Here is a 144,179-nt window from a genome sequence, read left to right as displayed (position 1 = left end):
GGGGATTTTTTAGGCAGTGAAAGTATTCTGTCTTCTCCTATACTGGAGGCCACAGGACACTATGCATTTGTCAAAACCCGCAGAACTGTACCACACAGAGTGACACTTAATGTAAACTACCCAGTGATGGCACATGTACCACATTCATGCATATGTTAATAAAAGGGGCAACTGAGTGTGTGAGTGTGGGGGAGGGAGCAGTGTGGGGGAGGGAGCAGTGTGGGGAACTCTCCGAACTATTGCTCGATTTTTCTGTAAACCTAAAACTTTCTAGAAAGCAAAGTTCATTAATTGAAAAGAAAAACCCCATATGGACAGATTATTGTTACTTCCATTTTATAGAGATTATTATACCCTCATTTGAAGGAGGAATATTTAATATACCCTCTTTAACAGAAGAGGAAATGAAAGCTTAAGGAAGTTGCCTGCACTGCTCAAGGTCACGAAGCTGCCGAGGGACAGGGTCAAGCTTTGATTAGTGGACAAGTGGTCAGAAAACCCTCTGGGTGGGGTGCCCAGAATGTACTGGTGCTTGGAACAGACACATGGACACGTGAGTCCTACCCAGCTTCTTCTAACCCATCTCTGCATCATGAAGGACCAGAGCAGAGATCTTCACCACACATGCTGAGCCTGCTATGTAGGAGGTCATCGTTGGACTCTCTCTGCTAAAGTTCCTCACCTTCTACATACAGGTAACCCAGGAGATGTCTGCAGAAGTCTACCCCTGTCCAACTAGGTCTGTCCCAAGAAATGAGTTGATGTGCAGAACAGAAAGGTAGTTTAGGGTAGGAGATTTGACCTTTGCCCCACTTTGACACCAAATAGACCACAAATAAGGGATGTGACCATCAGCTTGTGCTGCCTCCACTTCTTCCAGCGTGGGAAGCCACATATGAATGGGACCTCTAATGGCATCAGGTCCAACCATTCCCCCGCATCATGACCAAGCCTGAGGGGCCTCAGCTCATGAAGAGGTGACATCTACTACAGAAATTGCCCAGGCCACCTTTGAGTGGGAACCAGTGGTGGAGCTAAGGGCAGTTGTCCAGAGTGCCGACATGATGTTTACCTCAGACAAGACAGTAGGAAACTCCTGGGACAAGTGGCATGCCCCACGGAGATGCTGACCAGGGGTCCTAAAGACCCTGAGAGCCATCCAGAAGGAAGGACACGTGTCCAACTGATGCCTCATCAGAGACCCACAGGGAATCCTGGAAGCAGAAGATACCATGACCACAGACCCTTCGGCTATCCAGGATCTTTTCGCTGGAAGAAACAGGAAAGAATGTGAAGATATGGTGAGATCTAAGATGCTTCTTTGGCCATAAGAAGGGTTTTCTCCCTAAATGCCTATGCTTGAGCTCCTGACCTGAGCCATTTACAATGGCCTGTCTTCTACTTCATCTTATTTAAACTCTCAGCAGCCTGGTAAGATGGGTATATTGTCCCCATTTTAACAGATGGGGCAACTGAGGTTCACAGAACTGACATCACCTTGTGCTCATAGTCATACAAGAAATAATGACCAGAGGTCTGGGCACCATGGCTCACACCTGTAATCCCAGCACTTTGGTAGGGCAAGCCAAGAGGATCACTTGAGCCCAGAGTTTGAGACCAGTTTGAGCAACACGGGAAGACCCCCATCTCTCCCTGCAAAAAATTAATTAGCTGGGTGTGATGGCATCCCCACTACTCACTTAAGCCCTGGAGTTAAAGGCCCCAGAGAGCTGTGATTGTGCCACTGCCCTCCAGCCTGGATGACAAAGCAAGACTGTCTCAAAATTAAAATAAAATGAAATTCTATAAATGAATGAAAGAATAAAAAGGAAGAAAAAAAGAAATAATGGCCAGAACTCCTCCCCAGACCTTCTGAACCTATACCCAACCTCTCCATATACCCACTCTTCCCAACACATAGAAGGTGTACAGGAAATCTCGCAGAGCTTCACCAAAAGGAATGTTGTCCTTCGAGTCCGCTCCCACAGGGCTCAGCAAAGGGCTGTCTTCTCACCATGACCCAGATTAGTGAGGACAAGTGGCTCTCTCTACCTCTCTGGCTCCTGGTTAACCCTGGTTACCATGGTTACCCAGCAGGACAAGCAGGGGGTGAGGCCACTGAAAATGACACTGACTGAAGGAAGGAGGCTGTGTCTCCTCCACTGCCTAGGAGCCCCAAGGCCAAGGGACTTGGCCTTTGAGGAAGAGGACTAGATGGGGCCAGGGCCTCTGCTTAGAGTCTGGCTCTGCCACTGGCTGGCTCCATGCCAAGGATCAAGAGCCTTAAAATGTTTATACCTTTGAGTCAGTCATTTCATTTCTGGGAGTCTCTCATAACCAGATCCAGATGAGGACTCCTGCATAAAGACGTCACCAGTGCGTCATTCATATAGAAAAATGTTTGAAAACAAGCTAAGTGTATGACAATAGGGGAGTAGTTAGGTGAACTATGGAATATCAACTTATAAATGGCTTTCTAGTAATTGAAAGTTATGTTACAGAGAGTTTGAAATAACATGAAAAATATACTCTAAAGTTAAGTGTGGCAGGGTGCAGTGGTTCACGCCTGTAATCCCAACACTTTGGGAGGCCAAGGTAGGCAGATCACCTGAGCTCAGGAGCTGGAAATCAGCCTGGCCAACATGGTGAAACCCCATCTCTACTAAAAATACAAAAAAAAAAAAAATTGCCAGGTAAGATGGCTCACACCTGTAATCTCAAATACTCGGGAGGCTGAGGTAGGAAAATTGCTTGAACCTGGGAGGCACAGATTGCAGTGAGCCGAGATCATGCCACTGCACTCCAGCCTGGGCGATAGAGCAAGATTCTGTCTCAATAAAAAAATAATAATAATAAAGTTAAGTGTAAAATAGAATGCAAAATTGCCCACTATGACATCAATGATGTAAAGCAAGGCGTGTAGAAAAAAGACCAGAAGGAGACTCATCATCATTCATAATTAAATGAATACAAAAGAAAGCTACTTCTTTCTTTCTTTTTTTTTTCTTTTTTTTGAGGCAGAGTTTCACTCAGTCACCTAGATGGGAGTGCACTGGCACAAGCTTGGCTCACTGCAACCTCCGCCTGCTGGGTTCAGGCAATCCTTGTGCCTCAGCCTTCCGAGTAGCTGGGATTACAGGCATGTGCCACCTTGCCTGACTAATTTTTTTATTTTTACATACAGAGTTTTACCATGTTGGCCAGGCTAGTCTCAAGCTGGGATGACAGGCATGAGCCACCATGCCTGGCTGAAAATCACTTCTTTCTGCATGTTTGCCTTTCCAGTTTTTCCGCCTTATTACTTTACAAAGGAAAATATAAAATCAACTCTATTTTTTAAACAAAATATAAACTGGATCAGAAGATTCCCTATTATAAAGATGTCGATTCTCCTCAAATTGATTTTATCATGTGAAATTATGATTTAAAATCCCATAAGTATGCGTGTGTGTGTGTGTGTGTGTGTATGTGGGTGTGTGTGTGTGTGTGTCAGAGAGAGAAGGAGAAAGAGAAAGATGTCAAGATGATTCTAAAATGTGTTTGGAATGCAAAAAACCAAGACTATCCAAGTCAAACTTGAGAATGAAGAACAAGCTAGAAGACTTGTTTTCTGAACAGGATTTCACTAGATACCGAACATGGTGGCTCACACGTGGAATTCCAGCACTTTGTGTGGCTGAGGCGAGCAGATCGCTGGTGTCCAGGAGTTGGAGACTAGCCTGGGCATGTGGTGAAACCTCATCTCTACAAAATACAAAATAAATTAGCTGAGCATGGGGGTGCACTCCTGTAGTCCCAGCTACTCAGGAGGCTGAGATGGGAGGATCACCTGAGCCCAGAGAAGTCGAGGCTGCAGTGAGCAGAGATCGCACCACGGCACACCCGCCTGGGTGACACAGTGAGACCCTGTCTCAAAAAAAAAAAAAAAAAAAAGGCATTGTAATATGGTGTAAAGATAGACAGATCCATCAATTAGCTTAGGAAGTCCAGGAACAGCCCCACACCTGTGATGTTGGATGCAGGACAAAGGTGACACTGCATTACACTGTGGAAAGTCTCTTCTGTAAAGAATCAACTAGGTGTCCCTGTGAGAAAAAAGCCTTGACCCCTGCTTCACACACTATGCACGAAGCTATTCCAGATAAACTGTCAGGCTAAATGTGAAAGATTAAAAAAAGCTTCTAAACGTAAGAGAATATTTTCATGACCTCTGGGTTGGCAAAAATTTCTTAAACAGAAAACACAAAGCACCAAGCATCAAAGAAAATAGTAGATACATTTAGCAGATTAAGGTTTAGAATTCCATTCACTGAAAGACACCACTAAGTGAGTAGAAAGACAAGCTAGAGCGGGAAAAAATATTTGAAATCCATATATCTGACAAAGAACATATGTTCAGAATATATAAAGAATTCTACAAACCAGCAGGGTACAGTGGGCTCAAACCTGTAATCCCAGCACTTTGGGAGGCCGAGGCAGGTGGATCACCTGAGGTCAGGAGCTCAAGACCAGCCTGGCCAACATGGTGAAACCCCATCTCTATTAAAAATACAAAAAACTAGCCAGGCATGGTGGCACACACCTGTAGTCCCAACTACTCGGGAGGCTGAAGCACAAGAATCACTTGAACCTGAGAGGCAGAGGTTGCAGTGAGCCGAGATCACACCATTGCACTCCAGCCTGGGTGACATCTCAGAAAAAAAAGAATAACAATAATTAAGAAAAGAAGACAATCCAATACAAACATGAGCAGAAGAAAGGAACAAGCACTTCACCAAAGAGGCGGTCCCAATGGCCAGATTAAAACCACAATGGGACACTGGTTCAAGCTCATACGAATAACAAAAATGAGAGTTGGGCATGGTGGCTCACATTTGTAATCCCAGAACTTTGGGAGGCTGAGGCAGGTGGATCACTAGGTCAGGAGATTGAGACCAACCTGGCTAACACAGTGAAACCCCATCTCCACTAAAAATACAAAAAAAAAAAAAAAAAAAATAGCCAGGTACGGTGGCACGTGCCTGTAGTCCCAGCTACTTGGGAGGCTGAGACAGGAGAACTGCTTGAACACAAGAGGCAGAGGTTGCAGTGAGCCGAGATCATGCCACTGCACTCCAGCCTGGGCAAGAGAACAAGATTCCGTCTCAAAAAAAAGGAAAAAAAGAATAACCAAAATGAGAAAAACTAACAATACAGTGTTGGCAAGGATGTGGAGCAACTAAACTGGAACTCTCATTCGCTGCTGGTTGAGTATAAAGGCGTTAAACTGCTTTGTGAAACTGGCAGAATTTACTAAAAAGAACGTACACATACTTAACGGCCCAGTAATCCCATCTGTACGTTTAAACCCAATAGAAGTGAGTGGTGATGTGCCCCAAAAGGTATGTATAATACAAGAATGTTTTTAGCAGCATTATTGGTACCAGCCAAAAACTGGAAACAACTCACATGTCCATTAACAGCAGAATAACTGATTTGTGGTACAGTCATATAATGAATTCTACTTGGCAATGAGAATGAGCAGTCTACCACTGCATGCAGCCTGGATGACTCTCAAGGACATGAGGTTGAGAGAAAGCAGCCACACACAAAAAGAGGACATGTCATGTGATTCCATTTATATAAAGTGCAAAAAATAGGCAATATTGGCTGGATGCAGTGGCTCACGCCTATAATCCCAGCACTTTGGGAGGCCAAAACAGGAGGATCACTTGAGGTCAGGAGTTTGAGACCAGCCTGGCCAACATAGGGAAATCCTGTCTCTACTACAAATACAAAAATTAGCCAGGTGTGGTAGTGGGCACCTGTAATCCCAGCTACTCGGGAAACTGAGGCACAAGAATCACTTCAACCTGGGAGGCTTGCAGTGATCTCAGCTGCAGTGAGCTGAGATCATGCCACTGCACTCCAGCCTAGGTGACAGAGTGAGATTCTGCCTCAAAAAATAATAATAAGCAACATCAATCATGTTGGCAGGAGTCAAGATAGCAATTTCCTTTGAGAGATTGCTGGAGAATGGAATGGGACACGTTGGGGGCTCCTGGGGTGCAAATGACATCTGATCTAATGTTCGGGGGCCATGTGAAGGAACACTCACTCTCACCTGGTCTTCCTCCCCATGCTCCTGCACCACCTCCAAGCCAGAGTTTTCTCCCTAAGCAGCTGGAAGATTCCAACACCAGCCTCCAGACTTCATGTCAAGGTTCTTAGATGATTTTCTCCAGCCGAAAGCCACCCCAAGCATTCCTGTGACCCTCATCAGTACGCTCACTTTATCCCCCTTCCTGGATCTCCCACTACTGCCCTCCTGAGAGGAGGAGCACCCCATTGTTCTCCATCCCAGCCAGCATCCCCTCTTTACAGCCTCATAATGTCTCTGCCCCACTCGGACCCCTCCCACCCACCGTCTCCGCACTGCAGATCCAGAGAGGCATTTCCTTTCATCCAGTCCTTCAAACACTTCAGCACATCTGCGTGGCATACCCTCTGGCCCCTCTCCCCCAGATCCATTCTCCAGACAGCTCTTCTCCTTCAGACCTCAGTGTCAATAATGTTTCATCAAAAAACCTCTCCCAACCCCATTATACCCACCCAGAGTTTCTCCCTCAGTGTCACCCAGGGCACTTGTCATCACTCGATATATGCACATCTTCCCACTAAGTTCTCTGGAGGCAGCACTGTTGTGCCTGCTGTCTGGCACACAGTAGGTGCTCTCTAAGTGCCTTTGAATGGCCCAATGAATGAATGACTTACGTGGCTATGTCCACAGTTATTACTGCCTCCTCTGGCATGTGACCCTCATGAAGCCTCTCCTTTCCCAAACTACATTCTAGGGAGGATATTTTTTGGCTCATCTACTGAGTGTGACTATATCACTCCCCCAAAAGCAAGCATTTCAGAACAAAATTTACCAGCCTTCTCATGGCCTTGAATTAGCCTTCAGTACTCAAGACTAATTTAATTACAAGTAACAGAAACAAGCTGTAAAAAGAAAAGATTTTTGACTTGCATGCATTAATCTGCTTTGATTTCAGGCAAGGCTGGCTGCAGAGCATCAAGGCACCACATCAGGTCTTAATCTCCCTTTCTGCACCTCTGGACCAGCCTAATCCTGGTCCAGGATTAGGACTCCCTCCCTAATCCCCAGGGAGTCTCTTCCCTCATGGAGGCATAACAGCTACCAGCAGCTCCAGACTTGTCTCCCAACCTCTCATCAACCCCAGCAGAAAGAGGGCCTCTCTTTCCCATGGTTCCAACAAAAGTCCCAGTGCTTGATTTCATTGGCCAAGCTTGGGTCACTTGTCTATCCAGAATCAGGGGAATCCTCTGATTGGCCAGGCCTGGTCATGTGCCTACTTCTGGGTATACAGACCTGCCATGTTGGCTCAGTTGGCAAGAGCCTCTTCTATGAGTTGTAATAACAACATCCACCTTTATTCCATGCTTTGTATGGCCCGGACCTTACACTTGATCCTACATCTGTGCTTCTGTTTCATGTTCACAAGGGCAGTATTATGATCTCCATCTTAAAGAAAAAGAAGTGGAGTTCTGGGCAGGAAGTACTTTCCCAAGGAAATGGGAGTTGGGGGAGGGTTAGGATAAGAACTAACTCCCGAGTCCATAGCTCTGGCCATGTATGCCAGCCTCCTCCTGCCTCCCTGATCCCATCCCCTCCCCTAGCCTGTGCCCTGGCCCACTAGACTCTGATATTGCCCAGAACTCACCACCTACTAAACACCAGAGAAGCCCTACAGGAAAACTCTGTTGAATGAGAAAGGGCCCGTCTCCCATCTGCCCAGCTGTCCAGTCTCCTGCTCAAACAAGCAGGCTGGAGACTGACGGGAGCAAGGCTCAGCCTTGACCCTTTCCCATTCTGGTCCTCCTGCCCGCCTCATGTCCCAGGACCAGCTGCCAAGGTCAGGGAAGGAGGTGTAATGAATCCTGATGGGGCAGCTGAGGAGCTCCTGGGCTGCCTGGTCTGATCAAGGACCAGCACACTTGGGAGGTCAGGTCTCTGTGACCCTGGGAGTGAGTCAGCTCCCACCGCTCCCACAGAGGAATGGAGAAAAGGATTTGAGCCCAGTGCCAATTCAAGGACAAGACAAGATTAGGCACGTCTTATGCGGATTGCCCTTCGAAAATCCTTGGTCAAACTGGGATATTCCCCACATCCCCTTTTTACACCCTTCCTCAAATCGGGCCCCAGAAATAAGGTTCTACCTCCAGCCATGCCTGTGGGTTTGTCCTTTAGTAATAGTAAAAACAACAGTGGCTTCCTCTTAAATTGCAACAGCTCTGGACCGGAATGAGAGCCAATCAAAAAGGCCATAGATTTAGCGGTTAGGAATGTGAACCATGCAGCCTGATGGTCTGGGTTCAAATCCTGGCTGTCACTCACCCTCAGCTGCAGGACCTTGGAGAGCTACCTAACCTCTCTGAGTCTCAATTTCCTTGTCTGTAAAATGGGGCTTGAACAGAGGAGGCAGGAGGACTAAATGAGTTTGTACATGTGAAGTGTTAGAACAGGGTGTGGCATACAGTAAGTGCTCAAGGAGCGCTCGCCCTGAAGGTTTTTAAGCCATGTCCTCTGGAGAGAGAAAGGATCCTTTCTTGCTACCAGGAGACTGAGGCCTGAGGGACGTGGCCACCTCCAAGATGGCACAGGTAGCTCAATCACTAAATAGCCAGATATGAGGGCCTCCTGAATGTCAGGGCCCATGCTGGATACTGGAGCACCACGCTGCACCAGAACCCATCCCAGAACTGCTCAGCCAGGTGGGATTTAGTGGGAGAACCCAGGTCTCTGAGTTCTTGAGGCAACTGGGGCCACGGCTGATAAAGGAAGCTGGTGGTCTGAGGTCCACCAGTGGACCTCAGTGGTCTGAGGTCGAGCATTTTTGGTGTTCCCATTACTTTCTAACCAAGCTCAGTTCTGCAAGCTATGGAACACAGCCAGCAAATCCTCTGTGCAACACACACCTTGGCAAGCACTCGCTGAGCATCCAGCACTCAAAAATGAGGTCAAGGTGCAGTGTTGTAATCCCACCTTCGAGGAAGTCCTCTGTCCTCCACATCCCTCCTGGTTCACCCCCAAGACAAAGGAAACAAGACAACATGCACAAAAGCCCCAGGCCAGGCTGGCACACAGTAGGTGTTCTGTGAATTGTCATCCGTTTACCTTGAGGAACACCTCACTGGACAAGTGCAAAGATCTGACTTTCTCTGCACAGAGGAAAATACTCTCAGAATATGATAGGGCCGCCAGGCATGGTGGCTCACGCCTATAATCCCAGCACTTTGGGAGGCTGAGGTGGGCAGATCATGAGGTCAAGAGTTCAAGATCAGCCTGACCAACATGGTGAAACCTCATCTCTACTAAAAATACAAAAAATTAGCTGGGCATGATGGCACACACCTGTAATCCCAGCTACTCAGGAGGCTGAGGCAGGAGAATCACTTGAACCTGAGAGGCAGAGTTTGCAGTGAGCTGAGATTGTGCCATTGCACTCCAGCCTAGGCAACAAGGCGAGCCTTTGTCTCGAAAAAAATATATATATATATATATATGGCCACAGATAATTCAGGATGCCTGACACTGACCAATCAGTGGCCTCTATCCACAGTACCTGCTCTCTCACCTTCCTGGCCATGTGCTCTAATGGGACAAACTCTGAAATGGGATCCAGGCACTTGGGATGGAGTCTTGGCTCTGCTGCTAAATCCATTTGGGACCTTAGACCTTTGTCCTGTGGATAAACCAAGAGATTTAGACGGTTTGTGAGCTCTTACAACCACTGGATCTCCAGTGCACATTCACTGGGGCCTTTCTCATTTTCTTACTCTGTGCCAGGCCCTGGGCTCTATCCCACAATGCTTGAGTGGAGCCCCTGTGCTGGGGACACACAGAGCAGGGTCACTGCATCAATCCTGGAGGACCTGTGGAGGAGGTGATACCTGGACTGAGTCTCACAGGATGAGTAGGAGTCAGGTGCATGAAAGAATGAGGTTGAACAATCCCAGTGGACCAGTGTAACTTAGAAAAAGCACTGTGGCAATTTGTGAAGGAATAACTAGAGGGGGTGCCTGGAGTCCAGGGTTAGAGGCAGGCAGAGGGATCTTGTCAGCCTCAGGACATCCCAGACTGAAGGTTATTACAGAATGTTCTTGACTGAAGGCTGAGGAGTCCTCAGGCAGTAGCTGGTGGCTGAGGCCATAGCAGACAAAACTATCGAGAAAGAAAGAGCATGTGGAGAGAGACACAGGCAGGAAAGGGAAGTAGGAGAGTGAGCACCAGAACAAGGGGTGGAGGCACAGAGCAGGCATAGCCCCTGCGCCCACACACAGGAAGACAAGGACCAGGAAGGTCTGGCCACCACGTATCCCCACTTAGCACAGCCTGGACACATGCTCAACAAATGTTTGGGTTTTTTTTTAATTCTTTAAATGAAAAGATTAAGAAAATCCAGGAAAGGCCATGGTGGCTCACACCTGTAATCCCAGCACTGTGGGAGGTTAAGGTGGGCAGATCACTCAAGGTCAGGAGTTCAAGACCAGTCTGGCCAACATGGCAAAACCCCATCTCTACTAAAAACATGAAAATTAGTCAGGCATGGTGGCATGCACCTGTGGTCCCAGCTACATGGGAGGCTGAGGCAGGAGAATCACTTGAACCTGGGAGGTGGAAGTTGCAGTGAGCCAAGATCACACCATTGCACTCCAGCCTGGGTGACAGAGCAAGACTCCATCTCAAAAAAGAAAAAAGAAAGAAAACCCAGGAGAGGTGGAGGAAAGTAAAGCCCAGGAGATGAGCGGACTGTGAGGAGGAGGAGCCACCCCCAGCATCAAGGCTACTAACAGGTCAGAACCACTGGGTTCTGCCCACAAAGGTCCTGGTCTCCTTGGAGGGATGTGGGATGGGAAGACAGACCCCAGGGATTAGGACTGACTGGCAAGTGCAGACATGGAAACAGTGAATGTGGAAGACTCTAGACCTTTTGATGAAAAATAGGAAAAGGAAGAAGAATGGAGTGGAAAATAAGGGGCTGAAGGAGGGGGAGGGGAGAGGAGAAGGAGGAGCAGAAGAACAGTGGCTAGAAGAGGAATGTGAGCCAAAAAAAATTTAAATCCCAAACTGGGTACATGCTGAGTGGTCTCAGGTGAGTCAAATCACATTCTGAAGCTCATTTTCCTCAAGTGTAAAATGAAAAGAAATAGCCCCTACCTGAAAAGTTACGGGGAGCATCCAACATTACCTATCCTAAGCATCTAGCACAGCGCCTGGCAGGCCATAGGTCACCAGAGAATGTGTCCTCTGGCCTCGCCAGAGCCCCACACCAGCCCAAGAGTAGCAGGACACTTGTTCTCAAAGCATTATCCCCATTTTACACAAGAAGAAACTGAGTTACAGAGACGTGTCTCTACCTCCTCAGCCCCACCACCCCCAAACAAACAGGGCATTGTCTGTTCCCTACTGGCACGGGAAAGGTGAGTGTGGCCCAGGGCCTGGCACAAGAAACATGTGTCGATTGAGTGAATGAGACTACCAGACACAGTGGCTCACACCTGTGATCCCAGCACTTTGGGAGGCCAAGATGGGAAGGTCACTTGAGCCCAGGAATTCGAGACCAGCCTGGGCAACATAGTGAGACCCCCCCACAACCAACTCTACCAAAAAAAAAAAAAATTAAAAAATTAGTCAAGTGAGGCCAGGTGTGGGGCTCAACACCTGCAATTCCAGCACTTTTGGAGGGCAAGGCAGGCAGATCACTTGAGGTCAGAGTTCGAGACCAGCCTGGCCAACATGGTGAAACCCTCTCTACTAAAAACACAAAAAAATTTAAAGAGCATGGTGGCGCATGCCTGTAATCCCAGTTACTCAGGAGGCTGAGACAGGAGAATCACTTGAACCTGGGAGGTGGAGGTTGCAGTGAGCCGAGATGCTCCCCTGAACTCCAGCCTTGGCAAGAGTGAGACTCTGTCTCAAAAAAAAAAAAAAAAATTAGCCAAGTGTGGTGGAGAGTGCCTGTAGTCCCAGCTACTCAGAAGGCTGAGAATTTCTTGAGCTGGGAAGGCTGATGCTGCAGTGAGCCATTTGCCCCACTGCACTCCAAGCTTGGGGGACAGAACAAGACCTCATCTCCAAAAAAGAACAAATGGAAGAGACACAAAAACCAAAGGAAAGCTTCCCTGGCCCGACGGCCACAGCACCACAAAATAAGAAGAGCCTGGAGGGCAGGTGATCAGAGGCAGGCATATGAGCCAGAGGAACCACCTGGTCCAGGGATTCTCACACTAGAGTGTCTGATTAGATTCACCCAGAGAACTTGTGTCCTGGGCCCCACCCTAGACCCACTGAATCAAAGCATAAGGGGCAGGAATCTGCACTTTCTACCCGACACCCAGGTGTTGCTGATGCCAATGGCCCATGGACCATGCCCCTGGTTTATAGAGAAAAGGACCATCTATGAGATCACATGGCAAAGCCCTACAGGGCCTGACAGATCACCTGGGGGTCCAGGCTGCAAGCCACTGTCACTCCTGGTGCCTGCAGGTGCCCTGGGAGTGGAAGGCAAGGAAAGAAACCCCAGAGGGAAAGAAAGACGAGAAAATGCAGGATAATAGTTCCCATCTAGGCCAGGCACAGTGGCTCATGCCAGTAATCCCAGGACTTTGGGGGGCTGAGGCGGGCTGATGTGGGCTGATCACGAGGTCAAGAGATTGAGACCATCCTGGCCAACATGGTGAAACCCTGTCTCCACTAAAAATAAAGAAAATTAGCTGGGTGTGGTGGTGCACACCTGTAGTCCCAGTTACTTGGGAGGATGAGGCAGGAGAATCATCTGGGAGGCGGAGGTTGCAGTGAGCTGAGAGTGTACCACTGCACTCCAGCCTGGTGACAGAGCAAGACTCTGTCTCAAAAAAAAAAAAAGTTCCCCTCTAATACACACCAGTACTGGGTGCCTGTGTTCATGCCATCGGCCCCCTCCAAAACTGTAAGGTGAGTTTTACTATTATGTCCATTTTTCAGGTGAGGTGAGTAATGCTCTAGAGGTGAAGCCCAAGACCTCACAGCTGGTAGGTGTCAGGACATGAAACCTGGTCTGTCTGCGGTGCTAGAGCCAACTTCCTTAACCACCTGGCACACTGCTTCCCAGAGAAGCAAGGAGAAGAGGAAGAAGGAGAAGAGTAGAAAGGAGAGACCTCCACAGAGGGAGGAGGTGGGGCCTGCATGGAGAGGGGACGGTGTCCCCTCAGTGCCCACCCAGGTGGCCGAGCCAGGCTGGCTGCTCAGGGCAGAGAGTGCCTGCCTGTCCTGGTGCCCTGTGGTTGCCATGCCAACCCCCAGGCTGTGTTTGCGGATGTTGTATTTGATTTCACACGTTTGGAACTCCAATTACGTCATTTCGCAACACAGGGTTGCCATGACAGCCGGCCCCATGTTCCCCGGGTAGCTCACACCTTGGGGGAAAGGGAGGGGCCCGGGCTGCTCCCCCAACCAAACCTCAACCCTGAGTCCCCTCAGGGGGTGAGGCCAGGAATGGGGTTGGGAAGCACCTTGGGATCAATCAGCATCTACATGTGGGGAACCCAAGGTCTGGGCGGTGAGACAGCTCTCCAGGCAACACACCGCCTGTTGACAGAGTCTTTGCACACCTGGCTGCACACAGCTGAGGGCCTGACAACTGGCACCCAGCAACCAGCCTGGCCTTCTGCCCTGATCGTCTCTCTGGGGCCTCAGAGTAGCTGCTGCCCTGGTCCACATGTGACTTTCCACAAACTCACAAAAGCATGTGCCAGTGTGGGGGTGGGCTGGTTGGCTGAGAACACCAGCCTTGGCCTCGGATTTAGGTGCAAATGATGGCCTCGCACTAACCAAGCGTGTACCCTGAAACCTTGCTGAGCTTCCGCTTCCGCATCTGAATTTGATGATGGAGGTACTTATCCCTTCTGGCTGGCAGGACTAACCTGAGCGCACAGAGACCCGTGCAGAGTAGAGCCAATCAACAGTGAGATTTTGATTGCCTCTACTATTTTCTTTCTTCTTTTTTTGTTTTTTAAACTAAGTTCTGGCCCTTGCTTTGCTACCAGCCTGCATTGTGTGACTATGGGCCACTGATCTTCCCTCTCTGGTCCTCTCAGCTAGTAATAACGTGATGCTCTTTCTCCATGTCTCACTTCCCTGCCATTAAACTCTCCACCCCTTGTCCCTATATTACAATTGTTTAGCATCTTATATCCTGGCTTCCATCTATTGGGTAACGTCAAAACGAAAGGGCTGCTGGACTTAGTTTGGAAACCTCAGTATAATGTCTCTAAGTCCCAGCTTTTCCCAGCAAGCTGCTCATAGAGACATAACATATGTATGTTTGTATATGAGTTCTGACACCTGTCCATCTGTGTGTTTAGACATGCACATATATATGGATAAATCATGGGTTCACACTGATATTTCTGATTTCAGTTCAACATCAGAATGTCTATTTTTGAGATGGAGTCTCACTCTGCGGCCCAGGCTGGAATGCAGTGACGCGATCTCAGCTCACTGCAACCTGTGCCTTCCAGGTTCAAGCAATTCTCCTGCCTCAGCCTCCCAAGTAGCTGGGCTTACAGCTGTGCACAACCACACCCAGCTAATATTTGTATTTTTACAAGAGATGAGGTTTCACCATGTTGGCCAGGCTGGTCTTGAACTCCTGACCTCAGGTGATCCACCCACCTCGGTCTCCTAAAGTGCTGGGATTATAGGTGTGAGCCAACGTGCACAGCCACAGAAGGTCCCTTTTTATTATACCTCCCCACTTTCCTTCTTCATTGCATTCTTTTTAATTAATACTGGTTTTAACTGGCATCTCGTAATTGTATATATTTGTGGTCAGAGGCTCCCATCTATCTGTAAATTGCGACTGGCCATTCTCCACCCCTATATTATGAGGCTCCCAGGGAAGATGACCAAGCCTCTCAAAAGGACACAGGACTTTTTTCATCATCAAGACCCTGTCACACTTATCCTTGCAGAGGATTTGCCCGCAGACGTCCAAGAGACAGGCAACGAGCTAAATGCCCATTTTGGGCCAGGTGACATGACTAATGCCTGTAATCCCAGCACTTTGGGAGGCCGAGGCAGGAGGACTGCTTGAGTCCAGGAGTTCGAGACCACCCTGGGCAACAAAGTGAGACCACATCTCTACAAAAAAAGTCAAAAAATTAGCCAGGCAGGGTGACACATGCCTGAGATCCCAGCTACATGGGAGGAGGATCACTTGAGCCCCGGAGCCTCAGGGAGGAGGACCCTTGAGGTAATTGCATGGCTCCTCCCATGTAGCCTCCCACATACAAAGGTCAAGGCTGCAGTGAGCTACGATAGCGCCACTGCACTCCAGCCTGGGTGACAGAGCAAGACTCTGTCTCTGTTTTTAAAAAACTAAATAAATAAATGCCCATTCTGTAGATGTGGAAAATAAAATGAGAACCAGAGAGGTGACAGGAGTTGCCCAGGATCTTAGCAACTGGTGAATAGAAACTCTGATCCTCTCCACCAAATGCACACCCTCGAACACCATCCCGGAAAATGTGAGGAGTTATTCCCGATGGGGAGGGCCATACCCCTGGGCAGCCGTCACAGGTCACAGCCAAGGGCCTCCTGGGATGGCCAGCGAGACTTGCCCACTGCCCCTGCTGCCACCAAGCACCCTGCCCGGCCCCCCTCACCACCCTGGATGCTTCCCCAGACACGGAGCCAGGACCAACACGAGTTGTTTTCCCTTGATGCCGCCTCCAACTTGCATGTGCTCGAGTTTGCTGGAAAAATCAAATGATGCCACATGTTCACAGACATGCACTGGGCGGGGGTCATTCAGCCCAGTCCAACCCAACACGTCTTTCTGGGGCTCAGCTTTGGCCCAGAGCAGAGTACAAGCTTGGAAGTCTGGCTGGCCTGGGTTCAAGCCCTCACTCTTCCACTGCCACACTTTGTGATCCCCTTAACCCTCTGAGCTGCAGCTTCCTCAGCCATAACATGAAAATGACAATGCTCGTTTCAGAGTGGTCAGATGAATGAAAGGACACAGCAGGCTCGAGACTGCCTGGCACAAATTTGCCCACTGAATGTCTGCTCCTGCCCTTCTTCCAGGGAACAGAACAGAGACCACAGTTCTTACAACTGAGGAGCCTTTTTTTTTTTTTTTGAGACAGAGTTTTGCTCTTGTTGCCCAGGTTGAAGTGCAGTGGTGCAATCTCGGCTCACTGCAACCTCCGCTTCCCAGGTTCAAGCCATTCTAACCGAGGAGCCTTTTTATGAGCTCATCAAAGCACCAAGACTAATCTTCATGAGAGAATTGAAGACAAAATAGGGGAACAATCAAATGCCAACATGGTGCTTCCGATGGGTTACGAGAGATTGTGAGCTCGGAGGAGGCAGATGTCATCGTAGGCTGAAAGGAGTCAGGAAGGACTTCCTGGAGGAAGAGGAGAGAAATTGGAGGAGTTCCTGGAAACAGCCATGCAAGCAGATCATCACAGCACAGCCAGATGTGTGCAGTAACAGATGCGGCTGGAAAGAAATGGCATAAGGAGAGAAAAGACAGCTTTGTGAGGGTGTCACAGAGAAGAAAGCTTTGGATTTCTAGAGACTCGGAGGATGCATGGGCTGGACGCAGGAGAGAAGGCAGAGATGTCACATGAGCATGTAGGTGGAGAGAATGGCACGGGGTGTGAAAAGGAGAGAAAGAAACTCCAGAGCACTTGAGGAACGACTGGGCCAAAAAGAGGGAGGCGATAGCTGGAAAGACAGGCAGGGGGCAGATGAAGGAGGTCTTGAAGGCCAGGCTAAGAGTTTTTAAATTAATCCCATAGGCCATGGGGAACCATGGAGGGTTCTATGGAAAGAAATGACATGAACAGATTTGAGGTTTAGAAAAGCGCTCTGATGAAGAGGGAGTCGAGCATGGATGGTGAGGGTGAAACTGAAAGCAGGAAACCCAGAAAGAAGGTGAGAGTCAACCACTACGGAGGAGAAATGGAATGAATCTGAGATCATTTAGAAAGTAAAATTGCAGGTAGTTCATGCCTGTAATCCCAGCACTTTGGGAGGCCAAGGCATGTGGATCTATTGAGGTCAGGAGTTCAAGACCAGGCCAGGCGCGGTGGCTCATGCCTGTAATCCCAGCACTTTGGGAGGCCAAGGCAGGCAGATCACTTGAGGTCAGGAGTTGAAACCAGCCTGGCCAACATGGTGAAACCCCATCTCTACTAAAAATAAAAAAACACACAAAATTAGCTGGGCATGGTGGCAGGCACCTGTAATCCCAGCGATTGGAGAGGTTGAGGCAGAATTGCTTGAACCCAGTGGTTGCAGTGAGTCAAGATTATGCCACTGCACTCCAGCCAGGGCAAGACAGCATGACTCCATCTCAAAAAAAAAAGAAAAAGGAGTTCAAAACCAGCATGGCCAACAAGACGAAACCCCATCTCCACTAAAAATACTAAAATTAGCCAGGCGTGGTGGTGGGCGCCTGCAGTCCCAGCTACTCAGGAGGCTGAGGCAGGAGAATCACTTGAACCTGGGAAGCAGAATTTGCAGTGAGCTGAGATCACACCATTGCACTCCAGCCTGGACAACAGGGTGAGTGAGGCTCTGTCTCAAGAGGAAAAAAAAGTAAAATTGCTAGATCTTGTTTTTACTGTGGTAAAATAAAATTTACCATTTTAACCTTTTTAAGTGAACAGTTCCTGCAGCTACAAGTACATTCCCATCGTGTGCAACCATCACCACCATCCACCTCCGGAACCTTCTCACAGCTGAAACTCTGTACCTACTGAACGCGAACTCCACATCCCCTGGTAATACCATTCCGCCTTGTCTCTGTGAATTTCACTACTCTAGACACCTCATGTTAAGTGGAATCAGACAGTATTTGTCTTTTTGTGCCTGGCTTATTTCACCCAGCACAGTGTCTTCAAGGCTCATCTATGATGCAGCATGTGTGAGAATTTCCTTTCTTCTTAAAGCTGAAGAGTGTCTCCTTGTATGTGTAGACCACATTGAGTTTATCTGCTCAGTCATTCAGGGACACTTGGATTACTTCCACTTTCTGGGATTGTGTGCTGCTGTGAATGTGGCTGCACAGATATCTTTCTGAGCCCTGACTTCACTTATCTGGGGGTATACACCAGAAGTAGAATTGCTGGATCATATGGTAACTTTATGTTTGTTCTTTGTTTTGTTTTGTTTTGAGACAGAGTCTCACTCTGTCACCCACACTGGGGTGCAGTGGCATGGTCTTGGCTCACTACCAACCTCCACCTCCCAGGTTCAAGTGATCCTCCTGCCTCAGCCTCCTGAGTAGCTGGCACTACAGGCACCTGCCACCACGCCTGGCTAATTTTTGTATTTTTAGTAGAGAGTGGGTTTCACCATATCAGCCAGGCTGGTCTCAAATTCCTGACCTTGTGATCTGCCGCCTTGGCCTTCCAAAGTGCTGGGATTACAGGCATGAGCCACTGCGCCCTGCCTTCTGTTTGATTTTTGAAGGAAACTTCATCCTACAGTCCACGGTGGCTGCGCCACTTCACATCCCCACCAACAACGCACGAAGTCCCAGTTCCTCCACATCCTCACCGACGTTTGCTATTTTCTGTTTTTTTTTAATAGTAGCCATTCTAGTGGGTGTGACATGGTGAATGACTAGATCTTAATGAATTATTGTATGTGAGGAGTTGAGGGGATAAAAGAGTGAGGGAAAGGGAGAGAATGACTCCTGGGTTTGCAAATGGCCAACTGGGTGGGAGAAGATTCATTAACTGAGTTGGGGTCTCTGGAAGGAGAAATGAGCATCAGGAGGAATTTGAGGTCCACTTAGCTTGGGGATACTACAGGACATCCTGGTTGAATATTCTGGTCTGGAGGCCTGGGAGAGTCTGTGCTGAAGATTCAAAGACACCAGCATCTGATGTGCAGCCACAAGCAAGAACCAGATTGCTCAGGAAGCAGGAGACGCAGGAAAAAGGAGGACCCAGAACAGAAACCCGGAGTCCCCACGTTTCAGCAGTGAAACTGAAGGTACTCACAAAGAGAAACAGAGGAAGATCAGCCCAAGAGGTAAGAGGAAAGCCAGGACACACAGTTCCAAAGCTGCATAATAATTGGGTTCCGCTGTAAGCAACAGACAACCCAAGTCAGTGGGTTAATCAAGACACAGGTTCAGTTCTCTCCTTTGGAAAAGAAATGCAGAGGTGGGCAGCCCACTGTCATCAGAGCCTCGGGCTCTTTCTCTCTTGCTTGCTATTCTTTGCCCTGATTTCCATCTTCACGGACACCTCATGGTCACAAGATGTGCTGCAGCTCTAGCCATCACATTCATGTTGCAGCAGCAAAAAGGAGGACGAAGCAAGAGCAGAAGACTTGCCTCCTGGCTGAGTGTTCCTGAAGGCCCTACTCCACCCCTCTCCCCTGGTTTTCACTTCCACCTCATTGGCTGCCCCCAGGTGCAAGGATGGTTGAGAAATGTGGTCCTTTAGCAGAGTACATTGTATTCCCAAATAAAATCTAGGCTCTGTTAGCAAAGAAGCAGGGGAGAACGGCTGTAGCAGAGGCTCTAACACAGAGAAGTTCCCAGAAGGAAAAAAAGGGGTAGTGCATTGGCAAAGGCATAAAGGGTTAACCACTGGGCTTGGCAATGAGGTCACGGGAAGCATCCCTCTGCTGGGTGATGGCAGTAGGTGGGCGGGAGATGGAGTTGGCAGTGGCTTGAAGCATACAGGGGAGAAATGAAGACACGTTTATTGACCAAGCTTGAGAAGTCCCAGGCCAAGGGAAGATCTTGGTGCCCAGAGAGAAGACACAGGATCAAGAGCAGTTTGAGGTCTTTTACCTTGAGATGTGAGGACTTAGCCATGATACTAAGCTAAGAGGGCTAAGTCAGAGAAGGAAGGAGAGGGATGGGGGAGGATGGGGAGGACTGCAGGTGTGAGGCCCCGGGGGAAGTCGGGGTGGGGGGGGTGGGGGGGGGCGGGGAACAGGATCCAAAAGAGAGTGGCAGCCGAGCCCCAGGCAGGAGCCCTCAACCAGGAGTTCAGAGGACAGCAGGTGAAGAGGGAGTGGAGGGGCCACTGTTGGGTGGGTGGGTGGAGGAGGCAAGCCAAGGATATGCCCACCAAGGGCCTGAGGACCTGCACAACATACAGGTGCCAGCAGCAGAGAAGGGGAGGTGAGGCCAATCAGGGCTAGGGGAGTGGGGAGAGAGACAGCGCCAGGGAGGCCTGGGGAGAGAAGAGAGTGCTCCAACAGGCTAGGCCTCTCAGAAGGCTGCACAGGAGGTCTCAGGGCAGATGTGATAGGGTGGGGGCCCAGGGGTTGGGGGCCCAGGGGGTGGGAAGTGGCCACCATCAGAGAATGGGGCTCAGCATTCAGGGTTTTAGGGGAGGGCAGGCCTGAGGGATGGCAAGGCCCAGGGTGGCAAGGTGGCGGGCCGCTGGAGAAGGGAGTCCCTGGAGATGAGAGGGTCCAAGAAGTGGGCAGCCAGGGGGCTAGACAGGTCATCTGTGAGGTCACCAATATCACCCAAGTTCCTGGATGACGAATGATGGGATGGGTGGAGGGAAAGCGTGAGCCAAGTCTTTAAGGAATGCGGAAGGCATCAGGGAGGTCAGCGGGGGACGACAATGAAGACCACAGCCTGGCCGAGTGTGACAGGGCTGGAGGAGTGTCCCCAAAGAAAGCAGGGTCCTGGGAGGGCAGGGGGTGAGGGGGAGCCGCGGTCAGGCTGAGGAGGTCACAGAGAGGTCTGTGAGCTGTGCAGACATCCAGGAACCCCACCTAGGACCAAAGGCTTGGGCGAGGACAGATGCAGCTGGAAAGGAAGCAAGGAAGTAAGAAGGCAAGAGAGGGTCTACGTCCACACCAGCCTGAACACGCCGACCTCCTCCGATCTTGGAAGCAGAGCAGTGTCGGCCTGGCTAGTACTTGGATGGGAGAAGGCGCAGAGGATCAAGTGTTCAGGGCACAAACTTGCTTATCCCATTTTTTATTTTATTTATTTATTTTTGTGAGATGGAGTCTCACTCTTTTGCCCAGGCTCGAGTGCAGTGTCATGATCTCTGCTCACTGAAACCTCTGCCTACTGGGTTCAAGCAATTCTCCTGCCTCAACCTCCCAAGTAGCTAGGATTACAGGCTCACACCACCATACCCAGCTAAATTTTTGTATTTTTAGCAGAGATGAGGTTTCACCATGCTGGCCAAGCTGGTCTCGAACTCCTCATCTCAAGTGATCCACCCGCCTTAGCCTCCCGAAGTGCTGGGATTACAGGCATGAGCCACCACGCCCGGCCCCGGTTATCCCATTTTACAGATGAGAAAACAGAGGCCCAGAGAGAAGAGATTCACCCAGGATCACACAGAGAGTGACTGAACTTGAGCAGGCCCCAGGCCTTTGCTCTGGCCACACAAGCCTGCACCAGTCCCTTCCCCTCTCCAGGCCACAGTTTCCCCATCTGTAAAAGGAGATCAGTGGATGTGATGGCTGTACCTTACCTGTGACCCAGGAGGATTTGGTGACTACATAAAAGTTTTTGGAGTGAGAGATCCCCTTCTGGCCTTCTGGCCCTGCCCTTTTAACTGAGTCATCTCCAAAAGGTAGACTTTCCAAATTCCCCCAACTCTGTGTCTGTCTCAGGGGTCTGAGTCACAGGGAAAGTCGAGACTGGGAGGCAGGTGATTGACGCATATGAAGTCGAGTTGCCTCCAGAACGGGTATCTACATGCCCTCTTTCCCAAGAGCCTGCCACTCACCCACCGCGGTCACCCACCTGGGTTTATCTGATCACAGCAAGCCCTCTGTGGTGAGCAAACAGCAAATGCTCATTCTCTGCCTTTCTACCTTTGTCTCCATCCACTCCCATCCATCTTCTGCGTGCTGCTGGAACTATCTTCCCACTGTCACCTTACTCCTTGTCCCTCCTCTGCTCTGAAGTCTTCCAGGGCTCCCTATTGCCTATAGAAAGTCAAGTTCATGACGTAGCATGCCAGCTCCTTCCTGATCCAACCCCATGGCCCTCTGCAGCAACACCATGCATGGGTCCTCCATGCCAACTTCATGCAGGCCTTGGGTCCAGCCATTTCCAACGGGGATGCCCTTTAGTCTCTGCCAGTCCAAATAGCACAAATGTAAAACCATAACCCCAATGTCCCCATGTCCTCTAAGCTCACCACATTCTTAGTTTCAACCAATAACTATAACTAATAAAATAGTCCAAAACCCCACACTTCATACTGCAGGGCCTCCAGCACCCTTCTCAACACTGCTGAGATCCCCCAAGCAGGATCTCTATGTCCTTTCACCGCTGGCTCCACTGTTGGCCTGAGCCACATGTGCCCCACACTCTGCTGCCTCCCAGCCTCTCTCTGCTCCCTGACCCTTCATTCCCCTAGCCCCCTACCCCTCCCACACATAAGGCTGGGTGTGCAACAGACTCTGCTGAAGGTGTGGAGATAGGAGAGAGACTTCAGAGCCCAACCAGCAGCAACACCAAACTGAACATTCCTGGACCCTCCCTGCCAGCCCACCCTATGCCCCCTGCCCCTGGGCCCCTTTCCGCTGAGGAACCCTGGCCCATCTCCACTCTGCTCCATGTCCCCAGGGCCTGTCAAAGTCCTGCTCTCCAGCTGCCAATGCCTGATCCTCACCTCACAGGGCCATGTCCTTCACTTTGCTCGGGAGGTGCTAGGAGGAGACGCCTGCCCTTTATTAAACAAAAAGGACCTCTGAAGGGAATTTCCCCAGCAAAAGCGCAGCCTCCTCCTGTTCCAGCCCCACCCCAAGCTGGGACTGGGAGCAGCTGCCTTCAGTCCTTTATTTAAGTAACACTAGGGTTTTTTTAAGTGTTTTTTTCTCACAGTGTGGAATGTTACAGACAGAGGTGGGACCATCAAGTCCAATGTCATTGCTTAACAGATAAGAAGCTGACGGAGACCCAGGGGGCAGGATCCCACCCAAAGAAAGCTCAGCAGTTTAGTGCCCCACTTGGGGCAGAACCTAGTTCTCTGACTCCAGATCTGGGGCACCTGTACTCCCCACAACGCCTGCTCTTCCACATCCAGATCAAGGTGGGGAGGTGAAGAGAAGAAACTGGTATTTACTGAGCACCTACTATGTGCCAGGCATTGTGCTAAGCACTTTATATACATGATGTCATTTCATCCTCACACCCACCCTTCAAGTAAGAACTGCCATTGTCTCCCTTTTACAATGAGCAAGCTGACCTCCAAAGAGGAAGCCTCTAGTCGGTTGGTTACCCCGTGTCCCTCAGCTCAGAACTGGAATTATGACCCAGCCCAACTCCTTAAGAAATTAACCCAGCTTGGTCTGAAGCAGGGTTCTTATTCTTCGTAACAATAAAAGCAAACATTTGTGGACTCTTTGCCAGGCAGCAGACTGAAAATCTCACATGATTTATAGTGTTTAATCTTCACAGTAATTCCAGGAAGCATGTAGGATTATTCCCATTTTACAGATGAGAAAACCAAGGCTCAGAAAAGTAAGGTGATCTGCCCAAGCTCTCACAGGTGATGCGTGGCAAAGATATATTCAAGCCTAGATTAATCCAGTCCAAGCTGCTCTCCCTACTCTCCCCACCCCTCTCCCCAGGAACCCCCTCATCCCTTCCTACTGGGAAGGCCAGGCGTGGCCACAAAGGCCAGCCCCTATGCCTGCCCCTTCCTCTTGCTCCAGCCAGCTTTGGGGCCTCCTTTCCTCCCAACTTGTGGATTTACTTCCGGGCATCTGGGGACCCTCCATCTTAGAAGCTGGTTCTGCTCATGGTGCCAGCATAGCAGATGTAGCCCCTCCATCCCCACTCCCAAGTCTCAGCAGAAAGGATTAGATGTGGGGCTAGGAAGCCCCCTGGCCAAAGCCCCAGCTGCTAGACTCAGGCAACTCCTGAAGCTGGAATGGGTCAGGGACTGAATCAGCTGATCCCCATTCAGGGCCAGGATAGGGCACTACTCTCACTCCAGGCACTGCCACTGCCACCCTAATAATAGCATCCTGCCTCGCCTCTAAATTTGACTACTCTGGGCACCTCGTGTAAGTGGGATCATACAGGATTTGTCTTTTTGCGTCTGACTTCTTTCACCCAACACAATGTCTTCAAGGTTCGCCCATGATGCAGCCTGTGTCAGAATTTCCTTCCTTCGGAAGGCTGAAGAGTATCACATTGCATGTGTAGACCACATTTTGTTTATCTGTTCCCTCCCTGTTGGTGCCCTGGCTCTCAGTTCTGGCCAGCTACAGCTGGAGAGACATGGGGCCCTCTGTCCCAGGAGTTGGGAGTGGACCTTTGTCATGTGAGGGTGTCTCCCTTAGGGTTCCTTGATTGCAGACAGGATCCGATTTGACATCCTTGTGCTTAAGGGGCATTTACTGGGAGGCAGTGGAGTGCTCACAGGGTGGAGGGGAGGCTGGAAAACCAGGTTCAGATTCAAGTCATGTCCCATGGGCTCTGACGCAACCAAGCCACGAGCAGGTCGGCTTAGGCAGGTCATGTGTTCCACCTCTAAGAGAGGAGCCTTGCCCATAGCAGGTGGACTAAGAGTGGGCAGGGAAGGGTCTCAGGGACCCTGGGTCCTACATGGTCAAACCCAACCAACTGCCTCTACAGGGGGCCTCAGATGTTTCTGGCATCTGTCTATTCTAGAGGCTTCTCAGGCTTGGTGCTGTGTTTCTTCCATCATACTAAGAGTTGCCCCTAGACCAGGAAAGGTGATGTTTCCACACACAAAAGGAAGGAAGGAGAGAGGGGTGGAAGAAGGGAGAGGGAGGGAGGAGGAAGGTGAGCTTTTAAAGCACCATAATGAGTTTAACTTAGTGCTGAGCCCTTTTACTAAGTTATCCCTGAAAGTGAGGAAAGGGAATCCTAGCAGAGCAAACAACCTGTGCAAAGGCATGGAGGTGCGAGACGGTGGGACCGCCAAGTGACCCAGGGCTGATGGGGGCAAGGAAGGTGGCACAGGGGAGAAAGCTGGAGGTGGGGGCAAGGACCTGACAAAGAAGAGCCTGGAACTGGGACACTAGGCGAAGAAGCTGGGCTGTCACTGAGGCTTGGCCTGACCTCCACCTTCCCAAGGCAGCCCAGGATCTAGCCACCTGCTAGCTACCCAGCTCATCCCACAAAATGGAACCCTCCTGAGAAATGCACCTGGCTGAGCCCAGGAAGCCCTTCTAGAAAACTTCCTGGCATCCAAGTTCAGACCCTCAATTTGATAGGACCTTCATCTGACCCCAGCCTATGCCACCCCTTCCAGGGCCAGACAGACAAGGAACAAAAGACACAGGCTCACAAGCCACCCGGCCAGCCTGTCTGCAGAGGGTCAGGAAGGGGAGCTCTTAGCCGAGATAAAAACACAATAATGGCAATTTTTAAACTACTTTTATGAGGCTAAAAATGAGCTGGAAAACAAAATAATCAATCACTACTTTCAAGCTAGATAAAAACACATAATTTTGTTCTTGTTAACTCAACTAAAATGATTCTTGGCCTGGTGGCCAGGGATTGAGTGTATGATTTGATCAGCATGTTAACAGTTGCCAGCTGCAGATTTCTCTACAACTGAGATGCTCAAATGCCACATGTCCCTGCAGGCTCACCCTGTCTTGGCCAGGTCTATCTAAGGTGCCTGCTGACCTATACTACCAAGGTACACACAGCCCTGACCAATAGGACAGGGCAGTAAAGCCTTGGGGTGTGGAGTCGGTAGAATCTGAGTGGGATTGGAGAGAGTGGCCTTACATATCTAGAGAAGGTCGGCCAATGGTCAGGGAACAACCTGGACCTAAACCTTAGCTCCATTTCAAATCCATGAAACTGTGGTCAAGCCACTTCACCTCTCAGAGCCTCAAAGTCCTCATCTATGAAATGGAGATAATAACATCAACCCCTCAGAACTGTGAAATTAAGAAATCAGATGCAAAGGTGCTTATCCTGGTGAGTGGCCCACAGAAAATGGCCACTTTCCTCAGTCTACCCCCACTGGGCTGGTTGAACCCTTTCTCTTGACCATTGTCCAAAGTGTCCCCCAGCCCTGTCTCTGAAGCATGGAGGAAGATAACATTCCCTTAAAGGCGACTACAGGAAGCAGGGCTCACTGGGTGCGTCTGAGCCAACCTCAGATGCAGATGCTTCCTGGGTCTATCCTGGATCCCACGGGCGTGAGGTGTGAAGGCTGCCGCCAGGTGATGAACTGCCCTGAGTCACTGCAACAGACAAAGCCTGACACCTCCCCAAGCAACAGCCCCACCACCCGGTGAGGCCCATTTATCTGCAATATCTTGGTCTGCCAAGCCAGCGCCCCAGGGCTAGCAGGGCATTTGGTGAAAACCCGTCAAAACCTGCCAGGCCTTGCACGCTGGGCTCCACTCCCCGGGGAGGGCCACATGGGACTTGGAGATGCTAGAGGCCACGAGGGATGGTGAAGGGCTCCATTCTTCTTCCATTCAGCAACCAGTGTCCGATGGCAGCAGCACCGCTGGCCCCCACTCTCTCCGCTCTGTCCATGGCTCCAGCCTGCTTCCTATAATGGCCAGGTCTCTGCTCCAAGCCCTCACCTGCCAGAGGCTGCACACTCCTGGGCCACAGGTCAGACGCTGGCTGGAGATGGGTTCTGTGGGTAAACGCATGGACTCTGGAGCCAGACTACCTGGCTATGCATCTTGATCTGGAACCTGCTAGCAATGCGACCTTGGGTAAGTTACACAGCCTCTCCAGGCCCCTGCTTCCTCACCTACAGAATAGAGAGGATACTTACCTACCTTGTAGATTCGCGGTGTGGATAAGGAGCTGAAAAACAGCTCATCGTAAATGCTCCCCAGTTTTGCCTTTTTAAAAAGTTGAGCCAATGTTTAAAAATAAAATTACACAGAGAAATCTCGATTTCTGGCTTTTCTTGGAAAAAAAAATCAAAAAATTTGGAAAGACACATTCCTTCAAGGCACCAACTGGCATTCCTTTTGGATCAGTCGTTCTCAGCCCCAGCTGTACCTTAGAATCCAATTAGAGGACCGGGAGCAGTGGCTCACGCCTATAATCCCAGCACTTTGGGAGGCCGAGGTGGGCAGATCACCTGAGATCAGGAGTTCAAGAGCAGCCTGACCAACATGGAGAAACCCCGTCTCTACTAAAAATACAAAATGAGGTGGGTGTAGTGACGTATGCCTGTAATCCCAGGTACTTGGGAGGCTGAGGCAGGAGAATCACTTGAACCCAGGAGGCAGAGGTTGCAGTGAGCTGAGATTATGCCATTGCACTCCAGCCTGGGCAACAAAAGCAAAACTCCATCTCAAAAAAGAAAAAAAAAGAATCCAATTAGAATCAGTGGGCAGGCCAAGTGCAGTGCCTCACACCTATAATCCCAGCACTTTGGGAGGCTGAGGCAGGAGTTCAAGACCAGCCCAGGCAAGGTAGTGAGACCTTGTGTCTACAAAAATAATTTTAAAAAATTAACCAGCCAGGCACGGTGGTGTGTGCCCATAGTCCCAGCTACTTGGGAGGCTGAGGCAGAAGGATCGTTTGAGTTCAGAAAGTTGAGACTGGAGTGTGCTATGATCAAGTCACAGCTCTCCAGCCTGGGCAACTGAGTGAGACCCTGTCTCTAAAAAAGAAAGAAAAAACAATTACCTGAGCAGCTATTAGAATATTTTGCTACTGAGCCTCACTCCGGACCTAAGAAGTCAGAAACTCTGGGCCTGGGGTCCAGACAGCCTACACCATCAAAGCATCCCTGATGGTTCTGGTGGGCAGCCAGGGTTTAGGACCCCTGCTTGAGGCAGACTTTTTAGCTGTCCACAGTGACATTGCCCTTTATCATTACACTGTGGCTTCTTTCAATTAGAGAGAACTTATTGGATCCCTACTCTTGTAAAAATGGAAAAAAGATCCAGAAGGTCATGGGGTCTTCCTTATACTTGAAAGACTCAGCTCATTCCAGGGCCTGCCTGGTCGCCAAAAGCAGCAGCCTGTGACCGTGGTCTCTGCCTTCTCTTTGGCCAAGCCCCATCCATATGTTCTTCAAGACAGACAACCCCCAAGTGCTCATCTTTAATCTGATCTCTTCTCTTTCTGAACACATCACAAACTCTTGCTTCTCAGCACCTTCACCTCCAATGCCCAATTCCTGACTTCCTCCCTAGCAAACTTTTATTTTGGAGACAGTTTCGCTCTGTTGCCCAGGTTGAAGTGCAGTAGCTCAATCTTGGCTCACTGCAACCTCCACCTCCCAGGTTCAAGCAATTCTCCTGCCTCAGCCTCCCAAGAAGCTAGGGCTACAGGCATATGCCATCACTCCTGCCTAATTTTTGTATTTTTTAAAAATAAAGATGGGGTTTCACCACATTGGTTAGACTGGTCTTGAACATCTGACCTCAAGTGATCTGCCCCCTCAGCCTCCCAAAGTGCTGGGATTTCAGATGTGAGCAACCGTGCCCAGCCCTAGCAAACTTCTATTCAACCATCATGGCTCCATTTGAGGACACCTCCTCCAGGAAGCCCTTCTCAACCTGCCAGGCAGAGCTGGAGTCTTTCTCCTTTATGTCGCAGGAACATCTCATGCATCTCGTGATGCTTCACGCTGAGACACAGGATTCATTGCTTAGGGTTCTGCTTCCCACAAGACTGGGAGCTTCTCAGGAATGGAGCCATCTCTGGAGCCCCAAGGCCTAGTATAGGACCCAGCCAAAATCAAGAGTTCAGTGAGCATTAGCTGAGTCCTCCAGGATCCCTTTCAAGAAGAATCTAATAGAAACCACACAAGAATCTTCCCTCTGATTCAAATCTCCAGTCCCTACAAAGGTAACCCCTAAAGCTTTACAAAGCGAAGTCACGGTCAGGCCACCCAGTCATTCCCATGGCTTCTCATTGGCTCTGATTGGGTCATTCCCCCATCCCCGAGCCAGTCACTGTGGCCAAGGAAATCCAATGCTCTGACTGGCCAGATCTGAGTCAAATGCCACTCTTTAGGTGTTGTCTTGGAAGGAGGGGAAGTGAGTCCTGGCAGGCATGAAGGATGGAGTGTCACTGTGGTCCTGAAAGACATGACCTCTGCTCATCACCACAGCTGTGGTTCTAACATTTTCAAGAGAAGCATGCCTTCTCCATGTGAACATTTTCCCAGATTGTACATTTTGTATTGCTTATATGAGAAATTACCTAATGATAATTTATTTAATGTGAATCCAGGAATTCCTTGAAACTGATTTGTATTTTAGTCATTACTTCAGCATCAGTACCTTCACGTGTGTTATGTATTCAGCCTGCAGACAATGTCGGAAGCACTGTGAGTGTGAACCGGAGGCCCGTTCCTACTCCACTTGGCCTTCCCAAGAATGGACCTAGTGAGTGCGCAGCCAGAGTCTCGTGGGAAATTGACAAGGCTTCTCAATGAACAACAGAGCCCTCTCCCCCTGCGTCACAGCCCCTCAGCAGGTGTATCACTGAGGACTTTTTGGTTGCAAGCAACAGAAATGACCTTTGCTTGACCTCAGCAAAAGGAAATATCTTGGAAGGCTACTGGGAGCTCACAGAATCCACAGGGGTCTGGAGCACCAGGCTTGGGAAGCACAGATGCTACAGAAGTGCAAGAACAGAAGGCCACCATTGGGCTCACGATCTCAGTAGTATAGTAAGGATCCTGCCTAGGAAGGGACAAATCAGTCCCTTCAGCTCAAGGTACAGTGCCAGTGAAGGAGCTTCTGTTTAGCCTGCCTTTAGCTAAGGGAAACTGGGACCCCTGAGATAATTCCAGTAAAGCAGAATGGTAGCTGGCAGCAGAGTAGATGCTGGGAACCAGGAGCAAGGAACACTCCCTGCAAGGATGACACACCCTTCAGGTGGCTCTAATTGGGATCCACCCTCCTCAATCAGGAGACTACCCACTTTGAGTATGATGGTCAATTATTTCCCTATTAGAGTTGCCACCACCTTTTTTTCCCCCCTTTTTGGTTATTCTGGAAGCATTCACTTGGATTTTTCCCTGCTCTGGTTTTATGTATGTTTCTATAATCTTTCGGCTCCTGGGTGGTCTGGTTTCCTACAGGCAGCAGAGTCAGCTGGTTCTCACAGAGTCCATGCGCTCATGGAGGAAATGTGGCCTGAGCTGATGTCGCCCCACCCACAGAAAGGAAGTGACAGCCACACAAGGTGGAGGGATGTATGGGCTGTATCCACAAGGGTGATTTTGGTTACAAGGAACAGAAAACCCAATTCAAACAGCCTTAAACAATAAAGGTGATTTATGGGCCCACATTATTGAAATGCCCTTCAGGAAAGGCTTGATCCAGCAGCTTACCAGTGCCAGCAAGAGCCTGGTTACTTTTCTCTCACTTGGTCTGCCATTTTTAAGACTGGCTTCTTTTAGAGGCACAAGACACTTGCCAGAAGTTCCCGAGACAAAAGTGTGACAGGTCTAGGTCTTATGCTCAACCTTAAACCAATCACCGAAATGCACTTAATGATTTAGTCCTGCCCCTCCCTGGCATCAGAAGTCGAGTCAGTCCCTGGAACTACATGGATCTCCAAACCAAGGTCAAGGTTATTGGGGAAGGGGTAGATACTGGGCAACAAGCTGCCCACACAGGCCCACTGCCCTGGGCAACCAGGGACATGGGGATTGGTGGGTTAACCATCACCATTGCAGCTGCCTTCCTGTATTAGGCATTGCACATGCATGAGTTCTGTGATTTAGTGAACTGCCACAGAACCCTGGGGTGTGGCCTGCTAATCCTATTTTGCAGACCGGGAAGCAGGTTAAATGAAGTGACTTGGAGCACCAGAGCTGGGTGGGTCAGAGGCAGGATTTGAATCCAGAGCTGTCAGACCCCAAAAGCCATTGTCCTCACCTCCACTCGCATCTTGTCTCTCAATTATGTGCAAAGCTCTGCTTGGGACACCAGGAAAAGGAACACATTTACTCAACAGGCCTTAACTGCACACCTACTATGTGTGTGTCAGGCATCCTGCCAGACTCTTTGGGGTATAATCCCTACCTTCAGTGAGGTTCTTTTTTTTAGAGACAGGGCTTGCTCTGTCACCCAGGCTAAAGTGCAGTGGCACAATTATGGCTCACCACAGCCCCCAACTCCTGGGCTCAAGCGATCCTTCTGCCTCAGCCTCCCAAGTAGCTGGGACTACAGGCACACACCACCATGCCTAGATAATTTTTTGTAGAGAAGGAGTCTTGCTATGTTGCCTGGGGTGGTCTTGAACTTCTGGCCTCAAGTGATCTTCCTGTCTCAACCTCCCAAAGTGCTGGAATTACAGACATGAGCCCTCGTGCCCAGCTTCTATGAGGTTCTTGATCTGGAAAGGAGATAGTCCCAAATCCACAGTGGCAACCCCACGGGAAGCACTATTTATTGCTGTGTTGTACAGAAATATCTCTGGGCACTTCCCAAGCATTATTGCATTGAATACTTACAATAAGCTCTGGGAAATTGATTCCTGAGTTAACAGATGGACAGTGAGATTAAGTGACTCTAAGTCATTCAGCTGGTTGGGTAACCTGGTCTCACTTTCTCGGAGTCGAGGGGTCATTCAGGAAGGCTGGATCAGCGAGAAGGCAGCCATGGCAGGTACAGGTCCATTGGGAATTGAAGGACAGGAGCAGGGGAGGGCACTGTAGATTGTGGTGGGCAGGGAAGGCTTCCCTGAGAAGAACAAGTTTTGCTGAGCCATGGAGAACAAGAGTAGAGACTGAAGATGCCCAGGTTGGTGCTGGTGCCAACCACTCTGGGGAGCTGCCTTAGCAATATTCCCACCTCTGGAAATTCCCATCCAAAAATCTCCAGCAGGGAAACCTGCTTGACTATCTCAATAGTGCTCAAATCCCAAGGTCAGCATCAGAGAATTCTAATCCTGGACTGCGGCTTGCAGGCCCCTGCTCAGTACCGAGGCTTTATCTCAGCCTTGCAATTAACCTGCAAGGTAGGAACTGCAAACATTGCTTTACAAGCAAGAACAATGAATCATGGAGAGAGCCAGAACACGAAGCCACCAGGCTTACGGCACCAGGCTTAGGAACCCAGGATGCCCTGGAGGTAAAAGAACAGAAGGTGTACAATTGGGATCGGGACTCAAATAATACAGTGAAGATCCTGCCTAGGATTCAGCCTCCAGGCCTGACCAGAGTCTCTGCTTGTCCTGAGACACTGAAATTCCCTGGGTACATATCCTGGGGATACACCCAGCTTTGCATATCCTAGCTGTCAGAGGTAGAAGAGGCTGGTGTCCTTCCTGAGTCATCCTCCCCTATGCTTCCCTCTGACCAGCCTCTGACCTGGGCTCCTGGCTGTGGACTTTCTAGAACCCTCAGGAAAACTCATTTGCCTTGGGAGTACCCTCAACAGGGTACTGGGTTCCCCAAACCTCTCTAAACCTGCCACTCAATTCTTAGAGACTTAATGGAGAAAATAAAGGCAGGAAAAGAGAACCATGGAGAAGAAGAACATGTGTTTTAAAGACAGGCCTGGGTTTGAACCCAGATTCAACCACTCACATGCTGGGTGACCTTGAACAAGTCATCCCCTCTCTCTGAGCCTCAGCTTCTAGTGCTGCTATATGAGGGGCAACAGGCACAGTGGCTCACACCTGTAATCCCAGAACTTTGGGAGGCTGAGACAGGCAGATCACCTAAGGCCAGTAGTTGAAGACCAGCCTGGCAAACATGGTGAAACCCTGTCTCTACTAAAACTACAAACATTAGCTGGGTGTGGTGGCAGGCACCTGTAATCCCAGCTATTCAGGAGGCTGAGGCAGGAGAATTGCTTGAACCTGGGAGGCGGAGGTTGCAGTGAGCCAAGATCGCACCACTGAACTCCAGCCTGGGTGACAAGGGCAAAACTCTGTCTCAAAAAAAATAATAATAATAAGGGGCAGCAATCCCCACTCTGTAGGATTGGGATCCTGTGGAGCAAGCCAGAAATCTAGAAGCTGTCCTTAAGTGTTTTTCTCTCCCTACCCCTTCCCCCATCCAATCAAGCATCAAGTCCTATTAATTTTACCTCCAAAATGTATCTCAAATCATCCACCTCTCTCTGTCTCTGGTGTCATTTCCCTCCTTCAAGCTCTCTGCTGCCTGGGCTGCTACCATGGCCAACGAATGGGTCTCCCAGCACCTGCTTGTCCTCTCCATCCATCTGCCATAATACAGCCATGGAGATCCCATAGAACTTATACTCCATGATGTCACCCTCAGTTAAAACTCTCCTGCAGCTTCCTATTGCTCTCGAGGAAACCCCAAAGCTTTTACTGTCACCTCCCTGGAGAGGCCCAAATGGTCTGACCCTAGTTGTTCCTCTCCTGTCCCCATATTGGTAGTTCTGTTCCCTCTACTTAGAACTATCTATCTTCTCCATCCTAGGCCAGTTAACTCATTTATATGTTTTGGCTGTGTCCCCACCTAAAGCTCATCTTGAATTGTAGCTCCCATCATTCCACGTGTTGTGGGAGGCGCCTGGTGGGAGATAATTGAATCATGGGGGTGGTTCCCCCATACTGTTCTCATGGGAGTGAATAAGTGTCCAAGATCTAATGGTTCCCTCCCCCTCCCCCTCCCCCTTCCTCTCCCCCCTCTCCCTCTCCCCCCCTCCCTCTCCCCTTTCTCTCTTTCTCATGCAAGACATGCCTTTCGCCTTCCACTATGATTATAAGGCCTCCTCAGCCTCACGCCCCTCCACTCACGTGGAACTGCGACTTCATTAAACCTGTTTTTCTTTATAAATTAGTCTCAGGTATGTCTTTATCAGCAGCATGAAAACAGACTAATACACTCACGCTTATGCTTGCAATCTCCATTCATAGGCCACTTGCTCAAGGAAGCCTTTCTTGATTTCTCAGACCTGCCTTTATTTATGTAGTTAATTAGTTAGTTTTTGTTTTTGTTTTTGAGACAGAATCGCACTGGATCACCCAGGCTGGAGTACAGTGGGTGATCTTGGCTCACTGCAACCTCTGCCTCCCGAGTTCAACCAATTCTCCTGAATCAGCCTCCTAAGTAGCTGGGATTATAGGCGCTGGCCACCATGCCTGCTTAATTTTCTTTTCTTTTTTTTTTTGTCTTTTTAGTAGAGACAGGGTTTCACCATGTTGGCCATGCTGGTTTTGAACTCCTAACCTCAAGTGATCCACCTACCTCAGCCTCCCAAAGTGCTGAGATTACAGGCGTGACCACCGAGGCCAGCCCCAGACCCGCATTTATTGATCTCACCTAGTACTTTTTTGTAGCCCCAGTCACAATGATAATTGCATTAAGTATGGGTTAAATTGGTCCCTGAAGGTCCATCTTCCCACTCATCAACACATTGTTTCTGCCTCTTTCTCAGGAGAACGATTTCACACAGTCGTGAAAATGGCGTCAGAAGCGGGTCTGGATGAAGCCTGGACATACGGATGTTGATACTGGTGAGGGCAGCCACCTTCCCTGCCCCGTGGAGAATGCCCAGATGAGAATGAGGCCCCAGACAGAGAAAGCAGAAGCAGGAGGCAGAGAGCAGCTAAGGCCAAAAATGTTGTTTTGCCCTGGAGCCCGCATGCCTGAAAGTCTCCCAATTACCTGATCCTCTCCCCCAGCCCTGTGTTTTGCTTTGCTTTGCTGAAGGTGGTTTCACCTCGCAATTCCAGACTGCAAGTGCCTTGAAGACAGAGTCTGTGTTTTTCTTCACTGCTGTACACCCAGTCCTAGCTCTATCTGTGGGCTGAATAAATGAAATGGAAAGTGGACAGCCCGTGGTATGGGATCAGAAAGGAATCGCGATCAGTGAGAAACCAGACACTCTTTTTCTCTCTCATCACACAGGACGCAGCAGGCTCACCCAGGGCAGAAGCCTCCCTGTTACCAGGACCCTGCTCCCTGGGGAGGAGAGAATCCCAGCCTTCCTGCAGGGCCTGGCTTCTATGTATTCGGCCTTCTAGGACAGAAGAGGCCCTCTTGGGCCCTCCAGCTCAGGGCCTCCACCTTGCTCTCAGAACCCGAGGCCTCCCATTTCCTTCCTTCACTTCCCAGAATATTCCAGAGCTGACCCACCACCGCCCGTGGCACGCCCAAGTAGCCAAGGTGACTGTTTACCCTCTGCCCTTAGAAACCATCTCTGACTGGTGGCAGCGGCCACCCCACACAGCTGCCCTCTGTCCACAGGCTGACCGAACAAGCAGAGGTGCTTCCTGCTAGGGTTGGCACTGCCAGGCTGGGTTTCCCACCCCTACCTAGCCCCTGCCCCTGCCCCTGCTTCTGGCCCACTCAGCTCCCCACAGCCCCAGATGCCACACATTCACCTCTGGTCAGTCTGGGGACAGAGCGGGGAGCAGAACTCACCCCTTCCGCATCCTCCAACCACACTGCCCAAGGTCCAGCAACACCCAGGTGGCACACGGGGACCACTCCTGCCTTGGCAGCCAGAGAGGCCTGAGCCAACCCGTTCCCCTACTACCTGCAGCTTCCTGACCTCAGGAGGTGGCTCCACCTCTCTGAGCCTCAGTTACTGGAAGTTACTCGAGATGCAGCCTGAGGACGATGGCTGTAGCCACCCCAAAGGCTGTTCTGACCATGAAATTAGCGCAGTGCTGGCATGGGATTCAACACTGACTGACCGAGGGTGCTGTCGGGAGGGCCACCGTGCCCTGAGGGGACACAGAGGGCTCACCTCTATTCTGAGGGGATGCTGAGGCTTCATCTGCTTCCCGAAGGGACACAGGGCTCCGCACCCTTCCTGAGGGGACGCTGAGGGCTCCAAGCCCTTCCTGAGGGGAAACTGAGGTCTCCATCCCCTTCCCGAGGGGAAACTGAGGGCTCCACCCCCTTCCTGAGGGGAACTGAAGGCTCCGTGCCCTTCCTGAGGGGACTCTGAGGGCTCCATGCCCTTCCTGGGGGGACACTGAGAGCTTCATCCCCTTCCTGGGAGACACAGAGGGCCTCACCTCTCTCCTGAGGGAACACAGAGGGATCATCCCCTTCCTGAGGAGACACTGAGGCCTCACCCCTTTCCCAGGGCCACTGGGCTGTGTGATCCCTGCCCACTCCCCGGCCCCAGCGATGAGTCCTGAGTTTGGGGGCAGCCACCTGGTTGGAAGGGAGCCAGAGGTTTGAAATTCATGCTGCATGGTACAGTGAGACCCTTTTTAATTTGATTTATCTGGGGAGGCTCTGAGAGGTCTGATGATGTTTACAGGGGCCTGAAAAGCTCCCACGTTGTCCCTCAGCACTGCTGATCACCTAGCGGACCCCGTCCTCCTATGTGACCTGAGACCTGTCCTTGCCCTCTTCAGGACAAGCTTCACAGCCATGCCCTCTTCCTGCATCAGTTCTTCACCACCCCCATCAGCACGTGCACCCATTCACATGCTTTTTGCTAAGAAATTAGTTCCCCCAACCGGTGAGCAAGGACTTTGGAGTCAGAGGAGCAACAGGGCTCTCAATGGATGAGTCGCCTGACTCCTCTGAGCGCCGCAGGGCAGGGTCACACCACCTACCCTGGATGCTGTAAGGGTTAAATCTGGAAACTCAAGAAAGGTCTGGACACAGCAGCAGGCCCTCAATAATGAGGAGCGTGCGCAGCGGTATGGATCGAGGGGTTTGTCCCCTCCCAAAATTCTCGTGTTGAAAACTTATCACCAGTACAACAGCACTGGAAGGTGGCGCCTTTTGGGAGCTGTTTAGGTCACGAGGGCTCCGCCCTCATAAATAGAGCAATGCTGTCATGAAAGAGCTTGCAGGAGTTCAGGCTCCCTCTCCACTGCTCTTCTGCCACGTGAGGACACATCAGGAAGGCCCTCGCCTATGTCAACACCATGCTCTGGGACTTCCCAGCCTCCAGAACTGTGAGCAATACATTTCTCTTCTTTATAAATTACCTACTCCAGCTATTTTGTTAGAGCAGCTCAAATGGACTGAGACACAAACCGGGAAATAACACATTTGCATTCTTCCCAGCCCTTCTCTTGCTTGCTTTCTAAGGGGGGTCAGGGGTACAGGCTTGAAGCAGAGAAACCTGGAGAGAAGCCAGGAGCGGGTGAGACAGGCACCAGGCACCAGGCACCAGGCCCAAAGCGAGGCACTAGGGATACAACTGGAAATGAAATTCGGTTTTTGCAAACCCACAATAAAAGTACAAGGAAGGGCCAGCTACACACTGTCCCCTTTCCCTTCCCACCCAGGCTCAGTGTGTGACACTCCAGCCGATACATCACACCTCCCAGCTCTGTCTGCCTCCCCCCAGACACAGACTCCATGGCCACCTCCAGGCATAGCAGCACAGAGGAGTCCACCCTCAGGAGAATGAGCCAGGGAAGGGAACCACACGGGCCCCTGGGGCAGGCCATTCCAGCATCCAGAGTGTGCTCTACAAGCGGGGGTGGTCTGGGCTCTGGGTGGGCACCTATCCTTGGCCCCTGACCCTGTGGGATGGGGCGTGGGCCAGAAGTGACCATAGCCAGGTCCAGGGTCCAAGCCTGGGCCTTGCTTCCCTAGACCTAGGGCAATTAGACACTGACTGGGTCCGTGCACGCTTAGAGTCGAACAACAAGAACAGGCATTAAACAAAGAACTTGAAGAAGGTGAAATCTGTGATACAAACACCAGTAGAGGGAGAGCCTGGCTTTACCTGGGCACGGGAGGAAATCCTCTGATGCCCCCAGCTGAGGCCCCTCTGAGTCCTGCTGCCAGGGCTCCCTCCCAGACCCCCAGAGTGTTTAGGGAGCTGTGCCCACAGCTTAGCCCCAGTCCTGCCACGTTCTGGGCTCTGGGGCCCAGGGTCCCTGGGGCACTGTCTCCCAGCAGATGGCTTCCTGCCCAGCCGCAGAGGCCTGCCCACCCCAGCCCAGGGAGCCAGATGCTCAGCTCGCAGTTAACAAGTGCCCTGGCACATTCCCATGTGCCTTGAGGTTGGAGAACCCCTGTTGGAGGGGGCACACCCTGTTTTTGCATTTGTTCAGCATTCTTTTATTGAGCACCTACAGCATGCCTGGTGCCAATCGGGGCTCTGAGGATACACCTGTGCACAGACATGGGCCCTGAGCCCAGGGAGCTGGGCATCCTAGCTGGGGAGACCCGACAGTTAAGACAAATAAATGCATGGCAAGACCTTCCCCATAGTGGTAAGTTCCGTGAGGACAATAAAACGGGCAGGGAAGGCCTCATGGAGGAGGTTCCATTGGAGCCAAGACCTTTTAAAGGACTTAAAGCCAGGTCTGTCTGCACCACATCCTCAGCCTCCCTTTGTCCGGCTGGGGCACCCTGGGGTCTGAGGGGCCAGGAGAAGTGAGGGTGATGGTGGAAAGAAGCTCATGCCTCCTCCCCCTGGAGAAAAACCTTCACAAACTGAGCGTGGAGGGAAGTGGTGATATAAAATCCACCACATATAAATAGGCCTGTCCGCTCCACAGTCGCCCGGGAAAGCTGCGGTCAGTTTGGACTTTGCTTAAGGCTGAGCTCCCGGCCACCGGGAGCCCAAAACGGCTGAACAAACTTCAAGCTTCACATGGGGCCAGCCCTCGGTGAGTTCAAGGCCAGAGCATTTCTCCAGAGTCAAAACCGCAACAGGAAGACACAGAAACAGTCTTCCGAGGAGGGCCGCCCTGGCGCAAGGGCCCCGGTCAGCATTCCCAAAGGTCACCGTGGAGGAAGGCCAGGAAGAAGCCAGGAATATCCCCTAGCTCCAAAACCTCTCCCCCGCCCAGGTGCCACCATGCCTGAAATTTCACCATGACAATTGAGGAACTGGATTAAGCCTTGCTGCCCCTTTACTCCTGCAAGAAAGAACACACTTCGTCCCGAACACAGGGAGAGCAGGAAGAGGGGCCCTGGGCAGTGTGGCTGTTCTGACGGTGTAGCCCGAGGTCTCCTTGGTAGTTCTGACTTCAGATTGCCTGTACCCATTTTCCATGGGAGCCAACTGGTATCTTCTAGGGACATAAGACACCCTCGTAGTTGTCTAGAGAATGGAGCCCCAGGCTGGGAGTCTGGAGCTCTTGGTTCTGGCTCTGCCACTTGGCTAACTTTCCCCTCCTATTCCTGGGCCTTCATTGATCCTACAATGGGGAGTGTGACCTCACTCAACACCAGGGGCCCTCTGACTGACTCCCTTCCCTAATAAGAAGCAGAGATGTGGGCTTCAGAATGAAGATGGCGGTGTCCCTGGTGAGGGGAGGAGAGAGGAGAAAAGGGCCCTGGGGAGGAAGGTGGAGATGCTGGGATGAAACCTGCCAACTCTGCAGCTTCTGCCCGCTAGCCAGGTCCTGCCTCCTTCCTTGGATCCTTCGACACTTGGACTCCCAGGCAGCTCAACCGAGTCACCCCAGAGCAGATCTCAGCCTGCACAGTGGCCAAGGTAGCCGCCAAAGCCATGCCCCAGGGCTCCCCTCCTATGGGAGCAAGGAGGAGCTTTGCCCAAGCTGCTCAGACTGTCACACCGGACCTCCAGTGGTGCCAGGGGAAGTGACCAGCACAGAGACCCAAGCACTGTTCATGCAGGAAAGAGCATGGGAGTTGGGGCAGACAGTGACCTGGACCAGAATCTGCACTCCATCCTTAATTGGCTGTGTGACCTCCACCAGTCAGTCCCTCAGCTTCTCTGAGTCTCAGTTGTACCATCTGTAGAATGGGATGAATGATTTCTCTGAGAACCCGTGGAGGCTCCTGGGACATGATGCACCCACTCTGCCTACCTCCATGCCTGGCACACAGTTGGAGTTTTAGAGAAAAATCATTCCCTCCCTCTAAGAATCATACGGTTAACTGTGGACTTGATCCTGGTCCCAACTTTTAACCCGGAGGCTAAGTTCCTTCCACAAGGGGAGCTGAATTTATGCAGTTCAGAAAGATAATTGCCACCCAGACTCCTGCCACCAGACAGACTCCTGCCACCAGATCTCTGTATTGTCACTGTCTGAGGTCCTGCCAGTGCAGGGATACAAACATTGATAGTACCCGCAATTGAGTGCACACCTACTATGTGTCGGGTGCTTCACACACTTTCATTGTCTATTCATATTCTTACCTCAAGTGTCCAACCTGAGGAAACTCCCGATTTTACAGACGTGAAAACTGAGGAGCAGCTCAGGGATGTGAAGTCCCTGCTCAGGAACCAGGCAGAGTCAGTCCCACTGTCTGCCTGCAAAGCCCATGCCCTTACCACTAGACTGCCCTGCCTGCCTCTGGAGGCTGAGAGAAGCCTGTGTTTCTCGGTACCCCAGTGAGAGCTGCTGAGGAGAGCCCAGGGAAAATAGCAGAGGCCTGAGTGTCTCTCCTCACCAACCAGCAAATGACAATTTCACTAAAACCCAATTTCCCCAGATTAAGAGCTTCTACTCCTCCTTTTCAAAATAACTGGGCTTCAGGGTGGATCCCCAAAGTGGCTCTGAATTCTGGAGTGGCCAAGAGTCGGGTTGTGATGCTGAGGGCACATTTCCAGCATGATCGTGTTTACCAAGTTCAATATAGACACAAGAGTCTTGGTGAAATGTGAATTTGGGGCCATTCTGGGCAATCAGGGCCTTGGGTTGCTGCTGGGAAAATCCCACAATGCCTCAGTTCTCTCTGGGAAAGTGTAGCTGTGCCTCCAGCCTGGGACTCAGTTGCCACATTTATGGGCCAGCTGCGGTGATCAGGGCCCTGTGGGTCTCTCCAGCCCACCACCCTGGCTGGGCACGGGGACAGTTAGGGAAAGCTTCCTGGAGGAGGAAGGACAGAGAAGATTCAGGCAGGCAGAGAGAAGGGCATCTTCTCCAAAGAGTTGTACTGACACCATAGCCGGCCTTCCTAGTCAAGAAGACGTGGGTTTGAATCTTTGGATGGACAGATAGATGGATAAATACATTTTGAAAAAGAAGGAAGAAAAGGAGAAAGGGAGGGAGGGAGGGAGGGCTCATTAGCACTCGTTCATTAATCCCAGGACTGCAGGCTCTTGCTCCACATTGGCCCCTCCCATAGAACCTGCGACATCAGTCTGGAGATGCCAGGGTACACTGCAGCCACAAACAACTCCAAAGCCTCAGTGGCTCCCTCAGTGGCTCCCTCGGTGGCCCCACACAGCGAAGGGCTGGCTAGCTCTTGCTCACACTGCATGCCTGTGGATGGGGGGGCTCTGCTCTGTGTCGTCCCCACCCAGATCCCAAGTCATCCCCGTCCTGCAAGTGGCTGCTTGCCATCACATTTTGCTGGCCAGTGCTGGTCACACAGCCACCTCTAACTTCAAGGGGGTGGGCAGTGCATTGCTACCTTAGGTCTGGAAGGAGGAGAACCTGCATACCTCGCTGCCACACACACCTTGCCTCTTTCCAGCCTGGAGCACTGTCCTCCAGTCCGTGGGAAGGGGACTGGGCAGGGAGGGGAGACAGCAGAAAGACCCTGGCCCCTTGGCCTCACTGCAGGGATCCCAGTGGCCTGCAAAGATATCCTCCCTCCCCAGCTCCCTGGCTTGGCTCGCTGTGGGTAGAGACTTCACCATCAGCCAGGCACCAAGTCTCCTAGTTGGGGCTGGAGCAGGAGTCTCATTCTAAGCCACTCTCAGATGAATCCTCACTCCCACCTAGGCCCCCAGTGGCCCAAGGTCAGCCCTCAGGGCCTGAAATGCTCCCTAGCCATCATCAAGTCCAACCCTTTCATTTACAGAGAAGAATGCAGGCTCAGGGAGCATGCGCCGGATTCCCACAGCCCTGTTGGTAAAGGGCAGAGCAGGATCTCTAGTGACCCTGTCCAGAGTCCCTTCCACCCTCCAGCTGCAGACAGGAACCTTCTGAATGGAACGCAGAAGACAGGGTAAAATGCCTGCCCTTCCCCTGGCCAGAGTCTCACTGTTGAGTGTGACGAGGTCCTCAAGGGCAGCTGGGGGCTTTGGGGCCTCTCCCATTGCTACGGGGGCCCCTTCTCCTCTGCAGGGGAAGGAGCACTGGATTTGAAGTCAGGCAGTCCTGTGTTCATGTCATGTCCTGACTGAGTGTCCTGGGCAAGACACTTCACCTCACTGGATCTCAGTTTCCTGATCTATAAAATGGGGACAATGATACCTGCCCTGCTTGATTCACTGGGCTCATGAGAAGCTGTGTGAAGGTTTCTCCCATTGGGACATATTCTACAAATGTGTATAAGGCAATGTTTTCATCCCCTTCTGCCCGGCCAGCCTGACCAGCCCTGGGTCCCCAGAGGCTAGCACAAGTTCTGCACAGAGGCGTATTCAGGGACTGTTTTGATGAACTGAATATATTAATATATGTTCTTAATTCATCTCATCAGGTACCAGCCAACTTCAGGGCCAGTGCTGTGGATAACAAAGTCCCTCAGTCCTACGAGGAGCCCAAGCACATCTGTCAAAAACACAGGAGCCTGGCCAGGCATGGTGGCTCACGCCTGTAATCCTGGCACTTTGGGAGGTTGAGGCAGGTAGATCACCTTAGGTCAGGAGTTTGAGACCAACCTGACCCAACATAGAGAAACCCCGTCTCTACTAAAAATACAAAAAAATTATCCGGGCATGGTGGTGCATGCCTGTAATCCTAGCTACTTGGGAGGCTGAGGCAGGAGAATCACTTGAAGTTCGGAGGCAGATGGTGCAGTGAGCTGAGATGGAACTACTGCACTCCAGCCTGGGCAACAAAAGAGAAACACCATCAAAAAATATATATATATGTATATGGGAGCCTGAGAGGTCTCAGGCCATGCTAGGCGCTGGGCACTGGTCTTGGTATAATTTGGTTCACGGATATACAGCCCATCTCCCCCACCAGCCTGTGCACTCCATGGATGCAGGAAATGGGTCTGGCTGGTTTTCTGCTAAATTCCCAGCACCTGGCCTAGGGCCCGACATGTGGCGGATCCTTAGTGAATATTTATCGACTGAATGAAGGATCTTGTGGATCCGGCTCTGTTCCTTCCAGCACTCCCATCTCTCTGCTCCTCGGATTCTTTATCTGTAAGAGGTGAGGAGGTGGGAAAATAAGCTGAGATAACAAAGAACTCAGGTAACAGTTCACAAAGCCCTTGGGTCACCAAAAGGCTCCCAGTGGGCATGGCTGTTATTATCACCATTATCATAACTGTCATATTGCAGAGATGAGAGGGTTCCCACAGGGGCTGCAGAGGGCTCCAGCCGGGCCCCCAGTTTGTCCTGAAATACTGCACACATTGCAAGTCCATTGCCAGACCCACAGTCCCACTTCGGCCCCCAGACAATGGTTCTTCTCCCCACATTTTGGAAGAAGAAATGAAGAACTTGAGACTCGGCAATGGGAGAACTCACCCAGGTCACACAGCACCTAAGAGACCTGAGCATTTCTGAGTGACTACAGGGTGCCTGTCCCTGTATGAGCAGTGAGACTCACCTTGCCTCATTTTATCATGCCCATCTTACGGGTGAAGAAATTGAGGCCCAGAGAGGTCACAGGGCTTGCCGGAGATCCACAGCCAGTTAATAGCAAAGAACCATCTCCCGCCCCAACTCGGGCCTCAGCCTCCATTCCTGGTGCCCACTCCACCCCTAGGAGGCTGGGATCTGAGCAGGGCCCTGGCCACCCTCTGCCACTGCGGAAGTGCCCTGTGTCTGTACCTTGATCTCCACACCCACGGTGCCAGGAAACCCCAGCAGGGGCGGCGAGCTTCAGGATATTTATAGCGAGCGTGCAGAAAGCTGCCACCCCCATCTGTTTACCCAGCAACGCACTTCTCGCTGGCCACTTACAGCCCCGCCAGCCACAGACAGACCCTCTCGGTCGCCTCATCTATTTTTTCCTCCCCACTTAATTTTGCATCATCCCAGCTTCCAAAATAAACTTCCCCAAACCAGCCAGGTTCATTCTGGCCCAGAATCCCTGCCCGAGAGCCCCCTTCAGCCCCTGCCCCCACATCAGCCCCGGCGGCAGAACCACCAAACCCAACCCGGCCCCTTGGCTGCCTTTAGCCTTGATTTAGAAGCAGCTGCTCCTGCCCCTGCGCGTTTCCGACAATGCAGTGCCGGGGCGTCTGCCTCGGTGGGGATGCCGGCTGGGCTTCTGTGTGCATGGTTGCTGGTAGGGGACTGAAGACACTGCCCCCCGGGCCCCATCTACCTCCCCAACACACATGCACATGCACGTATGCACACGCATGTATACACAGAGCCCCACAAGCTTCAGCCTCCTCCAAGGCTCCTCTCCCCTCATTCCCTGGCCCAAGCTGGCTTCTTCCAGCTTTGCATGTGGCCCACCCACTCCTCACCTGCCCACCCACCACTCTAAACTTCTCATTCCTCAGTCCCACACTGCCATCTGACCTCCAGGCCTTTGCACGTGCTCTTCCCTTAGTCTAGAACACTTTTCCCCTCACCACAAGCTAGCCTTACTAATCCCTCAGGCCTAAATTCTAGGTCACCTTTTCCAGGAAATTCCCTGTCCAGCATGTCCTGGGCCATCCTACCTTCCACCAGCCAAGAGAAGCTTCTGAGTCACACCCAGGGTGGGATGGCATCCCCTCCACCTTACCCACCTGCCCCTGCTTCCTTCTCTGTGAATTTCTCAGCCCAGCCCTGGCCCTGCACACATGAGCAAACCATCCCTCTCATCCCCAGGGGAACATATTCCTTCACCCCAGGACCAGATACCTGCCTTGCCTAATTCACTGGACTCATGAGAAGCTGTGTGATCATTCAGAGAGGATCACCAGAGAGGATCATTCAGCCCACCCCGCTGTTGCAGAAGCCAGGGACACCTCAGTCATTCCAGAATTACGATTTCAACTTCATGGTCAATCCCTTGAGTTGTAGGTGTTTCAGGCTACTAAATCACAAGACTCTATCTCTTCTAAGTTTTTTTGCAAAGGACAAGGATAGGAAAGGAATTAATATCATGTCTATTCCCATTTAAAAGAATGATACTCGTAGGCCCGTTCTTGGATAGACACTATAACTTGGAGAATTCCACTTTGATTATTGATTCAGCACTCAGGCACCGAGCTTTCACCACGTGCTGCAGCACCAGGGGCACCACAGTGGGCAAAACAGGCATAGTCCCTGCTCTCCCAGAGACCCCAAGCCTCCAGAAAAGACACATTCAACAGGTGATTGCACCAATAACTGTTGAATAACCATTTGTATTAACGGTGTTTCAAAGCTCAGGACTAAGACAGAATACGTAATCAGAAGCCCAGGGAAGCCTTCTCAGACCCATTATGGAAGGTGAGGCCTGCAGCAAATTAGTCCACTAAAGAGCAAGTTCAGGTAGGCACAGTGTCTTCCACCTATAATCCTGCACTTCAGGAGGCCAAGGCTGGAGGATCACTTGAACTCAGGAGTTCGAGACCAGCCTGGCCAACATGGTGAAACCCTGTCTCTACTAAAAATACAAAAATTAGCTGGGTGTGCTGGTGCACACCTGTAATCCCAGCTACTCGGGAGGCTGAGACAGGAGAAATGCTTGAACCCGGAAGGCAGAGGTTGCAGTGAGCTGAGATCACGCCACTGCACTCCAGCCTGAGCAACACAGCAAGACTCTGACACACACACACACACACACACACACACACACACACACACTCTCACAGCAAGTGGAAGGGCATTCCCACAAGGAGAAACAGCACAGGTAATGGCCTGGAGAGACCCCTTGACCTCCCAAAGTGCTGGGATTACAGGTGCATGCCACTGTGCCCAGTGGTGCGCACCCGCAGTCCCAGGTATTCAGGAAACTGAGGATTACTTGAGCCCAGGAATTCAAGGCTACGGCAAGCCATGATTGCATTACTACACTCAGTCAGTGACTAGACAGCAAGACCCTGTCACAAAGAAAGAAAGAAGGAAGGAAGGAAGGAGAGAGAGAAGAAAGAAAAGAAAGAAAGAAAGAAAGAAAGAAAGAAAGAAAGAAAGAAAGAAAGAAAGAAAGAAAGAAAGAAAGAAAGAAGAGAGAGAAAGGGAGAAGAAGAAGGAGAAAAGAAAAGAAACATTCAGGAGCAGTTCGGCACCTCAGGCACTAATCCTTAGCTGTCAGTTACATTCCCTGTTACCATGACCTTGACAAAATATCTCTTTGAACTTATCTTGAATTTTTCCTTATCAATCAGACCTTTTTCTGATACTTCAAAATTCCAGGCGTCCAGATTGTCTCCCTCCCTCTTCGTGGTCACTACAGGGCTAGCTTTTAATTCCTCCAAGTTCCTCTGATTTCTTTCCTTGAAGGTGACGTGAATTACCTTTGAGAAAAAGTCAAGTTCACCCTGCCCACCCTCGAGCTCCTCCAGGGCAATAGGGTGCATTAGAGGCCTGCCATGTGGAAGGGATGGGTCTCACAGGGCCTTACCACCCCCAAATAGTGTGTTTCCCAGGTTGAGTCCTGTTAAATGCAGCTGTTCTCCTAACACCAGTTTCAACACAGACTCGCACTCAACCTTCTGCCGAAGGTCCAGCACTAGCAAAGCCTCCATGTCCCCCCTGTGCCATTATGCTTCCCAGAGGAGTGGTATCCCTTCCAAGTCAAACCATTTTCAAAATTCAAGCAGGGGCCGGGTGCGGTGGCTCATGCCTGTAATCCCAACACTTTGAGAGGCTGAGGTGTGTGGATTGCTTGAGCCCAGGAGTTTGAGACCAGCCTGGGCAACACAGTGAGACCCTGTCTTTACAAAAAAACACAAAAATTAGCCAGACATGGTGGTGCACACCTATCGTCCCAGTTACTCAGGAGGCTGAGGTGGGAGGATCATTCTCAACCAGGAGGTAGAGACTGCAGTGAGCTATGACTGTGCCAAGGCACTCCAGCCTGGGTGATGGAACAAGGCCTTGTCTCAAAAAAAATTTAAAGCAGAACGCTCAACTGCAATGAGTGTTTTCACCGCAGTCCTGTTTCTGGAACAAAAGAGCACACTCCCAGCTGACTCGGGGAGGGGACAAGAGGATGAAGACAGATTCCACGTTGAATCCAGGATTCAGTCCAGTCAGAAAGACCACTTGAGGACAGGAGCCCTGTGAGGGAATCAGAGTCACAACCTGAGGCTGGGCCAGTGGACAAAACCCCAGACCTGCCAGCCAGGCTGTGAAGGGGGATCCCAGGATGGCAGGTAAAGGTGAATGCCCTCCACCCCAATCGGTGAGAGCCCCATCCTTCAGGTGAGTGGAAAAGGGATGCATGCCTTCCCCTGGGCAGGGTGGGGCTTGGGCATAACAAAGTCATAACTGGGTGACCTTGGGTGAAATGATGACTGCTGCAGGTACAGGCCTTAGAATCCTGGAATCACAGGACATCAGGTTTTTTTTTCTCCTCAGCACTATAGGAGACTTGAGAGAGAGAGGAGGTTAAGAACTCCCAGGGCCAGGTGCGGTGGCTCACACCTGTAATCTTAACACTTTGGGAGGCCAAAGCAGGTGGATCACCTGAGATCAAGAGTTAAGACCAACCTGGCCAACATGGTGAAACCCCATCTCTACTAAAAATGCAAAAATTAGCCAGGCATGGTGGCAGTTGCCTGTAATCCCAGCTACTCGAGAGGCTGAGGCAGAAGAATCACTTGAACCTGGGGGCAGAGGTTGTAGTGAGCTGAGATCACGCCACTGTACTCCAGCCCTAGTGAAAGAACAAGACTCCATCTCAAAAAAAAAAAAACCTCAGGATTCCAGGTGGAAAAAATGGGCTTCACCTAAAGCAGGAAAGACTGCAGTCAGACTTGCAGTAGGAATCCTGACCATACAAGTGACAGCATCTGGAATGAACTTCCGAAGGCGGCTGTGGGTGCTGCACCCCCAGGACCAAATGCAGAAAGACCTACCCTGACTGGTGAGGCGGATCAGAAGGGCCAGCTTTCCTGAGTCTGACGACCCCTCCTTCATGGCAAAAGATTCCGTGCACTTTTAGTACACGGTCATAGCAAAATAACAAAAAGACAAAATCTATTCAGATGTTGGGGCACATACAGAAAGTCCAGGGACAGAGGAATAGATTAATCGGTGGTACAAACAGGGACTGCCGGTTGGGGACCCTCTACAAATCAACTTCATGTCTGCACCAGCCAAGGGCACTTTAAAAAAAACCACAACTGGGGGAAAAGGGGGCATGGCTCTAGATTAATAAAAATCAGGAGATATAACAATCAAATATCATGTGTGAACCTTGTGTAAGTCCTGACTGGAGAAGCCATCAGTAAACAGACTTTTTAAAACTACTGGGGACTTTTGATTCTGATGTTGGCGTTGATTTCATTAGGTAAGATTATAACATGTTGGTCATGTAAGAAACTGTCCTTGTGTTCAAGACAGTGGTGTACTGGTAAATGTTTAACAACCAGCTCTGTGGGATAGGGAGATGGAGGGGATCCCTGGTTTGTGGTGTGTGCCGATTCCCATGGTGTAAACTCTCCCACCATGGCCAATTTCAAGCTATCAGCCTGTTGTCCCTGAACACAGAGTTGGAAGAGATGCGCCTGTCAGGTCTTAGCCGCTGAAATCAGCGGCTCTGGCACACCCCTGGTTTTAGAGCTGCACGGTGAAGTATGTACAGGTGAGATGAAAAGGTATCTGGCATGTGTTGAAATAATTTAGCAAATACTTTTTAAAGTTTTAAAAGTAAAGTTCATGCCTGTAATCCCAGAACACTTGAGGTCAGGAGTTCGAGACCAGCCTGAACAACATGGTGAAATCCCATCTCTACTAAAAATACAAAAAGTCAGCCAGGTTGGTAGCACTCACCTGTAATCCCAGCTACTTGGGAGGCTGAGGCAGGAGAATCACTTAAACCCTGGAGGTAGAAGCCACAGTGAACTGAGATCATGCCATTGTACTCCAGCCTGGGTGACAGAGCAAGACTCTGTCTCCAAAAAAAAAAAAAAAAAAAGCAGATGAAGCAAATGGGATGCAATATTGATAATTGTTGAATCTGGGTAATTCAGATATGGGTGTTTATTAATACTATCATTCTTTATTGTGTATATTTGAATATTTTCACAGTAAAAAACTTAAACTTGTGATTGTCTTCTACATAGGAGGAAGGCTTTTAGTCCAAGAATTCTGGGTGTTCAGATTGATTTCTAGATCTCTACTCTAACTCTGCAGCTTCCCAGCAGTCTGGAGGTAAGGAATGGGAGCCACACACCTTAATCCATCTTCTGATTATCAATAGGTCATAACCAAGGTTACTCTACAGACCTGGTGCCAGGTGAAGAGTGGAAAGAAAGCCCTAAAAAGAAAAAGAAACCTGTGTCCTGATTGGCAACCCTCATTGTGCAATCTGCTAGCAGTGTGGTAATCCCAGGCAACTTGACTAGACTCCCTGAGCATCTGTTTTCTCATTGGCAAAATAAGGGTACTAATAGCTTATGGTAAAGATTAAATGCAATATGTAGGCACAGCTCTTGAGGTGTTCTGGGACACACAGTAGGATGCTCAGTAAATATTGGCTTCCTTCCTTCCCATAGGCATCTGATAGGGGTTACAGGGGCATAAGTGAGCTGTTAAAATACAGTCCCCAGCTGGGCTTGGTGGCTCACACCTGTAATCCTAGCACTTTGGGAAGCCAAGGTGGGTGGATCACAAGGTCAGGAGATTGACACCATCCTGGCTAACATGATGAAACCCCATCTCTATTAAAAATACAAAAAAATAGCAAGGTGTGGTGGCGCACCCCTGTAGTCTCAGCTATTCAAGAGGCTGAGGCAGGAGTATCAATTGAACCCAGGAGGTGAAGGTTGCACTGTGCCGAGATCGCATCACTGCAGTCCAGGCTGGGCGAAAGAGTGAGACTTTTTTTTTTTTTTTTTTTTTTTCCCTCAAAAAAAAATAAATAAATAAATACAGTCCTCATCTAAAGGCAAAGATCACTCTTCATCTGAGAATGTGGGTCCCATGTTGCCAAATCTCCCATTTCTCAAGAGAAGCTGGAGATTTAGCTTCTTATGTGAAATCTCCCAATCTTGAGATAGTATCAATAAATTTATGAACTTGAAAACCCACTAGGCAGGCCAAGCAAAACGCCTCCACAGACCACGGGTGTGTGACTTCTGGTTCCAGTCATAGATCAAGATGAAGCGCTACCAATCACGGAAGCCTTACTCAGCATTCACCGAACTGGACCCTGTGTTCAGAAGCCTTCACATACCTCATCAACTGATTCTTCATGACATCTCTATGATCCACTTGAACAGATGAGGAAACTGAGGCTCAGAGAGGCAAAGATACCTGTCAGGTCCAGGAACAAATGCAGGTCTTCCCCAGAACTTGGCAGTCCACTTCATTGCCTCTCTAGATTCCCACAAGAGTCTTTAAGGAGCAAATGCCAGTCCCAGAGAAGGGCAGGTACTTGTCCAGGGCCGCAAATACGTGGCTGGCTGGCTGGGACTGAGCAGTTTCCCATTCCCTCCCTGGTCAGGGTGAACAGCCTTGGAGGAGATGCCTGTCAGAACTGCCCAGCCAACCCTGACGCAATGCAGGCCATGGCCACAGGGGAAGAAATTACCTTTTATCTCCTTGAAAAATGCATGGATAGGCATTAAGAATGTTCTGAACCCCAATTAGGCAGGCGTGGTGGCAGGTGCCTGTAATCCCAGCTACTCAGGAGGTAGAGGCAGGAGACTTGCTTGAGCCTGGGAGACAGAGATTGCAGTGAGCCGAGATCGCACCATTGCACTACAGCCTGGGCAACAAGAGCAAGACTCCGTCTCAAAAAGAAAAAAAAAAGAATTTTCTAGACCCAGAGCCTAGTGCCCCCAGTTTCTCCACCTCACAGATCTGGGAAATTGGACTAGAAACCCCGGTCACCACCTGACCAGACACTCTGTTACCAGGTGCTTCCAGGACTGAGCTGGAGACACATCCAGCCACATGGCTTTGGACCTACTCCCTGAGAGCTGATGATAACTTAGACATGCTGAATGTGATTCTTTCTGATTAAAAATTTGGCTGGGTTTCCCTTCCTCGGTGAATTTTCATAGTTATTAAGGAGGGAGAACTAACTGTAAAAATGGGCCACTCAGGAAGTTAAGGAATTGGTCCCTTCCAGAAAAGTGTGTTCAGATTCCATTATGTGTGAGGTACTCATGGCACTGGGTACACAGAGAGATATGGAGTGGAGGGCCCTGCCTCAGATTTTGAGGGTTTATAGTAACCCCCAGGAGGAACCTACAGAAACCCCATGAGCTTCCCCTTCTGAACACGGACATTAATTCTGACATGTGAAAGACTTTCATCCATTGAACAGCATTGTGCTGGCTCAGTGCCCAGACTACCTGCTTCCAACCCTGGCCATGCTGCTCACTGACTTTAGAGAATCCACTTGACCTCTCTGGGCCTCAGTTTTTCCATATGTAAAATGGGAATAACAATAATCTTATGTATGTGACAGGGTTGTTAATATTTCTGATAGCAGTTTTAGGGCCACACTGGGGCTTCCCCTCCTGTAAATGGGACTAATAACAGTGTCTACTTACTAGAGCTGTGGCCAGGATTCCATGAGTTAATGCAAAGGAACAAAGCACTTGAGATGGTGGCTGGTATACAAGAAGCACCAGACACACTCTTTTTTTTTTTTTTTTGAGACCCTCTTGTTGCCCAGGCTGGAGTTCAGTGGCACAACCTCGGCTCACCACAACCTCCGCCTCCCAGGTTCAAGTGATTCTCCTGCCTCAGCCTCCCAACCAGCTGGGATTACAGGCATGCACCACCACACCTGGCTAATTTTGTATTTTTAGTAGAAATGGGGTTTCATCATTTTGGTCAGGCTGGTCTCAAACTCTGGACCTCAGGTGATCTGCCCATCTTGGCCTCCCAAAGTGCTGGGATTACAGGAGTGAGTCACTGCACCCGGCCCAGGTGCACTCTTACTACTGATATTAAAGAGCTATTGACAATGTGACTTGTTCATTAATTTGCATTGATATCTTCACAGTTGGGCTATTCTTAAAAGTTAGAAGAGTGTTTCCTCCAAGAGACTTTCTCATTAAGAATTTCCACTGACTCAGAGCAAAGGGCTCCTCCTCTCCATTATCACAGATGGGGAGAGACCTTCCGGTCGGTGGCTCCAGTTCTCTCCCTCCTAGTCTCAGCTTGGTCCCGCTCTTGGGGCTCACTCACACCCACTCATATGCATCTCCCAGCACCCCAGGAGAAGGCGAGCCAGGTAACATTGTCTGCATCTGATGGATACAGAAACTGAAGGTCCTGTAGCTTCCCAAAGGTCCAGTGTCATGTGCTTTGGGACCGGGGCTTAAGCACAAACACCTGAGTCCTAGGCTCAGGGTGGCATGAGAGCCAGGGATGTGGCTCTGGAGTCCCAGGCCCACCACTGTCTTTAAGCAAGTCATCTTGGTGTCTTCATCCGTAAAACGGGGGTGACAAGAGTAACTACTGCCTAGATTTGTTGCAAGGATTGAATGAGTTGACACTAAGCACGATGTCTGCCACACCAGGGCACATTTGAGTGGCACAATGCCTCCTAGGTAGCCTGGCAGAGCCTTGGTCTATGCCTGGTAGCCTAGCAAATCTTCCAGTTAGAGCCCCCTGTCACTCTTGAAAACATCCTGGTTTGGAAAAAAATTATATGGCGATCCTAACATAATTGCCTGTTGCCATCTAAATCATTATTATTGTTATTATTATTATTTTCCATCATACCACAATGAGTCTCCAGGAAGTGAATATGTTGCCTCAAAATAGGTCAGCACTTCAGTGCTACCCTTAAACCCAGGTGAGAGTGGCCCCTGCCCTGGGCCCCCCGGAGTCTGGCCCTCCTCCAGCTAACTTCTCATCACAGGGAGGGAAGACCATGGGGACGAGGGGACATGCCCACCTGGAGCTTGCGCCACCTCCACTAGAGCATACTCTGGGTTCCCAGGCCCCTGGAGTTCCCTGCACAGATGGCCCTTAGCCCATTGCCAGGACTTATGTGGGTCTCTTCCCCAAATCCCACCTGAAGAGAGAGTGCACTACGGGTGTGCTGAGCCCTAAGCCTGAGGAGTGACCAAAGGACAGAGCTTGCACTTGCAGACTGAGATGTTCACAAGTGTGCACAACACCCCTGAAGGGCAGTTCAGAGGCAGAGATGGGAAAAGGTAGGGGGCGGGGGCACAGGCCAGGCACTAGCAGCCCCTCTCCCTGCGCCACCAGCTCCAGGGCAAGGTCTGAGAAGTATGAGAAAGCCACACTCAAAGCCAGCTTCCTGCCTTGTTAGGAAAGTGGATTCATCAAGATAGAAGAATAGAACATATTTTATTTTACATTTTGTTAGCTTGATTTATAACCTGCAAATATTTGGACATATGGTATGTGAACCTCCCTCCATCTGTACTCTTGCCCAGCCCCACAAATCCCTGCCACCTTCCACCCAGTCCCAATACCAAGTGTTTACTGAGCCCCTCCTCTGTTCTGAGCCCAGGGGACTCCAGGGCACCATCTCCAGCACCCAAACATGATGGCCTCTGTGGGAGCAAACCTCATACTCCAAAATCAGTGAAGAATTGGGGCAAGGGGTGAGGGCATAGCCTGGTCCTTGCCTCTGCTCCCAACCCCTATGTAGGTGAGGTAGGTCCTTCCCTTTCTGGGCCTTAGTTTTGCTGTTTAGGTAAGAGGCCCCTCTAGCTCTGAGCAGCTGGGGGATGCAGCCTGGAGGGTGAGGGGCACACAGAATCACATCGGTGACCTGAGAGGGTGTGGCCTGGGCTTGAGCAGGCAGTTCTTAGGGGTTACTTTGGAGTGGAATTGAGCTCTCTGGACTAGCCAAGCAGTCCATTCCATTTCATTCATGTATTCCTTCCACAAACATGGCAGCCACCCCTCTGTGCCCGAAATCAACAAGAGGCTGAATCTGCCTAGTATGGGAGGATAATTAGAACAAGCACTCAAAACCAAATGCTAAGTAACACTTGGTGAGTGGGCAAGAGAACTTCCCTAAACTCCTCTTGTCCTCCCAATCTCGGCGGCTTTAGCCCACTTCTCGGATGAGAAAACGGAGTCAAGACCCTGCCGCCTGGAGCGCGCCCAGATCTTGTGGCTAGCTAGAAGCAAGGTTTCGGATTCCCACAGTCTCCGGCCGCTGTCCCAAGCTGCCCGAAGCGGGGAGGCCCCGTCCAGCTCCCGGAAGGCTGTAGGGAGGTGAGCGTCAGGGAGGGCCTGGGCCGCTAGACGCGGGGGCCAGGAGGCAGGGAGGGCCCAGGCAGGGGGCAGCCGGGCGACGTCCAGCGCCCCGGTGCGCAGCCCGGGACACCCGGAGCGCCAGCGCCTGGGCGCGCGCAAGTGGCAGCCGCGCTCCGGTGGGTCCGCCGCGGTCCAGTCGGGGTCTGGGCTCCAGGCGCTGGCGGGGGCTGGTGGGGGGGCGGCGAGGGCCGCGCTGCAGTGCCCACAGCGGCGGGCTGGGGGAGCTGTGCCCGCCTGTCCCCGAGGCCGGGGCGGCGACCGGGCAGCTGGGTCGCTGCGCCTCTAGCCGGGCCGGGCTCGGCGGCGCGCAGCCAGGCGTACTTAGAGCGGGCTCGGGCCCCAAGTCCTTCCGGGCGCCCGGCCGGGGAGGCCCCCAGAGCAGCCCAGTCCCGCGGGCTAGGGCGGCAGCAGCCGCCGCTCCGGCCCGCCCCCGGGGGGGTGTCCCGGGCCGCTGGGCCCGCCCAGGTAACCCCATCCTCGGCCCGCCCCCGGCCCGCCCCCCCTGCCGCCCGCCCGCCCGCCCGCCCGCCTCCGCCGCCGCCGCAGCCGCGGCATCCCGGCTCTGGGGCGGCGCTGACAGTCTGGTCCGCGCCGGGCAGCGGGCGCAGCAGCGGGCAGGCGGCCGGCAGGCACACGGAGGCAGAGCCCGGCCGCACGCGCCCCGGCCCGCGCCCAGCGCCGTGCCCCAGCCCGCCCGCGGGCGCCCACCTGCCGCCCCGACGGGAGGCCCCCCGCGGCCGCAGCCGCTGCCCCGGGCCGGGCGCCCGCGGCGGCACCATGAGTCCCCGCTCGTGCCTGCGTTCGCTGCGCCTCCTCGTCTTCGCCGTCTTCTCGGCCGCCGCGAGCAACTGGCTGTAAGTCGGGCCGGGGCGGGGCGGGGCGGGGCAGGCCCCGGGGGCAGCGGCCGGTGCCAGGCGGCGCGGGGCAGCGGACGCGGGGCGCCCGGCAGGTGTCTCCGCCGCGGGACCTGAGGCTCGCTCGCTCCGCTGCCGCCGCCACGACCCCAACTTCCCTCTGCACACCCGGGCTCCCCTCCTGCCGGGGTCCGGCTCCCTGTGCAGAGGCGGCAGGGAGCCGGACCCCGGCAGGAGGGGACCCCGGGTGTGCAGAGCCGCAGAGGCGGCAGGGGTGGCGGCGGCAGCGCCCGGCGGCACCCATAGGCGGCTCGGGGAGCTCGAGTGCGCCAGGGGTGCGAACGCGGGGCGGTGGCCCGAGAGGGGCGCGGGGAGCGGGGTGCAGCTCAGCAGGGCTGACAGGTCGCCGAGGAAGCCCATTGCAGGGAAGGGCTCCGGGCCATAATAGCAGGTTAATCCCGAGAAGTCCGGAGCGAGCTCCCCGCGCGAGCTGCGCCGCGCTGCGGGCTGGGCTGGAGGCGTGCAGGGACCTGTTTCTGCTTGCGGGGCGGGAGCGGGAGATAGAAGGAAGGGACCGGGACGCCTGGTCTCTCAGGGCCCGGGGCCTTGGTTTTTCCCTGGGGCAGGAAGAAACTCCGTCCAGACCTTAAAGAAGATAACGGCCCCCACCTCCCCGAGTCTCGCCTGAGGAGGAAGGGGTGGTAACCGCTGGTGATCTGTCTGTTTCTCCTTGACTGGGTCTGCGCTCAGGGCGCTCCCTGGGTAGGGGCGGAAGGTTTGCTGGGGGGAGGGGAACTAAAGGGATGAGCTCCAGTGAGTGGGTGGACAGGGAGCAAGAGGACCTGCACTCCGTTCATCCCCGCTCAGAGACGGTTCCCCATGCCCCATGCTTGACCCTGGCCCCAGTTCTTCCTGCTCAGAGCTCTTGCCACCATCCGCTGTGGGCAGCCAGTGGGGAGCCAAGCTCCAATATTGATCTGAAAAGCATGGGGTGGGAAGGGGGATAGCCAACAGTGTAGCTGGGGTTTCCATGGAGACAGGGAGAGAGGAAAAAATTTTCTCTGCATCAAGAGCAAAGAACAAATATCTCCCATGAAATTGCCCCGAGTGTCCAATGGCTGTTGCTATGAGGTCATTGTGGCCATCCGGAGCCCTCCAGGCTGGAAGGAGCGTGTTCGCTGGGGTCAGAGCCACCCAGGGCTTGGGGGACGGAGGTGATGTGGAATTCTCCCAGCTGTTCCGAGAGCAAACTCCAAGGCAGCCCGAAGTGGCTGCGGAGCTTTTGTTTTTCTTGGAGCCTTAATTTGATTAACACTTCAGGAGCAGTGGCAGAGTGTACAGAAACCAGGGCACCACCACCTTCTCCCACTGCCCCCCTGCAGGCCACCCCCCTGAATGCTGCCTGGGTCGCAGAGCTGGGGAGGGAGCTGATTTGGACTTGGAGGACCCTGGAGGTCCCTGGAGCTGGTTCTTGAATGCATGCGTTCAGAGCCCGGGTCTCCAAAACAGATCTGAGCATCAGGAGGAGCAAGAACTGGGTCCCACCTGTCCAGCACTGCCAGAACCACAAAAAAGCAAAGAAAAAAAAAGTGGCAGTCCAAGCATCTGGCCCAGGCATGCATGGAAGACAGCAACATCTGCAGTGGAAAGTCGTTCCAGAGCATCTGGTCTTCAACTCATTTTACAGATGAGGAAACTGAGGCCTAGGGAAGGGAAGCTACTTGCCCAAACTCAGAGCTAAGCACTGAACCCAGGTGTTCTGGCTCCCAGGCAGTGGCCTTATACCCCCTTCCCTGAAGCTGCCCCAAAGCACAGCCAGCGTGGCCCGGGTGGCATCACCACTCACCTTCACCCATGTCCATCCCCAGAATCCCTGGATGTCCATCCCCAGGAAGGCAGCCCCGGCTTTCGATCACACGAACCATGGGGAATTCCAACAACTCAGTTCTCCTGCCTGTGCTGTTGGGGGTGGGGTGAGGAGGGGCGGCCTAGGAGGAAAAGAGAGGTTGGCAAACCTGTTCTCTGCAAGGGTGATGGTTCAGGTTGCCACGAAGCAGGTCTCTGGATGACCCAGCTGACTCCTGCTCCACCCCCGGTTTCAAGCCAAGGGTCTCTCTGCTCTGCCCAAGGCAAGAGGAACAAGGGGCTTCCCAGGACCCTCTGAAACCAGAAAGGCTATGAAGGAGAAGACCCTGGGCACACACCAAGGTTGGTTCCGATATTTATCAACCTCCATCAAGCCATCAGCTGGCCAGGAATGGCAGCGCTGGGGGAAATGGATGTCACAGCCTGGCCTCCCACAAGCCTGGAGTCTAGGTAGAGAGACATGCTAAAACCACAAATGGGTGGAACAGGGCGCATGCTCTGTGGCTGTCAGAGGAAGGAGCTGAGTGTGAGCCCGAGCAGGCAGAGAAGGACTTGGTATGAAACTGTAGGATCACAACAATAATAATTATTATAATGACTCCTGCAGCACGATCTAAACCCCAACAACGTTTCAATGCCGTTACAGACGAGAAGGCTGGGGATCATAGAGGTAACTGCCCAAGTCACCCAGCTGGTAAATGGCAGAGGCGTCTGACTGAAAAGCTGCCTCTAGAAGGAAAAGCTCGGGCAGGCAGGTGCCCCTGCAGGCATGGTGGCTGGCGCTGTGTCTTTTCAAGTGTGAGGCATGAGGAATCCTGGCCGCAAGAGGAGAGCGGACAGCACCTGCCGAGGGGCAAGGTCTGGGTTCAGCTCCTCTCCCAATCCCTGGAGTCAGGCTTCAGTCCAGGGTGGGTCTGCTGGCCGGTGGCAAGAGCCAGGGCTATCTGTTGTCTCAGAAGGGCGGGTGGCCCGGTGAGGAGGCCAGGTGTCCCGCCGCATGCAGATGTTGGACAGGATGGAGCCTGGAGCTGGGAGGGCAGCCTGAGGCCTGGACAGGGAGCTGGAGCTGTTGATTAGACTCTCTTGTCTGGCACCCAGAGGAGCTGACTGACAGCTTGTGACAGCTCCCACCACTGAGGGAGGGCCAGATACAGAGTCCCTGGGGGAAGGCTGGGACTCTGCCCTCAAGGAGGCTGCCCTGCCATGGACCTGAGCTCAGAAATATTTCTGAACGTCCCCTCTTCCCTGCACTGAGGCTGTGCCGGGAGTCAGGACATTGGGTTCCAGTCCCAGCTCTGGGCCACATATTGGGTGGCCCCTTCCTCCCTCTGGGCCACAGTCCTCAGTAGATTGTTCTGAACCCCAAATGGAAGTGCTGGGGAGGGTTAGGGAATAAATAAGCTAAGGTTTCAGGACTGCAGATCTCTCAGAGGAAGGCAGTGGGGTAGCAGGGTTCTAGCAGAATCCCACGGCTGAGGGATGGGAGCCCGTGCTGCACTCAGACAGGCCAGTGGCATGGCCAAGAAGCAGGTCTTTGAGGTCCAACTGAGTTCTGCCCTGCAAAGCTGAGTGATCCTGGACAGGTTACTCAACCTCTCTGAGCCTCAGGTTTCTTATCTGTAAAATGGTACCCACTGATCCAAATGGTGCACAAAGGTGGTTGAGAAGAGTCAGCCCATGCATGTAGTAAGCTGGCACGGGGCCAGCCACAGTGATGGAAATGGCAGCCATGCCAGCTGCTGGAACCAAGGGCTGCTGTCCGGGAGCTGCAGGGCCGTGTCCCTATCGATAGGGGTGGTGGACAAAACAAGCCTTCAGGCTGCTGCTCCCAAGCTCTGTTTATCCCAGACTGTCCCCCGCAGATCCGCTGATCTCACACAGGTAGGATCTTAGGCTGCCACCCACTTGCTCAACAAGGGTGCCTGCAGGAGCTTCCCAGAGTCAGGAAGACCTAGCCTGGCTCACAAGCCCATCTTGCCAGCCAGAGGAGTTGCTGCTGGGAGCACCTTTCAGTGCCTTGGGGAAGATGAAGGAGGCATCACACGCTTCACTGGCTCCGAGTCCCCACCAGTGTGCGACTTTGGGCCAAGCTCCCATAAGCCTGCTTGCCCGGGGCCAGGGGGCAGTTTATATCTCTCTTGGCCAGGGGTGGAGTCCAACAATCTGGGCACAACTCCCTGGGGCAGGGACAGGGCAGAGCCAGCCCAGATGTGCAGTGCCAGCCACACAAGTACAGATGTGGCCCATCTCCCCCAGGAAGTGTCCCCCTGATTCCCAGCTTTAAAAGATCCCTCTCTCCCCTCTAAATAGTCAAAAGCCCATCTCCTTAGAGCTCCTCCACGGCTCTGGGCAGTGAATCACAAACATGCTCGCCGTACTCTATAGTTCACACCAGGCTTTCTCAACCTCCATATCACTGATACTTGGGACTGGATACTTCTTCTGTGTGGGTCTTTTCTGTGCATTGTAGGATATCTAGCAGCATTCCTGACCCTTACCGGCTAGGAAGCCTGTAGCATCCCCCCAGGTGACAACACAAAATATCTGTAGATTTTGCCAAATGTCCCCTTGGAGATGGGGGGTGCAAAATCATCCCCTCAATAAGAATCAATGGTTTACAAAGACCTTTCCCAACCGATTACCTAATTTGAACCACACACCCTCCCCTCCAAGCCTCACCACAACCACTTTCAGAGGACAGGAGTATATATTGCTTTCAGCTCCACTTCAGAGGCGGAGACGTGCAGTGACTTCCCCAGGGTCATTCTGCAAATCAGAAGCAGGACTGGAATTGCTCTCACATGTCCAGATTTTACGGTTTTCATCCCCTGCCTAAACCATTTCATATTATATATAACTCCAGTGTAATAGTGTGGTTTCTTTACTGCTTCTACAAGGTTATAAACATCTGGAGGCCGTGGCTGTGACATAAACACCTCTTGAATATCTCACAGTGCCTGGCACGTGCCTGCCGGGCACTAGGTGCTCAGCCGTCTTGGATGGATGAATGGAAGGCAGGCTTGTTCCCAGAGGGTTCCCAGCTGTTGTCCAATGGTAGCCCATCTTCAAAGGCCGGGAGTAAGAGGAAGGCTCCGCTCCACTGCCCCAATGCTGGGGGATACTAAAAAGCACAGAGGTGGGTGGCAGGAAGTGAGACTGTTGCCCCCCAGATCTGCTGCTCTGCCCCTCACCCCTGGGCTGGGACAGACCCTGAGAGCCAGGTTGAGGGTTTTTCCTCCAGCACTGCAGCGCCCCAGGACCAGACTCCCCTGGGGGGGCGGGTGGCTCAGGCAGCAGTCACGACCCAGCTGTCTGCTATGGTTTGACTTTCTTCCCTCAACCCTGGATTAACAATTGAGCAACACAGCAAGCATCTGACAAGACAGTGCTCCCCAAACCTGTTGAAACTCGCCCAACTTAGGCCCTGTGAGTGCACTGAGAAAGCTGAGTATTTAGGAGGCTCCTCCTCTCATGTCTGCCTCTGGGAAGGGGGGCTTGGGCTGAGCCAGTGGGGCGCAGATTGGCCAGGGAGCTATGGGTGGGGTGACAGATGCCTGCCGTGGGCCCTCCAGTCACCCCTCCACTGCATGGAGCAGGCGCAGCTGCAGGCAGAGCTGCGACCCCAGGGTTGCTCTGCAGATTTCCACAGGAGTTGCCAGGTTTTATCTCTGAGTCCTGAACTGCATCTTCTGTGATTCAGCCAACCTCGGGAAGGCTCGCTCCCCGCCGTGACCCCACCAGCTCCCCCTCCCCCATGTCCTGGCAAACTAAAACCAAACTGTGTTCTGAAGATTCCCTGCCAAGTCAGACCCCGCAGAGGAGGGGACCTGGTCTGAGGAGAGAGAGGAAGGGAGGTGGGAGGAGGAAGAGATGCGTCCTCCAGGGGAAAGGAGCCTCCGACAGCTCACATGTATCTTTGGAGAGGCCCATTAGAACAGCGGGAATGCTGACTGGCCTGGGGGCCCTTCCCTGTGGTGACTCTGAACGGTCCCTTCAGACTCTATTTCTCACTCTGTTCGTACATGAGCCCTGAAATCCCAGGATTGGGCACCAGAGACCCTTCCCCAAGGGCTGGAGACAGCAAAGTAGCCCCTCCTTAGTTGAGTGCCCAGCTGTTTTGGTACCCCAAACTTCGAGGCATCAGAGTGAGGGGGTTCTTGGGGATTCTCAGCTCAACTCCCTTGGGGAGGCTTCATGCCAGGGATGGCCTGGGATGCCCCCATGCAAACATGTCGAGCACTTCCCCACCTCAGGGCCTGTGCTGGGCACTCAGGGCCTGTGCTGAGCGCTTAGGGCAGTACAGTACGGCGGTGGTAAAACTCCATCCCAGGGTTCCCAGAGCTGTTCCCGCAGCCACTGGAAGCAGCCCCACAGCCCTGTCACCCTAACCAGTTATTCTCTGCTTGGGGGATGAGCCACACCAAGGTTTCCTCCCTGCCCTGGTGGGGGTAGGAGTAGGTGGTCCAGCCATGGGCTCTCCCAGGATTGGGCCTTTGGAAGGGATCCCCCAAGGCCGAGGAACTCCCTAGAAACCGGGCACTTCACTCCAGGAACAGCACTGGCCCTCGACAGTTCACCTGGGGTTTCACCTGTCCCTCCTCTTTCCCCACCCTAGGTTCCCTCAGCCCAGCAGGGAGGACAGTTCAATGGTTCAGTGGCCACAGGACATGAAAGGTTCTGGGGACACAGGCTGGGTGGGTCTGCTGATCGAGGGACAAGGTATGGTCAGGCCAGCCTTCAATTTGACTCCCACTTCCCCTAGCAACACACTTGCCTTGGGGAGAGAAGGGAAGTTCTCACCTGACGGAGCTCTGGGGCCATTCAGGCTCCTGTCCAAGTGGCAACTTCGTGGGAACACATACACCAGTGCTCTGGGAACACACACAGTGAGATGGGAAATGGGGCGGGGGCTCCCAAACAGGAAGTGGGGGACATAGAGCCCTCGGGAGTGAAATGTAGGGGGCTGGGGTACCAGGATACTGGAAGTAATGGGAATTGGGAAATCAGGAGTCAGAAAATGAGGACACTGAGGCTTCCAAGGATGGAAGATGTGAGCGAAGGGTCCCAGGAGACAGGAGAGAGGGAAAGGGGCCCGAAGGTGCAGAGCAGGGCACACTGGCAGTGGAGGCTTAGGCTCCAGGGGAGGCCGCTATCTCTCTCCACCTGAGGAAATGCACCTGGGCCAAGAGAACACGGTCTGGGCCTTGACAGCCTTAAGACCATGCTAAAGCTGAGGGGTGAAGGCAGCACCCAATGCCCTGCAATCATCATGAGTGTCTCCAAAGCCTGCCCCTCTAGGGGTGCTGGACCAGTGGCAGCAACCTTCCAAGGCCCTAACAGCTCCAGAGACCACAGCCCTCAACACTCTTCCTCCAGCCCCATAACCACCCAGACATCTGTCCCCAGCACCCCTTACTCCTGAACACAGCCCAGACACCTCGCTCTAGTTCAGAAAAACATGGGCTCTAGAAAGACCTGTCATGGGAAGAATCAAGCCTCCTCCCTCAGGCCACTGTCTGTTGACTGCCGAACTTCATGCCTCAGTACCCTGGGTCCTCTTTAGCTTAGGAGCCAGAGTGACCCGTTTTCAAATCCTAACCTTCCACTGCAGGCTGTATGGCCTCAGACACGTGCTTCTCTGAGCTTCTGTTTCCTCATCGGCAAAATGGAGGGGAAGACCCCTGCCGCACCAGCCCTGCGCTGTTGCACTAAGGACATACTGAGTCACGTGACCACCAATGGCAGCACATAAGTGAAGGTCGCATGCGTCCGCTCTGTTATGCCTACAAATGGTTTCCAAGTCCCCCTGACACTCCTGAGCTTATCCTGGACACACATTGTCCCTGCCCTCACCCCACTGTCCCAGCTCTTGACGTCCTAGCAGCACCACCCACTCTACCCATCTCTCACACTCCCCAGCCTCACAGGGTCTGACGGTCGCCAGGAAACACACTCTCGAACTCTGCAGACCTCATCTGGAGACTGTCAAAAACCTGCCATCAGGATGGCTGCCAAGGTCATTCACTGTACCCCGGGGGAGCATGCCCTACCTCTCAGGCATGATCAGCTGAAAAAAAGATCGGGAACCCAGGTCTAAGAGGGCTGAGAGAGCCAAGCAAAAAAACACTCAAATGAGCGGAAGCCAGCCCAGGTCTAGTCGTGGGTGCGGCAGAGGGGCAGCGGGAGGAACCGGGAGAGGCTACGGGAGGGCTGGTGATGGCACCAGTGGCAGTGAGCATCTTGATGCTGCTGCTAGAACAATGCTACAGCAGGGACGAGCATCTCCTGCATGCACATGTCATTCATTTAGGGCCTCCCGGGCACAGGAATCCCAGTCTCCCCACTTTACAGATGGACAGGCTGAGGCTCAGAGACGTTCAGTAACTTGCTTCAAGCAACACAAAGATGAGATTTGGACCCAGGAGTCCCTGGTGCTTGTCCTTACTGCACCACCTGCCACGGCGAAGGCCAAGGGTCCCTGGGGCTAGAGCACCGTGAGGGGAGGACAGTAGGATACTAAGACCGTGGTTGTAGAAACATTCAAAGATCTAAAAGTGAGTGGGGAACATGGTGAGGATCTTGGAAACCAGGTGCCATCCCCCTAAGAACACAGTCCTGGATGAGGACCATGGTCACTTTTGCCCCTACCGGCCTGCATCCCCCAAGGCAGGTCTGTTCAGCAGCCACTCTGTTTTCTTCCGGCTCCCCCTCCCACCCACTTGGCCTCCTTCCTCCCTGGTATCGCAGGAACGACCGCTCCTGAGGAGGCTCTAAATGTGGCCCAGGCAAGCAAGGAGGCCAAAGGGAGGGGGTAGAGAGGCCTGGGCTGGCGTCCCAGCCCCCACCTGGACACCCGCAGGGCCACCAGGACACTGATCTGCTTGGCCTCCCAAACGCTCCAGCTATTTCCCGTCCCCTCTCCTCTTGACTCACAGAGTAAGAGCCGGGAGGAATCGCAGAGGTGCAGATTTTCCTCTAGGAATTTGTATATTTTTTTAAAAAAGCAAGCAAACCTGGAAAAGCTTGGGACAAGCCCAGCTAATTTTAGTTTCTAATGAAAACAGCAGGTGGCTGAGAGGATCTGATCTCCCTGGCAGGGCAAGGGCCCTCCAGCCTTGCAGGCTGTAGGCACGGGCCGGGCTCAGGGAGGGCCTCCTGGGAGGAGCCTACAGGACCTGTAGCCCTCGTTGGGGAAGATCAGGGCATGAGCTGGCTAGTAGCGGCAGCAGGGGTGGCCTGGGCTGGTGTGGTAACCTGATCAATGGCAGGGCCATGGGTAGAGTCCTGGGTGGCCAGGGCAGCAGGCAGCAAATTGCTAAGCCTGTACTATGCAGTGGCAGGAAGGAGCCTAAATTGGGGCACTGCAGCCAGGACAGGAGAAGCCTCTGGGATGACCAAGGCCCTGCACAGCCTGGCCTGGCCCACCCATCATGCCCTGGCTCTCTGTCACTCCTAGAAAGGGCTGGTGCACTCCATGTTTGAGCCTGGCCTGGCTCCAGGGTCAGCGGATGGCACACGTGTCTCTGGGATTGAGCCACCCTAGGGTGCTGGAAGGGGATTCCTGAGGCATCCAGGACTAATCAGGCCTTGCTCTGATGGGTCTCCATGTCCTCAGCAGACCAAAAGACCACGGCAACCCCCACATTCCTCCTTCATCCCTATCCTTCCCCATCCTGAGCACTCTGCCAGGGAGCAAACAGAGGGAACCCTGACAGAATAGAGCCCTCCATCCTTGATGCAAGCATTTATTAAACACCTTCTTTGCACCATCCCCTGTGCAAGGCACCAAGGGTGGTGTTAGCCCATTCAGCAGGTAAATGAAGCAGATCCACCGCCAGGTACAGAGGAAAGAAGGTTAAGAGTCGGAGCTAGGTTTGCACTGCAGCTCACAGCTCTAGCTGTGGAACTTTGAGCAGGTCACTTTGTCTCTGTATCCTCAGTTTGCTCATCTGTAAAATGGGACCAGACACTAGCTGGATACTGAAGCGGGCAAGCAGAAACATTATGGATGAGAGCCTATAATGCCTGGGGTTCTCACTCTCTAGAGCCAGTGCCCAGTTCCATTTCCAGCCCTGGCACCCAGCCCTGCCCAGGCGAGACCCTGGGGTCTGGGGGAACAGGGGTGGGGGTGGGGCTGGGCCTCATGTGTACGGAAGGGGACAGCTGCTGTGCCAGATGAAGGCAGGGGCTGGGGGTGGGCACTGGTGCCAACGGAAGAGGTTGCTCAGCTCCTTCCTGGAAGCTGGCCCAGTGACTCATGGCCACGGCAGCCCAGCAGCTCACCCGAAGCCCCTGTGACTGTCATTCAGCCTGTCTCCCCTTGCAGCGTTCCGAGCCTGGGTGGGGGGGATGCGGGTGGCTCCCCTGCCCTGGCCCATCTCACTACTTGTTCAATGGCAGAGACACATCTATCAGCCTGGCATGGGGTGAGCAGGCCCCTGAGGCCGGGCCACACCCTACCCTGCCAGCAGAAGGAGGCCCACTCCGACACTGGGAAAGTCCATATGGACTCCCCCAGTTTACTGTACCCAGGAGGAGACTGGCTCCAAGTATGGCAGAGACTTGCCCAAGGTCATAGTGGGTCGGGGCTGCTACCCCTGCCCAGAGAACCCCTGCCCTGGGGTGCCTCCCTTGACTAGAGGCCAAGCACCAGCACAGCCAGACACAGCCTCCTTGACTGCAAGAGGCAGGAACAGAGGCTGAGTTGGGGATGGGCCAGCTCTGTGCCCCCACATCACAAACAGGGCCCCCACCCTTCTCCAAAAGGCCAAGCCTGGGTCTGAGCAGGAAAGGATCCAACATCAGGCTCAATTCCTTGTTCCCCCAGCAAGGGACACCTGTGGCCTCCTGAATGTGGACCTGGCCCACCGCCAGTAGTCGGGCTCTTGGCGCCCCCTGCAGGCCAAAAGCAACAGGTGGGACTGGCTCACAGGCGATCCAGGGCTAGGCAGAGGCAGGGGAGCACACAGGCAAAGCTCTCTGCCTCCAGATACAGGCTCTGGTGCCTTTCAGCCCCCTTCCTGACCTTGCCTTCCCTCTAAGGGGCTCCAGGCTCCTGCCTGGGCCTGGTCAGGACAACACCATTCCGTGCATCCCTTGGGCTGTACCTGATAGAGAGGAAGGAGAGGCGGGGAGGCCCCTGGGAGACCAGGAATGCAGGGGGTGGGGAGGGGAGGTTGGCCTTCCTCAATCTGAGACCACTTCGCACTTGCCCCGTGCTGTGCATTTGCCCCCACAATTACCTGGCACCTAAGATGTACCTGACAGCCAGGTGTGTCACACAACAAATCATGGGCATTCCTCTCAGCACCCCTCTGGGTGAGAACCATTATCTCCATTTACAGATAAGGAAAGCCAGGCCCAGGCACCACAGCCACGGGGAAAAGGAAACATGCTGGCGATCGATGCCACAGTGAGGAGAGTGGCATCCCTGAGTCAGAGCTCCCTATGGCTGAGAAGGAAACATCACCCATACCTATCCAGACTGCTCTCCAGACTAGTGCCCGCCTAGCCTCCCAGCTGCACCTGAGGCATATTAAAACCTCAGATGCCCACCAACCCCTGCCTGGGCTGGGGCCCAGGCACCTCCACTTTCTACAACCCCTGCACATGTTTCTGAGGCACAGCCAGATGCAAGAACCATTGCTTGGTCTGACCCACATACCTGACAAACTTAGCTGCTGCCTGCGAACCTCCAGGGATGGGGAGACAGCCCCCAACTGCACCCTGGCTAGCATCTTTGGGTTGAAGAAACCCAGCTCCCAGAAGCTTCTGGCCCTGGTGTCAGTTCTAGTCTGTGAGCCAATACTGTCTCTATCCAAGTCTGTGAAGCCTGGCAAACACCATGTTCAAGTCCAGCTCAACCTCACTGGCCATGTGGTCCTGCACACAAGGCAAATCACGTAACCTGCCTGCACCTCAGTTACCTCCTCCTTCAAATGGGAGTTGGTTGGCTTTCTGAGAGGATTAAATGCAATAATGTAAAGTCCTTAGCTCAGTCCTAAGTTCCATAAAAGTTAGCTATACTTGTCATCAGAAAAACTTCCCATAAATAGGTCTTTCTATATACTTTCCTATTTGCTCACCATTCATTCATTCATTCCCTCATTCTGCAAACAAACGGCAACTTCCTGCCTTGTTGCCTCGGGCCAGTGTCAGGCTGTCTCTGACACACAGATCCCTCCTGCTCCAGATAGCAAAGCAGTTCTTCGACTCAGACAGAACCAGTGGTCCTTTCTCTTATTACAGATGGGGAAACCGAGGCCCAGAGAACAGTGACCTTCCCTTTATCCTTCTTCAAACAAGACATTGGTGCCGCTTCCTTGATAAGATGCAACAGCTTCTTCACTGCCACCCCCAGAAAATCCCCGACCCTTGGGAGACTCAGTTTGCTGAGCAAGCCCGGGGGGAGGCCTGACTCAAGACACTCACTCTTTTTCCAGAGCCTTCATTCTGTGTGGCTGAGGCTAAAGGTAGAGCCAGGCCTGGAGCTTCCTACTGGGAGGCATGGGAAGGCCCCCCTCCATCTCTGGGCCTCAGTGTGCCCACCTGTAAAACAAGGGGTCTGGGCCAGATCTCCTGTTGGGGAATATTCCTTAGGTGTGATTCTCTGTATTCTGTTGCTCCTCCAAGAACCTGGAAGGCAGCCTTGCCCTGGGAAGTGATCAGATGCATCTCCCACTCACCAGATGGGAAAGGGGGCCTTCCAGAGTCACCACTCGGCTCTCCTCTCTCTCGGGCTGCCTCTTATGCACCTAATATGCGCACTTGGCCCTGGCTGGGGACACTGGGGTGAAGGGTAGGGCAGGCTGAAGAGCAATGGTTAGAGCACAACCTCTGGGTTGTCCAGACCCAAGCTCTAATCCAGGTCTGCCCTTAGAGCTTAGAGCTGGGTGACCTTGAGCCAGTCACCACATCTCTGAACAAGACCTGAGACTTATGTGCTCAGTTAATGCGAGCTCCCCTTCCCTCATGAGGGGTACAGCTTCTCCCTCGCAGGGCCCTTCCCCAGCTCCCATCCCAATGGCACTTTCATGTCTTGCTCCAGGTCCCTTTACCTCCTGGCCTAGATCACAGGGGTCAGGGCCCTTCCAGGCCCCTTGAATGCCACCAAGGAGGACAGGCAGGAGAAAGACCTATGAGTTTGAAGGGGCTTGAAGCTCAGTTCTGGCACTTGCTATCTGTGTCACCTTGGGCCTGTCACCCTCTTGGCCTTCATTTTAGAATCCATAAAATGGACCAAGTGTGGTGGCTCACGTCTGTAATCCCAGCACTTTGGGAGGTGGGAGTGAGCGGATCACCTGAGATTGGGAATTCGAGACCAGCCTGACGAACGTGGAGAAACCCTGTCTCTACTAAAAACACAAAATTAGCTGGGTGTGGTGGCATACATCTGTAATCCCAGCTACTTGCGTGGCTGAGGCATGAGAATCACTTGAACCTAGGAGACGGAGGTTGCAGCGAGCTGAGATCGTGCCATTGCACTCCAGCCTGGGCAACAAGAGCAAAACTCTGTCTCAAAAAAAAAAAAAATAGAATCCATGAAATGGGCATAATCATGACCACCTCATAGATTTGGGGCAAGGATGCAACAGGCCGAAGTGCAGCCACGGTGCACGGCACTCAGGAGGTGACCTATAACCGTGGTGCTCTCATCCTCCACTGAAATCGAAACACTCACAGCCCCTCCTCCCACCTGTGCCTGGTCCCGGAGCACCTTCACAGAACTCCTTTCATCAATATCACAATCCTTGCAATAACCCTCTGAGGAGTAGCCATCGCTGTCCCATCTCCACAGCATAGAAACTCAAGGGGCAGAGGGGAGAGCACGCTGCGCTTCCATATCCTGACTACCACTGGACCCTAGCCCGTCACTGCCCTCATTGTCCCACCTCCAAAGGGCTGCAGTAATGACACTGGTCTCCATCTGGTGGTCCTAGGATGTGGCTGGCAGTGAGGATCTTGGTGTTGTGGCCAGAAGGTGGGCCAAGATCACTGGGGTTCCTGCCTCGGGCAGGGAAAGAGACACCCTGGGCAGACAGCGGCTCCAGCCTCCTAGCTAGAGGGCATCTCGGCAGGAAACACTTGAAGCTCACAGCCAGGTTGGGGTAAGGTCCTGGCACAGACAGTGGCACAGGGCCACCAGGGCAGAGAGGGATCCCGTAGGGGCTCAGTCAGCTTCCCTCCCACAGTTGCTGCCTGCTTTGCCTGACTTGAGATACAGGCCTTTAGTGGAAGATGGCATCTCCACTCCCTTGGTGCTCCTAGAGCTGGGCGAGAGGGTTATAACTGGATCCAGAGAGAAGTTGGCAGCCAGGCCCAGTCACTGGGACGAGTCAGTTCCCAGAGGCCCGGGCTGAAGCGCAGACCTGGTCCTGGGCCAGGAAAGATGAGGAGGTGGGCTCTGCATTGCATGCCACCCTCTCCCCAGGTACCTGGCTAAGCTGTCATCAGTGGGGAGCATCTCAGAGGAGGAGACGTGCGAGAAACTCAAGGGCCTGATCCAGAGGCAGGTGCAGATGTGCAAGCGGAACCTGGAAGTCATGGACTCTGTGCGCCGCGGTGCCCAACTGGCCATTGAGGAGTGCCAGTACCAGTTCCGGAACCGGCGCTGGAACTGCTCCACACTCGAATCCCTGCCTGTCTTCGGCAAGGTGGTAACACAAGGTGAGAGAAGGGTGTGTGGGGCTGCAGGGGAGCCTGTGGTGCCAGGGCGTGGTCCCAGGCAGGAGGTGAGATGCTCGTGAGCAACAGGACTATTACAGGTCAGTTCTGAAGCAAAACCAGCACAGGGCCCAAGTGAGGGCATAAAGGACACAGAGCGTTGGAGGCCCAGGGACAGGAGGATGATCCAGGTGGGAGGCACATGTGGGACGGGGGCCATCGGAAGAGGCGGCAGCTCTGTGCTGGTTCAGCACTCAAAAGCATGCAGTGTTTCAGGAGAGCTGGCCTCCTGGAAGTGTAAGCAGATGATGAAGGAAGAAACTGAGACTCGGGCAGGGTACAGGACTGACTTGCCCAAGGCTCCTCAGAGGGAGAGGAGCAGTCAGGGCTCAGACCTGAGGCTCTGAACCCCCAGCCCAGTGCTCTTCCCACCCCAGCACTTGGGCCCATCCCATTCCTTGGTACATCTGACCAACCCTATTGTGCACCTCTAGCATGGCCAGGCCGAAGATACAGGGATGAGCAGAAACAGGCACATGGAGGTTAGGTAGCTTGCCAGAGGTCACAGAACTAGAAAGTGGCAGAGCCAGGACTTAACCCCCGGCAGTCCCGCTCCAAGGTCTGAGGTATTTCCCTCGATGAGGAAACACTGTGATCAAGGGGCCAGGGGAGCCTGTGGGAGCACAGTGTGGACACCACCCTGGCTGGGGCTGGGATGCTCAGGGAAGGTTTCCCCAAGGAGGTTGGCCCTCAGCTGAGACCAGACATATGAGACAGCATGAAGCCAAAATCAGTGGGGCCAAGCACATTCTGTGGAGCTGGAAGTCTCCTCCAGAGGTCACTGGCCAAGCCCCTGCCCTCGAAGAAGTACTCTAAACCACGGGCCCCTTTTTCTACTTCCTGAGCATGAAACTGACACTTCCGAGCCACTAACCATCGACAGGGCCCTTTGACTTGCTCAGGCAGCAGGACGGGGTTGCCTGGGCCAACCCTTCTCCTGGCACCTGTGGTCCTGGACAGCCCGGGCTGCTGAGCTTGTGGCAAACCATTTGGATGTTGCTGGAAACCAACTGTGATAGAAATTTGGAAGCCATTCTCCTAGGAGCTAGCATGGGCCAAAAAGGCAATGATCTCGTTTGGCATTGCTGAACATTGCTGCTCTGGAAAAGAATCAGAGACCTAGTGAGCAGCCTGGCAGTGGAGGATTTCCCAGGATGGCAGTGCTGCCTCCAGGGGCCCAGGGCTGCCTGGTCGATGGGGCCCCAGAACCAGCCTCAAACAGCAGCCCCAAGGCCTGAGAAGCCCTTGCACACAGTACGTGTGTCTTGGACAGATCGGTGGATAGACTGGCAGATTTCATATGGCAGGCTGTCACCCCCTCTCCCCACCTCCCTTTCTACATGCAATGCCCTCTACTCCAAACACCCAAGCCCCTTCCTGAGGGCTCAGCAGTTCCCTCCTCCACGACACCTTCTCAGCTCTTCCTTCTGGGTTCCAAAGCTCTTTGTTCTTGCTGTGTGATTTTTTTAAATCATAATTTCAAACTTACAGAAGAGTTGCAAAAGTAGTAAAAGGAATTCCTATATCTTCTTCACTCAATTCACCGACAGCTTACACTTTCACCCATTTGCTTTGTTATTCTCTTATTTAGAGAGATACACACATTTTTGTCTAAACTACTTGTGTTCCCACTGCTTCTGGCACAACTTTTAGATTGAAATGTGCATCTCCTCACCCAACTCCATTCCCCTAGCACAAGGATTCGAGCCCTTTGAAGGCCTCATTGACCTGTTTCTCAGCATGTGGCAAAGCCTGGCATGGAGAAGACAGTGGATGCCATCTAATGACAGAAAGCAGATCGGAGTCGAGGACTCAAAGGGGCAAGGAAGGGGGAAACCTGGAGCAATGCTGGCCTGAAGCCATCATGGGTACTCAGGACCCAGAGAAAAGCCCTCCTTACCTATGTGGGAGGAACGAAGGGGGCACCCAGCACAGGCTCAGCAAGTTCTGAGGAACGCTGATATTCCTACTAGGGCTGGGTGTCACCTGCTCTGGACTAAAGTCTGAGTGGTGGAGTCAAAAGTCCAATCCCCTTTGCAGAGGGACATGTCAAGGTGCCGAGACTAGGCCAGTCACACCCAGCAGGTGCCAGTCACACTTGGAGGAAGAGGCTGAGCTCTGCTGACTCATCAAACTCCTCCCTTTTGAAGTTTTTGTTCTCTTCCCTAGTAAAATTCCTCTTAGAAACTTCTTAATTTGTCTCCACTGACTAAGAGGAAAAGGGGCTTGTCCCTCCTGAGGTCCGAGAGGAAGTCCTGCTCTCAGAAGGTCCAGGGATTGGCTGGTGAGGCAGATGGAGGAAGGGCATGGACAAGCATGACCCCCGACAAGTAACTGTACTCCCCTGAGCATCAGTGTCCTTGCCTGGCACCAAGACCACATGCAGACCCACCTCATGAGGCTGTCCTGGAGATACAGTGACTTAATGCATGGCAAGCACTGCGTGTAGACCCTCACCCAAGAAGGGTGCCTCCTGTCACCAGCTGTTGTCACCTGCAGCAGCCAGTGTAAGTGGGCCTCACTCACATGCCCAGCCCTCAAGACTAGGGACATGGCTGGAGCCTGCATACATGAGCGGCCTGGCTGGGTTGTGGCATCAGACATGGAAGACAGAGCTAACAGACCAGACCAGCCCCCATGGGGACTGAGAGGAGAGAAGGAGCCCCCATTTGTTGAGGGCCTATTGTGTGCTATTGCATCAGGTCACCCTTGTGACACTGAGTTTATAGTCCTGTTCTCCCACATCACAGCTGAGAACGGAGACTCAGCAAGCAGAGGGTGGGAATACCCCCAGCCCTGGGCCTGCCAACTCTTGGCTGGGAGATTCTGAGCAAGGTCTGTGCCCTCTCTAAGTTTCAGTGTCCTCCTTGACAACCCCAGGACCAGCCTCCTAGGATTCCCATGAGGATCAGGGAGATTAGGAACGGCTAACTGACCCCCTCAGGGCTCAGGGCTGGGAGGTCCCACTGCCAGCACTGCCTCAGGTCTCAGCCTCCCCTGCTCCTGGCCTGGAGGCAAGAAGGACAGTGAACTAATAAAGAACGGTGAGGCAGGTGTGTGTAATTTGGGGCAAAACTGTGTGTTCTAGGCTGAAAATCTACCAAAAATTTGGTGAAGATGGCATCTGGCATGGCCAGGAGTGTGGGGATCAGTGGTTCTTGGCTGAGCAGGTATTCAGGGCTAGATGTGGGATGGCCTCTGTGTTTTAGTCACCTCTTAATCCCAAGGCCTATTAAAATATTAAATGAGCAGGCCCTGCACATAAAAGGTAACTGATATTCAATGAATCATTAAATACTGAATGAACTGATAAATATCAAATAAACCAATAAATATCCATTGAACCAAAGGGTATGAGGGTGGGAGGGAGGCTATAGGGCCTGGCAAAGGTGTGTGGGGCCTCCAGGTGGGCTGGCCTGGGCAGGATGGGAGAGGTAGGAAAAGCAATAAAAACTCCCCTTCTGCTCTCCTCCATCTGTAGACAGCACCGGGCCTCCTCTGCATCTACCATGTCTCATTCTACGACCTTGAGCAAGTCCCTGTCCTGAGATGAGGGACATGATGAATTCTGAGGCCCCTTCAGGCTCTGACTGCTGTGGCTGGGAGGCCATGTGGTACCCTGGCCATAGCAAAGCAAGGGTCCAAACCCAGGCCTGTGTGTCCATTCCCCATGTCTAAACCATCTAGGACACTTTCCTGACTACAGCACCACGCAGACCTAAGAAGCAAATGTTCTGTAGTCCTGGGTGTGCCGCACTAACACCTGCCCTCTCACCTTTGTCCTCAATATTGGCATCACACTGGACCCAGTAATGGGCTGAACATTTTTTTCTCCTGCATGACCTCTGTGGCCAGCCTTTTGATGCCTAAGTTACAGAAGATCTGGGGAGAGGGTACCCCAGAGAAACTCCCAGACTGGGAATGCCTTGAGGCTCCAGTGGTCAGACACACACAAGACAATTAGAAGATAAAGCTGGTGACATCCTGATTCTGACGCGTGGGGCAGGGAGAGAGAGGTGCGAGGTCTGGCCTGCTTCAGTGGCATTATCTCCGTGTTAGAGGTGAGAACACTCAATTCAGGAAGGCTCAGAAGGAAAGGTCACACTGCTAGTGAGAATCCAGTACAACTTTTCCTGTGAAACCTTTGCTCTTTCCCTTATCCTATGTTGTCTCTTAAATCCAAAAAAGCTTCCTAGAGATGGTTTCAAGAAAGGGTGGGGTTTTGCACATCTAAGAGAGTAAAGGGAACTGGAAAGGCAGACTGAGCAGGGATAGAGGTTGAAGAATGGGGGATAAGGTTATCCTGGGAAACAGTGCCTGTCCTGCCCCAAGACTCCAGCTAGGCCTCACCTCCATCAGGATACCTGCTCTGGCACCCAGGGGATCAGCAAGCCTATGGCTTCATTGCCAGTCCAACTCAGCCTTAGCCAGTTCTCCAAGCACTCCAAACTGCTCAATTACCCTTCCTTCTCCCGTATCTGGGAAAGACTTCACAAGTGATATGCTCTAAAGAGCACAGGCTGAGTCTGACAGGCCTTAGTGCCAATCCCTACTTGGTCATTTACTGCCTGAGGGACTGAGGGCAAGCCACCAAGCCTCAGCTTTTCTTCTATAGAGCAGAGCTGAAGAGAACTGATTACTAAGACTGTCATGAACCTTAGGCAGCACACAGCAGGCCCTCAGAAAGAGTGGCTGTTACTGGATCTACAGAATAACTGAATTCCCAGGCAGTGCAGCCTTAGCACCTTGGAAAAGGTGGCATTGAGGCTGGACCCAGAGGACGCACAAGTATTTAGACCTGTGATGTCAGGGGCCGGGGATGCTCTGGGAAGAAGAAACAGTGGAAGAAAGGAGTTGGGTATGGGAAGGGGCAAATGGCCGTATGAAAAAGGAAGAACACCATAGAGAGTTCTGCCTTACCCTGGCCCAGGAAAGGACCAGGTGAGGATTGCCTTCCTCCCTTGGAAAGCCCCTGGCCAGGGCACAGGATCTGTCACCTTGCTAGGGAACCCCTGCTGCTACCTGCCCAGGTGGACCATAGGTCTTTCTCTATGTCTGAGTGACCCCCGGGAGAGTGCTCTGCCAGATCCTCCTCGAGCAAGCAGGGCTCCAGCCTGGGCACCTGGGCAGAGGTGAGGAGCTGGGAAGGGCCACCACACTGGAGTCCAAGGCCTGGAAGCCAGGACTAGGTGGAGGCTAGTGGAGGAGCCTCCACTAGCCTTCTGACGGAGGCTTCTGAGGAGCCACCGTCAGCTATAGGGGCATGGGTGCTTGCCCACATCTTCCAGACTTTCTGGGGCCTCCTGTGCTGAGCCCAGAGGCCAACTGCTCACCATCCCCCAGTAAAGAACCCACAGAAGAAATTGGGCTTGTACTACAGCATGTGAATTTTGGTGGTGGCAGGGGGACCCTAAGGAAGCCCTTCTTGGCTCCATATGTGGGAGGTGGAATTAACTGCATGTGTACTCCCAGGGGCTCAGGGGCTCTGGGAGGCAGAATAATGTCAAGTTTGAAAGCTCTGGAGTCTGGCTGCCTGGGTTCAAATTATTGCTCCACCACTTCCTGGCTGGGTGTTGTTGGACAAGTTGCTTCACCACTCAGTGCCTCAGTTTTCTCATCTGTCAAAGAAAGATGAAAGTATCTACTTCATAGGGTTGTTAGGACAAGTATATAATATATGTAAAGCGCTTAGACAGAGCCCAGCACATGGTAAGCTGCCTATAAGCTTTAGCTCATTATTATCTTCCTTCCAGAATCTCTTCCGTCAGGCCCATCCCAAGCTGAGAAAACTGCAATGTTCTTGCTCCCGAGGCCAGAGCAAAAAGAACCTGGAGTCTCAGTGGATGAATGTTGGTTTGGGGAATGAGGCAGAGGTCTCTCTGAGCAACCTCCCTACGGATCCTGCACCCCAGGGACCACCAGTACGCAGGGGAGATCAGCCTGGAGCTGGGGTTGGGCAGGGGCGGCCTGGGAGCCAAGACCAGCAGAGGAGGAAGAACCACGCGAGGCCAGGCTGAGGCGACCCGCCAGTCTCATCAGCCAGTCCCGTCTCCTTCTTGATTTCCCTTCCCCCTTGGTCTTTGGGGCAAAGATTTGTGCTGGTTCAGGCCTGGAAATACCAGAAATACCAGAAACTGAAGTTGTCTCTCTTTGGGCGGCCACAGCATAAAACCAACCAACATGATCCTGCTATTAACCTCGATTAACTTGCAGAAGACTCCGTTTCAGGCTGTCGAGGCTCCATTGCTCCAGCCAAGCCCCCCAACGCTGGCCCAAAATGGCCAAGCCAGGGCAGAGAGTGGGCAGTGGAGAGTGGGTGGTGGGCACTATCGCCAGCTCAAGGCCGAACCAAGAACAGGGCGTCCTGAGTGGTCGGGGACTGAGCTGCCTCCCACCCCAGTGCTCAGCCTCTACTGCCTCTGTCCACAGACAGGCACAGAGAAGGTGATTGTTTCCATCTGACCATGGCGACTGCTCCCTGGGGCAGCCAAGAGCACAGGCCTGGGTGTCACAGAGGTAATTGCCAACCATGAGGCCAAAGCCTGCCCCCCTCCGCTTCTGCGGACACAGACACTCCAGCAAGAGACAGAAGGACAGTCACAGCACACAGAGGCCTTCCTTACAGGGTCCAGGAGGGGAGCATAGCCTGCTGTCTGGTCACACACCCAGCCAGCCATGCATACTCCAGCTCACACAGTGTCCCCCACCCCCAGAAAGAAAGTCCACAACAGCTACACCCCCAAGGCACAGTTCTTAGGAGGATAAAAACATCCATTCAGGCAGCGGACGAGGGCCGGCACCAAAATAGAATCACTGAGAAGTCATGGGGCAGAGGCAGACAGACGCGTGCTTGAGTCTTGGTTCCGTGGTACTCTGGCTGGGTGACTGGGACCAAATCCCTTCCCCCACTGATCCTCCATTTCCCCATCTATAAAATGGGATAAAATGAAGCCCCCAGTGGTGGAAGGCTTATGCATAATAGGTAGCTCCTAATTAGCCACAGTAGGGGTCAGGGGTTACGAAGAAGCTATTGTTATTGCTGTTTACTCTAAGAAAGCAAGACGTTTTCAGAAACAGGCCCAGTCTGAGGAAGGGGCAGGATCATAAGGTGGGGTGACTCCTCAGAGCCCAGTGGGGCCAGCTGGGGAAAGGAAGCCAGACCTGGGTATTATAATCCAGTCCTTCTTCCTACCTGCAGCCTTGGCAAGCCAGTTCACCTCTCCCAGCCTGTCTGGTCTTCCATAAACCTTCACAAACCTTCTGGGGAGGGAGCAAGAACAGCTTCCCACAGGAGTTGGGAACACAGGCTCTGAAGCCAGACTGTCGGCTGGTTCAGTGGCCTCAGAAAAGCCAACGAGCCTCTCTGTTTAAATGGAGATGGCAATAATACTTGCCTCCTGGGGTGGTTGTGAGGATGACAGGATCCTCATGCGTGACGAGCCCTAAGCCTTGCCTGGTAAAGAAAGCAGATCCAGCTATTGGTGTGATAAGAACCAGCGGCGTGGGGTGCCTAGCACACAATTTCTACCTGTCTTGCTCCCTCCTGGCTTCCAACATGCAGGAGGCCCCATGTGCCCCTCCCTTTCTACAAAGGAGGGTACTGGGAGGAGCCCTGGGACCCAGCTCTGCCCTCCCTCTGCCTCCCACAGGCACTCGGGAGGCGGCCTTCGTGTACGCCATCTCTTCGGCAGGTGTGGCCTTTGCGGTGACGCGGGCATGCAGCAGTGGGGAGCTGGAGAAGTGCGGCTGTGACCGGACAGTGCACGGGGTCAGCCCAGAGGGTAGGTACAGGAGGTGGTCAGAGTGGGAGGGCAGGGGTTTTGGTCTTGGCTCTTGCTCACCCCAGCCCTCTCTGTGCCCACCACACCCCAGGCTTCCAGTGGTCAGGATGCTCTGACAACATCGCCTACGGCGTGGCCTTCTCACAGTCATTTGTGGATGTGCGGGAGAGAAGCAAGGGGGCCTCATCCAGCAGAGCCCTCATGAACCTCCACAACAATGAGGCCGGCAGGAAGGTAAGTGTGGCACTACCCCCACCAGCAGTGGGGCAGGGACAGCGTGCGCAGGGCCCTACACACTCTCCTACCCACACGGCCACTCAGAAAACATTTCTGCAGGCTCTTGCCAGCACCTGGCACCTTCTATAGGCCAGTGGGGTTCAGGTCAGGCCAGGTGAGGGCACAGACAGGTGGACAGGTGTTACAGAACAGGGTAAGTGGCCCCCTCCATACATGTGCCACCGCCATACACATATGCACATGTATGTCCATCCTTGTCTCTCACACATACTCACTCTCCAAAGCAGCAGCAGAGCTAGGAGGTGAACCTTTCTCTCCATCACCACCAAGATTATGTACCTAACTGCAACGCCACCTGCCTACCAATGCCTGCTCCCCAAGGTTCCTGTAAAGGGCAAATGCAGCAGTGCTCTCCCCACCCAGAACCTGTCACTCACTGTTAGTAGGACACCATCCTTAGTGCTTCTCTTTCATCAATTCCCAGTGTTCCAAGTGCAGGGGCAGTATCTTATTCACCTATCCCAATACTGCTTAGCAGCCCAGTCCCACAGAATTCTAAGAGGAAGCACGACAGTAAATCTGACTGCAGCATCAGCCCCAGGGCCTCTCCCCTGCATCTCCTGATGGCCCCTCTCCCCTACCCTCTCCCACAGGCCATCCTGACACACATGCGGGTGGAGTGCAAGTGCCACGGGGTGTCAGGCTCCTGTGAGGTGAAGACGTGCTGGCGAGCCGTGCCGCCCTTCCGCCAGGTGGGTCACGCACTGAAGGAGAAGTTTGATGGTGCCACTGAGGTGGAGCCGCGCCGCGTGGGCTCCTCCAGGGCGCTGGTACCACGCAATGCACAGTTCAAGCCACACACAGACGAGGACCTGGTGTACTTGGAGCCCAGCCCCGACTTCTGCGAGCAGGACATGCGCAGCGGTGTGCTGGGCACGAGAGGCCGCACGTGCAACAAGACATCCAAGGCCATCGACGGCTGTGAGCTGCTGTGCTGCGGCCGCGGCTTCCACACAGCGCAGGTGGAGCTGGCTGAACGCTGCAGCTGCAAATTCCACTGGTGCTGCTTTGTCAAGTGCCGGCAGTGCCAGCGGCTCGTGGAGCTGCACACATGCCGGTGACCGCCTGCCTAGCCCTGCGCCAGCAACCACCTAGTGGCCCAGGGAAGGCCCATAATTTAAACAGTCTCCCACCACCTACCCCAAGAGATACTGGTTGTATTTTTTGTTTTGGTTTGGTTTTTGGGTCTTCATGTTATTTATTGCCAAAACCAGGCAGGCGACCCCAAGGGCACCAACCAAGGCCTCCCCAAAGCCTGGGCCTTTGTGGTTGCCACTGACCAAAGGGACCTTGCTCGTGCCTCTGGCTGCCTGCATGTGGCTGCCACTGAACACTCAGTTGTTATCTGTGTCCATTTTTCTACTTGCAGACTTAAGGTGGAGTAACAAGGAGTATTACCACCACATAGCTACTGACCATGTCATCGGGGAAGAGGGGCCTTATGGCAGGGAAAATAGGTACCGTCGATGGAAGTGACAGCTCTGGAAAAAAGAACTCTCAACTCTCCAGCACCCATATACACACGGACTCCTGGCAGCTTAGGCCTAGAAACCATGTCTCTCAAATGCCCTGAGAAAGGGAACAAGCAGATACCAGGTCAAGGGCACCAGGTTCATTTCCACCCTCACATGGGCAGCTAGCGGTTCCATCTCTGTGGGCCGTTCCAGGCAAGAGGGAGGTGAAGGCAAGAGAAGGCTGAAGTCCCACCCTAGAGTCCAGCCTGCCCCAGCATGCCTCCTAGGAGGGAGACACTTCATCACTCCTCAGACCCACCTAGGCAGGCATATAGGCTACCATCCTGGACCAGAGATCCCGGCTGTGCCTTTGCAGTATGCCCGAGTCACCTATCACAGTGCTGTTCATCCATGAAACTGAAAATCAAAACAACACACACACACACACACACACGAGAGAGAGAGAGGGAGGAAAGAAAGGGCTGTGCAGTAAAGTCCTCTCCCATTATGTTACTCAACACAATTTATTGAGCAAATACTATGTGTTCTAGGCAGCCCTATACAGGCCACCTCACTTGATGGCCACAACAGTCCTGGAAAGCAGACAAAACAGGAATACTAGTGCCCATCTGATAGCAGAGAGGGCAATGCTCACTAGACCTCACAGCAAGCTGGATGCAGAGGCAGAGGCAGGAGAGTCCTCCAGCCAAGGCTCCTCCTTGATTCTTGTACACAGAGGCAGAGAAACTGCAGGTCTTCTTGGGTCTGAGCCTGGGGCAGGGGGGTTCTGGCTAGAGGAAAAGGGAAGGGAAGCAGCAAGAGCCAGAGACCACAAGCTGAGCTGGAGCCTACGTGGTTCCTGAGGGCAGAACAGGCTCTGAGAGAAGACATGAACAGCTGGAAGGCTGACAGTGAGGTCTCAGCAGTGTACCCATCCCTAGCACCTCCAGGTCCCTGGGGTCCCAGGTACCATGGGTACTGCAAGATTTCCCAAGAAACAGCACCAGCAACCCAGGCCTGATCCTGTGCAACCGCCAAACCATCAGGAGCCCAGCCCAGGCTTGTGAGCAGGACATGCAAGGAGCAGGACCTTGCCCCTGACCCAGCTGCTTCTCAGATGGGCTCCCAATCAGCAGAGGAACTTGCTGTCAGCCCAGTTCCCAGGCTGCCCACACTGGGGCTCTAAGTTTCAGGTCTGAAATCTTGTGCTCTGTGATCCCATTTGGGGTTCCCACACTCCAAGCTCTTGGCTCCTGTGTTCAGTGGCTGAATTCAACACCCGAGTTCGGAATATGGGCTCCGGCCTGCAGAAACTTTTCTCCAGGTATTGTGGTTTGTGCCTCCTAGTGTTGCCTCCCTCATGAAGACAGGGACAACACCTTTGGCCTCCAGCCAAGATCTCTGCTCAATGTCCATACAAGGAGGAAGCCAAAACCAAGTGAGGTGTGGAGCCACATTCAAATGTGGGGATAATCTTGGGGCAGGCCAGCTCTGATGTGGATGAAAAGCTGCCCAGCTGGGTCCACTGCTCCTCTGGCTAACTGTTCAGTTGTCCACTAAGCCCAGAAAAAATACTATCCCTCACTAGCAGAAGTCAGACCCAGAAAAAGGGAAGTGAGGAGCCCTCCCCTCCCAGAGAAAAGAGCTGAGCCACTCTCCCCATCCAAGGAACAGTAGGTCCAGGCAGGATACTGATATGATGGGAACTGCCCTTTTCACCTGCCAGGAAGCTCCTAAAGCAGATCTTCCTGGGGTTCTGAAGGTTGCGACCTAGGTTAATCAGATCAGATTCTAGGAACCACTGCCCAAGCCGACCACCACCAGTGCTGCAGAGGTCAAAGGAATCCATAGCCACAGAAAAAGGAGCTTTTTTGGACACGCCCAGCTCCAAAGGATCCTGGGGGAACTGGCACAACCCTTACATAACCCACCCCCTCTTGGCCCCACCATGGCCTGGAAATTGGCCAGAGGGTCCACGTCCTGCCCAAACCACTCTCCTCTCATCCCAAGGCAAAGGTGATGTCCTTAGGCCTAGGGCTAGATCAACCCCAGCTCTGGATGCTGCTAACCCATTCTGCTGCCCCATCCCATCCTCCAGTTTTTATACTAGGCTCTTTGCCATTGTGATGTCCTCATGACATAGTCTGATGCATGATAAAACGATTATTTCTTTATCTTGCAATTGTGACAGTGACTTTTTTTTATAGAATAGGGAGAAGAGACTTGGAGAAGGACATGAGAATAGCAGATAAATAGTAGCAAATTCTTTATGTAGGGGCCCCTTTGCCTTGTTAATAGGTGGTTTGAGGGCCACAAAGACCCAACTGCATGCCTTCATGCAGCTTTAACTTCAGAAAAGCTTCCCTTTTAATACACAAAGGCTTCTTCATGTGCGTTTCACTGTGTCATGACCAGCCACTTAAACCTTGGCCTGGTCAGATCTTTCAGGAGTGTTGATGTGGAGTAGAGGGCCTGGTAAACTGGGTACTGACAGGGAGGTAGGGGATGATGGAAAAGGATTTAGCTTCTGTCCTGCAACATGGGAATCCAAGGCCTGTGGTTTACAGGTAAACGCCTGGATTAGAACCCAGTTAGAATAAGGAGTCTGGTGGAAAACTTCATATAACTCGTCTAAAGCCACAGCCAAGGGAACTCGCTGCTGATAGGGAGATCCAGGGTAGCTTCTCAGGAACCTCCATTCTGAGTGAAGTCCTCATTCTTACCAAGGCAGGCCGTGGCCTGTCCCCCACCCCCACTACAGCAAATTCACACCAGCCGGGGAATTAGATAGGCTGCTGGGTGCTCAGCTTTCCAAAAGTTAGTGGAGTGAAGGGCTAAAGGAAAGTGCTTTGAGAACATCAGGGGTATATATGAATTTGTGAAGAATCGGGGACAGAGGCATAACAGACAAAGGGAGGTCCTAGAGTACAGGTGGACAGAAAAGGACACCTCATCTTCAAAAAGGCAGAGAGGGGATAGAGGATACCAGAAGAGCAAATAAGTCATGGTTAGCAACATGGTGAAACTCCACCTCTACAAAAAATTCAAAAATTAACCCAGCACAGTGGCACACACCTGTAGTTTCATCTACTCAGGAGGCTAAGGAGCGGGTATCACTTGAGCTGGGGGACAGAAGTTGCAGCGAGCTGAGACTGCAGCTCCAGCATAGGTGACAGAGCAAGACCCTGTCTCAAAACAAAACTAAACAAAAAAGTCAAGGTGACTGCGCTGAACCATTTTCCTAGCACTGTGAAAAGGTCCCAGGCTTTGAAATCAGATAAGACCTGGTTTGAATCCCAGTGCTGCCACTTCTTCACTAGATAAAATCTTGGACAATTCATTGTCCTCTCCCAGACTCATTTCTTCATCTGTACAATGGGCCTACCCCCAATCCCTTACACACACACTTCAGTGGTGCTAAATAATAATAGAATCTATTTCTTGATGGTGTTAAATACGAGAACATCTGTAAAGTTCAACAACTCTTTCTAGGAAGCTGCTGGCTCCTTTGCCCAAATGCCCTCACCTCAATTGCTGCCCTGAGCTCCCTCAGCATCTTCTCTAATTCTCCCTCTTCTCCTTGTGTCTACCCTCCCAGACAACTCTCACTGGAAATATTACTATTCCCTTTTCGGGAACCTAGGAGGCAGTTAAGGTCACTGCAAGATGAAGGGAGCAGAAGGGGAGTCGAAACGAGGAGTGGCTCAATCCCTCTAATTCACATGGAACAGGTTGGGGGCTGAGGCAGGTGCCCCAAGACTTTGGCCCTATTCAGGGCTCAGAAGCAGGCAGATCTCTACCCAAAGTAGACAACCCCAGGTAGGAAAGCAGAGAACCCCAGCGGCCAGGATACCCAGGCAGCAGCCGACACGGTTATGGCAAAGCTGTCCCTAGGCACCAGCTGGAAAGGCTGACTGAGATCCCAATGTCTGGGAAAAGCAGGGCAAGGCCAGAGAGCAAGGCCAAGTCGGATTGCCAGAGCTTCGGAAAAGGGTGTAGTGGGCCCCAAGCACTCTGCCCAAGGGGACAGAAGGAAGGCTTTCAGGCTCCCAGGTTGGGTCGGCTTGCAGAGAGCCTGTGTATAGGCTCCATCCTTGTAGCTACCCTCAGAGCTTGGGCCTGAAGGTCTCTGGGAGAGTCGTGAAAATGCAGTGATAAAGTAGACCACCTTCTCAGCCTCTTACTGAGAACAACCAGTCATGGGAAGTCTGGGGAGTAGCAGAGGCCAAGCAAAGGCCAGAGAACACAGGAAAACAGGGCAGAAAGGAATTCTAGGAACTAGACAACTGTGGGAGGCTAAGAAAGGCTAGACCCAGAGTAAGGAAAAGGCAGAGTGGGAAGACAGACATGAGGAAGACAGGGAGAAAGACAAGAAGAGAAAAGATGCTGCAGGAGCTCAGAGCAGCGACTGAGGTGAGGGCATCTAGGCAAAGGAGCCAGCAGCTTCCTAGTAAGAGGAGAAAGTGCTGAGCTTCAGGAGAAAGCATCTGATTCAGAAGGGGAGCTGGGGAGGTGCAGTCTAAGGCATGTGGGGGAGGGGTGTGTGGAACACGGCCTGGCCTGGCCCAGGCAATGACTTCATAAGCATCTCCCCCATTCCTTCCTGAGCCGCCAGTCCTGGTGACCCCCTGCCTCAAGGGTCTAGGCCAAGCAGGCGCTGACAGGGGAGAAGGGGCCCTTCTGGGCCAGGCCCCCAAGCCTGGCACGGTGCCTGCTGGGGGAGGAGGTGACTGGAGGCCCAGCCCTTGTCAGCATCCCGGCCGGCACTTCGGAGGCAATTAGCAGCCCAGCTGAGCTAATCCCCCGCCCGGTGAGGCCAACACAAACAGGCCCAGACCGGGTGCACACTCGCCTCCCTGTTTGCTGAGGGGCCCGGTGGTCCGCCAAGAACAACACCAATAACCCAGGGCCTTCTCTAGGTTAAGAGGAGGATCGAGGCCTGCTGAAGAGCTGACAGTGCCCAACAGAGCACACTCTGGCCAAGTGCCCTGGCTGCCCCAGAAAGGCAGCCACTGTTCCCAAGCCTTGGGTCAGTCAGGAAGAGGAAGCTGGACACAAGGAGCCATGTATTCCAATTCAGCACACACCCTACCTCCTCATGCCACCTGTGAGGAGGAAAGCCCCATGCAAGCTTGTACCACCTTGGCCAGCCCAACAACTCAGAGCAGCAGGGGCTGGGCCCTCTGGTCAGGGCCCGAGGATTACAGGCTCAGTGTTGGACAAGGAAGACCAGAGGAAACTCAGACCTGGCCCCTGCCCTCAAGGAGTGGAGTCAAGCCAGAGAACAGATTGTGTGTATCACCTTGGAGCAGCACCAGTCTCTAGCCCCACCAGCACCCCAAGACTTGGAAAGGCTAAGGTAGAACCCTCAAAACAAATAAGGGAAAGGGGACCCAGGTGAAGGAACTGAGGCCCAGAGATTGATCACTGAGGAAGATGGTGCAAAAGCCAGTGGGAAGGACCCAGGACAGGCTTTGCCACACTGGTCCAGGACCAGGCAGTGGCTCCTCTGGGCTTAAGTAGCTCACCTTGGCAGCAACTGGGAGGACCCAGGCCCCAGGCATGGCCTTTCTCATGTAGCCCCGCTTCTTTTTATTTTTGAGGCAGAGTCTCCCTCTGTCACCCAGGATAGAGTGCAGTGGCACAATCTCGGCTCACTGCAACCTCTGCCTTGTGGGTTCAAGCAATTCTCCTGCCTCACCCTGCCAAGTGGCTGGGATTCCAGGGGCCTGCTACCATACCCAGCTAATTTTTGTATTTTTAGTAGAGACAGGATTTCACCATGTTGGTCAGGCTGGTCTCAAACTCCTGACCTCAAGTAATCCACCTGCCTCAGCTTCCCAAAGTGCTGGGATTATAGGCATCAGCCATCGTACCCAGTCTAGCCCCACTTCTTGACTCCAGATCAACTCCACCTTCATCAGCCCTGAGTCTGATCCCCCTTTTGAGCCAAAGCCTCCACAGTCAATTTGGTTCCTCACCTACCCAAGTACTCCCTTTTTCTCATAAGTCCTCACAGGCCTCCTACCAGATATAAGGGTCAAAAATGGACTTCGTAGCAACATCAGAAATGGTTGCTTCCCTCAAGCTTCTTCTTGAGAAAGCAACAGACATGGCTTCCCTGAGAGAGCAGTGTCCCCTCAGGACACCACTAATTATCAATACTCAGCACCACACCATCTACTGAGCTACTCGCCAACTGTGGGTAAGGCCACATTAAACCAGTTTACTAGCAGTATCCCATGTCACGGTCATAGGCAAGCAAGTGAACACAAGCACTTCATGTCAGATAAACCAGCCAAGAGGCAGGTGTAAGCTTCATCACTGTTTCACAGATAAGACTGAGGCCTACAGAAGGGAAGAGTCTTGCCCAAGGCTGGAACCTAAGGCTTCAGCCTCCTGGTCAGAAAGGAATGAGTGTCACCAGAGCCCCTCCTTAGTCCCACAGACCCTCCATTTCCCTCACTTCACTACTGGCATAGACCTACCCTTGGTGCTTTCTGGTCAGAGGACTTCAGAGCCTTGAGCCTTCCCCTCCCCACACAGGAACATAAAATCTGTCTCAAGCTGGGCTAAGCTGAACTCTCTATAGCTTTCGCTTTAAGGCAGGGGATGAGGAAGGCTGGAGTCACATTGCTAGAGCTGACAAAGCCGTAGCTGGAAACAGCAGCCCTCCCCCCACCCCTTTCCCTGGTTGGCGTGGCAGAACTTTAGGCCCAGCTCCAGGCCTGCCAGATTGGCTGTCAGGTGCCTGCCTGCAGCAGGAAGGGGCTGACAATCCAGTCTAAACCCCTTTTGGGCTGCTCCCACACCTGGCTCTGGAGCATCTCGCTTGGACCAAGACAAGTTGAGTCCTTTTCCCCTTCATTTCAGCCAAACAGGGAGGTATTTTTCAAAAACATCTTTTACTAGGAAATTGAAGGAAAACAAACAGATCGTAAGGACACAGAAACAAGCAGATTCCTATGCAGGACTTAACTAGCACCTAACCAGAGCCCCTATTGATGCTTGCTTCTCCCTTCTCTCCTGATAAAGCCTCTTTCTAGGCATCAGAAGACCTGGTCTCATTCTAGCTCCACTGCTGGCAGCCTGAAGAATCTGAAGCAAGTTCATAAACCTCTAATGTTTTACACATCTCATCTGTAAAACAGAGATGAAGATACCACAGGGCCAGGAATGGACCCAGTTGGAATTCTGGAGCCTCCATTCTATACAGCCTTCCTGACCCCACACCTCCACCATTATGGTTGCTGGAGGCCCAAGTGAAACACTGTATGGGAAAGTGCTGTATGGACTGGGAAGGGCTATAAGGGACGCTGATGGTAGTCACTGTCCAGTACACTGGCTATTTCCTTAAGAGTGAGGGAAGTGTATATTGGGCATGTAAAGGATAGCTTTCCAGGCTCCTGGTCTCACCAGGTTTAGGTGACACTAGGATTTGCTTGCTGGATCTCTCTTCTCTCATCCCTCCTCCTCCTGCCTTCCAGCAACTCCTGCAACCTGGGCCTCCTCCCCCATCTCCTTCTTAGACAGGGGCTGGAGCCACCTGGGAAGCTTCAGGAATGGCTGATGGTTATCACAGCCAGGACAGGGTGAGCTGCTGCCCCTCTAATTCATCATAGAGATGGAGTGGATCCAGAGAAGTGGCCAACAGGATGCAGGACTGCTGCTATGAATTCAGATAGCTTCAATCCAGGAAGAGGGAGGCTGAGAGGAATGGCTCAATCCCTCAAATCAGAAGGGTGTGAGGAGAGGGGACTCGAGACTTGCTCTCCTAACCAACAGGCAATGGTGTGGTGGGAAAAGCCTGAGAGCTGAAGTTCCACAGCTTCCCCATCTGTCCCATTTCACAGAACTCCTGTGAGAACTGAACCATATTGCAGGTCAGCATCTAATGAATAATTCCCTCTCCCATTCCCTTCACTTCTGACCTGGGACACACACTCACTCTTCCCATCTGGGCAAGTAAGCACAGCCAGATGCTGTGCAACAACCCTCTCAAACACACACCCTGACCCTCTGAGATAAAGGTTGAGATTCTGTATCTCAGAATCTAGGATACACTCAATGTGGGTATGATTGCTGGTCCCCAAGCTGCTCAGGCGCCCATTGCCAAACACAGCAGGCTTCAGTTTGATAGGGAGACCCCAGTATGGGAAGGGGAAAGGCAGGTTACTCCCCTCCACGGTGCCCTCAAGGGTCACAGCTCTGTACAGCTCACCCAGTGAAGCAGCCACTTGCTGGCAAGCAAGAGATTCTCAACCTTTAACCTATGTCCCCTGCCTCTGAGAGACAAACTGCTGCCTTGTTAAATCTGTCATTTCAAAATAAATCTTGTGACTAAAAACAAATCAAAGCAATAGTGATTTTTTAAATAAGCATTTCTTTATTATTATCATTCTCATCTGCTTAAAATAAGCATTTCAAATTGTATACATCACTTGCCTACCAGCTATTCTATTACTACCCCCATGGGGAGCTGGTAGTTAAAAGTTCTGGAGTCAGAAGTTCAAGGCTACAGTGAGCTATGACTGCACCACTACACTTCAGCTTGAGTGACAGAGTAAGATCCTGTCTTAAAAAAAATATATTTTTTTTTATTTTAATGTAGAGACAGGGTTCCACCATGTTGGCCAGGTTGGCCTAACAGATATGAGCCACTGTGCTCAGTCATACTTTACCACTTTTCTATAGAAACCAATACGGAACCCCGCTTTTCTTTTCATTGCCAGTTGACTAATTTCAGCTTAAGTAAAATAATAATTTAGTTATTGACATATAAGAGACTTAATGTCAACTCTATCCTAGAAATTTTTACATTTTCCATAAGGAAGTTAGCTACAACATACCACCAATAGTACCAGCTGGATCTCAGCTACAAGAAAAAATAGCTCAGAACATTCTCAAAAATAAAATTTTTTTAAAGTTGTGAAGTCAAACAACCCCAGCTCTATCATGGACTGGCTGTGAACCTTGGGCAAGTCATTAACTTGCTTCCTTAGTTATAAACTGGAAATGAAGAGAGTAGCCATCTCACAGAGTTATCATGAAGATATAGGATGTGAAACCCTTAGCACATTGCTGGTCATATAGCCAGGGCTCAGTCATTAGCTATTACTACTGCTTTTAACATCAGAGAATGTTCCTGCCCCCACTTCCAATCTTGAGAATCCTGAGCCAGTAGATGTTTAACAGTAGGCTCCCCAAGACTTCAGTTGGGCAGAGGGCCATATTTCACAGAAAAAAAAGGGCTTGTGCCCCTTTGACAGACCTGTGCTTCCTGAGGTACAAGCCACATTGTGTCACACATACTACTGCTTACACATTCATACCCCCCACTGAACTGTGAGCACCTTCGGGGTGACATCTGGAACTTCTATTTCATAGTGAAGGTGGGAAGGAAGCACTGAATGTCAGATGAACTGAGACAAGCATGTCAGGAGAAAAGCAACACAACCATCTACCAAACACCAGAGAGGTACAAGATAGACCGACTCTCTGATGACAGGCCACACAGGAGTGAGCTCCAGCCCTTTTCAAAAATGCTACATACAGGTCTCTGACTGTTACTCTGGACTCTACCTTCCCAAGAATAAAGAAGTCCAGGGAACAGATTAAACTACCTCTACCCACTACTATCACGGGACTTCAAGACCCCTAAATTCCCCTTTCAGGGCCCCAGAGAAGAGCCTTGGCCTGGGTGCACAACCCGTGGCCCCTGTGAAAGGCCTCTCTGGAGGGCCAGCCCACATGGCTTTGTTATAAATGATGTCCTGGACAACTATCTGACCCACTGCCTTCTGGTCTCCTCATCTCAAAGTTCCTGAAGCCCCAGCCAAAGACAACAGTGTGGACTTGTTTTTTTCAGAGCCCAAAGTAGAAGGCTCCTCAGCACCTGGGAGCAGCTGGAAGCTGGAACTCAGGACTCATCGCTGCTGGTCTCCCATCCTGTGCCAAGTGCATCTGTAAACAAGCCTTCTCAGTGGCTCCCTACAGCTGCTCCCCAAATGGGTCAAAAGAAAGAGAAACAGGCTAGAATCAGGGCAGCCCATAGCTTACAAGTGAGAACTGAGCCAGGCAGGGCCTAGTCTGAAAGGTGGTCCCTGGATACAGCCAGGCCTGCACTGCTGGTCCTGTGCCCAAAGCCTTGGATGGGTTCAACATTGCCCGCAACTGCTGCCCTTGCCAAGGTGTTGAGATCTCAAGAGCCATGGGGCCTGTGTCACACTGCTGTAGGTCCCACTGTTTTACAAGCTGGCGGGAAGAAAGAGCTTGCTGGGGTGGAGATGCCTGGATGCTGGGCTGTTGTGTGTGATTCTGTTTGCTATAAAACAGCCAGACATTCCTAGGACCTGGAACCTCGCCGAGGCCATGGAGTTAGCCTTCCCAGCCATATATCTCCAGGCGGGGGACAGGCCTGAGACATCTGAGATAATAAAGACATGATTGTCTCAGCCCTGGGGCTTGTCTCCCCTTTGTCCCAGGGCCCAGCAGCCAGCAAAAAGTTTAAAGACATCCTCCCCCTTCTCCTGGGAAAATGAAAATGCACCAGATTCTATAGCCCCTGGGGTGAACTTCCCAAAAACCAGACCTGGGCCCGGGATTCCTGCTCTCAGTACCCCAAAGCAGAAGGTAACTTGGCAGCACACAGTAGAGACACAAATAGCTAGAACGTAAGACACGCACTACATCCATTCTCATGCACATACCTCTAATTCTCATCAGCCTTACAATATAGCAATGATTTAATTTTTGGGATAAAGAAACTAAAGCTTAGAGGTTAATGGACTTGTCCAAAGCCACAGCTATTAGATGGCACAAAGAGGTTTGAAATCTAGATTCATTTTATCCAAAAATCTGTAATTTCTGTGGTAACCTGAAAACTGCTTTTTAAAAAATGTTCCTTCTTGGCCAGGCATGGTGGCTCACACCTGTAATCCCAGCACTTTAGGAGGCCAAGGTGGGTGGATCACGAGGTCAGGAGTTTGAGACCAGTCCAGCCAACATAGTGAAACCCTGTCTCTACTAAAAATAGAAAAAATTAGGCAGATGTGGTGGTATGCACCTATAATCCCAGCTACTCCAAGGCTGAGGCAGGAGAATCACATAAACCTGCGAGGTGGAGGCTACAGTGAGCTAAGATCCTGCTATTGCACCCCAGCCCAGGTGACAGTGCAAGACTCCGTCTCAAAAAATAAAAATTACTTCCTTCTTCCTTAACTTATAGTTTCTCAACCCCAAAAGTGGGAGGAGGACTCCCTTTAACACATGAAGGGAAAAATTCACATGAGGGAGGCAAAATCCAGATTCCTTAATCTGAAAGCCAAAGCAGCTGCTGTCAGCCTTGTCTCCATAAGTCAATTCTCCCTCAATCTGAGCAACAGCCTGTCCCAAGGATAGGTGGCGTCATGAAGGGAAAACAGGGACCTGACAGGTGCTAAGAATGAAATCCCTACATGCTCCAAGGATGACTCTTACCCACTTTACAAATGAGTGGACAGCTGGTTCTAGCCTTCCTAACCATGGGAAACAAGAAGGGGCACCACCCACACAAAAGTAAGGTATTTGAGTAGACAGAACATTGAACTCAGAACCGAAAGACTCCAGTTCAATCTGTAAAATCTTGTAGAAGCTCAACTCTAAGCCCATTTTCTCATTTGTAAAATAAACACCTGTTCTATTTGCTTCACGGCCTTTATGAAGATGAACATGAAAGCATTTTCTCAGCGGCTTTATAAATAGATGGTATTACAACCCATGCAAGCTTTTTCCCTGTTGCCTTCTTTTGCATTCCTGACTCCCCTCTTCTCCCTGCCTTTCTTCTGTTCATCCATCTGAACTATGTGCTCAACACCATGCTAGATACAAGGAGAAGCTTAAACACAGGTTAAGTAAAGAGAGCAGAGACATTAAGAAAATCAGATAGTGCAAGACCAGAGCCACTCGGTTCCCCGTGAACAAGAACCAGGCCTGGTGAGGCCCAGGAACAGAGCTCAATCATACACTTCTAAGTCTCAGGCCTGCCCAAGACACTCTCGGCCTAGCTGCAAGGTCTCAGGATTAGAGGTTTAGGGTCTTCCTAAGTTAGACATTCATTGCTGGACCACATGATCTTTTTCAAGGCTACTTCTAGCCCCAAGATTCTACCAATTTTGCCCATAACTCACAGATTTTTCTATCCTCAATTCACTAGCCTCTACAAACCAGGCAGTTTCAACTCCATTAGAAACACAACTGCCTCCTTGGCAGCAAAAGAGGGCTGAGAGAAACCAAGAATAGGAAGTCCTCCTAAATGGCCCAGGAAAAAGGTAAACATTCCACTGACTTACCCATTCTGGCCACCTAGACTCAGAACTCTGGAAGAACTGGGAGGTCATCTGGTGTAACAGTCTCAATGGCTGCCCTCAGAGTTCTCTGCTTGTACCTATTTCAACCAACCTAAACAGCCTTGAAATCGACCAGTTTCCTCCAAGCACCATCCCAGACACAGACATTTCACTATTCCGTAACAGCCTAATTCTGCTTGAAGGGATGGAATGTGCCTGTCTAAAACAGAGGATGTCTTGGTCTGCAAGTTCCCCAAAGACAGAACCTACACCAAGGCTTAACGCATGACCCAATTTAAAATGAAAATAAACAAATAAAACAAGGAGAATGAAGATTGATACTTGGCTGAAGGTTAACTGAAAGGCAATTTCATGATAATCAAGCAGACTGGGGTCTAGGGAATTGGCAGCAATTACTTTAAGAAATGAGAAATAAGATCAGCTTTGGAGGGCAGTAGTGTTTCTATATCTGCACAGGCTGCAGGTATGGGGTGATGATATTCTCTGGGAAGTGGGCTATTTTCCCAGCAATGTGGGAGCCTGTACTCTCCTCTCATGGACAATTAGAAAGAAGCTGAAGAAACCTTGCTAAGTTCCAGGTGCACAACCAGCCAGTCTTTTCTTGCTGTTTCTCTGCCATCTAGTGGCTGCTCTGGATCATTACCGGCTCACCTCATAGTCAATTTCCTTAGTCATTCCAGTAACTTCCTAAATGACAATACCACTTAGACAGCTACGTATACTGGTGGGTGCCTTCCCTATATTATTGCTAGTCTTCATAACACTGCAAGGCACATATTAATTTCATTGTTCAAATGAGAAAGCCAAGGCTTACAGAAGTCACTTGTCCAGGGTTACAAAGGCTCAGTAAAAATGTGATACCAAAGTCCATCCTCATGCCATTGTATCACTCCACCTGAAGGAACAGAAGGTCCCAAAACTAAACCTAATTTCAATTCTTCCATACATCTCTACATGCTCCAACTCCCCACAGCTAGCTACCACCTTGGTCAAGTAGATGGCACCACTGCCTCCTCCAGCCCAATACACACTGGACATCACACTGGGAACTGGGCAAATAACCCCACTCCATTGCTCCATCTGAAAACAGAGAGACCACCTAAAAATGTGTACACAATGTTCATTGTAACCAAAAGGTGGAAATAACTCATGTGCCCATCATTTGATGAATCAATAAGCAAAATGTGGTATATCTATACAGTGGAATACTATTTACCCATAAAAAGGAATGAAGTAATAACACATGCTACCATATGGATGAACCTTGAAAACACGCTAAGTGAAACAAGTTGGTTAAAAAAAGACTACATGTTATTATAAAGTATCCACAATGGGCAAATCTACAGTGACAGGAAGTGGTTCAGGGGCTATTTAGGGCTGGGCAGATAGGGCAGAAAGTTTTGGGGGATGATAGCGAAAGGTACAGTTTTTTTGAAGGAAAGAAAATGTTCTAAAACTTATCAGATGACAGTTGCACAACTTTGTGACTAAACTAAAAACCACTGACTTGTACACATAAGTAAATTGTATGGTACAGGAATTGTAACTCAATAAAGCTGTTACACTCACCCCACCCCACCAAAATTCGCGGGGCTAGTCTCAATAACCTCTAGAAGTCCTTCCCACTGTCTTTCCTTTTTTTATTTTTTTTTTTTGGTTGAGACAGAGTCTCACTCTGTCACCCACACTGGAGTGCAATGGCACAGTCTCAGCTGATTGCAACCTCCGCCTCCCTGGTTCAAAGGATTCTCCTGCCTCAGCCTCCCCAAGCAGCTGGGAGTATAGGCATGTGCCACCACACCCAGCTAATTTTTGTATTTTTAGTAGAGACGGGGTTTCACTATGTTGGCCAGGCTGGTCTCAAAATCCTGACCTCATGATTCGCCAACCTCAGCCTCCCAAAGTGCTGGGATTACAGATATGAGCCACCGTGCCCAGCCTTTTTTTTTGAGACAGAGTTTCGCTCTTTTGCCCAGGCTAGAGTGAAGTGGCGCGATCTCAACTCACTGCAACCTCCACCCCCCTGGGTTCAAGCGATTCTCTTGCCTCAGCTTCCCAAGTAGCTGGGATTAGAGGCACCCGCCACCATGCCTGGCTAATTTTTGTATTTTTAGTAGAGACAGGGTTTCACCATGTTGGCCAGGCTGGTCTCGAAATCCTGACCTCAGGTGATCCACCGACCTAGGCCTCCCAATGTGCTAGGATTACAAGTGTGAGTCACTGTGCCTGGCCCTCACTGTTTTTTTAAAGCTGAGAGACTCACCTATCATTATCATTTCCAGAACTGATAACTTGGCCTGAACCAAGTTCAACTAACTTGAACCAAGACTATAATATCCTCAAAACAATTAAAATAGAGAAGAAAGAAACGTAATCTGAATCTTCTAGCTCTTTAAAATACCTATGGTTCTATAATACATATAAAACCTAGATTTTGAGAAGCAGTTTATCTTCCTTATGGCCTTTTAAGACTTTCAAGGATCTCCTTTTTAAATCCCAGAAGTCTAAGTAATCAGACCTGATGGGACTATGGAGTCCCCTACTTTTTCTCTATCGCATTTAACACCATCTCTGACATATACACATCTGCCTCCCCCTACTAGAACCAGTGTAAGAATTTTGTCTTGGTCATCCGGCTTATGAGAGATACTGATATGGTTGGGCTGTGTCCCCACCCAAATCTCATCTTGAATTGTAGTTCCCATAATCCCCATGTCCCCACATGTCATGGGAGGGACTTGGTGGCAGGTAACTGAATCATGAGGGTGGTTCCCTCCATGCTATTCCAGTGTTATGAGTGAGTTCTCACAAGATCTGATGGTTATATAAGGGGCTTCCCCCCGACTTTGCTCTGCACTTCTCTCTCCTGCCACCTTTATAATTACCCAGTCTTGGGTATGTCTTTATTAGTAGCGTGAGAACAAACAAATACAGGTACTAAGTAGATGTTTGTTAAATCAATGAATTTAAGAACAAATGAATGAACTGCACTGTTAGTGTTATGTAGGCAAAGGAACTCCACAGCACCTTTAGATCTGTACCAGGTATACCACTAAGGCATGCCAAAGAAAAATGCAGCATGTTAAGAAATATGACTGGAAATCACTGTAGGCAGTGACTGAATGTGACAAAATAATATACCTCTATTGACAAACAATTAGATCTGTTCCCAAAGTCACTTCTAGTAACCCTCAATCAGGCAAATCACACTTTGCTTCTTCCTTTTATTATTACTATTATTCTCAGAAGTAAATCAGACCCATCACTGGCCCCATGGGGAGGCACCATTAGCTCCTCCAAGAGCTCTATGAGCTAAAAAGGCACTGGTTACAACTCTCCAATCCCATGGTCATGATCCACAGATTACTGGTTACCACATGGTAACAACTCCTTTGAATCTCTATCAGAGGAGAACAGGACCAGGTTGGTATAAAAGAACACTGGCCTAAAAACAGAGGCCTAGAGTTTAGTCACCAAATAGCTGTGCAGCCCTAAGCAAACTGTTTTCCTTCCCAGACCATACCCTAATTTTAAATTTAATGAATTACCACCCTTGGCCTACCCATCTCACAGACTGTGGGGACAAACTGAAAGAATATGGCACACCGTGCAAATGTAAAATCCTAGTCATTATTTTCAGGGAGGAAACAGGCCTCACCACATTTCAGCACTAGCTGGGTCTTATCCAGAAGGACTTGATAGTTCATCAGAAAATATTGCTGGGATTGCCTGAGAGGTTTTTGAACTGCAGTCCTATCCATCGGAACTATTAAACAGTCTACATGAAATGATCAATTCAAACCTATCTGCTATTCGGGCTATCTTTGTAAATCTCAAGATCTTCAAGCAGCAAGCTTCCCTCAAGATAATCATACAACAGCTAACAATAAAACCAAAAACTGTTCTAAGTATTTTATGCACATGAAATTGTCTAATCCTCACAAAACCCTATGAGGTGATATTGTTACTATCCTCACAAGAAAAACATCCAAGTTAAATATCTTGCCCAAGATCCCACAGCCAGTAAACAGTGAACCCAAGATTCAAACCCAGGCAGTCTGGCTCTAGAGTCTATGTTTTTAATACTATTCTATACTGCCTCTTACAAAACAGACAAGATACACACAAGCATTCCTGAGATAAATAAAATGCCTAAACAAAAGTAAATCACAGCAACAAATTACCATTTTGTACCCACTAACATTACAAAATTGGGCGCTGTTCTATGAGAAATCCCTATCAGACAAAGGTTCGTCTGCCCTGTTGTCTGAGTGCTCATTGGAGGAGAGTACGTTATCCCTAAATCCTAAGGATAATTCTGCAAAAGGTAACCAGGTATAATTGGCTTGATTTTACAGATGTATAAATCAAGACTCAAAAACTAAAGCAGTCTGCCCAAACACAGCTAGTCATTAACAAAGCCAGATTCAAAGTTAGGTCCTTCTACTCCAAAATGTATATGCTTTTCCTACCATTCAAAACTGTTTATCTTTAAAATCAAAAAGTTATATACAGAACTAGCACTAAAATGATTTCTGAAACATGAACAACAGGAAATATGCCATTTTACATAAACTGTAATGAAGAATGCCAGGATATTTACAAGAAGGGAGACAGATAAGTATGTGTAAAGGAATCTAGTTTCACCACTGAATTTATATTTATGCTTGGATCTTACTAGTATTCCCAAAAAGAAGTGATCCATAAGGCAGGAAAATACGCTGTCTGCCACTGTTAAGAAGCCGTATATATCCTATAAACAAAAACCAACTCAGTCTTTACTGGTTACTGCTATACATATTTTTTAAAAACACTACAGACTGAACCAAAATTAGAATCTCTCAACTCTATCAGTAAAAATCTAACCTCATCAAAGATAATACCTATATAGATAATAATCACAAAGACTCAACAGTCTACTTGTATATTTAGTACACAGGTTTTATAGATTTTTGTTAACTGTCTGTCTATAGCTACCAAAAAATCCTGAGCTGTAAGAGGCTAGAGAGACAATCTTGTACCAGCGATGTTCAAATCCCTTGGCAACACCCTAAAGGTTAACTAGGGCTGCACAAAGTGTATCTCTGTTTGTGACAAGGAGACAGTAGGAAGAGCAAAACTGCTGGGCCTGCTCTAACTACAGCAACTCTGTTTCATACATCTTGTCTGTTTCTATAATGGGGCTCTATATAAGCTTTTGTTTAGGAAAAAGAAGGTCTACTCAAAAAGGCACAAACCAAAAAGGAACAGAGATTCATTTACTGAGATGAGGAAACCAAGGCCCAAAAATGTATGGCAACTTGCCCAAGGAAACTCTGGTGCCTCAACTAGAACCTGAGCCTTCAACTCCCAACTGAGAGCTCCTTTCAACAGTGTTATTACTACCACGGGAGAAATGAAGATACAATATCAAACACCATAATGCAAGCTAGGATCAAACACAGGACCTGATTAATCACACTATATGTACCAGGGTTCACCTATTAGCAGAGGAGATAATCACAAACTCAGCATCCTGCAGTAAAGTCCCAAGAAGCTGGCACTGCGGCCCCATGGAATTCCATACACATTTCCAGCCCAATCAGAGTTGGTTAGAGGTGAAATTAAAAGCCTTACCCTACTCCTGGCAATGAATATGCGGAGGAAGCCTCTCACTGATACAGCAGCCTAAGACCCAGAAGTCAGTAGGGTTTTCTGGTCCTGATTTGATGTAAGCCAACAATGGTTAAGTGATGACGACAGCTGCTATCTATTCCATTCACAGACTGAGTACCTTCTACTTGCCAGCCACTGTGCTAAGTGCCTCACATATAGCAATTCATGTAACTCTCAAAACTCTTGGGCAAAATATAACTATTTCCACTTCACAGAGCATTTAAGTTACTTGCCTGAAGACAAAGATCAAGTTAGCGGCAGAGCCAAACTCAAATCCAAAGCCTATGCGTGTACTTTGCACAACACCAACAATCCCAAGTTGTTGAGCCTCAGTTTTGCTATTTGACAAACGACACCATCCATCCCTGTGTCTTTTACAGAGTTGTACTGAGGTAAAGTGAAATCACTAATACAAACATGATTTGAAGTTTAGGAGTTTATTACCTAAACTAAAAAAGTGCACAAGGATCCCTGACCATTTGCGGAGATGTAGCCAGAAGCCCCAATCATCTCCCAGTGCTTGAAGCAAGCTAATGAATGGGAGCCAGGCTGCAGGGCTAGCTCCTAGCCTCCTCAGACCTTGGGTATTCACGAAGGTGCAACATTCTCACCAAACAAACCTGCTCTTCCCAACTCACAGGGCTGCTATAATAATTTAAAAAATAAAAAGGAAGCTGAGCAGACTCTAGAGACAGACTACTTAAATTCAAATCCCAGTTCCCTCACTTACTAGCTCTTAGTCCTTGGACAAGTTTTTTATCTTAACATGCCTCATTTTCCACATTTGAAAAAATGGGAGATTGCTGAGAATACTGAGTTATTCACACAAGGGCTTAAAAGAATGCCATGTAGACAGAAAACACTCAAACATTTTTTTTAAAGAACCAAATGGCACAATGGGCAAAGGCACCTTATAATTCTCTAAAGCTACACCTTTAGATCCTCTAAAGGAAGAAGGTGTCATTCTCATGCTACAAAAAAGAATGCCATGTAGACAGAAAACACTCAAACATTTTTTTTAAAGAACCAAATGGCACAATGGGCAAAGGCACCTTATAATTCTCTAAAGCTACACCTTTAGATCCTCTAAAGAAAGAAGGTGTCATTCTCATGCTACAACTGATCCTAAAGTCATCTTTCCCAAAAAGCTCCTACCCAACAAACCTACCCTACAGATGAAGCCTTTTATGTTCCTTTGCTTGCCCCATGATGCTTGAACTACAATTTTCAGCTTTGTAATTAGTCACACACATTTTATTTCCACATAAGATACATAACGATTAAGCACACAGGTTCTAAAATCAGACAGATACAATTTCTAACTCTGGCTGCAGATACCAAGCAGTATGTCTGAGTCCTATTCCATGAAAAGAAGATATCTGTACTATCAACCCCACAGAGCTGTTGTGAGTAGCAAGTGTGATAACACCATGTGCTTAACACATTGCAAAGCACACAGTAAAAGCTCAATTAACAAAGCTGTTATTTCACCAGAATATGTCCCCATTTCTTTCATGTTCCTCAGCAGTTAGGGCAGAGCCCTGCTAGGGTGTGATTAATATTTCTTCCTCAATGAACTCATTTACTTATGGGGGCCTTGGGAGCTACCTTTCTTTCTTCTGCACCCATCCCCATGACATGATGAAGCAGCGATCCAGGCCACTCTCCAAACATGCGTGGGCCATCCTTTTTTCACACTCCCTCCACTCAGAAATCCATACCCACTGGGCACGGTGGCTCACACCTATAATCCCGGCACTTTGGGAGGCCAAGGCAGGTGTATCACTTGAGCTCAGGAGTTCGAGACCAGCCTGGGCAACATGGCAAAACCCCATCTCTACAAAAAATACAAGAATTACCCAGGAGTGGTGGCACACACCTATAGTACCTGCTACTCAGGAGGCTGAGGTGGGAGGATCACTTGAGCTGGGGAGGTCAACAGTGCAGCAACCCAAGACCACAACACTGCCCTCCAGCTTGGGTGACAGAGTAAGACCCTGTCTCCAAAAAATAAATAAAGCTGTAATGACCTAGAGCCCAGAACTACTCTAAAATTCAAGTCTGACTTATAAAACCTTAAGAAATCATATCATTTCATGGTTTTCAAACCAAAGGCACATTAATCTGATGGGCTTTAAAGTGATGCCTCCAAAAAATAATTTTTTATAGAAATTTAAATGGTGCTCAGACCCTATCTTAAAACAATATGGCCCCAAGCATCGTTTTCCTTTTTTAAAAATAAGCTTCTGAGGGCGGACACAGTGGCTCATGCCTGTAATCCCAGCACTCTGGGAGGCTGAGGCAGGTGGAGACGAGGTCAGGAGTTTGGGACCAGCCTGGCCAACATAGTGAAACCATGCCTCTACTAAAAATACAAAAATTAGCCGGGTGTGGTGGTGCACGCCCGGGTGTGAAACCTGTAAAACTCTGAGAAAAAATAAAATAAACTTCCTACGTAACATTACACAAAACCCTTTAACTTTTAGAAAATTTCAAAAAGGTTCTATCACCAAGGTGTACATTGGTCCCTAAACATAGCTAATCAAATTTCTATCTGGGGATCTTTTAGAAATTAGATTGATTCTCAGGTTCCATTGCATACCTACAGATTCGGAACCTCAGAATTTTTTTTTTTAGCCTTCCCATCTAATTGTTGACCAACCAGGAACCTGAACTGCATTTGAGACCTCAACAATAACTAAATATGCAATTATTTTACAGATGAAGAGGCCAGGAAAGTGGAAGCTAACTGCCACAGGGCACATATTCATCACAATAAAAAGATGCTTGTTCAAAATGTAGCCCCCTAGTCTCTATCCCTCAAGATTTGGAGTAAATCCTACAGGGTCCAAGAATTCTGATAGCAAAGAAAAGTGGTCTGCAGTTCACCCCGAGAAATGCACTGCTCTGCGGGATGCCTCAGAGCAAACAGAACGGTCATGATCTTGTACTCTATCATAAACGGGTTAAGAAAATGTTATACTTACCTTTGCCTTAAAAATCTGTCACTTCTCCTTCAGAGAAGGAATGCATGGTAAACCCCAAATCCAATGAGCATTTATTTGCTTTTGGGGAAATCACCTACAGAGACTACGACACTGTATTAAAATCAGGGCTTTCCTCCTATCTTGACCCAGTAATCAACAGTGTGATTTTAAACTTCCCACTGTCCTCCTGTATTAGACATACTTCATTTTTCCACAACATAGGGCTTTAATGACTCACTGGATATGCCTCGAAGAGGAAAGTGCCTAACTTCACAAAAGTTTAACCATTCAGTCACAAACTAGTTCTAATGCACAAATTACCTGAGGGCAGCAAAACAAGAAGTACAGAGAGATTCTAGGAAAAACTAGGCAGAGCTGCAAGAAGGCAGTACTCGGCTTTGAGAGGGGACTTAAGAACATGGATTTAAGACGTGATGGCTCATGCCTGTAATCCCAGCACTTTGGGAGGCCGAGGCGGGTGGATCACCTGACGTCAGGAGTTGGGAGACCAGCCTGGCCAACATGGTGAAACTTCCCCCGACCCTACTAAAAATATAAAAATTAGCTATGTGCGGTGGCTCACATCTGGAGTCCCAGCTACTTGGGAGGCTGAAGCACGAGAATTGTCTGAAACCAGGAGGCAGAGGCTGCAGTAAGGGGAGATCATGCCACTGCATTTCAGACTGGCTGACAGAGTAAGACCCAGTCTGAAAAATATTAATAATAATATATATTTAAGAGGTAAAACTGGACCTAACACAGCACTGTAAGCACCACAAAAGGAGAAGACAGGAATGCAGGTTTCACACCCAGCTCTGCTACCATACAGCTGTGTGGTGACAGGAAAGTCATCTAAATGTCCTCAACTCTCCTTACAATGTGCAAGATGCAAGGATTTAAACTAGCTAGTCTCAACTCTATGACTGGGGTATGTGAACAAAAAAGGATTACAAAATTGTTCCCCACCCAGTTCTCCATCTTAGCCTGTTTTTAATCCCACTATCTAAATAGATCCAATATGGAACAACAATTATCTCAATACCACATTGCATATGAACTGTACAAGCTGTGCACTGCACAAGGGCAACACATCTAAGGCAGTACTATTTGCCTCACAAAGTAGATCTCTGTATTTCCTGTAAGTTCTAGCAGGTCGAAACCAAATGCCTTGTTCTCTAGAAAATAAAATCACTAAATTATTACAAGTCGTTCATAAAGTATCTTTGGAATGGCCTTTTTAAATCTGCACAAAGGCTGTGTGTGGCCTGGGCAGTGGCCCAGATAACCATCAGGGGGAACTGACCACCCGCATAGCAGCAGATGCACACGGAATACGGTGGACAGAGTACCCTATGCACCACTCAGACCAAAGTCCTTACCCCTGCCTGCTTACATCTGCACTGCTTGAGACTGTCCAATGTCTTTAGTGCCAGGGAAGCAGACAGATTTTTGATGAATAATGACAAATGAATGTGTGTCATGAATATGTACACACAGATAAAACCTTTACTCTCTTGAGAGCAATGCAAAGTGGAAAGAGATGACATGTTAGTCAAGAAGAAGCCTCTATCAGAATTTTAAGGGAAAGAAAATTCCAGGTGGAAGTCGGAAGACATCTATGTTACTCTGAGTATATACTCTCACTGAATATATACTCAGTGCCTTAATTGCTTTAAAACCCTATTTGTTGAATTTTCTAATTGACTCTTAAGAATGAATGAACAGCCGGGAGTGACTTACACCTGTAACCCCACCACTTTGGGAGGCCAAGCTCGAGACCAGTCTGGCCAACATGGCGAAACCCCATCTCTATTAAAAATACAAAAAATTAGCCAGGCGTGGTGGCGAATGTCTGTAATCCCAGCTACTCGGGAGACTGAGGCAGGAGAATCACTTGAACCTGGGAGGCAGAGGTTATAGTGAGCCAAGATTGCACCAATGCACTCTAGGCTGGGCAACAGGAACAAAACTCCATCTCAAAAAGAATACAAAAATTAGCCAGGGGTGGTGATGGGGGCCTGTAATCCTAGCCCTAGCTACTCAGGAGGCTGAGGCAGGAGAATTGCTTGAACTCGAGAGGGGGAGGTTGTGGTAAGCCAAGATCTCGCCATTGCACTCTAGCCTGGGCAACAAGAACAAGACTCTGTCTCAAAATAAAAAGGAAAGAATAATAGCACTGACTTGGGATCGGCTCTATGGCATCTCTGAGCTATGGAATACAAGAGAATATAAATACACTTTCCTTTGCCCCTTTTGGCCTACCATGAGAAAGTCCACACTCAGGCAGCCACTGCTCTCTGGAACTAGGCTCCAGAATGAGAAACACAGAGCCCACCTGAGCCCAATCTGAAGGCTAGAGACAAGTTCAGCTGACCCATGAGTGAGAAAAATAAATGCTTGTTTTAATAAGCTACATTGGCATGGTTTAAATGCACCATTATTCTAGCAAGTAAATAAAATGAGAATTTTTTAAGGTGAAGGCACTTTGAAGAAAAGACTTGAAGCAGTATTTAATATATGATTGGTCATATAATTAAATCACCATGCTCTTTAGTTGGGTTGATACAGAGTAAGACTTACAGAAAACAAATGTGCCACAAAGCCACTTCCCTCCAATAATCATTAAGAGATGCCCTAAAACCATCAGCCCTTCCTGAGGGAGTACAGAGTTGCTACTTCCTGGTGAAATGTCTTCCCTTCCCCCCCCAGTTATATAACAAATTTCTAAATTTGTACCCAGCAGAGACTAAGTTTCAATCCTTCTCAAGCAGGGTCCTTGTATTCCAAGTTTCTTAGCACCCAGCACCAAAATAACCACTAATTAACCTCAAAAATGGAAGAAGAAAAGGAAAATAGTCCAAACCTAACAATGAAGTAAAAGAATTACCACTATTTTCTCCATTCTGTGAAGGTAACAATTATGACAGCACAAATTTTTTGACAACTTGCAGTTCAAAGGGAAGAAAAAGTACTTCTACATTAAATGTATACAAAAGTTAAGAGGTATCCTGATTGCAATATTAAAATGTGAGGAAAATACACCTCAGACTGAAGGAAATATTACAATTGTTCTTTCAAACCACAATCCTTTTCTTCCCCCTTAGAATATGCTCCCCTTCTGGCATAAGTCCAGCTTGAAGAACATAGCTTTAACAAACTATAAAACCTATTTCTAAGATGTTCAGTAAAATACTGTAAATCCCAATGATATATTAACATCGTATTAAATACTGTAAATTCTGACACAAACTAACCCTGTAAAGACTATTTTCAATAACCCTTTCCAACCTCTAAACCATACTCCCTGGAGAATATTACTCACCTACTAAGCCATGACTATAAACAAGCTTGTTAAGTCAAATAGAAAACAATATTTAAATGGAAAATGTTAGCTGCATCCATTTGCTAACCAAGTTCTTCTGACATGCAGAAATCAATTTGAAAACATTTTAAAAAAACATTAGCTTCTATCAATCCCCTTGGCCATCCTTGTTCTTCTGATACACAGATAATTCATTGACACAACCATATCACCTTGCTTTATTTCACTTATTCATAAAATAATATATCCATCAAATGACTATTTCTAGAGCCATCTCATATGTCAAACATTGCTTTAGGACAAAGACATAGCAACAGTCAAGGACCCATATGCCCCTGACTATACTACGGATACATATGCCTCTGCTTTCCAGGACATCACATGATCCAGGTTCTCTCTCCCTAATATAGCCAAAAAGGAATAAATAAGATGCATTTCTTGGTTAGAACTGTTAAAGCTTACATCCACCTCTTCCTAACCCGTTCTCAACCAACCCAGCTTAATTCTAGCACAGTATGCAAATCATGCCAGACACTACTCCATGCAGAGAACTATCAAAATGAGGCCACAGTGTATCAACCTTGACTTATTTTAAGGGTTCTTAGTTTCTAAGATTCTCATACAGATCAGTAAAATGTCCTAAAGGTAAATAAAGGCCAGCTAAAGGAAACGTACCCCACATTCAGATTCACAGCATGGAATCCATATTCTGATAGAAGTAATTTGAGATAACCACCTATGTGCAGTGGTTCCCAAACATGGCTCCATTTTAGAAATACCTGGAAAATGTAAAAGTCACACTGTTCAAGTGCACTCCAGTTAGCAGCCAAGTCTGAGAACCACTGATGCAGAAAAATTGGGAGAAACTAGCTGCTTTCCAATGATCTACAGATTAAAGGTACACTGACATTTCCTTCCTGCACAAGGAGTGAGCTTCCTGAACATTGCTTCACTAAGAATTATTATGGACCTACTTGGTATTTAAGGGAAAGAGTTCCTGTCCTACCTACCAGACTTAGGGGAGAAAGCACAAACCTGATTATACAGAGGGCCAAATATTATCTCAAACTGAACGCCAGAAAATAAAAATAACAAAGATTTAAAATTTTATCCCAAGATTTGTTAAAAATTGATGTTATCAAGAGTCAACTTCCCACTCCTCAATATCTGAAAAGTAAGAGACGGAGGGAAAATAACAACCCTCAGGCTGGCTTGTAAAGGGTTTTTGTTTGTTTAATACATCTGAAAAGAATGCATATACAAAGAATTGAGACATGAGAAAGCATTGGTTCAACACTAATGAATCTACAAGAATTAGGATTGGGAAGGTGGGAAAGATTACCTCAACATTTTTAAAAACTGGAAACTGCAACCAAAATAAGCTGATAAAATCCCTATTAACACTTACGAAGAGTCTTCATAAGACTCTTTCCATGATTTTATTAAGCTAGAGAGCCTCACTTGGCTGCTCTAGGGTTCCTCGTATGTAAAACAGAAATAAGGGGATTCCCCTGACTGGTCCCCATGTTGTTAAGTGTTCTCCCCACCCCACCCTACCCCCAGCTTCTTAATGAAGCAGGCCTCCATCCTCTTAACTTGAGAGGATGTGAATCATTCCACAGATGTCTGTCTTCTAGCACCACCCCTCGTATTCCCTCTAGATACCCAGGTCTTCAGCTGCATTCTAGGAACACCATACACTGAGGTGCAAATCTATGCTAAGCATATAAGACAATGACTGACAGGGAAAAGAAATTTTTTAATTACAAACTCGATTCATTTGGTGTATTTCAAAGGTGCAATACTTTTCTTCACTCTTCATTTATCAGTGAAAGAAGTTAGAAATTAACTTCCCCAAAAAATCAGCAAATGGCAAACAAATGTCCTTGAAAGTCACAGTCACATATAGTGCGTCCTAGAAAAGAGGAGGGGCAAGACAGGCTCCACCCACTTTCATGAGTTTCATCAAATACTGGATCTACTCAAGGGTGGAGAGAGAAGGCAACTTTCAAAAAGGAGTATGTTATCAAATGAGGCATTTACTATACTCCTTCCTAAGAGCACCAGATGGGGAACATGTTTTCTAAACTAGATCTAGGAAGTGGAATGTGGAATCAATCCGTCCTCCTCCCCTTAAGGGTTATCCACTGGTTAATGAATTAAAAAAACAAGACTAAAAAACAAACCCCACACACACTCCCCCCAAAAAAAGAGGAGGGGGGGGAAAAACACTAAGATGTCCCAGATTACTCTCCAGAGTGGAACCAGGGAGCAGCTTCAACAATTTCAATTAGTCTGTTACAGAGTCATCCACAAGCATGCCTTGCTTTAAAAAAAAATTTTTTTTTAAACAACGAAACAAAAACTAGTACTAATCACTTTTCTGACAATATACAATTACTCAAAATTAACTAGTACTGGGAGGGGAAGGGGGGTCCATACCTATGGGCCTTGTCTCACACGAGTGCATGTGGGTAGGTGCAGGGCATTTGTCATTATTGCAAAAACGAATTTTAATTTTTAATCTTTAGTTTGATTTAAACATTGCTTTTAGTATGATGCTGACACCAGCTGTGCAGAAAGGGCTCTGAAGAGATGTTCATAGCAGCACACACCTGCGGCTCTTCTTCGGTTCTGGAGGCTCCAGGGCAGCCAATATTGCTTCGTCAAATACATTCTTTAGGCCTTTCTGAAAAGGGGTAGAAAGAAAAAATGGGCGGTCTGATTTTCAGTATAATAGAGTTCAAATTTAAAACATTCAAACCCCCAAGAGTTGGCGAAGAAATAAACATTAAAAACAACCCTGAAATTCAACACAATAATCTCACTTCACCAAGATTTGTCCAGGGCACTGGAAGGATTCAGCAATTCAGGATCAGAGGAGCAGATATTCATGAAAGAGACTGTGGTCCTTTGAGAGAGCTTTGTGCAGACCAATGTATGTCACAAGAAGCAAACAAGCACATGGGTCATTTGCTCATTCAATATGAGTTTTGTAATGTGCTGCTGAAACATTTTATATAAACAAGGGAAGCAGCTCTGCATTCAAATGAAACAGCTAGATGTGAAACAGGACTGAGAGGACGGGCACAAGTCAGTGGCATCCTTATTCTATGGAAAGCACAGGCAAAGAGAGAGAGGGTGATTATGATAGCTGCAAAGACAGTCACTTTGAACTCCCTTTATCCCACCAATTAGAGCCAAAGAGATTCAAGGGAGCAAAAATGTGGGTACTTGATACATATGTAAAATTAGAGCCAGTCAGTCCAACAGGAATAAAGCTTCATCAGGCATTTATACAAACAGTTGTATATTTTAATTTCAAAATTTGAAGGTAACCACAATTATATATCTCCCTCACAATAAAATCAGAAGCAGGAAAATATAAAGGTGGCAGCTTTACATCTCAACATTAACAAACTGTAAGTCAACTGTTTAAATGGATGCTATTCTTAAAAGATAACGCAACAATGAACTTATAAAGCAGTAGCAGATACATCAATATCTTCCCCACCCCAGACTGACAAATACTCCACTACAGCACAGACAGCCAAAGCAACAGCAACACAAAGTTTCACTGCACAAAGAAAAACTAGAAAAGAATCCTCCCTTCCCCATTACACTCGACTAGAAGGTCACCCCTTTCCCATGAAGTTTGTCATGCAATTACAATTAACAATAGATCATAACAGTAAAATGGTGTTTGTGTTACTTTCTCCACCTAGAACTAAGATCTAGAAGTGTTAAAACTCTTGTTATTTTCTCCAAGAGGACATTCTTAATGCCAGACCAAGTTTCCTTTTTCAATAGTAATCCAAACCAAAAAGCTCTGAGCATCAGGCAACTCAAGCAGCAGAAAGTTAAAAAAGTCCAACTTGACTACTGATCACAAAAAATTTCTATAAGATATTGCATTCTTGATCAAAACTAATACAAAGGTTGCTCTAAGGTGGTGAGTAAAAAGACGCAGAGGCTTTCAAACAGGATGGTTTTATTCCTTTGTTTTTAAACGATCATTCTACAGTAGTGGGACAGGAAGCAGCAGCAAAGGAGGGAAGGAGAAAACAGTTTAGAATATACAGCACTTCCTTTTGGGTTGAGTTTCCGGAGGCTCGAGGGCAGCTAGGATAGCCTCATCAAACACATTCTTCAGACCTCTCTACAAGACAGAGGGGAGGAGAGAGAATAGCAGCCAGGTTAGAGGATTAGAAAGACTAGCAGGTACAACAGCAGTCCGGATTAAATGAGCTGAATTCACAGAAGCAGTGTGCCTTAAGAAAAATGCCAGAATGCTATTTCTTTTTTTTTTTTATATATATATATATATTTTTTTTTTAATTGCATTTTAGGTTTTGGGGTACATGAGCAGAGCATGCAAGACAGTTGCGTAGGTACACACATGGCAGTGTGTTTTGCTTCCTTTCTCCCCTTCACCCACATTTGGCATTTCTCCCCAGGTTATCCCTCCCCACCTCCCCCTCCCACTGGCCCTCCCCTTTTCCCCCCAATAGACCCCTGTGTTTAGTACTCCCCTCCCTGTGTCCATGTGTTCTCATTTTTCATCACCCGCCTATGAGTGAGAATATGCGGTGTTTCATTTTCTGTTCTTGTGTCAGTTTGCTGAGGCTGATGTTTTCAGAATGCTATTTCTTAAGCCCATTATTGGGAGAGCAGGTAATTAACCAAAAACTTCACCTCAAGCAAGGTTAACTGAGCAGGAAAGCAATTTTTATTAAAATGCAATATGTTGACTTCTAATACATTTTGGAAATAAATCTATTACAATTTCAGGCTTATGTGAATTCAGCCCCTGAATAACTGAAGGACACAAACAGCAGACTAACAGGCATGCTATGTGTTTCTAGGTTCAGTGACGTATCTGAATGCGATTAATCAGGATTTCAGAGTAAACTGGTTTCCCAGAACAAAAAGCTTTGGACGTTTAAAGAGTGTTAACTGTGCAATAGTACCAACTAGATGGAGTTTAAAGAACGAACTCTAGAAACAGCATACACTTCAGTTATTCAGCAATGTTATTAGAGCAAGTAACCACCACCCGAGTGATAAGAAAACAAAGAATGGGGTCCTAGAGTGAGTTTTAGCAAGCAATCCAATGCTTTGAGATGATGTCTGCATGGGTATCAGAGCATAAAGCATGGAGTGAAAACAAAGAATATTCTCAGATCTTAAGGTGATTAAGATACAGAAATACACTTACACCTCAGCCAGAAACTCCAACATGACAGTGTGACTCAGTAGTGGCGGTACTTAGGACCCAGGTCTATAGACTCACCTAAACTCACCTAAATCTGAAGCCACAAGTTTACCACCCAAGGTTGTTTCACATGTTCTTTAGTTTGATCAGTTTGATCCCAAGTAAATATGTCCTAAAAGTCCCAGAACACAGCTCCAATTTTAAGTGCCAACCCCAGACTACCCCAAGTGTTCCCACCTCTACCCTGCCCCCATCCATGACAACCCACAGGACTGGTACCCATACATCATATTAGATACAAAATAAATGAGAATCAGCAATAAATCCTTTAAAAGAAGCAAAGAGGTTAAAAAGCTTTCTTCTTTCTACATCATTCACAAAGTAGAAATGCTATATAAAAGTTAAAATTCCTCTGCAATCCTTTCTACACATCTAGGAACCAACTCTGGTTCCTAGTCAAATATAAAAGGAAGGAGGGAGTACAGAAAGGAAAACATACTTTATAAGGAAAAAAAAGAGGAGGAGGACCATTAGAAACTCGAGTGTATCCATTAACAAGAAGGAATTCCTTTCTCTATAATCTTTGCTTAACCATTATCTGTTTACATTAAGACTTTAGTTTTAGAGGAATCAACAAACAGAATCTGTAATCCTAAAAGTTCTAGCTCCCAAACACAACGACCAGACCCCATTTTATAAATTCTCCTCTTTTGACTTTTCCATACTTCAAACTCTCCTACGAAAAATACACCTGCTAAGACCTTTTAAACTTCACATTCGCTATGAAGTGATTTACTATATACATCTGTTGACGCTAAAAATCTTACATTAAAAGCATCCAATTATCTAAAGCTTTACTAGTGACGTAAAAGTGGATCCACAGGGCCTATGTGTTTTCCCTCAAAGCAACCCCTATCTAGAGAACAGAAGTATGCATCAGAAGCACACAGAATTAATGTCTAACACGGACACAAGTGTTTCACACATGACATTCTGTGCCTCTGTATACACACACACACTTTTCTGGGAATGTTATTAAAACAAAGAAAACAGCACTATCCATTTTTTTAAACTCTCAAAACAGTACTGTGTGTGAGAAGATGTAAAATCTTCTAAACTTTTAAACAGCTGCTTTTATAACAGCACTAAACTGCCCCAAAAACTAGGATTAGAAGATTATATTTAAAGCATCTGGTATTAGGCCCTGACATTATCCTGAGGGATATCCCAGTTAAGCATCCAAGTTTTACTGTAAATATCCAACCAAGTACTAAATTGAAGCCTATTAAATTATACTAGGCCCTATAAACTAAATACCTAGTGTATATGTAATAAGTAATCATATATGTATGCCATTTACCCTCGTATACATGGAGTTAAGAATCCAATAATGTTTTTTAAAAAAAATAAAAATGAACAATTACCTGAAAAAGCAAGCATAATATATAATGAGTTTAATATAATTATTAGAAACCTCCACCCTTCAATCTTGTCCTATTTTAATTAGGCATGTTTGCTCACTGTTCCAACTTCAAAGCACCAGTACTGAACATAAGAATTTTGTGCTAATTATTTCCATAATTTTTTCCTTTGCCCCCAGAACAGTACTCAAAGGACAGAATCGACGATATCATGAAGGCGAAAAAGTTTAAACCATACACATCAGTTACAAGTCCCATTCTAAATACCCTAACATTGCTCCCTATCCTCAAAATCTGAGCTTCCCATCAGACTACTAAAGGAATTCCAATTAAATCACTCAAAAAAGGCCAGAATGAAAGAGAGGTCCACATGAGGAAGGAATACTTCCAAAAACATAGGAATAGAAACACTATATAAAGCATGCTTAAGAACTGTGGCAGAAATAGCCATGGCCACCTTCTTTGACATGGAAGTCTCAATCATTATGACTAATTCCCTATCCTGGTTGAATTACCCAAGAAACAGTATAATATCAATTGTCAGAATCGGCAAGACAAGATGAGACGTATTTAGATGAAAATTTAAGTGCCTAGAAAAAAAAATCATTCACCTCTTCTCTTGCAAATTTGTGCTTATCTGAACCTTTCCTGTAAGGTTTTCTTTTTTTTTTTTTTTTTTTTTTTTTTAATTTTTTATTGGATTTTAGGTTTTGGGGTACATGAGCAGAGCATGTAAGACAGTTGCGTAGGAACACACATGGCAGTGTGCTTTTCTTTCCTTCTCCCCTTCACCCACATTTAGCATTTCTCCCCAGGCTATCCCTTCCTGTAAGGTTTTCGATCAATCATTCAGTACAACATGAGAGCTTACCAACACAAGCAGTTTAGAAACTATATAATTATTCTCCAAAAAACACTGAGGCCTCTAACAAAAAGAGTATACAATATGAAGCTGCTCATATTCTTGCTGGGCATCTTTGGGCACTGCTGATCACTGTTAGAAATAATTCCTGTATCCGAATGCTCTAATAAATGACTAGACCGTAAACACTCATGGGATTTCATGCCATCCTTACCTGTGTGAGTGCAGAACACTCCACATACTTGACAGCCTTCAGGTCACGGGCCAGCTTTTCAGCAGTCTCTGGAGTGATAGGTTTCTGTTTGTTCTTGGCAAGTTTCTCAATAGTAGAGGGGTCATCTCTGAGATCAATTTGGGTCCCAACAAGCAAGAAAGGAGTCTTTGGACAGTGGTGAGTTATCTCAGGCACCCACTAAAAAAAGGTATTTTAAAATACACCTTTGTTAATCCAAAAACCTCTAATGCAGGTCAAACCTCTATTACAGGTCAGTAGAAATTATGGGATGACCTTCTTAGGCCAAGAATATCTGATCAGCTTACCTTTTCTTTCACATTTTCAAATGAAGATGGAGAAACCACTGAAAAACAGACTAGAAATACATCTGTTTGTGGATAACTCAGCGGTCGTAATCTGTCATAATCCTCTTGCCCTAGAAAAAAGAAAAATATTGGACTGAATTCAGCAACTGAATCTTGATGTCCTCAAAGCGTTAAAAGCACACTGGTCATTACTCAAAAACCAACTTACTTATCTAATAAATTACATAGCTCTGTATAAATTACATAGCTCTGTAACACAGTATGTGGGAAATATACTCAATAAGCTAATTCTACATACTTTAAGCACTCAAACAGCAACAAATTTACTATTATGTTATTTGCTTTTATTACTAGTTTGTGGTGTTCAATCTTCGTGTCCATTAGAAACCCAATAATAAATGTAATAATAAACTCTTGCTACAGAAATGGTTAAAAATCAATCCTTGTAATCCCAGCACTTTGGGAGGCCAAGGAAAGTAGATCACCTGAGGTCAGGAGTTTGAGACCCACCTGGCCAACATGGTGAAACCTACTAAAAATACAAAAATTAGCCAGGCATGGTGGCACACGTCTATAATCCTAGCCACTTGGGAGGCTGAGGCAGGAAAATTCCATGAACCCAGAAGGCAGAGGCTGCAGTGAGCCAAGATCGTGTCACTGTATTCCAGCTGAGACAGAGCAAAACTCCATCTCAAAAAAAAAATCCTTGCCAGATATGGCAAAGAAACAATCACAGTGAAATCATCTAAGGAAAGAAAAACCTCAGTGAAACCCAGATGACAAAATCCACTGCCCATCATGACTACAAACACAGGTTCGCATAATGTGTGCATGTAAGACCAGTATCTGAAACTGATAAAGCCTTGGAAAAACTTTTGGAAGGAATTAATGTATACTCAAAATAATAAAAATACTTAGAATTAACTTAATCAGAGGCAAAAGACTTGGACAACAAAAATTTCAAGGCTGCTGAAATAAATTAAAGAAGACATAAATAAATGGAAACACATCCCACATTCATGAATTGGAAGACTTAATACTGTTGACATGTCAATATTATCCAAAGCAACCTAGAGATTCAATGCATCAGAATCCCAAGGGATTCTAAATAACCAAAATAATCACGAGAAAGAAGAATAAAGCTGAAGGACTCCCACACTTCCCTCATTTAAAAACTTACTACAAGGCTATGATAGTAAAAACCCTGTGGTATTGGCATAGAGACACATATAAGACAATGGAATAGACTAGAGAACCCAGAAATAAACCCCTACATATATGGTCAAATGATTTTTTTTTTTTTTTTTTTAAGACAGAGTCTCATTCTATTGCCTTGGCTGGAGTTCAATGGTACAATCTCGGCTCACTGCAACCTCCGCCTCCCAAGTTCAAGAGATTCTCTTGCCTCCACCTCGAGAGTAGCTGGGACTGTAGGCACACACCACCACGCCAGGCTAATTATTGTATTTTTAGTAGAGACAGGGTTTCACCATGTTGGCCAGGCTGGTCTTGACCTTCTGACCTCAAGTGATCTGCCCACCTCACCCTTCCAAAGTGCTAGGATTTCAGATGTGAGCTACTGAAGCACCCAGTGAAGCTACTGAAGCTTCAGTGACCTACTGAAACACTGGGTGACCAGTGAGCACCCAGCCTAGGTCAAATAACTCAAAATAGATAAAAGGCTTAAATGTTAGACTTAAAACTCCCGAAAAACATAGGGCAAAAGACTCACAGTTGGACTTGGCAATTAATGTCTTTGGATATCACACCAACCAAAAAATAAACAAACTTCATGAAATTGTAAAAATTTTCTACATCAAAGATAGTTATCAACAGAATAAAAAGGCAACCCACAAAACAGGAAAAAATATTTGCAAATCATATATGTGATAAGAAATTAATACCCAGAATCTACAGGATGCCTAAAACCAAAAAAAAACAAACAAACAATTTAAAAATGAGCAAAGAACTTGACTGAACAGACCTTTCTCCAAAGAATATAAACAAATGGCCATAAAATGCTCAACATCACTAATTATTAAGGCAATGCAAATCAAAACCACAATTAGATACAACCTCACACTAATTAGGATGGCTACAATTAAAAAAAAAAAAAAACAGAAAATTTAGTGTTTAAGAGAATGTGACTACATCAAGCCCCAGCATACTATTCGTGGGACTATAAAATGGGACAACCACTGTGGAAAACATTATGGAGGTTCCTAAAAAAAAATTGAAAACAGAATTACCACGATCCAACAATTCCACTTATGGGTATATACCCCAAAAGCAATGAAAGCAGAGCCTCAACAAGATACTTGCATACTCATGTTGATATTCAATATTATTCAAAATAGCTAAAAACGTGGAAGCAATTCATAGCACCAGTATTAAAACTAGAATCAAACATCCATCAACTTGTTAATGGATAAACAAAATTGTGATATATTCACAGAACAGAATACCATTCAGCAATCAAAAAAAACATCTACCAATACAAACAACACGGACAACTCTACATTACACTTTAGTAAAAAAGAGTCAAATACAAATGACTACATATTGTTTGGTCCCATTTATATGAAACCCTAGAAAAGCAAAATGGTAGAAACAAAAAAAGCAGATCTGTGGTTGCCTGGAATCAGGTCAAAGGACAAGGCTAACTGCTAAAGGGAACCCAGAAATAAACTCTCACATACATCGTCAAATAATTTTTGATAAGGGTCCCAAGACATTCAGTGGTAAAAGGGCTCACCATGGAAAATTTGAGGGGTAATAAAAATGTTGTGCATTTTATTATGGTGGAGGATCAGCAAAATGCATCACACTAACCACTTAAAATTTTTTTTTTAAGACAAAGTCTTGCTCTGTCACTCAGGCTAGAGAGCAGTGGCAGGATCTCAGCTCACTGCAATCTCCCGGCAATTCTCCTGTCTCAGCTGCCCGAGTAGCTGGAACGTACAGGTACATACCACCACACTTGACTAATTTTTGTATTTTAGTAGAGACGAGGTTTCACCATATTGGCCAGGCTGGTCTTCAAACTCCTGACCTCAGGTGATCTGCCCATCTCAGCCTCCCAAAGTGCTGCAATTACAGGCATGAGCCACCATGCCCAGCCTTAAAATGATTTTTATTGTATTAAGCATCAATAAAGCTTTAAAGAGTACTCACCAGAAAATGTAAAGGCTTACCAAAAACAAACTGAAATCTGAAAGTATTAATTTTCAACCACAAATAGCCATAATTTATATTTTCTCTGTGCCCTTGGACATAAATGAACACAGAAAAAAATCCCTTATTTACCATGAGATTATGGGTCACTGTTTTCTCTATTTTCCAAGTTTACTATACCATTACTTTCCTAATTTTTAATGTATTAAAATGTTCTCTAAACTTGATCGTCTCTCCATTTCATATTCTCAATCAAATCCAAATAGTTCCTCATGGTACACAGTATAACACATTCCATGAGAGCAACATGTTAGCTTGCAGACAGTAACAGAATAACTCAAAGTAGAAAGTTTAGAATTCCTATATTTTAAAGATATTCTAAAGGATACCTTTCTGAGATTTTCCTCTGGCTAACCGAGTTGATAATAAGACGGCACATAGAGAAAAGTAAGAAATTAAGATGTGCAGCCACTCTTTAGAAACAAGAAATTAGGTTCATTTAGGGAAGAAAGTAATTTGTTCTTACAATTTGGATAGTTGACAAACGTCAATACTGTGAGCTAGATACTGGTTCACTCTCAAAATATTTTCAGACACAGTATAAAATAAATAAGCTATCCATCATAAGAAACTAAACATGTTATTAGACACATAAATTGAATAAGCCTTCAAATATCAGATAATTATAATAATAAATGTATATGGCTTACAACCCTATAACCTTAGGCATATTTAGGAAACTCTAGGCTTTAAAAAGGAGCAGGCAAGGATGACAGGAGAGAATCAGCAGTCATAATTCCTACGAATTTCATTCCCTTAGTCCCTCCCCAACCACTAATACAGTTACCAATTCTCTGCAAGGTGCACACACGGGATTTTAGCTCAATTCCGAGCTTGTGTAATGCACTCTGCTCTCACTCTACTTCATCTAATACACTGCTCACCCAGGGTACTCCAAACTCCTATTTGCCAATCCAGGTCTTGAAACTGCTCCTTGGTCAAGCATCAACGATCATTATGTTCAATCCTGCTAACTAATAAAAGGCAAGCACTTTGCTCATGTGCTAGTTTCTCAAAATGTCCACAAGAGACAGACAACTAGCAACTGTTAAAGATCAAAACAGTATAAAAGACATTAAGTTTTTACCTGCAGTATCAAAAAGTCCAAGAGTATATGGCTCTCCACCAATCATAACTGTGACTGCATAGTTGTCAAAAACCTAAAAACAAAAAAATACAACATTGTCAGTGTGCAAGAAGAGAGTTAAAATGGGACAGGACAACTCCTAAGCTAAGGCAGTGTTTCCTTGCTAAGATTTAATTGTCCTTATATAACCTTATAACCAATCTGGCCAATCACATCCTTGAGTGAGCTAAATGGTTCTTAGAAAAAGACAAAGGATGTGTTCTGAGATTTCTGCTCTACCTCAGCAGCCTGGATAAAGAGCCACAGGGCCGGGCGCAGTGGCTCACGCCTGTAATCCCAGCACTTTGGGAGGCCAACGTAGGTGGATCACTAGGTCAAGAGATCAAGACCATCCTGGCCAACATGGTGAAACCCCATCTCTACTAAAAAATACAAAATAATTAGCTGGGCGTGGTGGCGCGCACCTGTAGTCCCAGCTACTAGGGAGGCTGAGGCAGGAGAATTGCTTGAACCTGGGAGGCGGAGGTTGCAGTGAGCCAATGTGGTGTCAGAGTGAGACTCTGTCTCAAAAAAAAACAAACAAAAGAGCCAAAGAAGGTTTAGAGGTTTCACAGGAGCAGAGTCCTCTAGCTACACAAAATGAACCTGTTCAAGTTCGAAACTTTTGAGACAGTGGTCTACCTCAACATTCAATCTGATTCCTAAGAAATTATTTCTTCACAGACCATTTACTTTTCATCTAGAATTAAAATCTCCTAGATACATGACCTTTCTTCCTTTCAGAGTCCTAGAAAGAGTAAGCCTTGTTACAAGCAAGCCCAACTGAAAGAAATAGTGGTTCCCTCAAAGTACTCAAAGAAACTGTCCAAGACAAGGCTTGCAGATTATTTCCTGGAAATTTCTTTCCTTTTTCTTTTTCTTGGGGGGAGATACTCTCCTCTTGTCACCCAGGCTGGAGTACAATGGCATGGTCTCAGCTCACTGCAACCTCTGCCGCCCGGGTTCAAACGATTCTCCTGCCTCAGCCTCCCAAGCAGCTGGGATTACAGGAGCATGCCACCACACCCAGCTAATTTTTGTATTTTTAGTAGAGACAGGATTTCACTATATTGGCCAGGCAGGTCTTTTAACTATTAATCTCGTGATCCACCTGCCTTGGCCTACCAAAGTCCTGGGATTACAAGCATGAACCACAGTGCCCAGTCTGCTGGGAATTTATGAGTAAAATTCTGTTATTGGGCACAAACTGCATGACCTTCTTTACTGAGATGTTTAATATGTAAATAGACCATGAAACCCTTATCACATTCAGTAAAGCATATGTTAATACTGGTGGTACTAAGTTATTTGTGAAAATAGGAGGTTTAACGATAATTGGGAAAAGACCCAACACAAATTCTGGATTCTTCTGAATTAATTTACAATTGAAAAACAATGCCTTTGGCCAGGCAAGGTGGCTCACGCCTATAATCCCAGAGCTCCAGGAGGCTGAGGCAGGCAGAAGAACACCTGAGGTCAGGAGTTTGAGACCAGCCTGACCAATGTGGAGAAAACCCCGCTCCACTAGGAGGGTAGATCTCGAGGTCAGGAGTTCGAGACCAACCTGGCCAACATGGTGAAATCTCGTCTCTACTAATAATACAAAAAATAGCTGGGCATGGTGACTGACACCTGTAATCCCAGCTACTTGGGAGGCTGAGGCAGGAGAATCATTTGAACTCAAGAGGTAGAGGTTGCAGTGAGCTGAAATCGTGCCATTGCACTCCAGCCTGGGCAACAGGGAGAGTCTCCATCTCAAAAAAAAAAATATATATATATACACAAAATTAGCTTGTCTTGATGGCAAATGCCTGTAATTCCAGCTACTCTGGAGGCTGAGGCAGGAGAATCACTTAAACCTGGGAGGTAGAGGTTGCAGTGAGCCAAGATCACACCACTGTACTCCAGCCTGGGCAACAGGAGGGAAACAAAGGGAGGGACGGAGGGAGGGAGGGAGGGAGGGAAGGGTGAAAGAGAGAGAGAGAGAGAGAGAGAAAGAAAGAGAAAGAGAAAAAAAGAAAGAAAGAGAAAGGAAAGAAAGAAGGAAAGAAGAGGAAAGGAAAGGAAAGGAAAGGAAAGGAAAGGAAAGGAAAGGAAAGGAAAGGAAAGGAAAGGAAAGGAAAGGAAGAAGGAAGAAGGAAGAAGGAAGAAGGAAGAAGGAAGAAGGAAGAAGGAAGAAGGAAGAAGGAAGAAGGAAGAAGGAAGAAGGAAGGAGGAAGGAAGGAAGGAAAAGGAAAGAAAGAGAAAGAGAGAAAGAAAAGCAGTGCTTTCATATACAACTGTAATCTGTCAATTTACACTAAAAAAATTTAAAAATTTAATGACATATAAAATTTTTGAAAAGCTTTCCAACTAGGAGAAGAATACCAGATTTTAAGACCAGGTCTACTAAACCTTTTAGCTACCTACTATTTTAATAGATTGTTCAAGAGCCAGAGAAGCAAGAGTATGAGGGAGGTGACAGTTAAAGGAAAGTCCGTTCTTAAAAACAAGAACAACGTAATGGAATGAATGTGGTTAAGCTCTCAAACCAAACAGGTTATAAATCACACTTCAATGACTCAAAAACAGTCCTCCTTTACTGGATTGCTCATATCCAAAACTAGACTAAGAATCAGAAATCTGGCTTCAATTCCAACCTCTGCTTACGCTACTATTTAATTACTTAGACTTCTAAGTCTCATCCCTAAATCGGGCCAGAATACCCTCATCCATAAGAGATGGATAAGACTATGTACTGTCCCTTCCAGCTCTAAATTTCTATTACTCTAGAAACGGCAAGCCCCAATTTATAGATGGGAACAAAAATGCATTTTACACCAAATCCATTTCCATACTAACATAAACAGGTACCATGAGAACATTATTTGTGCCTCATGGTCCATTCATTTACCTAAAGAGGCTCATTCCAAATTTTATGCTACTACTACTCTTCCTCTCGCCCTATCCTTTTTCCAGAGATCTACACACAAACATACATATAAAACACCCATAAGCCCACTTTAAATACAACACTAGAAGATCAAAGTCATAAAAGACTCAGAAATTATGTTTACAAGTAAGTAACTTCCATGGAGGCTGAAACAGAAAATTTTGGTAGCTGTCCTCACTCTGAAACAAGATTCGTGTACCTCTACAAGTCTCCTGTAAGTCCACTGAACCTCAAAACATCTTCCATTTATGCTGTCTCCAAATGGGCCAATTCAAAAAATAAATGTGATTTCAGTGTTTAATAATACCTTCAAATTCTCCCCCCTTCAAAAAAAAAAAACTCTACTCATTTTTGAGACAGGGTCTCACTACCTTTCACAAGTGAGTGAAACTCTAAATAGCTCTCTGTCTCATTTCAGTATTTTTATTACTCCCATCTTCCTTCTACCATTCCAAAAAGTTGATTAAAAAAAACGATTATGGAGCCAGGGGCAGTGGTTCACCCCTGTAATCCCAACACTTTGGGAGGCCAAGGCAGGTGGATCATTTGAGGTCAGGAGTTGGAGACCAGCCTGGCCAACATGGTGAAACCCAGTCTCAACTAAAAATATAAAAATTAGTCAGGTGTGGTGGCCGGCGCCGGTAATCCCAGCTATTCAGGAGGCTGAGGCAGGAGAATCACTTGAACCCGGGAGGCAGAGGTTGCAGTGAGCCAAGATTGCACCAATGCACTCCAGCCTGGGCAACAGAGTGAGACTCCATCTCAAAAACAAACAAACCAAAAAAAAACAGCTGTGGTGGGTGACTCCCAAAGGTTTCTGTTGGTGTTCTCATAACATAACGGTCTTCTCTTCTCTGCCTCTAAGACCCAGTTTGGAACTCCATTACTGCTAAGAGAATAGCTCTGCAAGAAAAGCGGAGACACACACTACTTTCTCTGACGTTACAGGACCCAAATGGTATCCCAGGAGACCTGCAAGTATTGGATCAATAATTGGCCAAAATATAAAAAAAAAAAGGTCACCTCATTCCAAGATGTAGCGCATACTTCACCAAATTGAGACCACCACTCGTTAGAATCTTGTCTATGGGAGTTTTGCCTCCCAGCACTTCTTGCAAACCCGTGTGTCACCCCTTCTGACTTTCCACTGATTTTTCAGCTGTTTAATTTTAAAGTGTATATAATTTACCCATGAGAAGTCAAGATCTTTAAAAACAGGAAACAAAGGCAGACAACAGAAAAAATTCAGTACACATAAAGAGTTTCCAAAAGGATATCAAATTTTAACACATTTTACTAACAGAAGGAAGCCTTTATACTTACAGTCGGTACATATTCTGATGGAAATTTGTTTGTTGTGTAGGATATCAGGAGACATGTTTTACCAACAGCACCATCACCCACAACAACACACTTAATTGTCTGCATTGCTGAAATAGTTTTGTATCCACTTTAAATATTTCAAATCTGATGTTAACCTGCAAAAAGATTAAAGACATTTGTTTTGTTTATTTATTACTTATATATGTATTTTTTCCCCTCAGCAACAGGTTAACAGGCGCTCAGAGGAAGAAAAGAACACAACTATTATGGCTAAAAGAACCCAGTAAGAAAAACATTGACTTGCTAAAAGTTACAATAACAAAGTCCATTTCTAAGTTTCTGATCCATGGCTGTTTCAACTTCTTTAGTGTTATTTTTAAAAGGTCCAAAGTGGTATGCTAAGCAGCATATTCCTTTTTATAAAGAGAGAAGGCCAGGTGCAGTGGCTCACACTTGTAATCCCAGCACTTTGGGAGGCCAAGGCAGGTCAATCATGAGGTCAAGAGATCATCCTGGCCACCCATCTCCACTAAAATTACAAAAATTAGCTGGGTGTGGTGGCGCATGCCTGTAGTCCCAGCTACTCAGGAGGCTGGGGGGAGAATCACTTGAACCCAGGAGGTGGAGGTTTCAATGAGCTAAGACCAGGCCACTGCACTCCAGCCTGGTGACAGAGCAAGACTCCGTCTCAAAAAAAAAAAAAAAAAAAAAAGAGAGGAGGCTATATCAGAGAAAATTCCAAGTATTGTGCAGTATTATTTTGTGAAAGCTGTTCTCTGGTTACATGTGCACACACACACACATATATATATATATATGCATGCATGTGAACTAGACTGAAATACAAAGGCCATGCTTTACAGAATGATTCATTATCCAGCCTTAGGGCTATAGTTACTCAGGCTCTAACCAACAAGCAACAGAGCACCACACGATCACACAGTAATTACATGAGTAACATGAGGAACTGAACAAAGATCAGGGTGATCACTGGTCTTAGCAGCTGTTTTAGCACCAGAATGCCTAGTCCAAAACTTATATTTTTATAATGAAAAGGTCAGATTGCTCTAAATCATAGTGACTTATAAACAGATACTATAGATTCTTACTAGAGTCCTCCATTTTAAGAAGCTATCAATTACAAGTACCAAAGAGTCATTAATTTGAGATGCTTTTTATCACATTTAAACATCTCTAAAGTCAGAATGTATCTTCATTGAGAGTCTCTTAGAATCATTATCAGCCGTTTTCCCCCACATTTTGACTTCTATGAAATTGGGATGTTAGATTCAATGAAATACTTTAATAGTTTTATGAAAGAATGAAAAGAAACACCACCCAAGATATACCTAGATTTTAAGATAAAGTCCTATTTAAATTATAATCCTAAAGGGATTATAATTAAACATAAAAATACAGAACTACCTCACTCTTAGTCAGATGCCACATGCTTCTATAGCACCATTCACAACACTTCATCAAAACAATTTATAAATGCCTATTAACATCTCTGTAAATGAATGTATACTACCTCATGTACCACGATACTTCTAGCACTGAGCACTTCTAGACCAGTGCACTGGGAGCTACTAAATGGATGCAAAACTCATGGAACAAAAAGAATATGAAACTGTTAGTATGAGTAACCTACAAGAAATATACTCTCCCGTTCCTCATCAAAATTATCTGCAGTATATTTATCTTTTTTTTTTTTTTTTCTTTTGAGACAGGGTTTTACTCCCATCACCCAGGCTGGAGTGCAGTGGCACAATCTCAGGTCACTGCAACCTCCACCTCCCAGATTCAAGCAATCCTCCCACCTTGGCCTCCCAAGTAGCTGGAACCAGAGGCACATGCCACCATGCCTAGCCTTTTTTTTTTTTTTAAAGAGAGACTGGGTCTCACTGTTACCCAGGCTGGTCCTGAACTTCTGGGCTCAAGTAATCCACTCACTTAGGCCTCCTAAAGTGCTGAGATTACATGCATGAGCTAACCACAACCAGCCATATTTATCTTTCTTTATTCAATTTCCTTTTATATCTCCTTTTTCCTTCTCTTTTTATGCACTAGAGAAGCACCCAAACTTATATAGCATTAAAAGTTAAGGGCCCTGACCCTTAAGCTAAATCAATTACTGGTTCAATCTAAAAACATTCTCAAATAATAATAGTAAGCTGCAAACTCTTATATAGCATTTTACTAAGTGCCAGGCACTACTCAAACCATATTACACATATTCACACATTTTATCCTCCCAAAAAGCCTATGAAGTATGTACTATATCATTCCTATATTAAAGGTAAGAAGAGGCTCAGCAAGTAACTAAGTGAAGGTCATTTAGCCAGTAAGGGGTAGAATTATAATTTAAACCCAAGCAGTCTGACTCTGAAGTCCCTCCTTTTTTTTTTTTTTTTTTTTTTTGAGAGTCTCACTCTAAGGCCCAGGCTGGAGTGCAGTGGCATGATCTCAGCTCCGCTGCAACCTCTGCTTCCTGGGTTCAAGCAATTCTCCTGCCTCAGCCTCCCGAGTAGCTGGGATTACAGGAACATGCCACCACACTTGGATAATTTTTTTATTTTTAGTAGAAACAAAGTTTCACCATGTTGGCAAGGCTGGTCTTTTAACTCCTGACCTCAAGTAATCCAACCACCTGGGCCTCCCAAAGTGCTAGGATTACAGGTGTGAGCCACTGTGCCCAGCCTCAAGTCCCGGCTCTTAATAAACATTACATTACACTATACTGTCTGAGAAGTGACATTAATAAAAACAAATGTAATCAGTGCTAGAGGAGTGACAAGCATATATCCACGAGTTACCAGCATTGCAAACAGGAAGGCAAAAATAAAGAAGAGGAAGCAAAAAACAGGGGCTAAGCTCACTTCCTGTTTTTCACTCTGCATGTAACTACTGAATTTTATTGGGAAAAGGGAGGCAAGAAGAAAGAGCAAGATAGAGTTTGCCCTTCCCCTTTCTATTTATCCAGAAGTCTTCTACTTCTTAGACTTCCTGACCTGACTGTTAGCAATTTGTTACAAACTGGTTGGTTGTGAGTCCCCTGTTAAGAGCCTAGAAGTTTTGGAATCAGAGTGGCTTTACCACACTCTTGCTATGTCACCTCTGTGTAGTTTGGTTTCCCCTTCTGTAAAATGAAAACAGTATTACTTTTCTCATAAGGTAAATTGACTGAATAAGATAATACATGCAAAGAACTTGCAACAGTACTTGGCATACAGTACATGCTTAGTAAATGTTAATTATTAGTCTTAAACAAGTAACAGTACCTTTAAGTCAATATAAGAAATTTTAAAACAGCAACAATTCCAAACTTCTTAGAAACTCCTAACACTTTTTATCTCCAAGATAATTATAGTACAGTCAGCCCTCCATGTCCACGGATGTAGAACCCACAGATATAGATGGCTAACTGTACTATACCATTTTATATAAGAAACTTGAGCATTCAAGGATTGTATCCTTGGAGAGTTCTGGAACCAATCCCCTATGATATCAAGGGACAATTACACTAATTCTTCTCAGTACAAATGTAATCAAATTTAGAGTTACCATTACAAAGATGGTCACTTCAGAGTCAAGTTCTAATTAAGACTATTCGGCAAAGCCTCTGGCTTGTATTAATAATTGTTTTGTGTGTTAAATAAAAACTATTTTGGAGGCTACTGTTGTAGACTAATCTCCTGCACTGGGCCCCAAGAGACTAGACTAAAAATCAAAATGGAGTCATCCATGTTAAAAAGTTTCACATCACTAAACTTAAATTTAGTTATCTGACCTACTGAGAAACAGGAGAGATGACAGCCAGTTTTCCAAACAGGCCACTTTCACAATCTTCAATTGGAATGATAATTAAATTCCCTCTGCTTTAATCCTTACACAAAAAAAGCAGCCTGAAGTAACCTGATATTAACTTATCAATTATTTTTCTATTGTTCTATCTTCTCCCTGTCCCTGCCTTACAAGAACGGTAGCTCTGAAACAACAGGCTCTTTATTCTTTGCTTCCCCTCTTCTCTGTCTGTAAAGTCAACCTCTTCTGCTCAGCTCCTTGAAACACTTATTTGTTTTGTGGAATGAAGCAATGCCCAATTCTAAAATTGCAATAAAGCCAAGTGATATTTAAATTTGTTGTAGTTTAGCCCTTTAACACCGTGGCTCACCTGCAATCCGTGCGCTTTGGGAGGCCAAAGTAGGAGGATCACCTGATCTCAGGAGTTCAAGACCAGCCTGGGCAACAGAGTAAGACCTGGCCTCTTTTTTTTTTTTTTTTTTTTAATATCAACAGATATTCCACAGATTGGGGTGGGTAAAGGGAGCAACCAGGGGAGAGACTTTAGGTTATGCAATATATATAGGCCAGATATGTTAATATACCCTATGTTAATTTCCTGTTGAAATAATATCAAATCACTATGGCAGCAAAGAGGCCACACAGAAACAATTCCCATTCTGCTGACCAGAAAAGTTATTTTGCGCCAGGGGCTGTGGCTTACGTCTGTAATCCCAGCACTCCGGGAGGCCAAGGCAAGCGGATCACAAGGTTAGGAGATCGAGACCATTTTAGCTAACAAGTGAAACCCTGTCTCTACTAAAAATACAAAAAATTAGATGGGCGTGGTGGCAGGTGCCTGTAGTCTCAGCTCCTTGGGAGGCTACAGCAGATGAATCGCTTGAACCCGGGAGGCAAAGGTTACAGTGAGCCAAGACTGCACCACCGCACTCCAGCCTGGGTGACAGAGCAAGACTCTGTCACAAAAAAAGGAAAGAAAGAAAAGTTATTTTGCACTAATAACCAAATGCTATCCCTTTTTAACAGTGAAGTTGATTTGTATCACAACTTAGAATTGGGGCTGGGCAACTTACAGCATTAAAAAATGATTCTACAGGGTCAGGCATGGTAGCTGAAGCCTGTAATCCCAGCATTTTGGGAGGCCAAGGTGGGGGATTGCTTGAGCCCAGGAGTTTGGGACCAGCCTGGGCAACACAGTGAGACCCCATCTCTACAAATAAATAAAATATTAGCTGGGTGAAGTGGCACGCACTTGTAGTCCCAGCTGTCAGGGAGGCTGAGGTTGGAAGACTGTTTGAGTCCAAGGCTGCAGTTAGCTATGATGATGTCACTGAACTCCAGCCTGGGTGACAGAGAAAGACCCTGTCTCAAATTTTGTTTTTAAATTATTCTGCCATCATAAGGAAATAAAATTGTGAAATACGGTGTATCTTCCTTCTTTATATCCTGGTATCTACCCCTCCAATATATGTATTTTATAGTTTTTTGTTTTGTTTTGTTTTTTTGAGATGGAGTCTCACTCTGTCACCCAGGCTGGAGTGCAACGGCATGATCTCAACTCACTGCAATCTCTGCCTCCCAGGTTCAGGTGAGTCTCTTGCCTCAGCCTCCCAAATAGCTGAGACTACAGGTATGTGCCACCATGCCTGACTAATTTTGTGTTTTTTAGTAGAGACGGGGTTTTGTCACGTTGGCCAGGCTGGTCTTGAAATCCTGACCTCAGGTGATCTACCCGCTTTGGCCTCCCAAAGTGCTGAGATTACAGGCATGAGTCATGGCACCCAGCCTCTTCTAGGTTAACACTATGGGAATCCAAAATATCCTTTGAGAATCTCAGAGCTAAAGCACCTGAAATTTTGTCCATGCGCTATAGATTTTAAAAAGCTATGGAAACCCTCTCTATGGTATCATTATGATTGGCTGGCTGCCATCTTAACTCCTCCAGACAATCCCTAGCAAAGGATCTGGACGGAGGAAAGGGAGGCTCCCAACTACAAATGTCCTATTTTCCCCTGCCCCATGGTTCATTCTAGGAACAAACATACAGCAATCTTAAGATTTGAGATTAAATATTTGCTAATAAGTTTTACAAAAAATTTATATTCTCAATCAGATTACACTCATTATAAAACTATGTCAAGTATTAATAGTAACTGTGAACAAAAAGGCAAGTCAAATTTTTGGTAATACACTATGGCAATATTTGGTCTCTGTCCCCAGTTCCTAGCAGAGAGCTCCTAAAAACTCTAGGAATTTCCTAGGAGATGAGTGTCTTTTGTTATTCATAACAAATTCAGACCTGAATTTATGTTAATAAATTGACAGTGCTGAGGTGAAAGGGGTGCTAGGAAGACTCAGGATCGGGCTAGTCACCAAAAAGACAAAGTGATTAGAGGGGTGTAACTTTCAGCCCCACGCACCCACCTCCAGAGATGGGAAGGCGGCTGGAAACTGAGCTCTATGAAAACTCCGAAACAGGAGATTTGGAGAGCTTCTACATCTGTGAACATTTCAAGATGAGAGAAAAGCAGGTCCTGGGAAGGCAACAGTCGAAGGCCTCCCCAACCCATAACCATGCCCTATATATCTCTTCCATTTGGCTATTCGTGAGTTGTACCCTTTTATAACAAAAGCGTAAAAGTAAGTAAAATGTTTTCCTGAGTTCTGTGAGTTGTTCTAGCTAATAATCAAAGCTAAGAAGGGTCAGGGGACTCCCAAAATTTATAGTCTACTAGGGAAAGGTGTAGGTAGCCTAGGCAGTGCATTTGTAGCTGCTGGCTATGAGGGCAGTCTTGCAAGACTGAGCCCTTAAACTCTGGGGTGGGGTATCAGAATTAAACTGTTAGTAACAAAACCGAATTTTCTAATTTTCTTTTTCTGACACTGCATTCACTCTAATCCAAAACACACTAAAAGTAAAGCTATCTTCATGTGGAATACATTTGCCCCTGAAGTAACCCATTTTCATACTTAGGATTCAAGAAAGCAGCAGCACTACAGAAATCAAGAAAAGAATGACCCAATTTCACAAATCTTCCTTACCAATTCAACAGAAGGACTAGTCTAGATGTGGGATTAAACAGAAAATCAAAACTACTTGTCTCTCCTGTCAAATCCAGCCACTTTGGAAAATGCAGCTTATATAACCTTCTGCTGTAAGTTATAGTTGCATATCTAATGTACAATTTTTTAAACATCTGCCCATGCATGTGATTTTTAGGCAACCAAAAGTACTCAAACCACAGTAACATATTCCATGCATTCACATGTATGCAGGTGTGCTAACATACTGTCTTGTTTGCTTCTATATCACAGAAAATATGTAACAAAAAGCAGACAGCTGGCCTTGTACGTTCAACCAAGAATAGTGCTTAGAAAATCCTACCCTGAGACAGGACACAGTAGCTCATACCTATAATCCCAGCACTTTGAGAGGCCAAGGCGGGTAGATTACTTGAGGCCAACCTAGGCAACATGGCAAAACCACATCTCTACCAAAAATACAAAAATTAGCTGGGCATGGTGGCATGTGCCTGTGGTCCCAGCTACTTGGGAGGCTGGGTTAGGAGGATCACCTTAGCCCAGGAGGTAGAGGTTGCAAAGTAAGACAAGACTGTGTCATTGCACTCCAGCTGGGCAATATAGCAAGATGCTCTCAAAAAAAAAAAAAAAAAGTCCTACCCAGGCTGGGTGTGGGGGCTTATGCTTGTAATCCCAACACTTTGGGAGGTCAAGGCAGAAGGATTAATTGAGCCCAGGAGGTCAAGACCAGCTTAGGCAACATGGCAAAACACCATCTTTACAAAAAATACAAAACAGTCGTGGCATATGCCTGTAGTCCCAGCTACTGGGGAGGCTGAGGTAAGAGATCATCTGAGCCAGAAAGGTCAAAGCTAAGCACACCACTGCACTCCAGCCTGAGTAACAGAACAAGACCCTATATCGGCCAGGAGCAGTGGCTCATGCCTGTAATCCCAGCATGTTGGGAGGCTGAGGCAGGCAGATCACTTGAGGTCAGGAGTTTGAGACCAACCTGGCCAACATGGTGAAACTCGGTCTCTACCAAAAATACAAAAGTTAGCTGGGTGTGATAGCACTCACCTGTAGTCCCAGCTATTTGAGAGGGTAAGGCAGGAGAAATGCTTGAACCCGGGAGGCAGAGGTTGCAGTGAGCTGTGATCATGTCACCGCGCTCCAGCCTGGGCGAAAGAGTGAAAAAAAAAAAAAAGGAATAGAGTGGAGATTACAATAAGACTTTTCCTCAAAATATTCAAGACTTGTTGATTTACTCGTTCATTCAACAAGTCTTTAGTAAGCACCTACTATGTGCCAAGTTTTGTCCTATACACAGACATACCCCATAATTCACGTAACAAAGTTCACACCCTCTTGGAGTAACAATTCCAAAGGGGTACACAGACAATAAACAAGCATCACACCCTACATATTCCTCCTTTATAACACTACCAACTGGCATCCTTATGTGTAACTTTCCCATTCTAGTCTCTTAACTAAGAAACTAGCAGGTGGCCAGAACACAGCACAAGCTGAAGCCAGCATGGCACCTGAGCACAAGACCAATTGTCCAAGAACCTCCTGCACATGAAGTTAATGCAAAGAGAACCGGACTCAGAAACTAAGAAATAACTGGAAGAGAAATACAATAAAATTAGTTAAGAGCACTGGTACTCATATTTGCCTGAGCTTAATAAAAGGAAAGAATTTCATAATAGAAGAGCAGAGCCTCTTGTTATGTTAAGGTCATCTCTATGGAAGGAATGTCATTCATCAGATTTACTCCTGAGGTTGAGAAATTAATGCTTATACTAAGAACAAAGCAGAAATTGAAGATGAAGCAATAGAACTTCTATGTGTCAGATGAAAGGCTAGAAAATGAGACCTTGGTGGGGACAATCGGAAAAAAAAAGTTTGCCAAAGGGGAAATCAAGCCAATTATGAAGACAATGAAAATGGAGACCTGTAACTAATTAAAGCAAAGAAAATGTTCTTAGAGGTCCACGATCAAAATAGATGCCTTAAGAGATGGCTCAGAGATGGCTTGTGAAAGTTAGCAGCATGTTTTGTAACTAGTTCTCATGGTGCCTCTATAGTGAATACTGTAATGTTTATCTGTAAAGAGATGTATAATTTTGGAAATATGCTGTTTGGAAACAGATGGGTAATGGATGTCATACATCCTCTGCTAAATGGCATTCAGTGGATTTTTAGCCCTTGATCTTCAAATATACAGGTTTGTTTCCTAAAGAATTTTTTTGTTTTTGAGACAGGGTCTCACTTCTGTCACCTAGGCCAGAGAGGAGTGGCTCAATCACAGCTCACTGCACCTTCAACCTTCCTGGGCTCAAGGGATGCTCCCATCTCAGCCTTCCAAGTAGCTGGGACTACAGGTACGTATCAACACGCCCAGCTAATTTTCCTGTACTTTGTAGAGATAGGATTTCGCCATGTTGCCCAAGCTGGTCTCAAACTGCTGGGCTCAAGCAATCCACCTGCCTCAGCCTCCCAAAGTACTGGGACTACAGGCCTGAGTCACCACACCCAGGCCCTAGAGATTTTCTTACCTCGGATTTCTAAAATATAGTTATCTAGTCATATCTCTTAAATTGACATAGATTAATACCAAAATTGCTCTTATGCTTATATTTTACATTATATTATTAACTATGTCAAGCCAATTCATGCCCAGGATGGAGCGCAATGGCGCAATCTCTGTTCACCACAACCTCCGCCTCCCGGGTTCAAGTGATTCTCCTGCCTCATTCTCCCCAGTAGCTGGGGTTACAGGCATGTGCCACCAGCTAATTTTTGTATTTTTCATATAGACAGAGTTTCACCATGTTGGTCAGGCCGCTCTCAAACTCCCGACCTCAGGTGATCTGCCTGCCTCACCCTCCAAATGTGCTGGGATTATAGGTATGAGCCACCTCACCAGGCCATCCCTTCAGGTCTTTACCAACAATACTCCTGCCCCTGCTCTTTAAAGCTTTTGGCTTCTCACTCTCCAGATCTCAGCTCAAATCATCATCTCCTCAGAAAGTCCTCCCCTGACCATATTACCCAGGGCAATGGTGCCCTCCCTCTTATCATATTACCTTATTTCCTTTATTGTAAGGTCATAATCTATAATTATCTGTTATATGGCAGTACAGATTTTTAAAAATAAGGAAATCTCCATAAAGGCAGTAACTGCCGTATGCCCAAAAAATAGCTCAATACCAGTCACACAGTACTCATTCACCAAATAAATAAACCACAGGCGTACTTAATCATGTTATTTTTAGTCACATATGCTTATGTTTATTCTAATAGATTTTTTTTTTCTTTAGAGACAGGGTCTCACTCTGTCACCCATGCTGGAGCATAGTGGCACAATTTCAGCTTACTGCAACCTCTGCCTCCCACGCTCAAACAATTCTCGCGCCTCAGTCTCCCAAGTAGCTACAAGCACGCACCACCTCGCTCAGCCCCCTCTAATAGATTTTAAGTTCTCTGGGGGAACAACTAGGCTTATACTTCTTTATTCCCGCTCCCCATGTAGCCAATACAATACTGAATATATTAAGGGCAGGAACAAATAAAATTATTAAATGTCTTTTAAAACTTTGTTGACTTAAGTAGTAATACAAAAAAAAGGGCTGGCGTGATGGCTCACGCCTGTAATCCAAGCACTTTGGAGGCCAAGGTGGGCGGATCACCTGAGGTCAGGAGTTCAAGACCAGCCTGATCAACATGGTGAAACCCTATCTTTAAAAAAAAGAAAAAAGAAAGCCAGGCGCGGTGGCTCAAGCCTGTAATCCCAGCACTTTGGGAGGCCGAGGCAGGTGGATCATGAGGTCAAGAGATCGAGACCATCCTGGTCAACAAGGTGAAACCCCATCTCTACTAAAAATAAAAAAAATTAGCTGGGCATGGTGGCACGTGCCTGTAATCCCAGCTACTCACAATGCTGAGGCAGGAGAATTGCCTGAACCCTGGAGGCAGAGGTTGCGGTGAGCCAAGATCGCACCATTGCACTCCAACCTGGGTAACAAGAGCGAAACTCCCTCTCTAAATTAATTAATTAATTAAATTAAAAAAGAAAAAAAAAAGCCGGGCGCAGTGACCTGTAACCCCAGCACTTTGGGAGGCCAAGGCGGGTGAATCACTCGAGGTCAGGAATTTAAGACAAGCCTGGCCAACCTGATGAAACCCTGTCTCTGCTAACAAATACAAAAAATTAGCCAGGTGTGGTGGCACGCACCTGTAATCCCAGCTACTCGGGAGGCTGAGGCTTGAGAATCACTTGAACCCAGGAGGAGACTGCAGTGAGGTGAGATCATCTCACTGCACTCCAGTGTGAGTGACAGAGTGAGACTCTGACTCAAAAAAAAAAAGATTTTTTAAAGACAAGCACATATAGGTTCTAATCTTAGCTCCACCTCAATGTGTATGATCCTGACAAGTTACTTCACTTCTATGCCTTAACTTTCTCATCTACAAATTAACCTCTAATTCACAAAACCACTATAAAGAGAAATGAGGAAACGCATATAAAGCAACTAGTTTAGTATACAACCTAATAGAGAGTAAATATACCTAATATGCCACCTTATTCTTATGCAAAATCAAAACTTGCAGAAACAGCCCTAAAGATCGGAACAGTTAAGTAAAAGCATCTAAATACTATGAATAAGAGGGAACTCAGAAAAATCCCTGCTTCTACTAGACAGGGTTATTTGCTAATTTGATCAATCCTTTCAGAAATCCCTTCACTCCAATCTCAAAGAGTAATTTAAAGTATCACATTTGTAGCCAAGAGATTCAAAATATCACAGAGCTGTAAACCACCTCTAGTTTAGGAGACAAAATAACCTAATCACACAATAATTATTTCTCAAGTCTCTAACATGCCCAAGGAAACTACAGAGGAGCAGTAAAGAGCATGTGTTTTTAATCAAACATCCCTAAAGCTCAGATTCCCATTCTTGTGTGATTTTGGGCAAGCTACTTAATTAAGTCTTCCTTCTTTGGTAAACAGAGACCATAGTATCACCATCAGAGGTTGTCGGTCACTCTGAGAAGAGCACTTAACACTCAAATATACCATGAAATAATTCAAATAAGCAGGCAACTTAGAATCTTCTCTAGGCAATCTTCTACAGCAGGCTGTGTTCTAAACTCCATCAAGGTGAAAGCCAATCATACATCCCTGAAAACAAAGTAAGAGCACTGACAAGTGCCAGGCCATGGTGGCTTACCCATGGAATCCAAGCACTTTGGTAGGCCGAGGCGGGCAGATCACCTGAGGTCAGGAGTTTGAGACCAGCCTGGGCAACACGGCAAAAACCTGTCTCGACCAAAAATACAGAAATTAGCCCGGCACGATGGGGCACTCTCCCAGCTACATGGGAGGCTGAGATAGGAGAACTGCTTGAACCCAGGAGACGGAGGGTGCGGTTAGCCAAGATCACATCATTGCATCCAACTTGGATGACAGAGCAAGACCCCATCTCAAAAAAATAAATTAATAATAAATAAAAAATAAAAAGCAATCACAGAGTATTTGATTAGAAGAGAAGAAAGATTACAATAAGATTTTCCCTCAAAATATTAGGAATACCCAAGGTTTTGTTTTTTTTTTTTTAATGCCCTACACATATATTCCCACTTCAGGTAATTTATCCAGAAAGAAGAAAATACTTTATCAAGAGACAATGGGATGCCCACCAACACACCCAGCTAATTTTTTTGTATTTTTAGTAGAGATGGGGTTTCACTATGTTGGCTAGGCTGGTCTCTAACTCCTGACTTCAGGTGACCCACCTGCCTCAGCCTCTCAAAGTGCTGGAATTAACAAGCATGAGCCACTGTGCCCAGCTGGGTTTCTAAGTTACATGACACCCAAGCCCATGGAAACATCTTTCAGATATTCTGAAACACACTAAGCCACACAGGCATTACTCTAAAAACTAAAATTATCCCATACTCTCATCTTTATTAGCTTATAAACTATTAAAATGATCTAACATTCCCTCTGGCCCTCTGATAAACAGAGCAAATAAATAGCATGAATAAAATAGCAAAATAAAAATCCTTTAAGTCATAGCACTGAAATTCATAGAATTAACCTTTCAAGTTATCTGGTAAACCAAATTTTACATTTTAAAATCTCATCACTTATTTTAAAATCTTACTGTTAATCTTAAACCCTATAATAAGTTTTTTGGCAATTAAGTGATATGAATGTATTAATTCAATTTCAGCACTGATCTAGACCTGAGTTCTTCTCCAATAGCATTCAGCTAATGAAACAAATACTAGCAGCTAAAATTGTAATGAAAATCCCTGAAACCAGAGATAAGTGTTATTCAAAAAACTTTATTCTTTCACTTCCTACTCTTCTTCATCTGCTTTTAAAGATTTAAAAACAAAATAAAAATACTACAAAATACAAAAGCTCCTAAACTGTCTTCCAGCAAAGCAAATGAATCATAGCTGAAATCTTGCTTATGCTTTCTTCTACTAAATTTGTCTTTTCTCATACACTTAACACTAATTAACACAATATTCTTTTATTCCACCTCCATCTCCCTCTGGTTTCATCATCTGTTCCTCATTTGATCTGTTCTCAGACAGCTCTCCTCTTTCCACAAGGAGTAACAAATTGCGATAATTTTTTTTTTTTTTTAACTTTTTGAGATGGAGTCTCGGCTGTCACACAGGCTTAAGAACCAGTGGCGCAATCTCGGCTCACTGCAGCCTCTGTCTCCCGGGTTCAAGCAATTCCGTGCCTCAGTCTCCCAAATAACTGGGATTATAAGTACATGCCACCACAGCTGGCTAATTTTTGCATTTTTAGTAGAGACAGGGTTACATCATGTTCACCAGGCTAGTCTTAAACTCCAGACCTCAGGTGATCCACCTGCCTTGCCCTCCCAAAGCGCTAGGATTACAGGCGTGAGCCACTGCACCCAGCCTGGTGATAATCTTTTAATTGGAAAGGATGTAGATGGCTTCAGATGGCCACTTAAGACCCAGAGAATGAACACAGGTAATAAAGACTGGTGTTCCTGAGACACTGATCCCCAGCTCTCAGGGATAGTGCTGGTGAATTTCTCCTACACCAAAGAGTTAAAGAAGGAAAAAAGAAACATTAGCAAAATAAATTCAATCTGAATCCCTGAAAAATAGTAATAGGCCAGGTACAGTGGCTCAGGCCTGTAACCCCAGCATTTTAGTAGGCTAGGTGGGTGGATTACCTGAGATCAGGAGTCTGAGACAGCCTAGCCAACATGGTGAAATCCTGTCTCTACTAAAAATACAAAAATTAGGGCCAGGTGCAGTGGCTCACGCCTGTATTCCCAGCACTCTGGGAGGGCAAGACAGGTGGCTCACAAGGCCAGGAGTTCAAGACCAGACTGGCCAACATGGTAAAACCCCATTTCTACTAAAAAATACAAAAAGTAGCTGAGCATGGTGGCTCGTGCCTATAATCCCAGCTACTTGGGAGGCTGAGGTTGGCGGATCCCTTGAGCCCAGTAGTTCAAGGTTACAGTGAGCTATAATCACACCACACACTGCAGCCTGGGTGACAGGGCAAGACTCTATCTCTAAAAAATAAAAATTTAAAGATACATAATTCATAGTCTAAACAATAAGAAGATTATTTCAGGCCGGGCGTGGTGGCTCACACCTATAATCCCAGCACTTTGGGAGGCCAAGGCAAGCGGATCACCTGAGGACCAGAGTTTGAACCCAGGTTCAAGAGGTTGCAGTAAGCAGAGATCATGCCATTGCACTTCAGCTTGGGCAACAAGAGTAAAACTCCGTCTCAAAAAAACAAAGAGAGATTATTTCATTATTAACAGTGGGCAATGACACTTGCATAACTAAAAAGGCCAGGCACGGTGGCTCATGCCTGTAATCCCAGCATTTTGGGAGGCTGAGGCAGGTGGATAACCTGAGGTCGGGAGTTCAAGACCAGCCTAACAGACATGGAGAAACCCCATCTCTACTAAAAATACAAAATTAGCTGGGTGTGGTGGCGCATGCCTGTAATCCCAGTTACTCGGGAGGCTGAGGCAGGAGGAATCATTTGAACCCAGGAGGCAAAGCTTGTGGTGAGCAGAAATCATGCCATTGCACTCCAGCCTGTGCAACAAGAGTGAAACTCCGTTTCAAAAAAGAAAAACTTTAAACAACACATTAGTTCCTGATAATGAGCAGACATGAGGCAATTCTACATAACAGGCAGGAAACTACAATTCCTTTAAAAACTAAATAGGCTTCAGATTCATTTTCAGATTATGATCCTTGCAATAATTCTGGTACACTGCCTAAAATAAACCAGGCTATGCTTCTGTAGAAAAATAAAATGAAATAAAGCATTCACGTTGTTTCCAAAATCTGAGACATCCCTCTAGCAGTCCTGAAGAGGATACTTCAAGCATTAATATGCATAAAAATCATGTGGGGATTTTATAAAAAAAAAAACAGATTCTGAGTCAGTAGGACTGGAATGGATCCTGATAGTTCTAATGAGCTCCCAGGTGATGCTTATGCTGCTGGATTTGTAGACTATACCGCATACCTGAGGCCCTACCCCTTGTTTCTATGACAATGATAAAGATAAAAATGTAAAGGAGGCAGCAATACCCACTTCATTTAGAAATGTTTTTGGAATCTTGAGTTAAGCCCGGGAGAAGGATGGTTATTAAAATGTTCACGTTAGGCTGGGCGCGGTGGCTCACGCCTATAATCCCAGCACTTTGGGAGCCAAGGCGGGTGGATCACTAGGTCAACAGATCGAGACCATCCTGGTCAACAAGGTGAAACCCCGTCTCTACTAAAAATACAAAAATTAGCTGGGCATGGTGGCGTGCGCCTGTAGTCCCAGCTACTCGGGAGGCTGAGGCAGGAGGATTGCTTGAACCCAGACGGCAGAGGTTGCAGTGAGCCGAGATCGTGCCATTACACTCCAGTCTAGGTAACAACAGCGAAACTCCGTCTCAAAAAAAAAAAAACAATGTTCATGTTTAAGGGAAACACATCTTCTCAAAGATGGTGGGGAAGGGTCCTCAGAGTTTTGCTAAGGGCAAAAACCCAAACAGCACTCACTATGTGCCAGTGAACAGTCCTAAACACATCACATATTCAATCTTCCTAACAACCCTGCAACACTGTGAGGTAAGCACTATCGCTACCCCTATTTTAGAGGAAGTAAACCTGAGTCACAAAGACGTTACTTACACTGCACATAGCTAATAAGTGGCAGAACCAGGATCTGAGCACAGGCAGTCTGGTTCCAGAGTCTATTATTTTAATCACTATAGTAGGAATACATCAATCAAGAATACACAGCAGAACTGAAAAGGATACAAGGTTAAAGTGTAAAGCTTTACAGAACAGTAAGTAACAGAGCCTAGGCACCAATGCTTAGTGAATACCATGACTTAACAATACAATTTTCTGCTCTGTTAGAAACTGTTCTGGACTTTAACATAATGGCTAACGCCAAATATTTGATTTTAAAAATATTTTTCTAAAATTACAAGGAGAGACACCACATTGGTGGCAAAAAGGCTAGTTTCACTTCACGGAATAAGCAGTTTGAGACCAATGTCCCAGAAGAGCTCTGACATTCAGGACTTAAAATAGCAGCAGCAGCAGAGGTAGGTGAAATGGCAAGTAGTAAAAACATTTTTGGACTGAAGGGATGAGAAACTAAAAGTAGAAACCAGTAAGACACAAAGAATAATGTGACCAGGAATCTGATACGGTAGTGAACAAGTGGCAAAAATAAGTTATTTGCAAACAAAGAAATAGAGGAAGTTAAGGAAACAAACATTAAGTGAATAATTTTCAGGAGAATAAGAGAACTAATCATCATAGAGTTCCTAAGTGATGGTAAATTTTCCAGACAGTGCAGCTGCAGAAGATACTGAACTAAACAGATGGAAAAAGTCAAGCAAGAGTAGATTAGTAATCACTACTTCAATGAGCCCAAATAAAGATATGGCTGACCAAGCACAAAAGTTGTCTCAGGAAACACAGCACAAAAGCCCATGGAATATGCAGAAAGGGAAAATGTTAACCCTCAGACATCACCAAATTCATTCATTTGAAAAATACTTCTTAAAACCTACTATATGTTTGACAGTATTCTAGGCATTAGCAATGGGGTGACCATGCCAGGTCAATGCCCTGCCCTCATGGAACTTACAATCTAATGAAGAAATGTATGTGGAAGAGAATACTGAATGAGGCATTGTTATACAAGCCCTTTAATACAGAGGGTTTAGGGAAAATATGTTAACACAATATTTAACCCCATTCTCCCCCCCTTCAAAGGAAGCCCTGCAGCCTAAGGTGCTCATTAAGTGTTTCTCATCCTCTCAAAAAAAAAAAGACAAACTAAAATAGAGAAGTGCATTTAAAACATATCTATAAATAAAAGTACAACTTGTCTTTTACTTCCAAGAAAGCCTGTCCACAGCACAGCAGCTCATGCCTATATCCCAGCACTTTCAGAGGCCAACAGGAGCAGATAGCTTGAGTACAGGCATTCCAGACCAGCCTGGCAATATGACAAAACACTATCTCAACAAAAAAAATACAAGAAGTAGTCAGGCCTGGTTGCATGCAGCAGTAGTCCCAGCTACTGCAGAGGCTGAGGTGAAAGGATTGAGCCTAGAAGGCCGAGGTTGCAGTGAGCTGTGATCACACCATTGCACTCCAGCCTGGACAACAGAGTAAACCCTATCTTGAAAAAAAAAACAAAAACAAAAAAAACAAAAAACTCAACCAATTTGTTATTTAGGTCCCCATACTACTCTAGGCTATAGCATCTGCCTTAGAATCTCAAAAAAATTAAGTTTAATAAGAACAGGTGTTGGTTGTAATCTGAAAACATTTTAAGGGAAAATAGAGGATGTAATACCTTTTGGGTCTTTTAGAAATTACTGAAAACAAGCTCATTTAATATTCAGTTGATTATCAGTCTCTTATCTCCATCTCAGTATAAAAACTATACATCCAAACTATACATCCAAACCAAGGTTATTTTCTAAAAGGAAAGACAAAAATTGGTATTATTTAAAATTCTAAAATATAGCAAGCTCAAGAAAATAAGGTAGTAGATGCGTTCCAATGTTATATTCCTAAAATATCACATCAAGGCTAACAAATGTATTTCAGAAGATCCAAGTTCCACACCTATCCCATGGTCTGTAATGCCTACACACTACAGAAAGCTGCCTTGAACCAACACTCCTTTTGTTTAACAATCTGTTCTCTCTATAGAAATGATAAACAGTGGGAAAGCACTTGTTTCGACATGAACTATCTTTACAACAATGCATTACACAATTGGATCTCATTTGCTTTACAGTGTTAACATTTTTCTGTGTTACTATTGTAATCGCGGAAGGATATAAAATTTAGGATATAAATGCTTAGGGAAAGAAAAATTATGATCTCTGCTTGACCCTAGGAGTTACAGACCAGCCTGGGCAAGATGGCAAAACACACACACACAATTAGCCGGGCGTGGTGGCACATGCCTATAGTACCAGCTACTCGAAAGGCTGAGGTGGGAGGATCACTAGAGCACGAGAGGCGGAGACTGAGGTGGGCTGCACTCTAGCCTGGAAGTGCAATATCCATTGTATTTAGTAACGTCTTTGAGACCTTTTCTCAAAAAAAAAAAAAAAAAAATTGTGATCTCAAAAGTATGAAAACATTAAGTTTTTTGCTTAAAAATCCAAGTCTCGTTTTTAATAACAAAACTAAAATGTCTAACAGACCAGGCGGAAACTGATCCTCTTTTCAACACACCTGCACCACAAAAAGTGCACTTGAATCAACTAGGGAGGTTCTCGGCATGCAGTAAGTCATAAAGAAGCCAAACAGTCTGGGAAAGTCATGTTGGACCGAAAAAGTGTTCCCACAAATAAAACCACTTCATTCTAGTATAGTCAAAGGGACCTCAATTTAAAGTTAATGCCCACGCAAGCAGCTTGTCTTATACTTTATTCCCTGACACAAGCTAATCCTGGGGTTTACTTCCTGGCTTTTAGGTGCATTGAAGGCGACCATGACCACAGTAACAAGGTTTCAAAACATCATCTGATTACGATGCGTTGGGAAGCAGGCAGAATAAGCCAAGGGGTGACCGACTAAAGCTGCAAAATGCGGTATCAATTTGTAAGTCCCTGACTTGTAGGAGTTAAGTCTCACTTCTTATACTGCGATGACGTAATCTTCCACACTGCATTTCTCTTAAGACTTAAAGGGGAGGAAAAACAAACGAACAAAGAAAATTTCCCCCCAGTAAGAGGAATTAAGCAAGCAGCAGAACGACGGTTTCGGGAGGTGGTTAAGTAACTCCCCGAAAGGGAAGCTTCAGCTGAATCGGTAGGGAGCGGGCTGGAGAAGAGGACGGAAATGCTAGGAACTCGACCTCAGGCAGGAACAGAGCAGCTCGCGGCTCGGCGCCACCCGGCCCGGACGACGCGACCCGAGCGGAGGGGAGCGCCGACAGGCACCGCAGCGGGCAGCCCGCGAGCCGCCCTCCCGACACCGCCCCGCTGCGGCCGCAACGCCGCTCCCCTCCCCCCGTGCCGCAAAATGTCCGCGGCTGCGCCCGGCGAAGCAGGAAGTCGGGCTGGAGCGCAAGGCACAAAACCCAGCCTGTGGGGACCGGGGACCGGCGCCCGGCCCGCCTCAGGCGCCCGCGAGTCGCTCCGAGGCCCCCGGCACCCGGGCCCCTGCCACCCTCAGGAGCCCGCGGGGCCGGGCTGGGGGGAAGGGAGCCCGGGCGCCCGGGATGGGTGTGACCCCTTCCTTCCGCCCCTGCCGGTGACAGCCCGGCCCCGCTCGCGCCCCGAGCCCCGGCCGCGCGCCCCACCACGGGTGGGCGCCCACCGCCTCCCCGGCCGCGACCCCCGCCCCGGGTCCCCCACAGAACGCGGACTCCCGCCCGCCCGGAGGACGCAGCTCGAGCCGGGCACTTCCCCGCGACCCGCGCTCCCAGGCGTCCCGAGATTTCGCAGACCAGGTGTCCCCGAAAACTGGGAGAGGACAGGGACAGCGGGGACGGGAAGGTGGGGGAGCCGCTCCCGCGGGGACCCTCGGGCCCCGCACTCACCTCAGCTTCTCCACCGGGGCGTTGGCAGCACTGCGCGGGGTCTCCTCGGCTGCCGGACAGGGGCACGCACTTGACGTCAGCGCGCAGGAGACGCACAGTCGGGTGCCCGCGGAAGTGGGAGGAACAGGGAAGGGGAAGAGGCTGGGGCGGGTCCAGGCGGTGCCTGGACTGCCCTGGCTCCGCCCGCCTGTCGAGCACGTGTGGGTCGGCGCCGCTAGAGTTCCGGGCTATACTCTGCATCTTTTCCCAATGATTGTGTTTGTAATAATACTGGTAATGGTAGTTTGCAAAGAGCTTCCACTACCACTTCTTTCTTATTTGTTTGTTTTTCTGAGACACAGTCTCACTCTGTTGCCCAGGCTGGAGTGCAATGGCTCGATTTCAGCTCACTACAACGTCTACCTCTTGGGTTCAAGCGTCCTCCTACCTCAGCCTCCCAAGTAGCTGAGATCACTGGTACCTGCCACCACGCCAGGCTAATTTTTGTATTTTTAGCAGAGAAGGAGTTTTGCCATTTTGCCCAGGCTGGTCTCAACTCCTGACTTCAAGCTAGTGATCCACCTGCCTCAGCCTCCCAGAGTGCTAGGATTACAGGCGTGAGCCGCCGCGCCCAGCCCACTGCCAGTTATTTTGATCCCTGCAACCTTGTAAAGCAAGGTATTATCCTCCTATTTTCAGAGGAGGCTTCTCTGAAAGGGCTGGTGACTTGCCCCAGATCAGAGGAATGGATAGCCTCTCATTCCCCCTGGCCTGTATTCAGTCCGACGTGACGTGAGAACTGAATACCGCTCTTCTTAACTCTACCTACACCCCAGTGTCCCTTGCCGTAGCCACATGGGTCACATGACTTACAATCTTTCCCCCAACTACAGCCGCTGATTTTTGTTTGTTTGTTTGTTTTAGACAGTCTTGCTCTTTCACCCAGGCTGAAGTGTAGTGGCATGATCTCAGCTCACTGCAGCCGCGACCTCCCGGCAATTCTCCCACCTCTGCCTCCTGAGTAGCTGGGACCACAGGCACATACCACTGTGCCTGGGTAATTTTTTATTTTTTTGTAGAGACACGGTTTTGCTGGGTTGCCCAGGCCGGTCTCGGACTCCTGGATGCAAGTTATCAGCCAGCTTCAGCCTCCCAAAGTGCTGGGTTTACAAGGTGTGAGCCAAGGCCTTGAACTTTCTTTGCTCTGCCTCCCTCTTCTTCCCCTGACTTTTGGTTGTCTCTCTCAACCCTCAAATATCACTGCCTTCTCCAACCATCCTATCTTTGCAGTATCTGTTTATTATTTGTTTTCTCTGCTAGTCTGAAAGCTTCAGCAAAGTAGAGAACTTCCGTCTCTTATTCTTGAGATGTTTCCCTATGTTAGAGAAAAATAGCTTAAATAGCTTGTCTTAATAACAGCTCATTTATTGATTAGTGCCACAGCTATTTGGCCAACAAAGACACTTAATTCCAGTATATTTGACTTAATATAAAGTCATACTTTCTTTTGGAATTTTTCATTACACAAGAGTAAGAACTACATCTTTTAGCATTTACTGCCAGTATGGCTAATAGCTTTGCGGGTAGGAGTAGCTAATTTAATACCCACAGCCACCCTATGAGTTAAGAACTGTTACCCTTACTTTATGGTTGCATGAACTGAAGCTCAGAGGTGTTAAGATTTGCCCAAAGCCACCATGCCAAGCAGTGGCAGAGCTGAGACCTGCACTCAGGAGGTTGGATCTAGCTGACTATGACAGTATCATGCTACAAAGCAGGTTTCTTACAAAGAAATCAGAAGATAAGGTTTCAGGCCAGGTGCAGTGGCTCACACCTGTAATCCCAGCATTTTGGGAGGCAGAGACAAATGTATCGGGACCATCCTGACCAACATAGTGAAACCCTGTCTCTACTTAAAAAAAAAAAAAAAAGATTAGCTGGATGTGGTGATGGGCACCTGTAATCCCAACCTACCTGAGAGGCTAAAGGAGAATTGCTTGAACGTAGGAAGCATAGGTTGCATGAGCCAAGATCACATCATTGCACTCCAGCCTGGGCAACAAGAGTGAAACTGTCTCAAAAAAAAAAAAAAAAAAAAAGTCCGGGCACAGTGGCTCACACCTGTAATCCCAAATCCCAGCACTTTGGGATGCCAAAGCAGGTGGATCACCTGAGATCAGGAGTTTGAGACCAGCCTGCCAGCCTGACTAATATGATGAAACCTCGTTTCTACAAAAAATACAAAAAATTAGCCAGGCGTGGTGGCATGCACCTGTAATCCCAGCTACTCAGGAGGCTGAGACAAGAGAATCGCTTGAACCCAGAAGGCGGAGGTTGCAGTGAGCCCAAATCATGGCATTGCACTCCAGCCTGGGCAACAAGAGTGAAACTCCATCTCAGGGAAAAAGAAGAAGAAGATGAGCTTCGGCTGTAGTCCTACCTCTAATGATACCAACTGCTAACATTTTATTGTTCATCTTCCCAGACTTTTTCTATATACATACATTTATTAGACAAAAATAAGATTGTAACCACCTTTTCTCTCTCAAAACTACATTGTGAGGCTAGGCACAGTGGCTCACACCTGAAATCCCAGCACTTTGAGAGGCCAAGGTGAGTGGATCACTTGAGCCCAGGAGCTCAAGATCAGTTTGGGCAACATAGCCAGACCCTCCCCTCCCAATCTCTACAAAACATACAAAAAAAAAAAAAAAAACTATATTGTGAACATCTTTCCATGTCAAATAAAACATCATTTATAAAGGCTGCATTTTATTCTCTGGGCATTACAATATTTACCCAGACATCTACTGTTGGAAGGTGGGTTGCTTTGGGCTATTTACAATAGCCAAAATGCATAAGCTTCATTTTCTAAAGTTGAGGGGAAAATGGTTATTTCTTCCCTTCACAAGGCCAGTTGGCAGTGCCCTTTCCTTCATCCTGCCTCACAGTCCCATGAATGTCCCCAGACAATGTCTGCCCTTTCCAGCAGCAGCAATATCTTGATGGGGTGTCACCCAGTTGCTCAGCTTTTCCTGCCTTTATTCTGAGAACAAGGACTTACTTAGCACTGTGTCTTTTATGTTGTCAGGTTTTTTGTCAGAAGAACCCTTCCAGACCTTTTCACAGCCCCAAACAACAGTGGCAATGGGGTTACTATTACGTGACCCTGATCTACCATTTCCCTCACTGCCGGCCCAGCCCCCAGCCTCCTAGTGCCTTCCCCGCCACCCCACTGCCTCACTTCTATAGCTGCCTCCTATTAACAGGAAGGCCAGCCTGTGGGGCTCCGGCTCCCCTTCCCCTGTGACTGCCATTCCAGTGTCTATTTTTCCTTCTGGTAACCATGCATCCATTTCTTCTGGAGCAGCCCCTGCCCCAACTTTGAATCCATGTGGCTCTAGAGAAGATGACACTATCTCCAGTTGCAGGGATGGACACACGGCGCAGGCTTGGCCAATCACAGCATTATAGAGAGCCCTGTTGCTACACCATTTCAGTAATGGGCATATGACCCAATGGATGTAATTCTGAAACTTAGTTAGAACTCTTCATTGAATCTATTTGCTGAGGGTAGGATGTAATCATGGCACTGCTGCTACCTGAGAATGAGACCAAGACAGAGGGGGAAACAGAACTGAGAGATGGTGACATGAAACCAAGTCCCAGTGGCATTGCATGAGCCATTGGATCCAGTCTTGCTTCAGTCTTGTCATGTTAGCAATAAATTCCCTCTACCGCCTGAACCAGGTTGAGTAGGTTTCTGTCACTTATAACTTGCAAACTCTTGACAAATCACTCTGCCACCCCTGCCCTGCTTCTCTGTCCATGAGGTACTTGTCCCTACCCTCTAGGTAATGACTCTCAAATCTATACCTCTTCCAACCCCTATTCCCACCCCCATTTTCAAATTTCCAGCTATTCAGCACCATCAAAATTGTCTTCCAGGCTGGGCACGGTGGCTCATGCCTGTAATCCCAGCACTTTGGGAGGCCAAGGTGGGTGGATCACGAGGTCGGGAGTTCAAGACCAGCCTGGCCAAGATGGCAAAATCCCATCTCTACTAAAAATACAAAAATTAGCCAGGCATGGTGGCACATGCATGTAATCCCAGCTACTCAGGAGGCTGAGGCAGAAGAATCACTTGAACCCGGGGGGCAGAGGTTGCAGTGAGCAGAGATCGTGCCACTGCACTCCAACCTGGGCAACAGAGGGA

The 144,179-nt window shown here is 48.2% G+C and overlaps 2 protein-coding genes across 5 annotated transcripts; one reads left to right on the top strand and one right to left on the bottom strand.

The window, feature by feature from the left end:
- The first annotated feature begins 54,672 nt into the window (after positions 1-54,672).
- On the top strand, positions 54,673-81,251 carry WNT4 (Wnt family member 4). Its single transcript, XM_035308087.3, has 5 exons — positions 54,673-54,948; positions 69,245-69,480; positions 77,187-77,318; positions 77,410-77,552; positions 78,209-81,251. The coding sequence occupies exons 1-5, from the start codon at positions 54,872-54,874 to the stop codon at positions 78,674-78,676; spliced, it is 1,056 nt and encodes a 351-aa protein (XP_035163978.1). The 5' UTR covers positions 54,673-54,871; the 3' UTR covers positions 78,677-81,251.
- A 23,344-nt stretch (positions 81,252-104,595) lies between these two features.
- Positions 104,596-140,035, bottom strand: CDC42 (cell division cycle 42). 4 transcript variants are annotated; one of them, XM_054258884.2, is made up of 7 exons: positions 139,985-140,035; positions 127,939-128,036; positions 120,034-120,188; positions 115,740-115,812; positions 111,419-111,528; positions 111,093-111,290; positions 104,596-107,539 (listed from the first exon to the last, which is right to left on the bottom strand). In XM_054258884.2, exons 3-7 carry the CDS (start codon positions 120,136-120,138, stop codon positions 107,450-107,452), a joined length of 576 nt encoding a protein of 191 aa, XP_054114859.1. In that variant the 5' UTR covers positions 120,139-120,188; positions 127,939-128,036; positions 139,985-140,035; the 3' UTR covers positions 104,596-107,449. The 4 variants fall into 4 exon arrangements, with proteins under 4 accessions (XP_054114859.1, XP_054114858.1, XP_002750450.1 ...); XM_054258883.2 differs by having other exon boundaries at positions 104,596-106,069; XM_002750404.7 differs by lacking the exon at positions 127,939-128,036.
- Positions 140,036-144,179: the final 4,144 nt, after the last annotated feature.

Source organism: Callithrix jacchus, chromosome 7, assembly GCF_049354715.1.
Source record: "Callithrix jacchus isolate 240 chromosome 7, calJac240_pri, whole genome shotgun sequence".
Lineage (NCBI taxonomy): Eukaryota > Metazoa > Chordata > Mammalia > Primates > Cebidae > Callithrix > Callithrix jacchus.
This window is presented reverse-complemented; position numbering and strand designations above follow the sequence as displayed.

Bases quoted from the DNA above. Each gene is read 5' to 3' on its own strand.
- WNT4 (XM_035308087.3), top strand. From the start codon at position 54,872: ATGAGTCCCCGCTCGTGCCTGCGTTCGCTGCGCCTCCTCGTCTTCGCC. The intron at 69,481-77,186 runs GTGAGAGAAGGG...TGCCTCCCACAG, and splicing joins CGGCAAGGTGGTAACACAAG to GCACTCGGGAGGCGGCCTTC. The intron at 77,319-77,409 runs GTAGGTACAGGA...ACCACACCCCAG, and splicing joins GCACGGGGTCAGCCCAGAGG to GCTTCCAGTGGTCAGGATGC.
- CDC42 (XM_054258884.2), bottom strand. From the start codon at position 120,138: ATGCAGACAATTAAGTGTGTTGTTGTGGGTGATGGTGCTGTTGGTAAA. The intron at 115,813-120,033 runs GTAAGTATAAAG...TTTTGTTTTTAG, and splicing joins CATCAGAATATGTACCGACT to GTTTTTGACAACTATGCAGT. The intron at 107,540-111,092 runs GTAAGGATGGCA...TCTGTCTTGTAG, and splicing joins AGTGTTCTGCACTCACACAG to AGAGGTCTGAAGAATGTGTT.